At 40.9% G+C, this 110,593-nt stretch overlaps 1 protein-coding gene across 1 annotated transcript; it reads right to left on the reverse strand.

Annotated features, from left to right (window-relative positions):
- Positions 1-20,719: 20,719 nt before the first annotated feature.
- CAB39L (calcium binding protein 39 like) lies at positions 20,720-81,876 on the reverse strand. The gene is made up of 9 exons (XM_068984490.1): positions 81,727-81,876; positions 68,799-68,939; positions 65,000-65,164; positions 59,552-59,670; positions 51,522-51,690; positions 46,266-46,325; positions 42,952-43,017; positions 31,903-32,046; positions 20,720-23,000 (listed from the first exon to the last, which is right to left on the reverse strand). The coding sequence occupies exons 2-9, from the start codon at positions 68,898-68,900 to the stop codon at positions 22,821-22,823; spliced, it is 1,005 nt and encodes a 334-aa protein (XP_068840591.1). The 5' UTR covers positions 68,901-68,939; positions 81,727-81,876; the 3' UTR covers positions 20,720-22,820.
- Positions 81,877-110,593: the final 28,717 nt, after the last annotated feature.

Here is a 110,593-nt window from a genome sequence, read left to right on the forward strand (position 1 = left end):
ATGACTTTCTGTATAAAATGTGTTTTCGTGCATTTCAAATTTGCCTTTTCTGCGCAGGGCTGCGGGGACATTGATTTTGTATATTTTATTGCTAACCTGTAACCAAACCCTTCTCCCAGCTGTGTAATCTTCTCTTGGTATTCAAGCACATTGGGTGTCTAAAAAGCTTTTCTTATTGAAGAAGTGCCTCCCAGAGCCTCTGACCACCTCCATCCTGGGCTGATCAGTCACTGGACTTTCTGCGCTGCTGTCTTCCCGGGTTCTCCCTCTGCGGCACTCCTGGGATCGGGGAGGGCAGGGACAGAGGCATCCTCCACCTTCTTGAGCTGGAACCCCCAGAATCCAGATTTTTCTCAGTTGGGCGGGCATATCTTTCAGAAGGTCCCTGAGAAAAGGTACATGGTGGTAAGATGACTGACTGTTGATGGGGAACAGTTTCAATACTGTGAGTATCTGTGAATGTCTTTATTCTGCCCTCAGTTTAGACACTTTGTTGGGTGTAGAATTGTAGACTGGGAATAACCACCACCCCAGACCCTCCCCTCACCCCGCCTCAGAATTCTGAAGGCCTTGTTTCCTGATCCTGGTTACACTACTGGAATGAGTTTCAAGGTTGGGGCTGTCAGTCAGACTCACGAGATTCAGCGAGGGCTGCTGGGCAATGTCTTTCAGGACAGTATAGAGCAGAGCTCAGCCTCGTGCACCACAGCACGTTCCCAGGCAGAGCGTCCGACTGTCCTCACTGAGTCCTCTGTTCTGTCTGTCCTGAGCTTATGTTTAAAACAGAGAAAGCCAAAAAAAACTTCACTCTCGTTTTATGATTTCAGGGGCATAAACAGAGGTAAATTAATATGTTTGTTCACTTCTCCATTTTTATATTTTCTGCAATGTTTTGGCTTTAAGCATGAAATTCCTTTCCTGCAGTCATTTTAAATAATGTATTTAGTATAAATGGGCTCAGTTGCTTCAGTTGTGTCTGACTCTTTGAGACCCTATGGACTGGGGCCCACCAGGCTCCTCTGTCCATGGGAGTGGGTTCCCATGCCCTCGTCCAGGGGGTCTTCCCAACCCAGGGATCGAACCCACGTCTCCTGCATTGCAAGCAGATTCTTTACTGCTGAACCACTGGGGAAGCCCATTTAGTACAAATAGCCACACTCTAATATTATGTATCTTTCCCCTGGGGATAAGCCCCAAAGATACTGTGTCAGAGGAGTATGTGTTCTTCTGCTGAGGGCTATTTTTTAGACAAGGAAGAAATACCTGAAAAATACAGAGTTTCTAAAACACAATCTTTGGGGATAAAGAATTAAAATCTATTCAACACCACTATAGCATTTGAGTGTCTTTCTATTTGTTAATACTTGACCAGGCTAACCATGTATTTTGGTTCATATTAAACATCTGCTGGAATTGGCCCACTAGGTGGCTTCAGGCTCAAGTTTACCTGCACAGTATATATCTGATAGTTAATACCTCAAATATACAAAGAACCCATAAAAGTCAACATTAATAGAACAAAGCACCCAGTTTAAAAAAATGAGCAGGGGATCTGAAGAGACAAATTTTCCAAAGAAAATATACAGATATCAACAGGCACATGAAAAGATGCTCAGCATCACTCATCAGAGAAATGCAAATCCAAATCACAAGAAGATACCATCTCAGAGCTGTCAGAATATTCTGTTCTCAAGAACACAATAACAGATGACAACAGAGAAAAGGTAACCATTGTTCACTCTTGGTGGGAAGGAAATTGGTATAGTCACTGTGGAAAAAATTGGAAAAAAAGTATGGCTATTTCCAAAAAGAAATTAAAAATAGGTCTACCATATATTTTAGGAATTCCAATTCTGGTTACTTATCAGGAAAAAAAATCAATTATCAGAAAATATATATGCACCACTACAATCACGGCAGCATTATTTACAATAGCCAACCCAAGAGCCCATTAATGGATAAAGATTATACATACATACATACATATGCACAACAGGATATTACTCAGCCATAGAGAAGAATGAAATCTTGCTAGTTGAGACAACGTGAATAGACCTAGAGGGTACTATGCTAAGTGAAAATGAGACTTAGAAAAACAATTATTGTATGACTTCAATTATTGGTATAATCTAAAAAACAAAGCAAATGAACAGATAACAAAACAGATTTGTAAATACAGAGGAAAAAGTAGGTAGTCACCAGGGAACGGAGTGGGAGGAGGGAAGAAACAGGTGAGGGAGATCAAGAGGTACACACTTGCAAACAAATAAACAGTCTTGGGTATGAGATTTGAGAAATGTAGTTAATAGTTATGTGATCCTTACCTATGTATGATGACATACACAGACTTACTGTGTTGATCATTTTGAAATGTCCAGAAATATCTAATTGCTACATTGGGCAACCAGAACTACCAGTGTCATAGGCCAATTATAGTTCAACAAACTAACTCAGAGTAAAAGAGATTTGTGGTTACCAGACCCAGTGTACTCCAGGTTACAGGCAGATTTGGCCTTGGAGTACAGAATGCAGCAGGGAAAAGGCTAACAGAATTTTGCCAAGAGAACGCACTGGTCACAGCAAACACCCTCTTCCAACAACACAAGAGAAGACTCTACACATGGACATCACCAGATGGTCAACACCGAAATCAGATTGATTATGTTTTTGGCAGCCAAAGATGGGGAAGCTCTACACAGTTAGCAAAAACCAGACCAGGAGCTGACTGTGGCTCAGATCATTAACTCCTTACTGCCAAATTCAGGCTTAAATTGAAGAAAGTACGGAAAACCACTAGACCATTCAGGTATGACCTAAATCAAATCTCTTACGATTATACAGAAGTGAGAAATAGATTCAAGGGATTAGATCTGATAGAGTGCCTGATGAACTATGGACGGGGGTTTGTGACATTGTACAGGAGACAGGAATCAAGACCATCCCCAAGAAAAAGAAATGCAAAAAGCCAAAATGGCTGTCTGAGGAGGCCGTACAAATAGCTGTGAAAAGAAGAGAAGTGAAAAGCAAAGGAGATTTGGACTCTGTGGGAGAGGGAGAGGGTGGGATGATTTGGGAGAATGGCATTAAAACGTATAATATATAAGAAACGAAATCGCCAGTCTAGGTTCAATGCAGGGTGCAGGATGCTTGGGGCTGGTGCACTGGGATGACCCGGAGGGATGGTGTGGGGGGAGGTGGGGGTTGGGAGGGGAGTTCGGAATTGAGGAAACGTGTACACTCATGGCGGATTCATGTTGATGTGTGGCAAAACCAATACAATATTGTAAAGTAAAAATAATAATAAAAGCAGGGTGAAAATCAAAAGAAAAAAAAAAGCAAAGCAAAGGAGAAAAGAAAAGATATACCCATTTAAATGCAGATTCCAAAGAATAGCAAGGAGAGATAAGAAAGCCTTCCTCAGCAATAAATGCAAAGAAATAGAAGAAAACAATAGAATGGGAAAGACTAGAGATCTCTTCAAAAAAATTAGAGATACCAAGGGAACATTTCATGCAAAGATGAGCTCAATAAAGGACAGAAATAATATGGACCTAACAGAAGCAGAAGATATTAAGCAGAGATGGTAAGAATACATAGAAGAACTATACAAAAAAGATCTTCATGACACAGATAATCACGATGGTATGATCACTCACCTAGAGCCAGACATCCTGGAATGTGAAGTCAAGTGAGCCTTAGGAAGCATCACTATGAACAAAGTTAGTGGAGGTGATGGAATTCCAGTTGAGCTATTTCAAATCCTGAAAGATGATGCTGTGAAAGTGCTGCACTCAATATGCCAGCAAATTTGGAAAACTCAGCAGTGGCCACAGGACTGGAAAAGGCCAGTTTTCATTCCAATCCCAAAGAATGTTCAAACTACTGGAATCGAGATTGCCAGGAGAAATATCAATAACCTCAGATATGCAGATGACACCACCCTTATGGCAGAAAGTGAAGAACTAAAGAGCCTCTTGATAAAAGAGGACAGTGAAAAAGTTGGCTTAAAATTCAACAGTCAGAAAACTAAGATCATGGCATCTGGTCCCATCACTTCTTGGCAATTACATGGGGAAACAGTGGAAACAGTGACAGACTTTACTTTGGGGGGCTCCAAAATCACTGCAGATGGTGATTGCAGCCATGAAATTAAAAGATGCTTACTCCTTGGAAGAAAAGTTATGACCAACCTAGACAGCATATTTAAAAGAAGAGACATTATTTTGCCAAAAAGATCCATCTAGTCACAGCTATGGTTTTTCCACCATTTATGTATGGATATGAGAGTTGGACTATAAAGAAAGCTGAGTGCCAAAGAATTGCTGTTTTTGAGCTGTGGTGTTGGAGAAGACTCTTGAGAGTCCCTTGGACTGCAAGGAGATCCAACCAGTCCATCCTAAAGGAGATCAGTCCTGAATATTCATTGGAAGGACTGATACTGAAGCTGATACTCCAATACTTTGGCCACCTGATGCAAAGAACTGACTCACTGGAAAAGACCCTGATGCTGGGAAAGACTGAAGGCAGGAGGAGAAGGGGATGACAGAGGATGAGATGGCTGGATGGCATCACCAACTCAATGGACATGAGTTTGAGTAAACTGGGAATTGGTGATGGACAGGGAGGCCTGGCATGCTGCGGTCCATGGGGTCACCAAGTCAGACGTGACTGAGTGACTGAACTGATTGACTGATGCAGTGTATGGGTGGAGACAGAACTGGAGGAATGCAGCCAAAGTTACAAACCTCCAGTTATAAAATTAATAAGTGCTATGGATTTAAGGTACAACATGACTATATAATTAACACCCCTTTATGTTATAGATGCAAGTTATCAAGAGAGTACATCATAAGAGTTATCTCAAAATTTTTTGTTATTTCTTGAATTTTATACCTATATGAGGTGTTGAATGTTCACTAAACTGATTGGGATAATCCTGATATATGTTCCTCAAATCATTATGCTGTACACCTTCAGTTCAGTTCAGTTCAATTGTTCAATCGTGTCTGACTTTGCGATCCCATGAACCGCAACACGCCAGGCCTCCTGTCCATCACCAACTCCCGAAGTCCACCCAAACCTATGTCCATCGAGTCAGTGATGCCATCCAGCCATCTCATCCTCTGTCGTCCCCTTCTCCTCCTGCCCTCAATCTTTCCCAGCATCAGGGTCTTTTCCAATGAGTCAGCTCTTAGCATCGGGTGGCCAAAGTTTTGGAGTTTCAGCTTCAACATAAGTCCTTCTAATGAACACCCAGGACTGATCTCCTTTAGGATGGACTGGTTGGCTCTCCTTGCAGTCCAAGGGACTCTCAAGAGTCTTCTCCAACACCACAGTTCAATTCTTCAGCGCTCAGCTTTCTTTATAGTCCAACTCTTACATCCATACATGACCACTGGAAAAACCATAGCCTTGACTAGATGGACCTTTGTTGACAAAGTAACGTCTCTGCTTTTTAATATGCTATCTAGGTTGGTCATAACTTTCCTTCCAAAGAGTAAGCATCTTTTAATTTCATGGCTGCAGTCACCATCTGCAGTGATTTTGGAGCCCAGAAAAATAAAGTCTGACACTGTTTCCACTGTTTCCCCACCTATTTCCCATGAAGTGATGGGACCCGATGCCATGATCTTAGTTTTCTGAATGTTGAGCTTTAAGCCAACTTTTTCACTCTCCTCTTTCACTTTCATCAAGAGGCTCTTTAGTTCCTCTTCACTTTCTGCCATAAGGGTGGTGTCATCTGCATATCTGAGGTTATTGAAATTTCTCCCGGCAATCTTGATTCCAGCTTGTGCTTCATCCAGCCTAGCGTTTCTCATGATGTACTCTGCATATAAGTTAAATAAGCACGGTGACAATATACAGCCTTGACGTACTCCTTTTCCTATTAGGAACCAGTCTGTTGTTCCATGTCCAGTTCTATCTGTTGCTTTCTGACCTGCATACAGGTTTCTCAAGAGGCAGGTCAGGTGGTCTGGTATGCCCATCTCTTTCAGAATTTTCCAGTTTATTGTGATCCACACATCAAAGGCTTTGGCATAATCAATAAAGCAGAAATAGGTGTTTTTCTGGAACTCTTTTGCTTTTTCAATGATCCAGCGCATGTTGGCAATTTGATCTCTGGTTCCTCTGCCTTTTCTAAAACCAGCTTGAACATCTGGAAGTTCACGGTTCATGTATTGCTGAAGCCTGGCTTGGAGAATTTTGAGCATTACTTTACTAGCATGTGAGATGAGTGCAATTGTGCAGTAGTTTGAGCATTCTTTGGCATTGCCTTTCTTTAGGATTGGAATGAAAACTGACCTTTTCCAGTCCTGTGGCCACTGCTGAGTTTTCCAAATTTGCTGGTATTTGAGTGCAGCACTTTCACAGCATCATCTTTCAGGATTTGAAACAGCTCAACTGGAATTCCATCACCTCCACTAGCTTTGTTCATAGTGATGCTTCCTAAGGCCCACTTGACTTCACATTCCAGGATATCTGGCTCTAGGTGAGTGATCATACCATCGTGATTATCTGGGTCATGGAGATCTTTTTTGTACAATTCTGTGCTGTAGACCTTAAACTTACACAATACTATATGTTGATTATATCTCAATTAGACTTGAAGGAATGAATAATGCCTTAATAAAGCTAACTTTTGGCTTCCCAGGTAGCTCAAATGGTAAAATATCTGCCTGCAATAAGGGAGACCCAGGTTCGATCCCTGGGTTGGGAAGATTCCCCAGAGAAGGGCATGGTAACCCTCTCCAGTACTGTTGCCTGGAGAATCCCATGGACAGAGGAGCCTAGTGGGCTACAGTCCATGGGGGTCACAAAGAGTCGGACACTAGTGAGTGACTTTGACATTCACTTTTAAAGCTAACTTAGGAAAAAACTTTCTACCAAGATTAAGTGAGTCCAACACCAAAGAATCCAATGTTTTGGTTGTTAGGAAATATATTAATATAACTAATTGACTTATAAATTTAGGAAAAGCATGTGATCAACTTGATAGACACAAAGTAGCATGGTAGAATATTACAGGGAACAAAATTATAAAAATAAAAAAGATATTAACACTTATGTACCCAAAGAAATCTCCAATCCCCACAACACTAGTTCACCTATAGAGAAATAATACATTACTATTACTACTACTACTGCTACTGAGTCGCTTCAGTCGTGTCCGACTCTGTGCGACCCCATAGAAGGCAGCCCACCAGGCTCCCCCATCCCTGGGATTCTCCAGGCAAGAACACTGGAGTGGGTTGCCATTTCCTTCTCCATAGAGAAATAATACATTGATTTCCTGTAATTGTCAGAAAGATCAGTAGTAGACATGAACCCCTAACAACACTTTGAGTAGTAAAAAATTACTGCTGGAAAAGAATTAAAGTCGTCTCCATTTGCAGAGCATGTGGATCTACGCCTAATAAGTCCGAATAATCGATGGAAATTCGTTACAGAAAATAAGACAAAATATTTTAAAGACTATAGCATAAGTATGTAGTACACAGTACACACAGACACATTAGTTAAAAGGTATATTAAAAGGGAGGCTGTGATTTTAAAAGTATAAAAGAAAATAAAAATAAATCTAATACCACATGTGGAAAGTGCTCATATGAATAAAATTATCGTGAACGCCTCATATAGATAGTACAGGAAAAAATAACTGAAGAAAAGGAAAAAATGACTTCCTTAAATATAATAAGAAATCTTACATGTAAAGAAAAATATACCAATATCCAAATGTAATGGATATTTGTGTATGTCTGTGTGTGTGTATATATATACAAACACATACAAGTATTTTTCTGAGGATAATTTATGGTTTACATGAAATATTTTATGAAATTAAAGGTTAGTTATTAACTTAAATATATTTTACATACAAGATACCTTACATACATTTCATGGAAACTACAAAGGAAAAATCTACTGTAATTACACAAAAGATAAAGAATTAATTCATACCATATCCAAAAAAAAAAAATAACCCTAAAGGAACTGTTGTAGCCACGCATTCCAGGAAACAAACTCACTCAGGACAATGCAGATAGCAGAGTGCAGTTTATCACACCTGCGGGCCCAGGGCAGAGTCTCCTCTTAGCTAAGGACCCCAACCTGTTTTTGAGAAAACCTTATAGAACCCAAATTCCCTGAAACTAGTCTGAACAAAGGAAAAAGAAAGATACAATCAAAGTTAACCCGTGATTCAAATGCCTTAAGCCTAGGTAGTTAACAGTGGACAATTATCAATAGGCCTGTGGTCATACCCCAATAAGCATAATAGAATGTATGATTCTATTCGGTTACACAGATAATTAGGGTATTCTTTTAGGTGATGGAGAGACCTGGGGTGCTTCCTTCTGGGAGCTTGGTTTTCCAGTTGGTAATGCCGTTTCCATAGATACTGGGCATATAGCTCAAAGTCCACAGTCCGGCCCAAGATGGAGTCCTGCTTTCAAGACAGGGCCTGTTCTGTTTCCTCCTTCAGAACAACAATAACAAACAGAAAACAATGAAAATCCTTATCAACAACTTAAACACTAATGATGAAATTCTCCAATTAAATGACACAAAGTGACAATTAATTTAAGAAAGGAACCTACAGGGAATTCCCTGGAGATCTAGAGGTTAAGTTCCTGTACTTGCACTGCTGCGAACCTGGGTACAGTCCCTGGTTGGGCAACAAGGATCCTGCAGGCCAAGCAGCATGTCCAAAATAAAACAATAATTTTAAAAAGAACGTGCAATATGCTGTTTACAAGAGACTTAATTCAATATAAGGACATATATAGATTAAAGTGAGAAGATATGAAAATATATTCCATGCAAATAGCAGCCCAAAAGACAGCAGGAGTAACTGTAATTAGTACATGTTTTCCATCCAAATCAGTCACAAGAGACAAAGAATGTTACCCTACAGTGATAAAGGGGTCAAATATGAAGAGACTATTACAAGCATACATATATGTGCACCCAGCACTGGAACATGTAGATACTTAAAGCAAATGTGAACAAAACTACATACAAAGGAGCAGTAATGAATAGCAAGGTACTTCAATATCAACACGGATAGATCTCCAGGCAGAAAATTAATGAAAAACACTGACCTGCATAACACTTTCGAAAAGTAAAAAGTGTTAGTCACTCAGTCATGTCCACCTCTTTGTGACCCCTCTGTCCAAGGGATTCTCCAGGCTAGAATACTGGAGTGGGTTAGCCATTTCCTTCTCCCACGGATCTTCCCCAACCAGGGATCGAATCCGGGTCTCCCACCTTGCAGGCAGACTCCTAACCAACTGAACCACCAGGGAAGCCTTAGAAAAGCAACCCTAACAGATACATGGGCTTCCCAGGTGGTGCGGTGGTAAAGAATTTGCCTTGCAAATGCAGGACCCGGGTTCCATCCCAAGTGAAAAATTCAGAGCTTTTCCTGTAAAATCAGGAACAACATAAGGCTATCCACACTAACGACTCTTATTGCAGACAGTACTGAAGTCCTAAGCAGAGGAATCTGACAGAAAAATAAGAACTAGAAAGGCATCCAAAATGGAGAGGAAAAAGTAAAGCTTCTTCTATCTTCAGAAAACGTGACCTTATATATGGCTCCCCTGCCCCAAATGTTATTAATAGTAGTAGTTAAGTACAATAAGATTGTAGGATACAGAATCAACATACAAAAGTCAGCTGCATTACATATTAATACAATCTGTTGTTTTATCATTCCGTCGGTAAGTGGTGTCTGACTCTCTGCGACCCCACGGACTGCAGCGCGCCAGGCTTCCTTGTCCTTCACCATCTCCTGGAGGTTCCAACCCTCTCACCCTCTGTCGCCCCTTTCTCCTCCTGCCCTCAATCTTGCCCAGCATCAGAATACCATAGTGACCAAATATTAGAAAGAAATAAAATAATTCCATTTACAGTTAACTAGCATCCTCGACCGCCCCAAGGCCGTCTATGACCGCGCGGCTCTGACCTGTTTAGTCTGCTGAGCCCAGGGCTTCAGGGGCCCCTCCAGTCGCAGCCGCTGTCCCCTCCCCGCTGGTACTTGATTTAACAGCGGAAAGAGCGCAGAGGCACTTGGCTAAATCAAGAGACTTGCGAATCTATGGATCAATTTTAACTCCTAGAACTCGAGAAGCAATTAAGTATTACCGCAAATTCCACTCTAAGGTGAGGGCAGGTTAGGAGGCTGAATCCTGCCCCCGTGGGTGCAGACCCAGGACCCCCACACCCACCCGCATACAGTTCCGGCCCACAGGAGGAGGGGGCTCTGCGACTCCAGCCCGGACTCTGTCCCGCCCCCTCCCCGATTCCACGCGGGGCCGAGCCAGCCGGGCAGAGGGCAAAGGGACGAAAAGAGAGACCCAAATTCCCCTGGACTAAGGTGCTGGAGGAGAACGGGACGACAGAGGATGAGTTGGTGGGGTGGCATCACCGATTCAATGGACATGAGTTTGAGTAAACTTCGGGAGTTGGTGATGGACAGGGAGGCTTGGCGTGCTGCGGTCCACTGGTCGCAATCGGACACGACTGAGCTGAACTGAACTGAACGGAAGGTGCTGCGGGGCCGCTCTTCCGAAGGAGCAGCCGCAGCTCGGAGCGAACCCCTGCGCCTCAAAAGTCGGCCTCGCGCCGCCCACCCCCACCCCGACCCACGCGGTGCAGGGTCCGGGCCAGCCCACCTGGCGGGCGGCCCCAGGTGCGGTCTGGGCTTCAGCGGGGTCGGATGGCAGAGTCGCGGCGCGAGGAGTTCGGGCTCCGCAGTGACCCCCGGCTCCACTCCGGGCGGCGGGGCGCTCGGCCCCCAGTCGCTTGCAGGGTCTATTGTCAGGCCGCCCCGCCCCGGGCGCTAAACGCCAGGTGTCCGGGATGGAGGGCAGGTGGGCGGCTTTTAGTCGCGTGGCCCAGCCAGCTCCACCGCTCCGTCTGCCCCTTAAGCCTGCAACTGCAGAAGTTGGGAACTCTTCCTTGATCCCAGCACCTCGCATAGCTTTTGACGCCAAGTCTAGGATCAGTGACTGGGCAACAGATGGATACGTGAGACCCTTCTGCTGCGGGAAGAAGGGGTGTGGGGACAGGAGAGAGGCTCAGATGGAAAAGAAAGAAGTTTGCGGTGGCGGGGGGGATCTCTCGAGAGAAAGGGCTCAGGGATGAGCACAGCCCACCCACCAAAATACCGCCGCCTTTACAGGCTGCCGGTTCAGGACCGCCACTCCCCCATCCCCCCTTTTCCAAATGCCAACACCCACGCAGGCAAGCTGCAAGTCCCAGAGTCAAGCCAGGTAGTTCTGGGTCCAGAGTCCTGCCTCTTTAGAAACAGCCCGTCAGCCTGTCTAGCCCCTGAGCCACCCGATCAGAGGGGAAGTGACCCATTGGATGCCGAAGGGGCCTCTGTGAGGCCAACCAGTTTGGGCCGGAGAGTTAGAGGCGCCCGGGAATCAACCTCTGCTCTCGGCTCATCCTTGGGCTTCCACCAGCCGCGTCTCGCAGCCTGGAGGTCTGGCTGGGGAGCCGCAGGTGGGCTCCGCTGGTGCCCGGCGCCCTCTAGAGGCCGTCCTCTCTAAAGCCGCCGCTCGGCCCTTCCTCCTGCCTTCCATCCCCAGCACTTGGGCGTCTGCCAGCCTGATTGCGCTCCTCCGCTCCCTCTAAGCGCCGTGAAGTGCCCTACAGACGTTTAGGAGCTCTTGGAGAAGGAAGCTCTTTTGGTCAATACACCTTAACCCTGCGAAGGTGGTTTCAAGCATGAACCTGAAATATTGTTATTTTTCTCCATGTATTTCCAAGGAGAAAGAGCTCTAGTTTTCTAAGTTATAAGAAATATAAAGTTAGGGACGTCCCTGGTGGTCCAGTGGTTAAGAATCCGCCTTGCAATGCAAGAGATGAAGGTTTGCGCTCTGGTCGGGGATTTAAGATCCTTCCTGCCAGGGGACTACTGAGCCTGGGTGCCGCAACTAGAGAGTTCTGGGCAGCTATGAGAGATTCCCCCATTACCCAGTGACGAGGCCCTGTGCCGCAACCCAATAGAGCCAAATAAACACACAGTTAAAAATACAAAGTTATAATGTATTTTTGATGTTCTGAGCCAGGACTGTAAAATTAACACTTTAGAAAGTTTGTTCTTTTTGAATGGATCTTTCATTGAAGATAGAATAAAAGATTCCCCTGTAGATCCTTTGAAATGTAAATACATGCAATTTCTCTGTGGACTTGGTTGATTCAGCTGTGACATTTGAAAGTGAAAGCTAAAACTGCGCATGAGCAATTTTTCTTCACAAAATTCCTTCGATCAATCAGCCCCCTTAAATCAAAGTGACCCTTTTGATTAAATCAGTCATCTTAAATCCCATGACCCCCATTAGCTCAATCAGCAAGATAACAGTTTTCATTTCACAGGAAAGTACCAGGAATTGTTCCCAAGAGCACAGTTCTATTTAGGCAAGTTCACACACACACGCACACACACACACACACTCTCTCTCTCACACACACACACACACAGTTTTTGAGTTCTGTGCACATATCCTATTTAAGACCTGTACCTTCGCCGTCTGCACAAATATCTTGTGCATCAAAATAATTTCACAGGGATATCTGTGGAATAATATCCAGAAGTTAAAATTTGAATATTATCAAGTACCCTCAAAGAGGTTACCCCAGTTTCTACTTGCATCATCAATGTATAAGATCGCTGGTCTCAGGCTTCCATGTTCACATCTCCCAACTCCAAAAGTCATGGAGCAGTTTGTAAAGCGGGGACCTTGCAGCTGAAACACCAGGCAGGTGCTCTTGTTCCCTGTCGGAATGACCTGGAAACCGAACTGTGTGGAGCAGGCCACACCAGCGCAGTTCAGACATCCCGGGACGCTGGGACCGGCTCTGAGTTGCTGTCACCGAAGAGGGAAAGGGGGGTCCCTCAGGCAGGGCTTGGGGCCGGGGCACTGGACTGCGTTCCCTGGCTTGTTGCACATCAGCTCATGACGTGTGGCACCTGTGCTTGGCTTGGGGCCCGTGGGAAAGGAGGTTCTTTGGGGAGACTGACTCTTCTCTCTGGTTCAGGGCCTCCTCTGTGTCCTGCTTGGAAAGCCAGGCACTGAATGGTCAGGAAATGATTCCAGGTCACACAGCTGATGCAGGCCAGGTGCCCAGCCCTCACTCTCTCCACCTTCCCAGGCGCCATGGTGATCCCACGGGCCATGGTGATCCCACGTGTCAGGGTCCCTCGGAGAGGCCCAGGCCTCGTGGCTGGGAGTTAAAAGCCAGGGCGCTGCCGTGAGAGGGGGGACGGGGCCTTTCCTGGGCCCCTGATGTCCAGAGGCTGCTGTCAGCGAGGAGCCAGCAAGCACACTGCACTCTGGGCTGTTTCTTCTTGCAAACACCGGGAGGAAAACACAGTATTGCAGGCTCATTCTAGAAACCCACCTTCTCAGGGTTAAAGCGTATTGACTAAAAGAGCTTCCTTTTCCAAGAGATCCTAAACCTCCTCAGGACGCTTGTTTGCACTTAGAGGGAGAGGAGGAATAGCATCAGCCTGGCAGGTGCTCAAAGCCCCTAGCGGGCCCCGGGCTGAGAACCGAGGCAGGAGGGAGGGCGGAGAGTTGACCCCACAGCGATGGGTCGCTAGAGGGCGCCAGAGCACCAGCGGTTTCCGACCTCTAGGTTCAGGGATGGGGTTGGTGGAACCTCTCCCCGAAGCGGCGGAGTTGGTTACCAGACACTTCTGGCCTGGAGATTCCATGGACTGTATAAGATCATGGGGTCGCAAAAAGTCGGACACGACTGAGCAACTTTCACTTCACTTCACTCAGTTCACTTTTTCTGACTCTCCCGCCCTAACTGTCTCGCCTTCGTCTTTAGGAAGAGCTGCTGGCAGCCGCTTAGTCTAGGAGAACTTTGGCCCCCACGTCTTATGAGATGGGAGAGGCGAGGCTCTGGGCGGTCCCAAGGCTTGTTGCAGGGGGATTCCACCTCTCAGCCGCCTAACCACCTTCCTCCCTTAGAATACTTTCCAGCAATATTTCATGTAGACCCATGGGCCCCACCTCCAGGGTTTCTGACTGGGTGAGCCTAGTGTTGAGAGTCAAATAATTTGTATCTCTGACAATTTCTCAGGTGCTACTGCTGTTGCTAGTTTAGGAACCACACTTTGAGACCCAATGCTTTATATATTCACTTTATTTAGGTGAACTGAGCATTAACGGAGGACAGCCTTGTGGTGAGGAAAGAGATCTGACATTTACTGAGTATCTGTGACACTTGCTTCGTGCCGGGTACCTTGGGGCTTCCCTGGTGGTTCAGACAGTAAAGAATCTGCCCGCAATGCAGGAGACCTGGGTTCGACCCCTGGCTGGGGAAGATCCCCTGGAGGAGGAAATGGCAACCCACTCCAGTAATCTTGCCTGGAGAATCCCATGGATAGAGGAACCTCGTGGACTATGGTCCATGGGGTCACAGAGTCAGACATGACTTAGCATGCCTGCAGGCAGGTACCTCAGCAGCACTTTGCACATATTGCCCCATGTAATCCTCATATATGTCCCACTGATCAACCAATCAACTCATAATTATTTACTGAGGCCCTGTCCTGTATCATGCAATGTGCTGTGCTAGGGTTATGGAACGAACCTTACAGACATAATCAGGGAAACATGCTTGAGCAGATAATTACAAGGGCAATTAGTTCAACCCATAGAAAGTGGAAGGCCACAGAGGTTAAATTTCTCAGCTAAGGTTGCCTAGCTAGTGGGAGATAAAACAAACTTAAAAATCGTTTTACTCCAAAATGTACCGTTCTTCAGCCAAACCAAAGGTTGTCAAATTTTTGGTCTCAAGACCTCTTTACACTCTCAAAAATTATTAAAGACCCGGGCGTCCCTGGTGACTCAGTGGTAAAGAGTCCTGCCAGTGCAGGAGACATAGGTTTGGTCCCTGATCCAGGAAGATCCCACATGCCATCGAGCATCTAAGTCTGTGTGCCTTGACTCTTGAGCCCGTGCTCTGCAACAATGAAAGCCACCACGATGAGAAGCCTGAGCACAGCAACCAGGGAACAGCCCCCACTCTGTGAAACTAGAGAACAGCCCATGCAGGAACAAAGACCCAGAATGCAGCCAACAGATAAATAAAACCATTCTAAAATTATTAAAGACCCAAATGATTCATTTATTTGGGTTAAATCTATTAATGTTTGCTGCTCAGTTGCTCGGTTGTGCCCAACTCTTTGGGATTCTCCAGGCAGGAATACTGGAGTGGGTTGCCATGCCCTCCTCCAGGGAATCTTCCCAACCCAGGAATCGAACCCAGGTCTCCTGCATTGCAGGCGGTTTCTTTTAGTGTCTGAGCCACCTATCAATGTTTACTATATAAGAAATAAAAATATTTACTGTATTAGAAATGAGAACCACTGCACTAAACCAGGCTGCAAATAGTAATATCTTTCTTAGACTCTGAGCCTGACCTGTCTTAATGACTTCTGTAGTCGTCAAAAACGAAGAAACTTTTTTTTTTTAATATGAGGGTCTCTTTTAAGCCTTGGCCTGCATTTCTAGTGATGATGGCTTTCTAAAGATAAGCCTGACCTGCTCTGGAACCCCCCTTTTTTACATGTGTGTGCATGTGTGTGTGTTTATGATAAGGAAAAGCAACAGGTAAGCAGGATGAACTAAGATGTGGTGGCTTTACTAGTCACCAAAGGGTCTCTATTCCAGCCATTTAAAAGTTACAGTTCATGGGGCTTCCCTGGCGATTCAGTGGTTAACATTTTGCCTTCCAGTGCAGGAGTGTAGATTTGACCCTGGTCACCAAGCTAATATCCCACATGCCTGGGAGCCCAGAAACCAAAACACAAAACAGAAGCAATCTTGTAACAAACTCAATAAATGCCCCACATCAAAAAATCTCTTAAAAGTTTATGACTGCGCCTTGCCTTCAGGGTTCCTGGGGGCAAACACCACCCCCAGGGAAACCCAAGGAAGGGCCGAGGGATCCCTCCTGCTGCCCCATTACAGTAACAGAGTGAAAGAAAGTGAAAGTCACTCAGTTGTGTCCAGCTCTTTGCGACCCCATGCACTTGGATTCTCCAGTCCATAGAATTCTCCAGGCCAGAACACTGGAGTGGGTAGCCTTTCCCTTCTCCAGTGGATCTTCCCGACCCAGGAATCGAACCAGGGTCTCCTGCATTAGGAGGCAGATTCTTTACCAGCTGAGCTATCAGGGAAACAGTAATAGAAGCAAATGGATAATTCGACTCAAGTGCTGGCAGCTTTTCTGTAATGTTATCAGCAGAACCATGTTTAATGGGCTAATGCCTGGCATTCTCCCCTTTCCCATCATTTATATTGTCAAATGGGCCTGAGAAGGCCTGGTAGATGATACATTCCTTTGGTATGAAATGGTCTGCCGTTGTTCAGACAGAGGCACTTGCTGACTCTGAATGCTTTATGGCCTTTGTTAAGTGTTACTGAGTCCAGTCATCAAATCAGAGCTGACGTAACTTGATGTGATTCTCAGCAGATGATCAGTGAGACCAGATCTCCGTTTATTTTTATAGAAACCAGTGAACTGGTGTGTGCGTGGCAGGGGGGTGGGGGTGGGGGTGGCACTGAAGCAAGGTAAGTGCTGTTTAGATACAGCAGGTCCTTGGATGAGAAGCAGATGAGTTAGTTGGATGGCATCATGGACTCAGTGGACATGAACTTGAGCAAGCTTCGGGAGCTGGTGATGGACAAGGAGGCCTGGCGTGCTGCAGTCCATGGGGTCGCAAAGAGTCGGACATGACTGAGCAACTGAACTGAACTGACTGGATGAGAAGCAGAAGAAAGAAGCTGCAAGTCATCTGACCGTGTTGTCTTCTTGACATCGAACACCTGCGTCTCTGGTTCATGGGGAGATTTTTTTTTGTTTATCCAAGTGTACTGTGTCACGTGGGCATGTCCCAAAGCCCAAACAAACCAACCTGAAGGCATATGATGCTAGATGGTCATTTGTCATCTTCCATAAAAGCTGCAATTTTCCAGTTGACCTGGGCATCGTGGGGTCCTTCACATGGCATCTCTATGCACAGGGCACATTGTGCCAGGTGATTGTGACTTTTTAGAGGAGATATTTTTCTGGAAAGAAGCTCCTGGAGGAGGGTTGACGGTCCAAGGAGTTGTACTAGCAAGTTGAACCTCCTCTTCACTGTCACCTCAAACAGCAGTCTCTTACTTGTCCCCTGAGGGGCCATCTCCCAAGAATCCTTTTAGCCAAGTTTCGCGTGCTCTTAATGCCCTGATCTTTGAGAAGGGATTTGGAACTAAGTCCAGTCAATGTCAAGTCCTAAGTTATTTCACAGATTCCAAGGCTCCTGCCTCTGGCCCCTGGGTTTGAATCTTGCCCCACCATGTGCTTACCGGACAATCCCTGGCCAGTGACCCACGCTCTCTGAGCCTCAGTTCCTGCATTTGTAAAGCCAGGATCGTAAGAGCTCTTGCCTCACAGGAGGTTCTAAGGTTTGACTTTAGTGTCTGTGAAGCACCTGGAATTGGGTCAACCCAGAGAAGGCTCAGATCGGCCATAGTTGCTCTTAGAGCCTCCTCCTTGTCTTGCATCCCCTCGCTCAGCACTCCCCAGGCCAGGCCACTGCCCTCCAGACTGACACCGCTCTGACAGGCAGGATGCAGGTCAGTTCCTACTGAAAAGCCAGCTGCCTCCATGATGGCCCTAAACCCTTGAGGTGCCACTGAAGGCTCCCCTCCGAGATCCCTCCCCGTGTCCTCACACTCAGTACTCGGGGCACACACCTGTCATCTCTGCACATGTGTTTCATGCCTGTGGCCCCTTCCACCCGACTCCACACTGGAGTGTGATTCCCTCTCCCACTGGCCGTGAACCCCAAAGGGTAGCTGGGAGTCAACATGGGAGTGACCCTGGGTTGGCACATCACAGATTTTATCTCATTCATTCTCTGTGAAGCAGCTTCTCTTTCCCCGTCATGTTACAGGTTAGGAAAATGAAGGTGAGTGATTCTCAAGATCGAATCCTTGTCGTGGAGCTGGGATGAAGTCCAGGTATGGTTGTCCCCACTGTCTGTGTGGTTCCAGCAACTCCACACAACACTTTGGTGTCATTTAAGAGGGAAAACCAGCCAGAGGTCTTCAAGGGGGTAAGATGCTAAGAGGATGTGAGAACACAGCCCCCGGTACAGCACCTACATGGGGAGTTTTGAACATGTCCATTTAGCTGAGCTGCAACAGGCTTCCAGGGTCTCCTCTCCTGCTTGGTTGGGCTCAAAAGAAAGTTGGCAGCCTTGCAAATGGAAGTGAGGTGGCAGCCACCCTTTCACTGGGCAGGTGGAGGCATGGCAGCTCAGGCCTCCTGGCTGGGCCTGTCGTCGGGGTCCAGCCCCCCCCCCCCCCCCGGCCCCGGGGACCCTCTCCTTCAGCTGCTCCAAATCTGGGCTCAGCCAGGGGAGCTCTACAGTGAACTGCACCATCCTGCAGTCGACCACAGGCTTCCCACGTGGCGCCAGTGGTAAAGAACCCACCTCCCAATGCAGGAGACACAGGAGACATGGGTTTGGTCCCTGGGTTGGAAGATCCCCTGGAGGAGGGCATGGCAACCCATGCCAGTATTCTTGCCTGGAGAATCTCACGGACAGAGGAGCCTGGTGGGCTACAGTCCATGGGGTCGCAAAGAGTCAGACAGGACTGAGCAACCGACACTTTCTTTTTTCAGAGTCAAGAGATTGCTCGAAAGGATCCAGAAGTTCAAGATGGAATCTCTTGTCCCACGTGTAGATCTAATGCCTTCTTCCAATATCAGGCAACCACGTGGAGCAAAGCTACCCCCTGAAATGAAGCTAGCTTTTGAAATCTTCCTGCTGAGTTCTCCTTCAGCAGGATTTCCTCTTTTCCTTGGGGGCCATGATGAAGGATGTGTCTGTCCTGGGGGTGGAGCTGAAGAGCAGGCTTGGAGGGAGGCGGCCCAGGCGTGCAGCCTGGACTCTGGGGTCAGACCTGGCCCTCAATCCTGGCTTTGCTGCCAGCTGTTTGATCGGGTGAAGTTACTCACCCTTTCTGTGAGTCAGTGCTTTCCTCCGTCACCTCTGGGACTGATACAAAGGTGTGTCTGAAGAGGCTTAGCGTCAGCTGGGCTGCTCATTTTGCTGTACTTTGCTTTCATTAGGTAGTCATGTACTAACACTTTCTTTTTAAAATAACTTTTTTAGTATTTCTATTTTTTAGTTTTTTGGCCACCCCAAATGGCATATGGGATCTTAGTTCCCCAACCAGGGGTCAAACCCACGCCCCCTGCACTGGAAGCACAGCCTTAACCACTGGACCGCCGAGGAGGCCCCATACCAGCACTTTCTGTACGTCAGAAATAAAATCACGGGCTTCCCTAGTGGCTCAGGGTGGGAAAGAATCAGCCTGCCAATGCAGTTGATCCCTGGTCTGGGAAAATCCCACGTGCCACAGACCAACTAAGCCCGAGTGCCCCAGCTGTTGAGCCTTTGGTCCACAAGAGCCGCCGCAGTGGGAAGCCCGCACACTGAAACTAGAGTAGCCCCCGCTTGCAGCAACTAGAGAAAGCCTGCTTGCAGCGACGAGGACCCAGCACAGCCAAAAATAATGTAAAAAAAAACACCCAAAATACAAAATCACACCTGTGTTCACAGCCATCTTCTGTCTTTTCAATCTTCTTAGGAAGACTAAGTCTAGCTTTTCCAGGTCTCTTTTTGTTTCGGGCTTTATCCAACTATGGGCCCTCATTAAAATAGCCCAAACCTTCCTGAAAGAACAGGCATGAAAAGATGGTGGTGATTCACCCATACATGCAATATTCTTTTGGATAACACAGGAAAAAACAAGTAAAAGATATAAATCTTAAGTGCCTCTAAGACTAGAAAGACCCGTCGAGTTACTTTAAAACAACTATCATTTCATATTTTAAAAATCCTAGTGATTTTTGAATTTCATTTTCCTTCACACGATTCCAGTCACTTTCAGGTCGTATGTCGTTTCCAGATCGCACCGTGGCTCAGAGCAGCTGCGTGTCACACGGACCAGCAAGTGCGGTTGCTGACAGAGGCATTGGGAAGCTTGCTGCCCACCCCCTCCAGGAGGTACTGCTCCCCAGAGCCTCCCAAAGACAGGCAGCCACAGAGGCTGGCTGGCAGAACGGTTGCTCAAAGACCGCATGCCTCTTGGCCTTTCCTCCCACGATAATAATCCTAACATTTGGGCAAACGCCTGGCTTGAGCCAGAGCCCCGTCCAAAAACAATATGAACTCAATCCACCCTGGCTTCATTCTAGAGCCTTCACCCCTGGGAGCCTACCAGGCGGCAGTGGGGGAGGGCACAGCATGAGTCCAGACCCCCAGGCCCGCCCCTCGTTCACAGCCCTGGGGATGAAAAAAAGCAGAAGAGTAGGAGTTTGGCCTCTGGCCACCGTGGCTTTGTTCCCCAGCTCTGGTCCATGTTGTCTGGGGTAAACTCCTTAGCGCCTTGGTTTCCTCAAATATAAAATAGGAATGACTCTGGCTGTAGTGAAGCACCCGTGAAATGTCTACTGCCTGACAGGCAGCCCTTGGTCAAGGGCAGTGAGCCTCACACGGTGGGGGGGACGTGAGGCCTCCCGGCAGCCCAGTGCTTTCCCTGTTTGGAGCGGTGACAAGAACACAGGGGCGGGACAAGCAGAGAGAAACGAAACCGACCAAGGAGTATGTGGCAGTTTTTTATTTAGTCAGTCTTTATTTAAATGTGTGCTTTTGAAATGGCTTATTAAATATGACCTTTTCGAAACTCAAATCTCACAATATTTACAGTGACTTTTATGCAAACATACTTTAACTGTGAGCTTTTGGCTCCCTCTTTCTCACGTTAACAATTTACAAATTTGTATCACAGTAAAACCCCAGCTACTTCATTTATTACGGGGGTTTGCTAGGAAAGAGCTAATTCAAGCTCAGGGGAAATACAATATGTTTTACTTATCAAAAAAAGAACTCTAACAAGGCTTTGCTTTCCACTTGAAAGTACGTGTCCCGTGACGTGTGGGACAGTATTTAAGCAAAGAAATAAATTTCCAATAGTCATTGCTGCGCCTTCTTTCTTTCTTCCTTTTATTTTTTTAATATTTATACTCATCTCTTTTAAACAAACAAAACCAGAAAAGTCAGATTCGAAGAGACTCTGGACTGTCAGGGAATGTTATAAAAATAATCTGACCTCAGCGATGCAAGATTGAAGGCCATCAGATGGTCCAGCACTGGTCAGTGCTGCCACAAGAATCTCCAGCAGACCCAATAGCATCTGCCTCAGAATTCAACGCTGGGGCTGGGGGCGAGGATAAACGCAGCCAAGAAGGATGAAACCCATGCCAGGTGATGCTTCAGATGCTAAATCTACAAGAGCGTGGATCCTGGAGAGGGATCTTCCCCTCTCTGGCTGGAGAAATATCTGGTTCAAGAACATAGTACCCTACATTGCAAAAAGTGAAGATTCCTATGGAAGGCACTAATTCATGATCTGGAAACAGAATCATTAAAAAAAAATACAGACTAACAATTGTACTTTTAATGTCTTGTAAATATAGCTTTAAAATTCCATTTTGTACACTTGATGTCTGAAAACAAACCGTGACCTTTATTTTAAAAAACACAAATTAATTCCTAAATCATCCTAGTATGCAAGAGAGTACTTGAGACCAACATTTTTACAGAAACCTTTTCAGTGAAGAATCTGATGTGAAATTACCATGACAGATCAGAAATTAGAGTGAAATTTGCTTTAGTCCTTTGAGGACGTTTCATGCGTGTAATCATTTGCCCTTCCAACTGCAGTGTTCCCTTATGTATAAGTGGTCTAAAGCCCTGTGTGACCTCTGGACCTGTGGTTTTACACACACTAGGCATCTCGATGCAATGATTCTTACTCTGAAAAACACTTTCACCACAAAACTTCTTTCCCAAATTAAGAAGTATGAATGAAATATTCCAAATATTCACTAACCCTATAGAAGTCTGTGAAACAGCAATTACTTCTGCTAGAGTTGTGGTTCTTAACCGTCGGTTACAAGTTTTCAAGTGACCAGGTCCTACCCCAGTGGGTCCTCCATGCCTGTGATCCTTGTTAGACCATCCTGTTTATACCTAGTTGGTTCCATACTAATCTGGTCAGAGTAGGGTGTATGTGTGTGTGTGTGTGTGTGTGTGTGTGTGTACCATGAGTCAGGTGTGCAGAGGAGATTCATTGAGATGGAATGTGGGGTCATAAGCAGAAAGGAGGGTAGCAGTTTCCTAGGAAGTTAAGAATGAGTGATTATGGTTAATAGATGTGGGCAGGGAATAGAATATAGAATGGCTGAAAATACTGGATCTTATTTTCTTAGTGCCTTAAGAAATTTGTGGGCAAATGGGCAGATAGGCAAAACAGTTTTGTGCCTCTTGCCCCAACTCCCAATTCTCCTCTGAGAATTTAATCCTCCTTGAGGACTGGGTGACATCCACCCTTTGAGTTCCCAGCACTTGGTAGCTCGTGGTGACTGAGGGCTCATCTGCAAGCCCACAGCCTTGCTGCCTTCCATTAAGAAAGTGTTAAAGTTGCTTTCATCAATTCCCCAATACGATGGCTCTGATTTCATATAAATAATCACAGGTTAAAATGAATATATTATTCTACATTAATTTTTTTCATTCAAATGATTATATCCCACCTACCCTGAATGACAGACTGAGGAAAAACAGGCACCTCTACAGCCTTCCCAAGAATGGCTACTTTCTGAAATGACACTTGTCATACGAACGGAATAAACGAGACGGCAACGGTGGCAGGAAACTCGGTGGGGCTTTAAGGGGCCGCCTTCTTCAAGTCACGGATCTGTTTAATCAGGTAGTTCTTCTCATCGGTGAACTGCTCATCGTCGGTCCTGTCTTTTTGGAAGTTGCTCAGAAACTCGATGAGTTTGGGTTGGTTTTTCAGAAGAATCTCCACAATAGGCTGTGTTTTGTGAGGACTGGCCACAAACACCTGAAACATGGGGAAACAAACACCCAGGTCAAGGGGTGCACACCTGGAAACCACGGGTCCCTCCCGCGTCTCATCTGTTACTTGAGTTATTGAACACAGAAAGCCTGAGATTTTACTCCCTTTCAGAAGAAAATCATGGTGTAGGCGACATGAGAGTCCATGAATCAGATTTTCTCTTTCTTTTTTGGTGGATTGTATGTTCCTTGGATTTTGTCCATTTCATCTAGGTTACCTAATTTATTGACGTACAATTATTTGTAGTATTCTCTTATGATCTTTTATTTCTTTAAGGAAGTTGAATCAGGAACCAAAAACCTCTCAACAAAAGTCCAGACAGAACCAGATGATTTCACAGTAAATTCTATACATTTTAAAAGAAAAATAGACACAAATCTACTTCAAATTGTTCCAGAAAATAAAAGAGAAGGGAATAATTCCTAACTCGTTATATGAGGTTAGCATCACCCTGTTACCAAAGCCAGACAAAACTACCACAAGAAAACTACAGACCAATATCCTTTATGAATGAAGATACAAAAATCCTCAACAAAAGACAAGCAAATGAAGTCCAGAATAATATTAAAAGGATTACACACTATGACCAATTGGGAGTTATCCCAGAAATACAAGCATCCTCAACATAATGAAATCAATCAATGTAATTCATCACATGTACTGGATCAAACTGCATCCTCTCAAAAGATGAATGTTCAAGCCCTAACCCTCGGTACCTGTGAATACGACTTTATTTGGAAGCAGAGATGTAATCAAATTAAGATGAGTTCATACTGGGCTAGGCTGGGCCTGAATCCCACTATTAATACCAGTATCCTTAGAGGAAGAGGAAATTTTGGACACAAACACACAGACATATGCAGAGGAAAATGCCATGTGAAGATGGAGACAGACAGGAATGCTGCCAAATCAGCTTTACTTCAGATACAATGAATAAACTTGAATTAAAAAGAAAAACAAAAAAGATGGAGACAGAGACTGGGGTTATGCATCTATAAGGCAAGGAGTGCCAAGGACTGTTGGCAACCACCAGAAGCTAGGAGAGAGGCACAGATTTTCCCTGAAAGCTCCAAAAGGAAACAAGCTTGCTGACACCTTGATTTTGGACTTTTAGTCGACAGAATGCAGAGACACAACTTTCTGTTGTTTTAGGACACTTAGCCTATGGAACTTCATTAAACCAGCTCTAGGAAGTCAATATGACACATGATTACATTGAAAGAAAACCATATGATCATTTTAACACATGCAGATAAAGTATTTGACAAACTCCAATACCTTTTCATAATAATTAAAAAAAAGCAAACACTCAACATGGGACAGCTGGAAATCCACATGCAAAAAAAAAAAAAAATTAAGTTGGATCCTTATTTCACACCATAAACAAAAATTAACTCAAAACTGATCAAAGACCTAAATATAAGAGCTAATAAAAATATCAGGAAAATATATGGGTACATCTTCATGACCTTTAACTGGTTTCATAGCTACATCAAAAGCATGATCAAGAAAAGAAAAAAATGGGTAAAGCGAACTTCATCAAAATTTAAAACATTTGTGCATCAAAGGATACTATCAAGAGAGTGAAAAGACAACATAAAGAAGGTTAGAAAATATTTACAAATCGTACCTATGACCAGTGTCTATTATCCAGAATATATAAATAATTCTTCTAATGCAACAACAAAAATACACACAATGCTTTTTAAAAGGGGGCAAAGGACTTGAGTGGACATTTCCCCAAAGAAAATATATAAATTATCAATATGCATGTGAAAAAAAAGTTCAACATCATTAGGTCACTAGGAAACACAAATGAAAACCGCAATGAGACTAGTGCTTGCTGTGTGCTCAGATGCTTAGTCATGTCCAACTCCTTGCGACTCTGTGGACTGTAGCCCACCAGGCTCTTCTGTCCATGGGATTCTCCAAGCAAGAATACTGGAGTGGGTTGCCACTTATTCTTCCAGAGTATCTCCCCAACACAGGGATCGAACCCATGTCCCCTGTATTGACAGGCAGATTCTCTACTGCTGAGCTACCTGGGAAGCCCATTTTTTCTGTGCATATGGCTAAATGTAATAATTGAGACAAAACTGGGCTTCCCGGGCAGTGCTAGTGGTAAGGAACCCATCTGCCAGTGCAGGAAAGCAGGGGACAGGGGCTCAATCCCTGGGTCCACAATATCCCCTGGAGGAGGGCAGGCAACTCACACCTGCATTCTTGCCCGGAGAATCCCACGGACAGAGGAGCCTGGGACTACAGTCCATGGGGTCGCGAAGAGTCGGACACAACTGAAGTGACTTCTCACTCATGCACCACATATGCTCAAGTTCCAGCAACTCTGAGAGTGGTGAGCTGAAAGGCACTGACCACCCCCATCCTCTACATGGCTTAGTAGAAAGTGGCAGTCTGCTCCTTTGCTATTAAGGAGGCTAACAGGGAAAGGAAAGAGATACCAGCTCATAGTGGATTCCTAAATTCACATTGGGAGCCTCTCTAGAAGAGTCAGGATCATAGAGACAAAGGTCTCCTGAACCTAGTATCCTGGAATTACACTTAAAAAAAAATACTGCATGTTTATTTATTTTTTTTCTTGGTGTATAACTGCTTTACAATGTTCTGTTATTTCTGCTGTACAGTAGGATGAATCAGCTCTGTGTATAAATACATCCATCCATCCACACCCTCTTGAGCCTCCCTTCCACCTTGTCCAGACTTTTTTCATTTTAATCTAACTGTACCTTTTAAACATTTATTTATTTTTATTTATTTATTTGGCTGTGCCGGGTCTTAGTTGCCGCACGTGGTATCTTTGATTTGTGTTGTGGCACATGGGACCTTTAGCTCTTTAGTTGCGGCATGTCAACTCTTAGTTGGAGCATATGGGATCTAGTTCCCTGACCAGGGATCGAACCCGGGCCCAGGGCACTGGGAGCGTGCAGTCTCTGCCACTGGACCACGAGGCAAGTCCCTAACTTCAACTTTTTTAATTTAACATTTTGCAAGTGAAGATACAGATCCGAATGGATTTGCCCAAAGTCACTGATGGCAACTGAGCCACAACAAACACCCAGGTCTCTTGAGTTCCGGCCCGTCCTTTCCCATCATACAATCTTGTTTGTCAATAGCAGAGAAAACATGAAATGGCATCTCATTCAAGTCTTTGAAAGATTCAAGCAAGCTAATGAAAACTGGCCATTAATAATCTGGTGAAGACATTTTTAGACCACATTTTCTGTATCTTATGGAAGGTACTTGGGGAAAGAGACTATTAATAAAGAACTGAAAAAAAATGTGAAAAATAACTTTATTTTTCTAAATAGCAAAATATTATTTTTGGCAAGTAAACAATTCAGTGTGTGCTTCAGTGGAAGGAAGAAAGTCAGGGTCCGGGGTACATCCAGTTTATACACATGCAAGTACTCTGTCCAATAATGAGACGATCCAAATTCTGATCTCACAGGATGGAAGTAGGTTATTTCTATTTTACCACCCACTGAATACCTCTATAATACTGCATTTTGGAACAAAGTTATATGAAGCATGTTTTCATCTAGGATGGCATAGTAAAACTCTGTGGGAGCTGGAATGACAAAACAATGGCAAGCCTTCTATAATTTCCTCAGTCAAAAAGGAAGGATCTTAAGAGGGTCTATCATTTTATACTGTGCAGACATTTTCCTGTCCTACAAGAGCCTATTTTTATTCCATCCAATTTGTGCTTATTCCTTATGAAATAATACAAACAGAGAAGAGCACAGCAGTAACACTGCAGATTTCAAGTTCCCACTATCACCTCTATCATTTTTGCCATATGTGCCTTCAGAATCTGAATAAAATAAAACATTACAGATAAAATTAAAGGCCATTAGACACTTCTTGATGTCATTCTCTTTTCTGATGTCATTCTCCCTCCTGTGAGGTGACTGCTATCCTCAATTTGGTATTTATCATTTCCATGCAGGTTTTTAGACACCAACTGCTGCTGCTGCTGCTGCTAAGTCGCATCAGTCGTGTCCGACTCTGTGCGACCCCATAGACGGCAGCCCACCAGGCTCCCCCATCCCTGGGATTCTCCAGGCAAGAACACTGGAGTGGGTTGCCATTTCCTTCTCCAATGCATGAAAGTGAAAAGTGAAAGGGAAGTTGTTCAGTCGTGTCCGACTCTTAGTGACCCTATGGACTGTAGCCTACGAGGCTCCTCCATCCATGGGATTTCCCAGGCAAGAGTACTGGAGTGGGGTGCCATTGCCTTCTCCTAGACACTAACTACATACGTATGAATCTATACATAGTATAGTTTTTCATGTTTTAAACTTTAAATAAATTAAATCCTTTTAATATTTGCTTAATTCCACTCAATGTTTCTGAGACTTACCTACATTGATCCCATATAACTATTAATTTTAACCCATTACTATATGCTATTATATAAATATATCACAATTTATTGTCTTAGATTTCTGCAGATACCCTTTTTTTTTCATTTTCATGCTAAATAATGTGCAATAAACATTTTGGTACATAATTCCTTATGCCTGTGAGCAAGACTGTCCAGGAAATGAGATTTTAGGAATGAAGAGTATGGACACTTTCAGTACTTTAGTTTGCTAAACTGCTCTCCCAAGCGCTTGTATTAATACTAATTTACAGTGTACAAACTGACTGCTCCCCCAACCTTACCACAATTTGATCTTGTCAGGCCTAAACATTTTTGGCAATATGAAAAATGTAACGTGACATCTCATTGATATTTTAATGGCCATTTCCGTGATTGCCACTGAGATGAGCATCTTTACTTATTGTTGGCCAATCAGGTTTCCCCCGGAGAAGGAAAGGGCAACCCACTCCAGTATTCTTGCCTGGGAAATCCCACGAACAGAGGAGCCTGGTGGGCTACAGCCCATGGGGTCACAGTGTCAAACACAACTGAGTGACTAAACAAACAACAACAAAAACAGGTTTCCTCATTTGTAAGTTACCAACTTGTATCCTTTGCCCATTTTTCTGTTTAATTGTTTGCCTTTTCCTAAACGATTAGTCAACTCTATGTGCCACATTCTGTCCTGTTCTCTCACTTTGTTTATGATATCTTTTCAAATAGGTGTTAAATTTAAATGTCAAATATTATTTCCTTTTATGCTTTGTGGTTTCAAATTCTTTTTAAAAATTCTTCCTTCCCCAGCATCATAAAAGGTTACTTTCTCTTTTAAAAGTTAAAAGATGTTTTGCTTTTCAAGCGTAGATCTCTACTGATAATTTATTTCTGAATATAGTGGATGGGAGTTTTCTATATTAATAATCCCTTATCCTAGAACCATACACAGAAGAACTATACAAAAAAGATCTTCATGACCCAGATAACCATGATAGTGTGTCAGTCACCTAGAGCGAGACATCCTGGAATGTGAAGTCAAGTGGGCCTTAAAGCATCACTGCGAACAAAGCTAGTGGAGGTGATAGAATTTCAGTTGAGCTGTTTCAACTCCTAAAAGATGATGCTGTGAAAGTGCTGCACTCAATATGCCAGCAAATTTGGAAAACTAGGCAGTGGCCACAGGACTGGAAAAGGTCAGTTTTCATTCCAATCCCAAAGAAAGGCAATGCCAAAGAATGCTCAAACTACCGCACAATTGCACTCATCTCACACGCTAGTAAAGTAATGCTCAAAATTCTCCAAGCCAGGTTTCAAAAGTACATGAACTGTGAACTTCCAGATGTTCAAGTTGGATTTAGAAAAGGCAGAGGAACCAGAGGTCAAATTGCCAATATCCGCTGGATCATCGAAAAAGACAGAGTTCCAGAAAAACATATATTTCTGCTTTATTGACTATGCCAAAGCCTTTGACTGTGTGGATCACAATAAACTGTGGAAAATTCTTCAAGAGATGGGAATACCAGACCACTTACCTGCCTCCTGAGAAATCTGTATGCAGGTCAAGAAGCAACAGTTAGAACTGGACATGGAACAACAGACTGGTTCCAAATTGGGAAAGGAGTAAGTCAAGGCTGCATCTTGTCACCCTGCTTATTTAACTTATATGCAGAGTTCATCACGCAAAATGCTGGGCTGGATGAAGCACAAGTTGGGATCAAGACTGCCAGGAGAAATAGCAATAACCTCAGATATGCAAATGACACCATCCTTATGGCAGAAAGCAAAGAAGAACTAAAGAGCCTCTTGATGAAAGTGAAATAGGAGAGTGAAAAAGTAGGCTTAAAACTCAACATTCAGAAAACTAAGATCATGGCATCAGGTCCCATCAGTTCATGGGAAATAGATGGGGAAACAATGGAAACAGTGACAGACTATTTTTTTGGGCTCCAAAATCACTGCAGATGGTGACTGCAGCCATGAAATTAAAAGATGCTAGTTCCTTGGAAGAAAAGCTATGACCAACCTCGACAGCATTTAAAAAAGCAGAGACATTACTCTGCCAACAAAGGTCCATCTACTCAAAGCTATGGTTTTTCCAGTAGTCATGTATGGATGTAAGAGTTGGACTATAAAGAAAGCTGAGCACCAAAGAATTTATGCTTTTGAACTGGGTGTTGGAGAAGACTCTTGAGAATCCTTTGGACTGAAAAAAGATCAACCCAGTCAATCATAAAGGAAATCAGTCCTGAATATTCATTGGAAGGACTGATGCTGAAGCTGAAACTCCAATACTTTGGCCACCTGATGTGAAGAGCTGACTCGTTTGAAAAAACCCTGATGCTGGGAAAGACTGAAGACAGGAGAAGGGGACGACAGAAGATGAGATGGTTGGATGGCATCACTGACTCCATGGACACATGTTTGAGCAAGCTCTAGGAGTTGGTGATGGACAGGGAAGCCTGGCGTGCTGCAGTCCATGGGGTCGCAAAGAGTCAGACATGACTGAGACAGTAACCCTTTCTTTAATGATTTATAATTTCTCCACTACCAAATATCAAATTTTCATATTTGCACAGGCTCACTTCTGGGCTTTACTCTGTTTTGTTGCTCTATTTATCTGTCTCTATGCCAATACAGTACTATTTCCACTTATGATAAATCCCAGAGGAAGTCTTAATGTATAGTAGAGTGGATTTCTCTACCTTGTTTTCTTTGAAAATTGTCACAGATAATCCCAGGCCATTGCTCTATCATACAAATTTTAGAATCAGCTAGTCAGGTTCCAGAAAAAGACTTGCTAGGATTCTGAATGCAATTAAATAGAATTTATAAATTAATATGGGATTTGAATGGCTCTAGTGGTTTTTTGCACAATAAAGATCTGGTGGCTTGAAAAATCGACTAAAATTTTTTTTACCTTTCAAAGCAACAATTACACACCTTAAAAATTGCTGTGTCTCTGACTTATATATGTAAACTCAATCAGAGAATATACCTTACAAAGATTTAAAAAAGAAAAAGAGGTTGGAACTCTCTCAACCCTTAATTCTATTCTAGATACTGATCCTGAGAAAATAACCCTAAAATTGGAAACAAATTAGCTAGAAATGTAAAATGCTCATTGTAGCTACAAACTGAAAACAGCCTAACTATAAACAACATGGGAATATTTAAGTAAACTAAATATACTCAGTGAAAAACTATGATACCAGTAAAACTATTGACTCTTTTAAAAAGCTATATATAACAATAATGAATTAGTGTTCACATATGGTATAGCATTAAGTGATAAAATTATTGTATCAATATTGTGTACAATGTGAATTCAGCTGAAGAAAAAAACGTTTACATACGTGCACAGGAAAATAAAATTTACTAAAATCTTTACAAGAGTTAAGTCATGGTTAGTGGATTACAGATTAGATTTCTCTCACCTACTCTACTTTTATTTTTTTTAATTTTTTTTTAAAAAGATTTGACTTCCCTGGTGACTCAGATGGTAAAGCATCTGCCTACAATGCAGGAGACCCAGGTTCAATCCCTGGGTTGGGAAGATCCTCTGGAGAAGGAAATGGCAACCCACTCCAGCATTCTCGCCTGGAGAATCCCATGGATGGAGGAGCCTGGTAGGCTACATACAGTCCATGGGGTCACAAAGAGTCGGACATGACTGAGCGATGTCACTTTCTTTTCACTCTTTTAAAAAGATTTCTATTTATTTATTTTGGGGTGTGCTGGGTCTTCACTGCTGCGCACGGGCTTTCGCAAGTTGCCGCGAGCAGGGGCTACTCTCTAGGTGCGGTGCACGCCCTTCTCACTGCAGGGGCTTCTTCTGTGGAGCGCGAGCTCTAGGGCGTCCTGGCTTTGGCAGTTGTGGCACACAGGCTTAGCTGTTCCTTGGCATGCGAGATCTTCCCGACCTGGGATCGAACCCATGTCCCCTGCACTGGCAGGTGGATTCTTAACCACTGGACCACCAGGGAAGCCCCCACTCTACTTTTAAACAAATCTACTGCTTAAAGTTTCTAGGAGATGATTTTATTACTCTTACATCACAGAAAAAATATTCGAAAAAGTAGGTATTATATAGACTAGTTTTCTTTTAAAATGCATTAAAATATTTCTAAGCAAGGAATAAAAGTAGTAAAAGTTTCATTTAAAGTTCAAAGGAACATTTAAGGCAGAAGTGAAACATTCAAATTCTGACACTCAGGGTTTGGGTTTTAGCTCAATCACTGATTATCTTAGTAACTTCTGGGAAACAATATCCACCTATTTTCTTACTGAAAAAGATGCAAACATTTCGAGATATAGATTCATCAGCAAATCTTTTTGAAACAAATGGGCATCCACTCAAATAACTCTAGAATTTCACCTAAGTCACACAAAACCGACAGATTGCTTAGTTCATGTTCTCTCAAGTCAAAAGGAAGCACCAAAATAGGGATTTTGCCATTTGAAACTGGAAAAGGAATGTCCACATTATTTCTGCAGGGTGCTGTTTACCTTAAAGACGTGAAAGGCTTCAAACTGGATGTTGGGGCTTTTATCCCGGAGGAGGTTCATTGTCAGTTTGAGGTTCTCTGGCTTGCTGATGTACTTGGTCATGATGGCAAAGTTGTGCCGGTCCAGGATCAGTTCACCTAGCAGCTACAGAAAAACACAAAGCCAAAGTAGAATCTGAGAGTCCTCTTATTCAAAATATATCCCACTCCTTTCTCACCAGAAAACAAAATGTAAGTTATGAATGTTGACGTGAAAAAAAAAAAAAATCAGAGTCCTTAAGTGCATCTTAAAGCACAGGCAAGGAAGCTGTAGTTATCCTTGTTATTTTTAAACTTTTCATATAGTCTTGCTAAAGTCAGTGCTTAATCCATTTCTGAGTCTTTTTTTTTTTTTATGCCATTCATTGTTGCAGCTTAAAAAAAAGCTCTTTCAGGCTTCCCTAGTGGTCCAGTGGTTAAGGATCCACCTTGCAAAGTAGGGGACACGGGGTCCATCCTTGGTTCAGGAAGATCCCACATGCGCAGTGGCAGCTGCGTCCTCACTTAGAGCCTGTGCTCTGCGACAAGAGAAGCCACCGCGTCGAGAAGGCCGCCTCCCACAACTAGAGAGCAGCTCCCCCTCGCCACAACTAGAGAAACGCAGCAACAAAGGCCCAGTGCAGACAAACAGAAAGCTCTCTCTGCAGCTTTCATCAAGTTAGCCAGAAGTTAGTTTCTAATTTTTATCCTTTGCTTTAATGTGATTCTCACTAACGTATTGCTCCTTAGGCACTGAGATAGGATGAGAATAATAAAACTGACTCAACAATGATCTCTCCCTTATCTGAATAAATATACTTTGGTAGTGCTGGAAAAACAGACAATATTAAGTGACTCTTACCTTCTCCCTAAATTTTACGACAAAACCTGATATAGAGCCAGAAGAGAAAAAATTCATTGACCCTGAGTCCATATGAAATTTAATACGTATAGCAAGTTTTTATCAAAAAGTAAAACAGAACATTTTCTGGGGACAATAATTCCTAAAATGCAGCATTACTCCATGTTATGAACTGCAGGTTTTTGTCCCTGTAAGTCTATATGTTGGAATCATAATCCCCAGAGCAATGGTATTAGGAGGTGGGGCCTTTGGCAGGTCAACAGGACATGAGGGTGGAGCCGCCATGCATGGGTTTGGTGCTAATACACAAGAGACCCCGGGAGCTTTCTTGCTGCTGGCCCCTTGATCTCAGACTGCCTAGCATCCACACTGTGAGAAACAAATGTGTGTTCTTTGAGTCCCCCAGTCTATGGTATTTTTGTTATAGCAGCCCAAACAGACTAAGACACTTCAAAACAAAACAAACATGCCAAAAGCGGGAATAGCTGAAGACCCTCTGGCAGGAAATAGCTGAACTTTTGTTTTCACCATAGTGGCAGTAAAACTAAGGCTCAGTGCAGCGAAATAAACAAATAAAAATATTTTTTAACAACCCCAAACAGAACCCACTGTGACTGGACTCATTGCTACTCCATCCCTCCCTCCACTACCTCACTTATTTCTTCTCATTCTTCTGCTTCTGTGGCATAACTCCCCTCGCTCCAATTTTCCCCCAGCTTTAGCAAGGTGTAATTGACAAAACTGTATACATTTAAAGTGTACATCATGAAGATTTGATACGAGCACATACTGTGAAATATTTACCACAATCAATTGAATTAACACATCCATCACCTCATGTAGTTACCCTTTCCTCTTTTTGCGGTGAGGCTAGTTAAGATCTACTCTCAGCAACTTTCAAGCATACACTACAATATTACTATGAATTTTTTTTTTTTTTGGCTGTTAAGTGTGGCATGTGAGATCACAGTTCCTTGCCAGGGATGGAACCTGGACCCCTTGCGTTGAAAACTTGGGGTCCTAACCACTGGACTACAAGGGAAGTCCTACAATACAGTATTAATAACTATAGCCATCATACTGTATATTAGATCTTCAGAATTCATTCACCTTATACCCAGAAGCTTGCACCCTTTGACCCACATCTCCCATCCCCCTGCTCCTCACCCTATGACCACCATTCTACCTTCTGTTTCTATAGCTCAACCTCAACTTTTCTCCCAGCTGACTCTCCCCTCCTGCCTTTGTGCTCTTTGCTTTTTCCTAGTTGTATTTACTCTGCTTTGCAGAACAGAGTTACTGGTAAACTTATTTAGAATACAAGCTTCACAAGGGCATGAATCAAATCCTGCTCACGTCAGTAGCCTTGACAACTTGGGTGAGGTGTGTGGATACTGTTGGGGAAATAAAGGCCAAACAACACAGAATCCTCTCCACAAAGTGTAAAAAGAAAGAAAGCAGTTTTATTACTGAATACGTGTATCCAGAGCATGACGCTATAGGCACTCTACACAGAAGACATTACAAAGATATACAATCCTGCCTCATTTATACCGGCAAACAGTTATAATCCAGCACATACATATATGCTCAAGATGAAAGATAACTGGTCACTCCCCTTTAAGAGACCTTCCCTGGTGGCTCAGACAGTAAAGAGTCTGCCTGCAATTTAGCAGACCTGAGTTTGATCCCTGGGTTGGGAAGATTCCCCTGGAGAAGGAAATGGCAACCCGCTCCGGTATTCTTGCCTGGAAAATCCCATGGACCGAGGAGCCTGGCGGGCTACATACAGTCCATGGGGTCACAAAGAGTCAGACACGACTGAGCGACCTCACTTTCCTTTCTTTCCCCTATAAGAGGGCTTGACAGCACCCTTTCATAGTCCACTCTGAATTCACCCAGCCATGGAAGTAGCCATTTGTTTTACCTAGCTGCTTTTATCTAACTAATGAAGACGATAATAAATCTTCTTATCGCTCTGACAAGCAAATGGTTACAGCTTGGAGAGCAGGACCAAGGTTAAATTCTCCTGTGATGGAGAGGCAGGAGTGCTATCTTCCTAGATGTTCACATTCCAGGGGGACGGCTCCCGGACTCTTAAAAAAATTATGCTAGGTTGTAAAACTGACAAGAAGCTTCTAAAGATATACATACAGATACGCACACACATATATTCATCTGCACATACACCCACACTTAGGGGTTCCCCTGGTGTCTCAGTGGTGAAGAATCTGCCTGCAGTGCAGGAGATGCAGGTTCTATCCCTGGCTTAGGAAGATACTCTGGAGAGGGAATGGCAACGCACTCCAGTGTTCTTGCTGGAGAATTCCATGGACAGAGGAGCCTGGCGGGCTACGTAGCCTGGCTACAGTCTATGGCGTCGCACAGAGTCAGATACAACTGAAGCCACTGAGCACGTACACACACACACACACACATATATGAATATATAGCTTCTGTGTAACTATAAATTCTATGTAGATACATATTTATTTAGATATAATATGTATAATATATACACATATATCATATACTCCTACACATATATCATATACTCCTACACATATCAAAAGGTCTTTTGACCACAGAGAAATTTCATTTAAAAAATTTAAAATTTGTGCACACACACATTCAATAGAAATTTATTGTAGTGATATTTATGAGTTAAGTTCAGGTAAAGTCACTTCAATTTTTATTACATGGGGATGCCTACATATAAATTCTATCAATCTATCCTCCTTATATAATTTCACTACTTTTCAGAAGCAAGCAATTGTGTTAAACCACTTGGCCAAAAACACTGAGTCTTTTAGTCATTAGATATTAGTCTATTCATTAATACTGAGAGTAAAAGTGTTCCATTTCATAATAATACAAAGCATTATAAAGAAATATTGTACCAAGTAAATGGCAAAAGATTCATATTTCTGTTTCTTTAAATTTCATGTTACAGGCTTAATAGCACACAGTGAAACCATGTAGAAATAATAAGAGCTTTAAAAATAAAAACTTTATATTTTAATAAAATTGATCAGTTCAGTTCAGTTGCTCAGTTGTGTCTGACTCTTTGTGACCCCATGAATTGCAGCACACCAGGCCTCCCTGTCCATCACCAACTCCCAGAGTTCACTCAGACTTGCATCCATCGAGTCAGTGATGCCATCCAGCCATCTCATCCTCTGTTGTCCCCTTCTCCTCCTGCCCCTAATCCCTCCCAGCATCAGTCTTTTCCAATGAGTCAACTCTTCGCATGAGGTGGCCAAAGTATTGGAGTTTCAGCTTTAGCATCATTCCTTCCAAAGAAATCCCAGGGCTGATCTCCTTCAGAATGGACTGGTTGGATCTCCTTGCAGTCCAAGGGACTCTCAAGAGTCTTCTCCAACACCACAGTTCAAAAGCATCAATTCTTCGGCGCTCAGCCTTCTTCACAGTCCAACTCTCACATCCATAAATGACCACAGGAAAAACCATAGCCTTGACTAGACGGACCTTAGTCGGCAAAGTAATGTCTCTGCTTATGAATATACTATCTAGGTTGATCATAGCTTTTATTCCAAGGAGTAAGCGTCTTTTAATTTCCTGGCTGCAATCACCATCTGCAGTGATTTTGGAGCCCCCAAAAATAAAGTCTGACACTGTTTCCACTGTTTCCCCATCTATTTCCCATGAAGTGATGGGACTGGATGCCATGATCTTAGTTTTCTGAATGTTGAGCTTTAAGCCAACTTTTTCACTCTCCACTTTCACTTTCATCAAGAGGCTTTTTAGCTCCTCTTCACTTTCTGCCATAAGGGTGGTGTCATCTGCATATCTGAGGTTATTGATGTTTCTCCCGGCAATCTTGATTCCAGCTTGTGTTTCTTCCAGTCCAGCGTTTCTCATAGAAGTTAAATAAGCAGGGTGACAATATACAGCCTTGACATCCTCCTTTTCCTATTTGGAACCAGTCTGTTGTTCCATGTCCAGTTCTAACGGCTGCTTCCTGATCTGCATACAGATTTCTCAAGAGGCAGGTAAGTGGTCTGGTATTCCCATCTCTTGAAGAATTTTCCACAGTTTATTGTGATCCACACAGTCAAAGGCTTTGGCATAGTCAATAAAGCAGAAATAGATGTTTTTGATCTAGCGGATGTTGGCAATTTGATCTCTGGTTCCTCTGCCTTTTCTAAAACCAGCTTGAACATCAGGAAGTTCACGGTTCACATATTGCTGAAGTCTGGCTTGGAGAATTTTGAGCATTACTTTACTAGCGTGTGAGATGAGTGCAATTGTGCAGTAGTTTGAGCATTCTTTGGCACTGCCTTTCTTTGGGATTGGAATGAAAACTGACCTTTTCCAGTCCTGTGGCCACTGCTAAGTTTTCCAAATTTGTTGGTATATAGAGTGCAGCACTTTCACAGCATCATCTTTCAGGATTTGAAACAGCTCAACTGAAATTCCATCACCTCCACTAGCTTTGTTCATAGCGATGTTTTCCAAGGCCCACTTGACTTCACATTCCAGGATGTCTGGCTCTAGATGAGTGATCACACCATTGTGATTATCTGGGTCGTGAAGATCTTTTTTGTACAGTTCTTCTGTGTATTCTTGCCACCTCTTTTTAATATCTTCTGCTTCTATTAGGTCCAGACCATTTCTGTCCTTTATCGAGCCCATCTTTGCATGAAATGTTCCCTTGGTATCTCTAATTTTCTCGAAGAGATCTCTAGTCTTTCCCATTCTGTTCTTTCCCTCTATTTCTTTGCATTGATCGCTGAAGAAGGCTTTATCTCTTCTTGCTATTCTCTGGAACTCTGCAATCAGACGCTTATATCAGAGCCATCCCCAAATCCAAAATTCCACCAAGCTTCTTCTGAATTATAATCTTTCCTGCTAGTAATTAAATACCAGGCCTCTGAAGAAGATAAGAAATAAATCCTAAGCTGTGTCACCTGAGTGAAAGGAATTTCTGTTAATTTCTTTTTATTCACACCAAGAATCTAAGCACCTCAAGATAGTTCAAAAAATTTAGAATATGATTAACAATAAGCAGCAGGTAGCAAATACTTTGGAATCAGAAGATAGCCTAGTTTTCAGTATATTACATGGTACTGTGAGTAAATACACTTACAATAATCTAACCTCTCTTGTTTTCTAAAATTATGAAATATCACAAAATACTACAGAATCCAGAGATATAAACATTGTTACATCAAAACAGGACACACTGCTACCACAGATCTAATTTCCCAAAGGAAAACCCACCAGCGCATGGGGGAATTCTCCAGAACCATGTTCTTCGGTTGAAGACAAGAGCAAACAATATCTAAGGAGTTCATTCCTTGAATAGAGTGATACAAGACCATCTAAGCAATACCTCTACCTAGAATCTAGTATTCGAAAAGGATATCTTCAATAATGATTTGAACAATTTTTACATTCTTGATATGCTTTATCTGCCTTTTACCAGTGCTTTTCAATGTCTGACCAATGCTCGGTTTTACTACGTTGTAAGTCAAATATTGGTGAGACAGTCAGCTGTAAAGGATTTTAGGCAGAAATGGTGGCTCATGTAGTATGTGTGGGTGGATTAATAATGAACAAGAAAGAGACCTTGTGAGTGGGCTGGGGCATCTGTAAATAAGCAGGTAACAATCAGTTTGAAAGGAAAGAGCTTTTTTTTTTTTTTAATGCCTTTGTTTGCTGTGCCAGGTCTTGTGTGGCATGCAGGATATTTAGTTGCAGCATGTGGGAACTAGCTCTCTGACCCAGGCATCGAACCTGCACCACCGGCATTGAAAGGCAAAGTCTTAACCACTGGACAGCAAGGGAAGTTCCGAAAAAGGGAGAGTTTAAAGGAGACTTTCTATACCAGATACTGTACAAAGTCAGATGCTCTTTGCCAGAGTCACTGGGAACAGTGCTGAGGTCTTCAGCTGCAGAACCATGGAAAAAGAGGAAGAGAAGCTGGATGATAGAGAGCAGGGTGGTGAGAAATGTGTCTTTCTCACCTTTGCTACCCACCAAATGTATATTACGGGTTGTACTAATCATACATCTACTGGGTGAAGAGGCTTGGATTTTTAAATGCAAATGCATCCTGGTAGGAAAAAGTCTAACTCATACACGTGTGTGTGTGTGATCAGTCACTCAGTCGTGTCCAACTCTTTACGGGCCCATGGAGTATAGCCCACCAGGCTCCTCTGTCCATGGGATTTCCCAGGCAAGAACACTGGAGTGGGTTGCCATTTCCTTCTCCAGGGGATCTTCCTGACCCAGGGATCAAACCCAGTGCAGTTCAGTCGCTCAGTCATGTCCAACTTTTTGCATCCCCATGGACTGCAGCACACCAGGCCTCCCTGTCCCTCACCAACTCCCAAAGCTTGCTCAAACTCATGTCCATTGAGTTGATGACACCATCCAACCATCTCATTCTCCATCATCCCCTTCTCCTCCTGCATTCAGTCTTTTCCAGCATCAGGGGCTTTTCCAAGGAAGTCAGTTCTTTGCATCATGTGGCCAAAGTACTGGAGTTTCAGCTTCAGCATCAGTCCTTCCAGTGAATATTCAGGCCTGATTTCCTTTAGCATTGATTGGTTTGATCTCCTTGCAGTCCAAGGGGCTCTCAAGAGTCTTCTCCAACACTATGTTCAAAAGCATCAATTCTTTGGCACTCAGCTTTCTTTATAGTCCAACTCTCACATCCATACATGACAGCTGGAAAAATCATAGCCTTGACTAGATGGACCTTTGTTGGCAAAGTAATGTCTGTGCTTTTTATTATGCTGTCTAGGTTGGTCATAGCTTTTCTTCCAAGGAGGAAGCTTCTTTCAATTTCATCTGCAATGATTTTGGAACCCCCCCAAAATAAAGTCTCTCACTGTTTCCACTGTTTCCCCATCTATTTGCCATGAAGTGATGGGACTGGCTGCCATGATCTTAGTTTTTTGAATGTTGAGTTTCAAGCCAGCTTTTTCACTCTCCTCTTCCACTTTCATCAAGAGGCTTTTTAGTTCTTCTTTGCTTTCCACCATAAGGGTGGGATAATCTGTATATTTGAAGTTATTGATATTTCTCCCGGCAACCTTGGTTCCAACTTGTGCTTCTTCCAGCCCAGCATTTCTCATGATGTACTCTGAATATAAAATAAATAAGCAGGGTTACAATATACAGCCTTAACATACTCCTTTTCCAATTTTGAACCCAGTCTGTTGTTCCATGTCCAGTTCTAACTGTTGCTTCTTGACCTGCATACAGATTTCTCAGGAGGCAGGTAAGTGGTCTGGTATTCCCATCTCTTGAAGAATTTTCCACAGTTTATTGTGATCCACACAGTCAAAGGCTTTGGCATAGTCAATAAAGCAGAAATATATGTTTTTCTGGAACTCTCTTGCTTTTTCGATGACCGATGGATGTTGGCAATTTGGTCTCTGGTTCCTCTGCCTTTTCTAACTCCAGCTTCAATATCTGGAAGTTCACAGTTCACATACTGTTGAAGTCTGGCTTGCAGAATTTTGAGCATTACTTTGCTAGCTTGTGAGATGAGTGCAATTGTGCGGTAGTTTGAACATTCTTTGGCATTGCCCTTCTTTGGAATTGGAATAAAAACTGACCTTTTCCAGTCCTGTGGCCACTGCTGAGTGTTCCAAATTTGCTGGCATATGGAGTGCAGCACTTTCACAGCATCATCTTTTAGGAGTTGAAACAGCTCAACTGGAATTTCATCACCTCCACTAGCTTTGTTCATGCATATCCTGCTGTGGCAGGCAGCGTCTTTACCACTGAGCCACCTGGGAAGCCCTCTAACTCATACCCTAGTCCCAATTATTTATTTAGAATAGATCAGTGCCTTCCAGAGACTGAACTCTGGGGACAATGATGAAGAATATTTATTAATGAAATTTACTTCAATTTTCTTTAGCAAATATATCCAGCCCTTACCATTTGATGGGTTCTGCTCTAACCATTTTACAAATATTAACAAGTGAACAGGACCAGGTGGGGTTGAAAACATCCTGAGAAGAGAATGAGGGCACATGCATTTGACGGGATGACAGGACAGTGGGAAAGAAAAGCAGGAAGAAGTCCAAGAAGGGAGATATCTGGGTAAAAAAAACGTCAGCTTTATAACTTTGCCTAAAGCCCTAGAGACTGTCAATCTCAGAAAAATCTGCCACAAGTTCTCATCACTGTGGGAAATGGCGCGAGGATCAACTCTAAGCCCATGACCCCAGCTTTCTTGATCCAAACTTGTTCAAGCATCTTAGTTCACATCAACCTCTCTACTTTGGTCCAGTATCTGACAGATGCTCATTAAAAAGAGGAAGGACTTGGAAAATTCATGAGAGATTAGCTGTACATTGGCCCTTTAGAGCACTGTCACCTCTGTTTCCTGTTCCAAAGTCCTCCACCTCTGCAACACAGAGTTTCCCTGGCTTGACTCTTTCAGTACATGGCTATCCCAACAGGATGTACTCTCATCTTTGACTGCTTCTTTTTAAAAAAATATTTTAATTGATTTATTTATTTGCTGCATAGGGTCTTAGTTATGTCGTGCAAGATCTTTCACTGTGGCACACTGACCCTAGGTATGGAGTGTGGGCTCAGTACTTGCAGGTGTGCGGGCTTAGTTGCTCCATGGCATGCGGGATCTTAGTTCCCTGACCAGGGATTGAACCCATGTCCCCTGAACGTCGAGGTGGATTCTTAACCACTGGACCTGCCGGGGAAGCCCCTTCAACTGCTTTTAACAAGCTTTCTGGACATGGGAGAACACAGCATTGATGGCCTTTGCCTGAAGTTCCGTCTCATTACTTCACCTCCAGTACAGAGAGCAGCGTACCCATGGTATGTTTTTTTCAATGTGGATCACAATGTATGGGTTTTTCCACAAGGAGAAACTCAATCAAGAGTGCTGAATGACTGGCTGGAAATAGTCCCCTGATCTCCCCCTCAACGGGTAAAGCTGGAGCAGCAAGGGCGCAGGTACAGGGGAGCATGGTCAAGGCCGACACAGCCACGGGGACAGTGAACTGACAAATGTGTGCTACAAGGCAGATTTAATTTATTGCTTTAGCTTAAAACTGCATCTAATATTTAGAAACAAGTGTACTGTTCTATAATGTCAGTATGTAAAAACAATATATTTTAGAAATAATATATAGAATATGAATATGTAATAATATATAGATTTATCTGTTGAGCTTAAAACTGTATCCAACATTTAGAAACAAATGCACTGTTCTATAATATAAAAATAATATATTTTAGAAATAATAATATAAAATAATATTGAGTAAGCTCAAGCATCATATAAACGGCTTGACAAAAGACATCAAATTATTATCTGCCAAAAACCTTCTTTTGAAGCTCTGAGTAGGATCTGAAGGGCAGAGATACAGTTCCAGCCAATGCCCACTCCCTCAGGAGCTGTCCCTCTTCATGTGGGCAAAAGGACTGCCTCCAGGCACCTCTCCAATGAGGAAGGGGAGATCCCTCATAGACGGATGTGGCTCTACTCTGCCGGGTCCCTGTCTGATGAGGGACAGGCATTTCGTCGGACAGAATCTCATAGCACAAATGCTATTTGGTTACATACAAACACAGACTCCTCATCCTGTGCTTACGCTGTACTTAATACTTTTACTGTTACTTCCAAAAAGTATTTGAAGCAGGGCACTTAGCTTGTTTTGCTACAAAGTACTGTCAACATGTGCTTCCCTGGTGGCTCAGATGGTAAAGAATCCACCTGCAATACAGGAGACCCAGGTTCCATCTCTGAGTGAAGATCCCCTGGAGAAAGAAATGGCAACCCACGCCAGTATTCCTGCCTGGAGAATTCCATGGACACAGGAGCCTGGCTACATGGGGTCACAAAGAGTCAGACACGGCTGAGTGACCAATACACACAGTCATAACACAGAAAATACTTCTCAAGTTACAAAAAAAAGAGAATAATTTTTCTGTATTTCCTTGCCCACTATTTTTTGGTTTGTTTTTTGGTGGTGCCAAATGGCTTGAGGGATCTTAGTTCCCTGATCAGAGATCAAACACCTGACCTCTGCAGTGGAAGCTCAGAGTCCTAACCCCTGGACCACCAGAGAATTTCCTACTTGTCCACTATTAAACCAGTCATTTAGGAACAAGAATGTCAACTTCTGGAGACTCTAATCTAAAGAAATTTGACATTACCTTCAAAGATTGTCTCTTAGTCACATAATTCTCAGACTGAAGCAGTTTCTCATAGTCTTCAAAAATCTAATGAAAAGAAAAGAAATATTAAGAATGTAAACCCAGCAGTGATTTCTCTGCATTAAGTCTGTTTGCTTCAGAAGTAAATCCCCAGTCCTTCAGCCCAGCCCAGCGGTTGTGCTGTGTATCTCTGGGCGGATTGCCTTTGTCCACGGGGAGGCTTCCCCGTTTCTCCATCCTCACTTACTCATAGAGATACTGGGGGACGAGGAGGCGGGTGATACCAAAGACATGCTTCCCTCTGTTCTGCAAATTAGAAATTGAGTAGAAAAATGGAGTAATTGAGTCTTCCCAATAAATCACTTTGACGAAAACATCTGTTTTATTTTTGGCTGTGCAGGGTCTTTGCTGCTGTGCGTGGGCTGAGTAGTGTCGGTGCATGGGCTTGATTGTCCCTCAGATGTGGGATCTTCCCAGACCAGGGATGGAACCCATATTGCCTGCATGGGCAGGCAGATTCTTAACTCTAGAACACCAGGGAAGTCCTGAAGAAACCATCGATTAACTCATCTAATACGCTGCAGGATAACTCATTTTATGCCATTTTTAAAGAAATGCATTTATGTAGTCTTGCTGGTAGCTATTAGTCTTTGGATAATTTGAGAAAGTGAAGAAGAACTGAAGAGCTTCTTGATGAAAGTGAAAGAGGAGAGTGAAAAAGTTGGCTTAAAGCTCAACATTCAGAAAACGAAGATCATGGCATCCGGTCCCATTGCTTCATGGGAAATAGATGGGGAAACAATGGAAACAGTGGCTGACTTTATTTTTCTAGGCTCCAAAATCACTGCAGATGGTGAGTGCAGCCATGAAATTAAAAGACACTTACTCCTTGGAAGGAAAGTTATGACCAACCTGGACAGCATATTGAAAAGCAGAGACATTACTTTGTCAACAAAGGTCTGTCTAGTCAAGGCTATGGTTTTTCCAGTGGTCATGTATGGATGTGAGAGTTGGACTATAAAGAAAGCTAAATACCGAAGAATTGATGCTTTTGAACTGTGGTGTTTTAGAAGACTCTTGAGAGCCCCTGGGACTGCAAGGAGATCCAACCAGTCCATCCTAAAGGATATCAGTCCTAGGTGTTCACTGGAAGGACTGATGTTGAAGCTGAAACTCCAATACTCTGGCCACCTGATGCAAAGACCTGACTCATTGGGAAAGACCCTGATGCTGGGAAAGACTGAGGGCAGGAGGAGAAGGGGACGACAGAGGATGAGATGGTTGGATGGCATCACCGACTCAATGGACATAGGTTTGGGTAGACTCTGGCAGTTGGTGATGGACAGGGAGGCCTGGCGTGCTGTGGTTCATGGGGTCGCAAAGAGTCAGACACGACTGAGAGACTGAACTGAACTGAACAGAATGCTGTTTCTATTGCTGATACACTTAGCAAAAGCATAGCAGCTCTTGGTTGGGTCTGCTTAGTCAATGTTCATTTAACACCACCAAATATATGGTACTGAGTTAGGTATTAGGGATGTAAGTAATCATGATAAAAATTAATCCATGGTGCTATCCCCAAAACCTTAAATTTTGTCAAATTCCTCCAACAAGCCTATGAAGTAGCTATTATTAATATCCTCATTTTTTAGTAGGCAAAATAACTTGTTCAGAATCATAATTAGTAAGAGATACAGCAGGATTCTGAAGCAAAGCAACTGGACATAAATCTGTACTGCATTCTGAACCCCTGTGTTTGACAGATAAGGTTTCTGCCTCCCAGGGAGCTTATGAACCAGACAGAAAGATATAAAGACATACCATACTAATATTATAAATGTGGAAAACGTGTGAGAAAGAAGGAGAATGGGAGGGGGAGAGAGAGAGAGTGTGTGTGTGTGTGTTTGTGTGTGTTTGGGGGTGAGGGGGTTAGGGTATATGTTAGGGAAAGCTTCCTAGAAGAGTTACATGATGAAACCAAGCAGGACCCTGAGGGCAATCCCAGGGATGTACCTTCCCGAGTCTCCCACTTCTTGTTTCTAGGAAATGTTTACCCTCCAAGGCCCAGATTCCAAAGAGCAAATTTAATCAGAGAAGTGAGAAAATGCAGAAACAAAGGACAACAGTCAAGCAAGACAAAACAGTAATAGTTTAGCCAAAAACAAAGTCAGGGATCTTCAGTTCCTCCATAAAGTCTATAGATAATATCCTGAGTCATATTCTTGAGTTGTTTAAGAGAGACTGAAATCCCCACAAGGTGGAAGAAGTTAACCGTATACTGACTACAAGTACGAAGACCTCATACTGGTTGAAACGAAAGGGTTGATGATGTTAACCCCTGATATACCACCTTGTCACCTTACTACCAACCAGTCAGAAGACGGTCCACTCACAACCCTCACCCCTTCCTGGAAAACTATTCAGGATTTGAGTCTTTTGAGCATTTATTGCCTTGCAGTAAATGCTGGACTTTCCTTCACCACAACCCGGTGTCAGCAGACTGGCTTTGCTGCATGCTGGGTAAGTTTGGTCAGTAACAATGATAGCTGATTATCAAAAGGATGAGACGGATTCACCCTTAGAGAAGGGAGCTGGAAGACAGATGTATATTTTGGTATTTCTACTAGTCAGTGAAACTAGTTATCAACCATGTAAAAGGATTCATTTTATTAAGGGTAGGGTGCCCTATATGGCTTAGAGAGTAAAGCTTCTGGTGCAATGCAGGAGACCTGGGTTCGATCCCTGGGTCAGGAAGATTCCCCTGGAGAAGTGAATGGCAACCCACTCCAGTATTCTGGGTCTTCCCAGGTGGCACGAGTGGTAAAGAACCCGCCTGCCAATTCAGGAGACGTAAGAGACATGGGTTTGATCCCTGGGTGGGAAGATCCCCTGGAGAAGGGCATGGCAACCCACTCCAGTATTCCTGCCTGGAGAATCCCATGGAGAGAGGAGCCTGGTGGGCTATAATGGGGTTGCACAGAGTCGGACATGACTGAAGGGACTTGGCACATACATATACACTGCCTCTTAAGGGCAACATGGATGCTCTTAAGTCAAGGTCAAAGTGAGCTGGTGCTAGTTGTTTCCTGGAGCTCCAGAGCACAACAGGGAGAGATAAGAAAAACAAGGACGCCCTGATCTCCTGCTATCCTCTATTTTTCATAGTTTCTTAATGATCTGACTTCTGGTAATAAACCAAGGGGGTGGATGGTTGGTTTCAACTTCTCTCATAAATAGAAGTAAGGGCAAGAGATCTAAGAAGGAGAGAGAGAAAGGAAGAAGGAGATAGAGACTTAAAAATGACTTCTACTTACAGTGTCATAATTTTGTTCTAAGAAGTCTGCTACCAACACTTTATGTCTGGTTAGTAAATCCTAGAAAAAGAACAGTCAATGAAACAAAATTATTATAGGTAATAAATTTTACAAATCTATTCTTTTCTTCTAAGATTCTCTAAGTCAATTAATTTGAAGCACAACAATTTTGGAATATTTTCATTTACATCCCAGAATTATTTCCATTTCTTAGTTTAAGGTGTGAAATACAATTTGTTTCATGGTAAAAACAACAAAGAGTGCTTTAAATTCATCATTGTTAGATTATAGAAATAATTTAACTAGTGAAACAAATGTCACCAAAGAGACAAGCTTACATTATATTTCTTCAAGCCCATAACTATACATTGTAAATATGATACAATAAATATTCAAATAAAGCTTATGATGATCTTTTAAAATGTCATTAATAACTATTAAAAGCAAAAAACTCTGAATGGACTAAAACCATATCTCACAAGGTAACAGATTTTCAATGATTGACCTTTAGTTTTCTTCTTAATCACTTTTGAAATGGAGGGGCCCCCTGGAAAATCCCATGGATGGAGGAGCCTGGTAGGCTGCAGTCCATGGGGTCGCTAAGAGTCGGACACGACTGAGCGACTTCACTTTCACTTTTCACTTTCATGCATTGGAGAAGGAAATAGCAACCCACTCCAGTAGTCTTGCCTAGAGAATCCCAGGGATGGGGGAGCCTGGTGGGCTGCAGTCTATAGGGTCGCACAGAGTCGGACACGACTGAAGCGACTTAGCAGCAGCAGCAGCAGCAGCAGCAGGATTCTCGGAAGCACAAGAACGACATTTAAAAAACTATGTTTATTTCACTTATTTATTTGGCTGCACTGGGTCTTAGTTGTGGCACATGGGATCTCTAGTGGCAGCATTCAAACTCTTAGTTATGGCATGTGGGATCTACTTCCCTGACCAGGGATAGAATCTGGGCCCCTGCATTGGGAGTGTGGAGTCCCAGCCACTGGACCGCCAGGGAAGTCCCACAAGAATGACATTTATCTCAGCATTGTCCTAGTCCTGCACTTGGGTTAGTGGGCTGTGAAGTGTTGTGCAGTTACTAAGTAGCACAATGCACCCTTTCAAAGTTGAGGACAAGTAGCCTGATCTAATTATAGACCTAACTCCCTGGAAACTGAACAAAAGCATAAAGGAACGTTTGATTGGAAATTCACACCTAAATTATAACCTTAAGTCACCTTGATGTCAAAAGAAAACAAGCCCCAGCTAATCCTCTTAATATGGTTAAAGGCTAAATGCCTTGCCTAGGTACTATGCAGAATTTAATTAAAAACAACATGAATTTTCAAGTTTTCCAAAATAAACTCTTATGCTTTAATACATATTTAATTAAAACTTTTAATTTAATTAAAAGTATATACAAGATACACAACATAACCTCACAGAGAAAAAGAAGGCAGCTGCAACGGTAAAACTCACTTCTTTTTAAAACAATTTTTTAAATTGGAGGATAATGGCTTTACAATATTGTGCTTTACAACATCAACATGAATCAGTCACAGGTATACATATGTCCCCTCTCTCTTGAACCTCCCTCCCATTTTCCCATCCCATCCCATCCCACCCCTCCAGGTTGCCACTGAGTCCTGGATTATAAAACCCACTTATTTTTATTTCAATAAAAGGTAAAATATTTAAAGTACTTTGCACTACAGTTTTCTTCTTTAAAATTTTTATTGGCATATAATTGATTTACAATGTTGTGTCAGTTTCTGCTGTACAGCAGAGTGAATCAGTTATATATGTACACATATATCCACTCTCTGATTCTTTTCCCACATAGGTCATTACAGAGTATTGAGTAGAGTTCCCTGTGATATACGGTAGGTCCTCATCAGTTTGCACTACAATTTTCAAGCCCCAAAATAATGAAACTGGCTATTAACTTCATTTCCTATTACTTATCGTCACAACTTGTTTGATCACTGGACCTATCAATGGAGACATGTACTTGTTTCCCCAGGAGAACATAACAGTACAGTTCTGGAACTGGGATTTTAAAATGGGAAAACCCTCTAAGGAATTCATCCCAGTCAAAATTCAAACTAGTTGCTACATCAGGGACCCCCTAGTTCCACAGCATCCTTTCGGAGTCCCTAGTCTTTTTCTAAGTGGATATTTGGAATGCTCAGTTTTCACGTCCCCAATCTCCTGAGCGTTACTAGTGGTTTTCTGAGCTGACTCAGGTTAGAAAGGTCTCCGCATGGGCTGCAGCAGGCACTCTGGATGGCTGCACCCATGGAGCTCTGCATCTGTGATGCCAGTCATCAGCCTTGAGGACAGGATCACAATCTGCCGTGGCCTCAGGCCCTACACCTGCAACGACGGTGACACCGGAAAGAGTACCTGGCAGGTAAGTGCTGCCTGCGAAGGTTTTCCATTCGCCCTACATTAGTGTTACACAAAGAAAGAGGAATAAGGAGGGGTTCTGTGGGCAGCGGCTCCTTCAAATTCTAAGGGAAAAAATAACTTTAAAATCCAACGATAGAATATATAATAGGGTAGGGAAAAATTCCTCCAGCACATATGTGTGTGGATAGAGACAATAAGTGAGTGTGTACACATTGTATATACATAGATATATCCTCACATTTATACACATAATAGTGCAAAACTGGAGGGACTGTACCATATCCAGGGCATCTTCCCACCCCAGGGATTGATCCCGGGTCTCCTGCGTAGCAGGCAGATTTTTTACTGTCTGAGCCACCAGGGAAGCCCCACATACACATATGCGCGCTAAGTCGCTTCGGTTGTGTCCAATTCCGTGTGACCCCATGGACTGCAGCCTGCCTGGCTCCTCTGACCATGGGATTCTCCAGGCAAGAATACTGGAGTGGGTTGCCATGCCCTCCTCCTGACCCAGGGATCAAACCTGTGTCTCTAACATCTCCTGCATTGGCAGGTGGGTACCTTACCACTAGCACCACCTGGGAAGCCCCCATATACACATATAGGGTGGGCCAAAACGTTCACTTGGATTTTTCTATAATATCTCATATATATGTGTCTGTGTATATATATAATATATTATATTATTCATATAATAATATATTAATTATTATATAATATACACACATGTATATATACACACATGTATATATACACAATACATAGACAAATACAGCTGTTGCATTATTAAAGATCAAAGAACTGAGTGGGAGAAAAAATAGCTAGGATTCTACCAAAAAAGGAAAAAGCCAGGAAATTGCCAAGAAAACTAAAATTCAAATTTTAAAAAATTTAAAAAATTTTAAAAAGTATTCAAAATAGTGTATTCTTTCATCCCACTTCCTAACAATTCTGTTTTGACAGGACTAGCTTCTGCACGGTCTAAGTCTTATGCTAAAAATTATTGATATTGGTATTTTAGTGAATTCTGCACAGCCTGGAAGAACTCGGGGTGAAATGACAGAGACACACATTCCATGGCAGGGACCCAAGATCACAGCAGCTCACAGCAGCTGCATTTACTATGTGCTGGAGAGTGTGCTTTGCACTTTACATAGGTTATTTCTAATCTGCACAACCCTGCAAAAACGGGGATTATGTTCCTCATCTCACAGATGAAGAAAATGAGGCCCAAGGGTTAACTAACTTGCTCAAGGACATACAGCAAATCAGGTGCAGACAGAGATGGAATTCAAACCACTTTTTAGCATGTCAATTCCTAGGGAGGGTGGGCATGGAAGAGACTGTGGTTGTAAGGAATCTTTCTGGGGAATGGAAAATTTGCAGACAAGGCCACGAGAAAATATAATCCAATAATGGTAAAACATCAATAATTAAACTGAAGAACAGTCATCCTACAGGTCAAAAAAAAAAAAGGCTAAGCCTAGGAAGTTAAAAACAAAAGCCCAAACCAGCCAAGCAATCAAGCTAACAAATCCCTTTGAAAGCAGTTACTTAAAAAAAAAAGTGGGACTTCTCTAGTGGCCTAGTGGGTAAGAATCTGCCTGCTAATGCAGAGGACATGGGTTCGATCCCTGGTCCAGGAAGATCCCACATGCCTCAGAGTAACTAAGCCCATGTGCCACAACTACTGAGCCCCAGCTCTAGAAACTGTGCTCATCAACAAGAGAAGCCACTCCAATGAGAAGCTCTCACACCACGAGGAAGAGAAGCCCCCACTAGCTGCAACTACAGAAAGCCTGCACACACAGCAATGAAGGCTCAGCGCAGCCAAAAATAAATTAATTAATTGATTTTTAAAGAGGGACTTGCGTTCATTACATTATATTGACCACAGCATTTTTGTAAAATGTAGAAAATTGGCATTTTCAATATCAGTAGCATACTAGGAAAGTTTATTTTTTTTAAGGTTATTTAGATTCTCAGAGACATAAGTTCAACAAAACTGTTGTAATTTATCTTTGTGCTTCAATATTGTGGTGAAAGTTAAATTGGGTCGATCATATGATGTCAAGACATTATTATCACATTTGTTTATTCTATTAAATGTTGAAAAATCTTTGGGGAAATTTTCAGAAATAAATGCTGAATTGAATTTGCTTTTCTCCCCTTCATTAAAGCTGCTGTAGGTGTACAGCTATTTGTGAAATCTTATCGATGGCTTTTCAAAAAAGGAACTAACTTGCTTCTGTGATGGCGAAGGGTCATCAGATAGAAAAGGGGGGAAAAAAAGGCACTACAGTACTTACTAACAGAGAACACCTTAATTATTTCAGCACAAATATTTGCTAGAAAGAAATGGAACGGTCCTTTGTGTTAAATGTCCTTTTTATTTGACACACCAAGGTCCCTCTTACCATGTGTTCTAGGATAGACTCCCGGGGGCTTCAACTGTAGCCACTGTACAACTGTTGTTTGGCCAGGTGAGACTTTTTATGTGCCCAGTTGCCTCATGTCATGTGGCATCTTCCCCAAACCGGGGTTGCACCAGAGTCCCCAGCATTGCAAGGTGGGTTGTTAATCACTAGACCACCAGGGAAGCCCCATGACAAGCGTGTTGAGTTGCTCTTTCCACAATGTGACAGACGGGTCTAGTAGACTGTGTTCTGTTTACTGAATTCTCTTCTGATCCATATCATACATGGTTGGCTATGCTCAGGTCTAACAAATACAATTTTCTGCTTTTTAAAATTAAACTGCCTCTTAGAGCCAAGTGACTTAAGTACTGAAACTAAATAACCCTGCTGATTCTGGTGGGTGGGTGGGGGGGGGGGGGTAGGGGCAGGGAATTACCTTAAAAGTAGCAAAGGCATCTGAAGCGATATCAAATGTTGATAGTTCGACATACTTAAAGAAATCTTGGAACTGATTAGAAAAGAGGATGATTTTGGCAAGTGGTTCATGTCGAATACATTCTCTCAGCATAATACCACAACGTAAGGCGATCTGTGGGACTTCATAGCTAAAGCACAAACAGGAGAGAAAGAGAACTATGTATTAAAAGAACCATTTCAATACTGCTGTTAATGGAAGCATAGGTACCATTTGTCACAGTTCATTCAAACACCACTCACTGAATACCTACTTAATATCTACAATGTGCCTGGCACTATTTCAGATGCTGGGGATACCTTAAAAGTAGCAAAGGCATCTGAAGCGATATCAAATGTTTGCAGTTCAACAGACTTAAAGAAATCTTGGAATTGATTAGAAAAGATACAACAGTATCTTTTGTTGGGGATACAAACAGTCAGCAGACAAGGTCACTGCCTTCCTAGCATTCACAATTTAGTGAAAATGCGTCTGGTGGGAGAAGAAACAGACTATAAACAATGACCAGATAATTTCATATACTTCAGGGATATGAAACTGAAGAAAATAAAATAGGTGCGCTAGAGGGTGTGACTCCTTAATTTGTTTTACTTTAGGCCAAGTGGTCCTGGAAGGAGAAAAGCATTCCAGGAAAAGGAACTAAAAGTGCAAAAGGTCCAAGAAAAGAACCAGCAGCTTTGTAAGCCAAGTAAGTGTGGTAGGAAGCCTTCGCAGAGTTTAACATATGCAATTAACACAGCTGATCAGATACTTTAAAAATGCTGATCAGATACTTTAACAATGATCATTCTGGCTCCCTGTGGAGAATTCTGTAAAACAGAAAAGAATGGGCTGTGGAGCTAAAGGGCAACCAGGGAGACTAGCTAGTGCGGAGGAACAGCAGCCCAGCTAGATGACGGGGGCTTGGGCTGGGCGACGGAAGTAGAGCAGAGGACTGCGGGCAGGTCACGGATATTGTTCAGGGGAAGAGTCAGCAGAGCTTGTAGATCTCTAGCTATTCTCATTTCTTAACTAATCAAATGGAAACTATAGAAAAAAAAAGTTTCTACTCGCAACTTTCGTGTATAATTAGTTCCTTTTTTGTTGTTGTTTCATTAGGTGAAGTTTATCAGAACCATCTGTGATGCACAGACTACGTATTCTTGAGAACCAAGAGAGTATTTTTCAAAATGCTACTCTGGGTCAGAACTTCGGTCATTCCATCTTAGTAGTTTGTGCCCAAGAGAGGAACGGTCATTCCTCTGAGCTGACAACTTCTTACAGTTATGAATATATTGGGCTATATAAAGAAATTCCTAATTTTCCTCAGTACCCTTTAAGGAACTTGTAATTCACATGTTTTAAACTGACTATCCTCCAGGATACTGCCTTTTGATAGTTTATTGCTTGCTATAAAAAGAAGTGCTCCATAAGTTAAGTACCTTAAGTTTCAAATCCCAAGAACATTAATATCCTTAGGTTTGGTAAAGAATCAATATTTACCTCATCTATTTTACTCTACTTGTGGATAAGGGTCTCAAGGACAAGGACCATGACAAATCACTATGTTCTCCACAACAACTAACCTAGTGGCAGGTTGCTGATAAAAGTTATTCCAATGAACGTAAATCATTATTTTATAGAACTGAACCATATCTTCCTTCTGATTTGCTGTTTAGATCATATGCACACATGCATGCTCACTCGCTCAGACATATCCGATTCTTTACAACCCCATGGACTGTAGCCCACCAGGCTCCTCTCTCCATGGAATTTTCCAGGCAAGAATACTGGAATGGGTTGCCATTTCCTACTCCAGGGGATCTTTCTGACCCAGGGATTGAACTCGAGTCTCCTGCATCTCCTGCATTGGCAGGCAGGTTCTTTACCACTGAGCTATCTGGGAAACCACATGGGAAGTCTGGACTGTACAGTTAACTGTGTCAGTGTGGAGAAGGCACACTATTTTATATGCATGCTTATTCAAATAATAGCACAGAAGATCTGTTTCAAATTTAATAAAAGCCAAAGTATAAGAGCACTTATCTCATCTGGTGGTGAGCTACAATAAATAGTATATATAAAATGATTTGAAGAAAGATCCTGTGCAAGAATATCTCAGTTTAAGAATGCAGATTATATTATGTAAGGAGAAAAATGACTTTTGTTGCTCCTGATAGAAGAAACAAGGGCAGCCAGCACTAGGAAAAGCATCAAAAACAAAAGTGGCCTTTTCCAGATGGACCCCTGTCCATTTGACATCACTCCCACTAGTTTGTGAACACTTCCTTGCTTTCTGGCCATCCTGTTCATTTCCTAACACAGACCTGGAATTAGCTGTTTCTACAAAGGACTCTTAGTTTTCTGAATGTTGAGCTTCAAGCCAGCTTTTTCATGCTCCTCTTTCATTTTCATCAAGAGGCTTTTTAGTTCCTCTTCACTTTCTGCCATAAGGGTGGTGTCATCTGCATATCTGAGGTTATTGATATTTCTCCCAGGAAATAGATGGGGAAACAGTGGAAACAGTGTCAGACTTTATTTTGGGGGGCTTCAAAATCACTGCAGATGGTGATTGCAGCCAGGAAATTAAAAGACGCTTATTCCTTGGAAGGAAAGTTATGACCAACCTAGATAGCATATTAAAAAGCAGAGATATTACTTTGCCAACAAAGATCTGTCTAGTCAAGGCTATGGTTTTTCCAGTGGTCATATATGGATGTGAGAGTTGGACCGCCGAAGAATTGATGCTTTTGAACTGTGGTGTTGGAGAAGACTTGCGAGTCCCTTGGACTTCAAGGAGATCCAACCAGTCCATCCTAAAGGAGATCAGTCCTAGGTGTTCATTGGAAGGACTGATGTTGAAGCTGAAACTCCAATACTTTGGCCACCTCATGCGAACAGTTGACTCACTGGAAAAGACCCTGATGCTGGGAGGGATTGGGGGCAGGAGGAGAAGGGGATGACAGAGGATGAGATAGTTGGATGGCATCACCGACTAGATGGACATGGGTTTGGGTGAACTCCAGGAGTTGGTGATGGACAGGGAGGCCTGGCATGCTGCAATTCATGGGGTTGCAAAGAGTCGGACATGACTGAGCGACTGAAGTGAACTGAACTGAACAAAGGACTCTGGCTCCTTTTAGTTAGAAATGGTTCTTAGAAACTACAATCTGAATGCTAGGGATACTCATTAACATTGGGTCGTTACTGCTTCTAGGCCTTTTCAGTGGACAGCGTTAGCTTGCTATTTTTAAAGTTAGCAAATGTTTCTAGATTAGAAGCAAAACTTCTTGATTATATTGAGGAGGCCAAGTGTTTGCTGAAAGATATTTTATAAAGCTTTTCCTAGTGTTTTTTTTACACATCTTATATAGATGTACTTAAAAAATTGATGCTTGATTAAAAGTACAATTATATAAGATGTATGAAAACACATTAAGTCCACTAGTTCATAATGATACTACAAAAAAAAAAAAACAGAAAAAATAAGGGAGGGGTGTTGGGAAGATAGAGAAAAAAACACAGCAAAATATCAATGGTTATGAAGGTTGGGACATGGGATTTCTTTCTTCTGTCTTTTGTATATGGTTGAAAAAAGTTTTGCAATAAAATTTTTAAAAATAAGATTATTAGGAGAAATTTACTATTTTAATATTGGACTTGGAACAGTTTCCACTGGCAGTGGCTCTTTATGGATCAGTGAGAGCAGTTTAGCAACCTCACTCTCAAATCCTCTCAGTATCCTGGAATGTCATTTGCATGGGCCAGGAAAAAAGTTTGTCTAAAGTGAGAAAGTCCTTTTAAATAATCTTTTCATAAACTTTGGGCTCCAAATCCTTTTACCAAGTTTTGTATCCCATACCCAAATGATTCTCCTTGATAGACAAGAATCAACTTTCTGTCTTAATTCTTTATGGTTCAACTTAGGTCCAATATAGCATGTTACTACCATATCCCTAAATAACATCATTATTTGATTTATGAGTGCACCAGTAAAGTTATGTTCTAAGTTTTCGCGCAACTTTGCAAGAGATAATTCAGTAAAAATGCTGACCTTTACCAAAAGTCTAGCTAAACTCCAGGCATTTCAAGCTAACCTAGAAAATGGTAATGGGGAAAGCTGATTCAGGTGCAGTAGTTCCATTTAAGGCTTCTTTTTGTCTACTCTGTCCTCAGGGTCTTCTATAATTCCCTCTCCCTTCCTATCTGAAGGGCTTCAAATCTTTTTTAAGGATGTATTAGTGGTTAAGATGGAATTTAGAATCAGATCTGGACTGAAAAATTGGCTGTCACTCAGTTGTACATATAACCTTGAGCAATAATAGCCTTACTCTAAGTTTCAATTTCCTCATCTGTAAAATGGTGAGGATAATACCTAGTCCTCAGAGTATTGCTAGAAGGATTAAATGAAACAGCATAAATAAAGACACTGAATGTAACACCTGGCACATAGCAAACACTCAATAAGTGATGTCTATAAAGCAGGACGTGAAGGAATGAGTTTAAAGTTTGGGTTACAAAATAAAGGAAGAATCATTATAATAGAGATGGTTGCCATCATCTGAATGCTATTCAGTGACAGCAACTACAGAAAGGATAGCCTTCAAACAAATAATTCCCACTCCGAGAATGCAGTTCGTGGAGGTGCGTGTCTCCTTTCACATAATGACCTCACTGCGGAAGATACCGTTTTAAACCATCCACACCACTTCTCTTCCACATCAGCTGACGTGCTCTCCAACATATTTTTAGGAGGACAACATATTTCAGCATTGTCAAGGGATCACTTATTTACAAGCTAACTCCATTTTATTTTTTTGAAGGAGGTGAACTTGAAACGACTTATTTATTTTTGGCTGCACTGGGTCTTCATTGCTGTGCCTGGGCGCTCTCTAGTTGCAGCGAGCACTCAGGCTTCTCACTGTAGTGGCTTCTCTTGCTGCGGAGCACAGGTTCCAGGGCGTGCAGGCTCAGCAGCTGTGCCGCACGGACTTAGCTGCTCCATGGCACATGGAATCTTTCTGGGCCAGGGATTGAACATGGGAGGGATCCCTGCACTAGCAGGCAGATTCCTGCCTGCACTGGCAGTTAATTTAATCCCTGGATTTCATTTAATCCAGAGATTAATTTAACCACTCCACCACCAGGGAAGTCCTGCAAGCCAACTTCAAATGACTATTAATTTGTCTTCACTTGCTGAAACACAAATCTGATATTTTTCTCCCAAAACAATCCAATGGCTTCCTATTTCCTACGGGATGATGTCAAATGCTTTAGCTTAACATTTTAGAATCTCCAGATGGGAGTACCAATTGATCATTTCAGCCTTTTCCACCAATGACCAGGTATGCGGATCATACTCCATTAAATCTTGTAGATATACCTGAACTGGAAATGAACACTTCCTTTACAGTATTATTCTGACACTGATGTATGGTCTAAATTATATTTGTTCAAAATTTTATTCAGTGTGAACTGCAGCTCTTAAGAGGGATAGTAATAATAATTTCTTAGACTAGTAGTTACCAAGTAGAGTACCATGTGCTCAGTAGTAAACTCTGCAGAAACTACCTCACTAAAAGACTCATAATGACCTACTGAAGTAGGTATTATTATTGTCTTCAGATTGCAATGAGGAAATCAAGAATTAAGGAAGTTAGGTAACTTGCCCAAAGTCTTAGCAAATAAATAGCAGAACCCTGACTATACATGAAAATCTGTCTGACAATGCATATAATGTAACATTATTTTGTGCAAAGGTAATATTACAAATTTTACTTTTTACAAATAAGGTAACTGAGACTTGGTGGAAAGCTGCAGAGGCTTGCCCAAGGTCACAGAGATAAGTGCAAGAGACCAGAAAAAGGAATAATCAGAGAACAAAAAAGAGTTCTTATAAATTAAAAATAGGGTAGTTGAAAGTTCAGTTGAATTTATCGTCAATGGAAGATACAATTAAGAACATCTTCTGACTAGTGAGACAAAAAGACAAACAGAAAACAGAAGAGTTAAGAAATCAGTCTCAGAGATTTTGCTTTGCCTAACAGGAGGTCTAGAAAGTAAGGACAGAGAATATGGAAGCGAATACATTTTCAAAGAAACACCAAGGGGCAGAGAATGTTAGCTGTCTGCAGAATCCCTTCTCTTCTTCTTCCTGGGTGCTCACTACATTTCTCAGGTTCCCTTAAAAATTCAGAGGCCAAGTGACTAAGTGCTCTCAAATGGAATGTGAGTGGGAGTAACACAAGCCATTTCCAGGCCTGGCTCATAGATTCTCCCAAGTGTTTTTGCCTTCCTGTGGGCTGAACTGGCGATCAACAAAGTGATCTTAGGAAGCACACTTTGAAGGAACCCCTGCTGACCTAGAACATCTGTTCTCTACTATGTGAGAAATACAGTTATCTTGTAGTGGGGCCACTACATTGTGGGGACTATTTGTTATAAAGCTTAAGGTTTCTTATCATTTTAAACTACCCTAATACATGATACAAGTATATTGCCCTTTCCAGAATTTAAAGACTTAATTCTCCAGTAAAAACAATATTTTGTACGGAAAAACAAAGTAATAGTATGCTACATAGGTATAATAATATAAATGTGACTTTTCAATGAAATAAAAAATTGTGATAAAGGATATTGGGAGGGTGAGGGGAAGGAAAATGGAGTAGTGGTGGTTGTGGTGGAAAAACGAAATTGTCACCTAGTCCATGAGAAATTTAACAGATATTTTTTTAAATGGGCAAATCAAAACTTAGGAAAAGCTCGTAATTCATAATATAGAGGTAAATACCAGATGAACAAATAAAAAAGATCAAAGTGGTTGTCTTTGGTAAATGGAACTGAGGAATGGAGAAGGAAGAAGCAAAGAGCTGCTGTTTGTTGTTGTGTCTGGTTTATTTATTTGGCTGTACCGGGTCTTAGCTGCAGCATGTGGGATCTAGTTCCCTGACCAGGGATTGAATCTGGGCCCCCTGCATTGGGAAGGCGGAGTCTTAGTCACCAGATCACCAAGGAAGTCCCTATATCTGGTTTTTAAAGTATGTGGCACGTATTATTTTGATACAATTAAATATTTTAAAATGCACAAGGACTTGGGAATTGAAAACAGATGAGATGGACTAGGTATGGAATAGCATGTGAAGTTCAAAATGGTAAAGTAGAAAGACAGAGAAGGGGAGACCAAAGACAAAAGGCTACTATCCCCAAGCCCTGCTACATTCATATTCCTGATCCTAGGAGTTAGAGTAGCCTCACAATGCCCAAGAAACCTCTGTAAATGAGCAAACACAAAAGAGTCATAATCGAGGATTTTGTTATCCGACTAGACTTTAGGTTTTCGGCTGCCCTGTGGTCCCGTATATGTACAGTGATATTTATTCTATCCCCACATGAAAGCATGTCACTGGAGTAGAAGCTAACCATTGAGAGGATATTGTAAGTATGCGTCCGTGTCTGTGTATATTTCTGCAATGAGGGGATTCAATTTTATGGAAAGAGGGTAAAGTGTGAATGTGAAAGTGTTAGTTGCTCCGTCGTGTTCGATGCTTTGCAACCCCGTGGACTGTATCCCACCAGGCTTTTCTGTCCATGGAATTCTCCAGACGAGAATACTGGAGTGAGTAGCCATTCCCTTCTCCAGGGGATCTTCCCAACCTGGGGATTGAAGCTGGGTCTCTCATAGGAAGATTCTTTACCATCTGAGCCACTAGTGAAACGAAGAGGGCAAGTGGGCAGCCAGAAAGAGGGTGGACTGGGAAGTGCAAGCTATAATGTAACAGGCAGAGAAGAAAGGAAAGTGGAGGAAAGAGGGGCAGTAGGTGGAAGGAATTTTACTTAGAAGCATTTTGTTGCAGCCTGAACAATCACAGAGACATAGATTTGGAGGGCTGACTTCAAGCATAGCAAATATGAATCCAAAAGGGAACTGATCATATCTCAAATGATGCTGATACCATCTACTTTTAACAACTTTCCCAAACTCAAACCGACTTTAAAGGAAAGCATGCACTTACCCTTTGAGGAGCATAAACAGGATGTGAGGATGAGCACTAATGTACTCCACGGTAGGAATCCGAGTGCCTATCTGTCTTCTCAGGATGTTGTTAAATATCTGGGTCACATCCTTTTTTCCCTGTTAAATAAACAAACATCCGTTAAGTTGTATAGTTTAAATGAGTGAATTGTATGGCATGTACATTATTTCAAAAGCTGTTTATATACAAACACACACATACTCAGTCCATTTAATACGATATTTTCCCACCTGTGCATTCTTTGACTTCATTTGTCTAAAGATAGGTACAAAAATAAACAAACAACCAGAGTCAAGGCCAAATAAAATCAATGCCCTACACACCTAGTAAGCATTTCAAATCATTAAATGCACGAAGTACAGTCAAAGCTTGTGTCTAAAGGCTTTATGATCTCTATTTTTACAGTAATAGAACCAAAGGTTGAGGACCACTTTTTAATTAAGGCTGGGGAACAGAAAAAGATCTTAAGGGGATAGAACATTTCAAAAACAGGACCACAACCTGGCTTATTGAGAAGCTGATTCTAGAGGGCTTTTTTTGCTTTTTTTTTTTTTTAATGGAGCAAGAAATAATCATTAGTGATTAAATTATCACAGAAGGAAGTTTTCTGCATTTTGGAGCCGCCTTCTAATTTAACCTGAACAGTTGACTGTATCCACCCTATTTTTGCAAGGCACACCTGCCTTTAAAATGAACGCATGGACTCTTACATACAATACGTTTTCATCCTTTGATCTCTTATCACACTGTATTTCAAAACATCAAAGAGTCTAAGGCTGTGTCTTGAATACTGGCCAAACCTCAAACACCATAGCTCTGAGTTTGTTCCTGAGCCCATAAAGCAGACAGCTTGCAATCTCAGCCATAACTCTTTTTTTTTTTGGAACTCATAAGAATACGCTGAAGTAATTTTTTTTTTCTGTCAGCATCTTTAAGGCTTAAAAGATTAGAGAAAAATTTATGGTCATAAAGTAATGAGTTTTCTTTTTGAAAAATTGTAACCCAAAGGTCTGTCTTCTAATGAGCCCTTATTCACATCACAGCAGGGTCTTCCAGTTCTTCGCTCACCCCATTGGACTACTCTCCTCCGGGTTTCTGAAGAAGGAAGTGGGCTTGTCACACAGATTGCTGAGTCAGTCTCTGCTACTCAACGGAAACCAACGCCTTGGGCCACCATCACCGCTGTCAGCTCTGGAGTTCAAATCCCTGCTCCTACCTCCTCTCAACCCTTGTTCATTGTCTTGCCTTCTACAACCAGTTATTTCCTCAACCAGCTATTTTATACACAGTTTATCTCAAGTGCAGAAAACTGCCTCTTCTCTTCATGCAACATATTATTAGTACATAGTTCTTTTATCAAGGGTTTAAGGGTAACAAAGGGTAATTACAGCACACTGCAGAAACAACGTCCAATTGAATCCCACGCATCACTATTATTACAGATTCCTCAGCATTTCTGATCATCTTTCCTTAAGCCCCTTCCTCTGTCTTGGTTCTGGAGCCTTCAATCCCCCTTGCTCCATTCCCTTTTCCTATCTCCTATTTCCTTCTACTATCAAAGTTAGCCAATGAGAGGACATTTCTCAAATTTCTGCTATTTTACTCTGCAAAAGGAATCTAAGCTCTTTTCTTTCAGTCTTTTCCTTCCCAACCCTGCCTGGAGACCTCACTTTTCACAGTGAACAAAAAAGCGCATGTAGGTGTCTTCTAAACAAAAGGTCTGTTTTTCTCTGTAAGCAATGTTCCATCTTTCTAGGCTATCTGGCAAAAGCTGCAGCTCATCCCTAAAGAAATAATTTTCCTTTCCTGTTATAAAAATACACCAAAGATTTTACAAGCAAAGAGATGCAGGTTCGATCCCTGGGTGGGAAGATTCCCCGGAGAAGGGCATGGCAACCCACCCCAGTATTCTTGCCTGGAGAATCCCATGGACAGAGGAGCCTGGAAGGCAACAGTCCATGGGGGTCACACAGAGTCAGACATGATTGAAGTGACTTAACATGCAAAACGCACTTTTTAATGTGGATACTTTACGCGTGAGAAGAAAAGTTGCTGCCCGCAGGCTGATCTTTAACACTTCTAGTCCATAGAAATGGATAGTACATTTCTGCAAGTAGTCTAATGATGCTCGTAATGGTGCATTCTTTCTGAAAATACTGTATGTAATCAGTGGAATGCTTAAAACTAAACTGTTTTCAACTTTAACTGCTTTTCATTCATTCATTCAACCAAGAAGCATTTATAAGTATTTATCTTCTGTGGGCTTGACTGAGGAGGACAGCCTCACCTACTGAATATCACGTTCATTTATAACTATGTTCTAGGTGACAACTGAATGAACAAAGTCAAGACCTGTCTGGTTAACTACACCTCAATAAAGCTGGGGGAAAAAAAAACTGCTTGCAATTATCATGACAGCAAGCCTTCGTAATGATAGTATTGAGTCACCAGGGAAAATTATTACATCTAGTACATCATTTTGGAGGACAGGCACGTCTACAATGCATTTTATAAAGAAAATGTAAAGTAAGCCACAAAAGTACTACTTATCTACTTATCTCTCTCCATTTGAAGAGTTAACTTAATCTTCAGCTACATGGAAAATTCAAATATTCAGAAAGATAAGTATTTTTCTCCAAGGATTTTAGGGAGTAAAATTTTACTCTACTTGATAATGTAGAAGTCCATTTTTAGGCAATTTAATGACTTAATTCCCAAATAATTTTAAAGTAAACTTTCTTACTGTTCCTCTTTTGTTACCTAAGTCAATGCAGCACAAAGATGTGAAACATACAAAGTTTTTCTTCGGTCTGCTCCCATCTCCTCAATTCTTGGCGAGCGCTTTGAGCCTATGCTATTCTGTGGTTGCTCAAGGCCTCACAAGGTCACCAGACCCAACAATATTTCACCCTTGACTCAGTCTTCAAAACATAGCCAACCTTGGTCATAGTCCTTCCAGCATCCCACTGCAGATTAGGTTAATCTCATAAACTAACTCAAGCTAAATTAATGATGATAATAGCTTAATACACTGCTGCTTTCAGGGAAACACACAAAACAATAGATTTATAGAAATCTAACACCATATTCTAAGAGCAGGGGAGTTTCCCATTTACGGTCACTCACCAACCAAGTTTAAAACTAAAATAATAAACAAAGAAACAGACATCAAGGGTTATAACAAAAATAAACCAGATTATCTTTAACATAAGTTTGAGAAGGAGAGAAGATGAGAATATACTATTTGGCATCTAGATATTTGCATATGTATTTAGTGTTCTTCCATAACACATATATGTATGTATATTTTACTTAATTTAATATTTAAAAACAATGCTGTAAGTTCATATTATTCCTATTTTATAGATGGTAACGTTTAGTCCCAAAGAGGTTATGTTGCTAACTACAAAATGGCAGAGCAGGGACTCCATAAACAAGTCTAAATCTAAGTCAAGGGTTTTCCTACTACGCACAGCTCCTACAAATGCCCATAATACCTCATTTTAAACTAAATTAAGGAAACATGAAAGTATATAAACACAATGATAAAACTACAGTTTAATTCCATTAAGTCTGGTTTAAAAAAGGAAATGGGGAGGGGCTTCCTAGGCGGTCTAGTGGCTAAAACTCCACACTCCCAGTGCACAGGCCCCTTGTTTGATCCCTGGTCAGGGAACTAGATCCCACATGCTGCAACTAAGACCCAGTGCAGCCAAAATAAATAACTAAATAAAAATATTTTTTAAAGGGAAATAGGGAGTAAGATGGGGAGGGAGAATGACAAGCCAAGCAAGAGGGAAAAGTAAGAAAGGAGATAATTGAGCAGAAAATGTCAAAGTTAGAGAAACAGATAAGGGAGGGAAGGAAGAAAAAGACACATGTTTCTCCCATCCAAGTATTAACCAGGCCCAACGCTGCTTAGCTTCAGAGATCAGACAAGATTGGGCACGCTCAGAGTGGTGGTATGGCCAGCAAGACAGAGGTTTCTAAAAGGAAGGCTGAGTTGAAATCTGGGCCCTGTGGGGCCCTCCGTCAGTCTTGTTTCTAGTCAAGCACACAGAGCAGTCTTGCCCTGCATTCCTCCCCGTCAGCTCTAGTTGGCCAAAATCTTCTTCCACCTAAGCCATCCAGAGAACTGTGAGCTAGTATTTCCACACATCCCCAGAGCCCCGACCTTATCGTGGTCCATCACTGTAATGAGTCTCCTTTCACTTCCTCAGTGACAAAACTAAAGCAATTTACTTCAGAAATCTCCATTCTCTTCTATCTCTGAGAATTAATGGAGATCCAAGTGCTTACCTGACATTATCTGAAGCCTGACAGTAGTAGCAAAACAACAATCAAATCAAAACCAAGATTTCCATCGTGAAATGTGTCTTACAACCACACATTTCATTGAGAAACCACTGTTCTAAGTTAGATATATCATAGATAATAAAATGCTTACACATATTCACCCCTTAAGTTTCTAGATTATTGTTTTACATATTATTTCAGTAATTAGGTATAACTGCTTTCAAAAAATGAGAGAAATATCCTATATTAGTAGCATTTAACAAAATTCTTAAATCATTGGTATAAATGTTTTAATTAAAGAAACAGGCCTGGGAGATACTACATTTGAACCTCAGCTTAGGCTCTTAGTGACCGAGTGACCGTGGGGAAATTAATACCTTTAAACTTTAGGGTCTTCATCTATAAATCAAGGCCAATAGTATAGTACTGATCACATACAGGTTGCTTTAAGAATAAAATGAGGGACTTCCCTGGTGGTCAGTGGCTAAGACTCCATGTTCCCAATGCAGGGGGTCTGGGTTCAATCCCTGGTCAGGGTTAGATCCCACATGCCCCAATTAAACCTGGCAAGCCAAATAAATAAATATTTTTTAAAACTTAAAAAGAAAAGAATTAAACTAGAAGAGTGCTTAAAAACTGTACAACGTTGAGTAAGCACTCAACAAGTTATCTTTTATTATTATTGACCATTAACTTCACAACTTGGCTGCATAAAACTTAACTATGGTATACCTTTTGATTTTTTTTTTAAAGATTAAGGTGATTTTAGAAGTTTTACTGGGGAAAATGGGATTTAAAATAGTATATAAATAGTATTAATTTGGCCATGTGATGCAAACAGCCGACTCATTAGAAAGGACCCTGAAAGACTGAAGGCAAAAGGAAAAGAAGGCAGCAGGATGGGATGGTTGGATAGCATCACCAACGCCGCGGACGTGAACTTGGGCAAACTCCAGCAGGAAGTGAGGGCCAGGGAGGCCTGGCATGCTGTAGTCCATGGGGTCATAAAGAGTCAGACACGACTTAGCGACTGAACAACAACAACAGTAAGAAAAAATGACAGTCAGATACTGGTAGTCATGTGTATAAAAACTGAAAAGTACAAGTGTCAGCCTTTGGCAGATAGTGTACCTCAAAGTCTATCAGCTGCAGGTCAGCTATGAGTGTCGCCAGCAGCCCGGTGTTGTAGAGCTCCTGTGAGAGCTGGGCCACGGCTTCCACTGGGGGCTCCTTGTCACTTGTCCCACACAGAATTTCTTTCATTGCTTGCAGTGATTTTGACACTTCTTCTGAAGCCTAGGGACCAAAATATACGCTAACAGTTAAGAGTGAAAAAAAAAATTTCAGGCTACAAACAAACAAAAACCACTTCTTGAGCCCTGCTTATTTATTTACTTTTAAAATTCTGTATAATTATTATTTTTATTAATTGAATAACTGTTTTACAGTGTTGCGTGAGCTTCTTCTGTACAACACCATGAATCAGCTATATATCCCCTCCCTCCTAAACCTCCCTTCCACCCGCCAACACCCCACCAACCCCATACCCCCACCCCCTCCAGGTCATCACAGAGCACTCAGCTGAGCCCCCATGTGCTATATAGCAGCTTCCCACTAGTTACCTATTTTCTGCTTATTTATGATTAAAGAACTCAATACAGTTACAAACAAACAAAAGCCATGTAGTAGGCACTGTTTTTGTTTTTGCTGTTAATATTACTGAAATTAATTTATAAAAGAGAGATCTTTAGTATTTCTACTTGGTTAATATAATTGAAATGATCTTTCTTTAAATCATATTCATAGTGAACTTTGCTAGTAATTAATTATAAATTTAACTCTTGGAAATTCAATTCAATTTATGTTGAAGACTTATCAGTAGCAAGTAGTCTTATTTAAAGCATTTGTTAATGATTTTCAACAAATCCCTATGATTCTGATTTTTTAAATGAAATAGGTACAAAATCATACATTGTCAAAACCCATAACCTTTGTCAATCCACTGATCCCTCACACATAACCATTATCTTTTTGTTATCTATGAAACTTAAAAAAAAGAGCAAAAAATCTCACTACATTCTAAAGAAAAATAGGAGAGGGACTTCCCTGGTGGTCCAGTGGCTAGCACTCCACCCTCTCAATGCAGGGGGCCCTCGACATGCTGAAACCAAGAGTTCACTTGCCACAACTAAAAACTCCATGTGATGCAACTAAGATTCAGTGCAGGCAAACTAATTAATCAGAAGAATAATAGGAGAACCTATAGAGGAAGAAAGTATACCAGTGAGTAGAGCCTGGGGAGGGGAGAATGAGGTGCTGAAAATTCTGAAATTAGACAGTGGTGATGGGTACACAACCTTCTGAATAAACTAATAACCACTGAATTGCACACTTTAAAATGGTAGATTGTATAGTATCTTAATTATACTAAGAAATTATAGCAAAAATTTTAAAAAATAGGTAAGGAAAACAAACAGGCAAATTAGTTCACACTTTGCTGAATATTTAAAAGTAGGTATAGTTTTAGTACTTTCAAGTATTGTACTCTAATCATTATAAGTAAAGAAGGAAATAGAATACAGCAAAATAATAAAAAACTAACTCATAGTAGTTGTTAATTAAAAAATTAATTTCCAGGTACATTTCATGATATGACTGAAGAAATCCTTAATTTATTAAAGGTAAGAAGTTTTCTTAAATTGTGATATTTACCTATAGAAGATTACTTTAAACATATATAGAGTTTAGAATAATTATAAAGCAAACACTTGTGTGGCCAAAACAGAGGTCAAAAAAGAGAACATTTTTAGCATCCCAGGAGCCACTTTGAATGCCTTCTTTTCAGTCTAGAAGTAAATCCTTTTATATCTTTGATGATAATCACTGATTTGTTTTTCTTTACAGGTTATTTTAAAATCTATGTTTGTTTCCCAAAACAACATAGCTTAGTCCTGCTAACTTGGAATAGCACCTGCACCCTCTTAGGACTTGCTTCTTTCACTCAGCACTGCATTTGTAAGGCTCGCTCTTTCCGCTGTACGTCGCGGCACTCCTTTAAATGAACTGTTCAATAGTGTTCTAGTGATAGCTGGACTGACAGCAACCTCTCAGTTCCACTGTTGACGGACACCGAGGTGTTTCCACTGATGGGTTACTGTGCACAACAATGCTATGAACAATCCTGACAGCGCATCCTGGTGCACGTGTGCAAGAACATCTCTAGAGTTTACACTAGGAGGGAACCGCAGGGTTTTAGAGCATGCATGCAGTGCGGTGCAGGGGTGCAGGTGTGATCAGTCGTGTCCGACTCTTTGCGACCCCATAGATTGCAGCCTGCCAGGCTCCTCTGTCCATGGGGATTTTCCAGGCAAGAATGCTGGAGTCGGTTGCCATTTCCTCCTCCAGACGATCTTCCCCACCCAGAGATCAAACCACATCTCCTGCATCTCCTGCACTGCAGGCGGATTCTTTACCGATGAGACCCCAGGGAAGCCCCAGTCACTTTAAAGGTATTGTACTGAATATGTCGGATTCAATGTCCCTTTGAGGGAATATCTAAGATACTAAAAAGAACGTCCTCTGAGGAAGTGCTGCTGGGTAGGACTTTAAAACAATGTTAAAAGGAGGCTGCACTGGGTATTCCTGGCAGTCCAGTGGTTACCACTCCATGCTTCCAGTACAAGGTTCAATCCCTGGTTGGGGAACTAAGATCCCACATGGTGCTGTGGTGTGGCCAAAAAGAGAAAAAAGGCGGCATTGTAGTAGAAACTGTCAGATGATCTTTAAACACAAACTTTTTACCCTTCATGTAACATTATACACAGTATTAACAGTATAACCCATTAGATGTTTAACTGTAAAACCTCTTAGATGTTTTTTTTTCCACTCTGAATTTTTTCCTTCTAGTTTTATTGAAATATAATTGACATATAGTCCTGTATAAGTTTCAGGTATACAGCATAATGATTTGACTTACATACATCATGAAATGATTATCACAATAAGTTTATCCATCACTGCATACAGATACAAAATTAAAAAAATAGAGGAGAAAAAAATTTTTTTCCTTGTGATGAGAACTCAGGATTCTCTTAACCACTTCCACATATAACATACAGAAGTGATGATCACATTTATCATGCTGCACCTTATATTTCTAGTACTTTCTTTACCTTTCAACCGGAAGATTGCCTACATCCAATTCCTTCTTCCCAACACCCCTGCCTCTGGTAACCACAAATCTGATCTCTTTTTCTGAGTTTGTTTGTTCATATGTTTTTGAAGTATAATTGACCTGTAACACTATGTCAGTTTCTGTTACACAACATAGTGATTCGACATTTCTATACATTTCTAAAATGTATAAGTCTAGTTACGATCTGTGGCCATACAAAGACACTACTTAGTTATTGACTATATTCTCCACACTCTTTCATACCCATGCAACTGGAAGTCTGTACCTCTTAATCTCCCTCACCAATTCCTTCCCCCAACCCAAACCCTACCTCCCCTCTGACAATAACTGTTTCTCCTTAATATTGTTTTGTTTTTTAGATTCCACATGTAAGTGAAATTGCACAGTGTTTGTCTTTCTCTGACTTATTTAACTTAGCATAGTGAACCTCTAGGTCTACCCAAGTTGTTGCAAATGGCAAGATGTCCTTTCCTTTTTATGACTGAGTAATATTTCGTTACTCCTTAAGTCTAGAGGATCCAAGGTTGGTCTGAGGCTTTAGAAAATGAAAAAAGAGTTCAAGACAATAGATTCAATAATTATCAATGGCATTAAGACCTGAAACCAATTTAAATGTATTCACAAAGACCTTGAGAGTGCATCGCAGACCATGTTTAGGATTCTTCATTAAGCTTTTACATTGGCTTTAGGTCTATTCATGTATTTTAATAATAACATTATTGTTTTAGCTCATACCTTATCTGTCTTTTTGTCTTGTTTTTCCAAAATGGCCAAGTTGTCTCTCAGAATTTTCACGATTTCTGCTGGATTTTTGTGTGATTTACTAAACAGAGGCATTTTTTCATTAATAGAAATCTCTTCATGTAATATAGAATGCTGAAAACAAACAAACAAAAATTATTATTTTAATTCTTAACATGATTAAATTGTTATACCAAAATGTCATGTTTTCAACAACCAATTCAGTAATATGGAACATTAAAATCGATCAAACTAAAACAAGTTTTAAGTTTCATGCCAAATTTAAGTTAGTGTAAAATATTTCAAGAAAGATATTTTTAAAGATTTACCTAAAAGTTTTTACTCAGAGTTTAATATCTTTCTTATAAAAGAAATTAAAGATTTATACAAGAATAGGAAAAGGAGTATTCTTAGAGAATAAGCTGATACTTAAAACTAGATATTTTGACTAAACAGAGTGAGGAAGATGGTGATATTAATTATGATAAATAAAATAGAACATGTAAAACAAAAGTCAGACTAGGATCCACAAGCTCTAGTAAAGCAATATTTTAAAACATTCCACTCCATAGCAATAACAAAATTACAATGTAAAATTATTTAGAATCTTTTTTTTTTTTTACTCTTCAAATATTCAGCTGGCCATACTCACTGATGAAATGAGGATTACCATGATGGGTGGGAGTGGGGAGGTGAGGAGGAGGGGAAAAGAAAAATCAGTTCTTCTTTTTGAGAACATCTATTTGCATAGAGCAGAAAAAGCTAAATATAGCTATTATCACCCTATTTATACTAAAAATATGCTAGGGAAAAAGATCTAAATTAAAGGCTCCAGTTAGGAGAAACATATTTATTTGCTTTACATTAATTAGTAAAAATATGTCAAACATTACAGAAATATGATGTAATTAATCAAAAGCTCCCATTAACCAGTGATACAGAGGTAACAGCTGTTATCAGCTTTCATACATATTCCTCCTTAATTTTTGTCTCTATATATAAAAATGTATTTTTAAAACCAAAATATAATAATACTAAAAACAGTATTTTTCAGGCTATAGTATTTTTTTTTAGGCTTTCCCTAATGGAAGAAAGCAAAGAGAAACTAAAAAACCTCTTGGTGAAAGAGTGAATATGTTGGCTTAAAACTCAACATTCAAAAAACTAAGACCATGGCATCTGGGCCTATCATCTCATGGCAAATAGATGGGGAAGCAATGGAAACAGTGACAGACATTATTTTCTTGGGCTCTAAAATCACTGCAGATGGTGACTGCAGCCATGAAATTAAAAGATGCTTGCTCCTTGGAAGAAAAGCTATGACAAATCTAGATGGTATATTAAAAAGCAAGAGATACCACATTGCTGACAAAGGTCTGTCTAGACAAAGCTATGGTTTTCCAGTAGTCATGTATGGATGTGAGGGCTGGACCATAAAGAAGGCTGAACACCGAAGAATTGATGCTTTTGGAGAAGACTCTTGAGAGTCCTTGGACTGCAAGGAAATCAAACCAGTCAATCCTATAGGAAATCAACCTTGAATATTCATTGGAAAGACAGATGCTGAAACTGAAGCTCCAATACTTTGGCCATCTGATGTGAAGAGCCAACCCCCTGGAAAAGACCCTGATGCTGGGCAAGATTGAGGGAAGGAGGAGAAGGGGCCGGCAGAGGATGAGATGGTTGGATGGCATCACCAACTCAAAGGACATGAATTTGAGCAAACTCAGGAGATAGCGAAGGACAGGAAAGCTTGGCGTCTGCAGTCCACGGGTCACAAAGAGTCAGACGCAACTGAGTGACTGAACAACAACAACAACATCCATTATACAGACATATAATTACTAGGAGTATTTGGTAATTTCTTATTAAATTTTATTTTACCAATACCTCTATAGGAAGACTTCTGGGTTAACTCCATTTTTCCTCATATTTTTCTTATTAACAATAACACAATTAATCAGTGAAGAATATTACACACAAATATATAACAGCAACTGATAGCAATACTCTAACCAGTTATGCACCCAGCATAACCTTGGTTACGGTTCTAAACACTACATCCCCTGGATTCCTGCTCCCCAAATCTGCTTCCCTAGGATTTCTGTCCAATCTCTGAGTTACCTGAGATCCTTCCAAAAATTTTCTTCAGTACTTGTTTGTGATCAAGAGTTATAATGCTGGCATTCAACGTATCTGCTAAACAAACATGAGGTATTTAAATCCAGATCTAGTTCTGACTTGGTAACTGATCCACTATGATTCAGAAGTTATCACGCTTGTCTACGTGTCATTTAAGTTTTTAATAAGTGTTTTTTTAAACTAACTGCAAATTCACCTTGTCATAATGTTTAACTCATATTTTTTCTATCTCACTCACGAAGATATCAGGACAAATGTTGCCAAAGGCTCTGAGAAAGCCCACATACATTCTATCTGTTAGTACCAAGCAAGTTACCTTATTTTATTTTTTAATGCATCCCCATGACTTACTTAGTTTATGACTGAAAGTCGGTACCTTTTGACCCCCTCACCCATTTCATCCACACCCCGCCCTCTGCCTCTGGCAACCACCAGTCCATTCTGTGTATCTATAAGCTTGGCTTCTGTTTTCTAGTCTTTTAGATTCCACATATAAGTGAGAGCATATGGTATTTGTCTTTTTCTGATTTACTTCACTTAGCATAATACCCTCAAAGTTCCATCCTTGTTGTCACAAATGGCAAGATTTCATTCTTTTATGGCTGAATAATACTGTTCTATACACACACACACCTCACACACACAGAGCACTTCTTTATCCACTCATCCACAGATGGGCACTGAGCTTGTCTCCATTATCTTGGCTATTGTAAATCACGTTGCAATAAAGATGGGGGTGCATAGTTCTTTATGAATTGGTGTTTTCATTTTCTTCAGGTAAGTACCCATACCATATGGTCAGTCTATTTTTAATTATTTGAGGAACCTTTATATTGTAAGGTTGATTCATAAAGAAAGATGGAGCATCATATTTTCAAATTAGATAGGCCAAATACGGTGAGCTCTCGCTTATTCATCACTGGCCCACACCCATTCTGAGTCTAATTCTTAGTATCTATCAAGGCCAACGATAAAGGGTGTAAGGGGGAGTTCTGAAAATGATGCCTCCTTGGGATAATATAGTACTAGTAATTTTTCCATAAATTCTACCTCAGAGTTTCTAGAACATGCATTATATTTCAGCAACACAAGAAGCAGGAACAAGAGAAGATGCCATGTTAGGTCCAACAGACCGACACTGCCCAGACGAATGCCCCCGGGGCACTGAAAATCAACTTGCCCTCCAGGTTAGTGGTGACAGTGAGCCACACAGCAACACAAATACCAGATGACCGACATGGGCCCTGTTGCACTTTTCCCATTTACGAAGTAAGTAAACAGAATAAACAACAAATAACACAAGTGCTATTTTTTTTTTTTTTACAGTAGTACAAGAAAAGGGGATGAGTGTCCTGCGGACTTCAACAGGAAAGGTAACTTCCAGAATTAATTCTCTTTAGGAGACAGAACAGAGATAACTGAGGGTGGGGAGGCAGGAAACGAAAGGACTTAAGACAGAGAGGAGAACTGGTCAAGATAAAAGATGAACACATAATATACACACACACATACAGAAACACCCCCAGACGCAGCATGGCAATCCAGATCTGCAAAGGGCAGAAGTGACCCCATAGAGCATTGACTGAGGACAACTGAAAGGTACACAATTAGTCCATATTTATTCAGTCAAAAAATATTTACTGAGTTTCTATAAGGTTCGAGGCCTTGCACTACTAAATACAAAAGTTAATAAGCCTCAGAGAGTGCTCGATGTAGTGGGAGACACAGCCACACAAAAGGATTTTGCCAGAACACCAGAAAAGCTCAAACTAAAATGATGGAGATAAGATACTCGTGCGTGCGTGCGTGTGTGTGTGTGTGTGTGTGTGTGTGTGTGTGTAGTATATCCTGCATTGGAAAAACCTGAATGAACGTTTTGGCCAACCCAGTATTATAGAAATATGGAGAAGATACAGTGTTATATCCTATAAAAACACCTATTACGACAATGAAAAGAGGTGGAGGAAGCCAACAAGTGCAAAAGGAACTAAAACATGGAGTAGAAGCAACGAAGATAAAACAGCTTAAGTAGAAAAGAGATCTAAATGCAATCATTGAAAGGATTTTTCTAGCTGAGACTAATAATGAGGCTCCAAACTCACAGCGTGCTGCAGGCCATGGGGTCACAAACAGTCGGACATACTGAGCAACTGAACAACATCAACAAAACTCAGTGCGGCTTCCAGAAGAAACCAACACTTTTCTCTGAAAGCTCATTCCTGCAGAATGACTGTAACAACAAAAAGGATCAAAATTAAGTTGTCTTTGGACTTTCATAAAACTACATGTCATGAAGCCATGGAGAAATCTAGAGTTCTGAAAGGAAAGTCTATAACCTCATAATTAAATCTCTGGCCAACATATTTATGTGCAGATAGACTGTGTACACTTCATAAAATTTTTACCAAAAGTTGAGATGGAGTCAAACCCACAAAAGCTCAACAAAACCAGAAATAGTTCTTGAAAGGGAGCCTTGAGGTGGGAGGGTGAGAATCTACAATTCATTCATGTCAAAAAGGAGATTGCCTCAAAAATCTCAAAGAAAAAGAAGAATGGAAGTAACAATAAAATTAGAAATAACTGAATCAAAAAAGGAAAAGAAAATCTCTGGTACTTTGGGTGCCTGTTTTTTTTCTGGTGATAGACCTTTCTGCTCTCCTTCCCACCCCACCTCATACACACCACCCCACCTACTCTAGCAAGAGGGTGAGGACATGACCCAGGCAGGCCAAGTATCTCTTCCACTGCCCTGGCTCTAGCAATTGGCTCACAAACAGCTTGTGACACCACCAAGCTAATCAAAATACCCTTCAACTTGGCTTTCCCCCCTAGGTGTTTTAATTTAGTTTAAATAAATATTTGGGGCATCTAGAAGAAGAAATAGAGAACAATGTAACAAGTTCCTATGTATTTACCACCCAGCTCAAAAATCAAAACAACCCAAGCTACCACCTTGGCAGCTTCAGTTCTCTGATCCCATGCACCTCTGGCTCATACTGTATCTATTTATCATGTACCCTAGCTATACATACTTTCACACTTTTACTAATATTACAGATAATATGTGATATTGTTGTGTGTGCTTTAAAGCATTACAGAAATGGTACTACAAGTCAGTTTCTTTCCCCCCACCAACATTATGTTTATGAGATTTGTGTATTGATACAAATCTTACATTTATCTTACATGCTATAGAGCACCCCATTAGCTTCCCAGGTGGCGCTAGTGGTAAAAAAAAAAAACAAAACAAAAACCTGTCTCCCAATGTAGGAGATGCAAGAGATGCAGGTTTGATCCCTGAGTCAGGAAGATCCCCTTGAGAAGGGCATGGCAACCCACTCTAGTATTCTTGCCTGGAGAATCCCATGGACAGAGGAGCCTGGCAGTTCATAGGGTCACCAAGAGCTGGACACAACTGAAGCAACTTAGCATGCACTTATACCACAATGTGGGCTTCCCTGGTGGCTCAGTTGGTAAAGAACCTGTCTGCAATGTGGGAGATCTGGGTTCCATCCCTTGGTTGGGAAGATCCCCCGGAGAAGGGAACAGCTACCCACTCCAGTATTCTGGCCTACAGAATTCCCTGGACTATGGGGTTGCAAAGAGTTGGACACAACTGAGCGAATTTCACTCACTCTCTGACTTCTAATTGTTTTCAATTTTTTTTTTAATTTTTATTTATTTACTTGGCTGCTCCATGTCTTAGATGTGGCCTGGGGGATGTTTAGCTGTGGCATGTGAGATCTAGTTGACCGACCAGGGATTGAACCTGGGCCCCTGTCTTGGGAGCAAGGAATTTTGGCCACTGGACCACCAGGAAACTCCTTCACCTTTTAAAATAGTGACATATAGTAAAAAATGCACTTTATATTGTGACCCAGAGCAAAGGAGTGTATAAATGGTTGTATAATTGTCTCATGAAACAATACCTGAACTCTGGATAGATTCCATTCTATCTGTTCTATCCTACATCATTAAAAAAAAAAAGAGTCCTGATCATTATCCATTAAATTAATTCACTACCTGCTAGTTGGGCTTCCCTGGTGGCTCAGATGGTAAAGGATCTGCCTGCAGTGTGGGAGACCTGGGTTCGATCCCTGGGTTGGGAAGATCCCCTGGAGAAGGGAATGGCAACCTATTCCAGTATTCTGGCCTGGAGAATTCCATGAACAGAGGAGCCTGACGGACTACAGTCCACGCAGTGGCAGAGTCGGACACGACTGAGTGACTTTTACTTCACTTTCACTAACTGCTAATTAGCATGCAAGATGTCATTATGGGTGAAACTAGATGAAAGGTACACAGGATCTCTTGGTATTGTTTCTTATCTATAGCTATCTCAAAATAAAAAGTTAAAAGTAAAGAATCTATCACTATGGAAAATTGACAGCAATAATCCAACATAAGGATAGTTACTATTCCTGAGGCAGAAAACTAACGAATGAAAGATGTACTTAAACATGTACAAAGTATGTCTATTTATCTATTCAGTCCTTCAGCAAGCCACCTTTTTAACTGTATACAACCACAGAATCATTCCCGGAATGTGGCGGAATTAATGTTAATTCCTATTATCCGAATGAGATTTGTTATCTTGATGTTTTTCTGTATTACCTATAATGAGCATATTTCTTCTTTCCTGAAACAATAAACAGATTTTTCAGGGGAAAAAATCCATATAACTAAGCAAGGAACTGAACAGAAAAACCCATTTTGTTTTTGAACAGAAAAATCAAATATTAAATATTTAAATATCATTAAAATGTCAATTACTCCTAAAGTCCATAATTTGATACAATTCCAGTCACAAATCCAAGAAAGTTTTTAGTAAATGAATTCAGTCAAGAATATAAAAGAACAGGATAACAAATTTTAAAATGGAAGATTTCTTACGGGGGAATGAAATTAAAAGTGTTATAAAGTGCTATAAGTAAAACAGTAAGACAAGGAAAACAGACCAATGGAACAAAACAGGCCAGATACAGAAGTGACTGTAAGTGACTTTTAAACTTCTGGATATAAAATAATTTCTCTAATTTTACAAGTGATAAAGTAAATCTCAAAAAAAAAAAAAAAAGACTGACAAATCAGTTAATATAAATATGCTACAAATTTAATTAAAACTTTTTTAATTTTTATGGATATAATAACATTACAGGCAAACAACAAATAAGAGAATTCTGCGACATGAATACGAAAGACAGAGGGCTAAAACCATTATAAAAGGAGATCTAAAACAAATAAGAAAACCATGAAGAAATAATGTATACATTTTAGAAAGCCACAAAGGAGGAAATATAGTTAAACACATAGTGAATGTTTATTTTCTATCATGGGAACACGCAAAGTTAAAAATGAAGGACTATTTTGCTCATGATGTAACACAGTGTCTTTGTTGGTCTGAGAAAATTCTAGCTATGGATGGTGAAATGCAACAGGCTCTCTCTTTTCTTATTGGTGGGATTGGGCAACATGGATCTAGAGCCTTTAAATATCAAAACCTTTGATGCAGTAATTCTAGCAGTTTGTCCTAAGAAAATAAACTAATAATGGTTATCTTGACAACTTTTTTTTTTTTTCACATTTCAACATCTCTAAAATGTGCATGTGTCTTAATAATTTATGGAACCTTATACTAACTGGCAGGGTATTTTTGTTCATTTGTTTTCTTTCTTAGTGATACATAAAGTGTATGCCTTAAAACCAATGACTTCTTAGATTTGATGGAATACAGTATATGGCTATGAAAATGTTTACAAGGAATGTGAAATAAAATGTACAGGCTGCTAAAAGAACCATCCCATAATATAGAGTATAACGACAACTACATAAAAGCAAGCAAACCCACAAATACACAAAACTTATGCAGAAAGAAATAATTTTAAAAAGTTAACAATGATAGCCTCTGGGTAGCTGGATTATGAATATTTAATTTTCTTCTTCCTTAACATTTTCTCTTCTTTTCTTCAAACTTTAATAGATCATGCAAATGCATTTACAATGGAAACACCTTCTCATAAATGAAAATTTTAATGACTAAATAACCGTTTTTTAAAGTTCAAACTGTGGAATATTTGATCATCATGTCTTTTCAAAGCATTAGTCAAACAAATGATTTCTGTTACTCTGGCTATGAAATTTCATTAAAGAGTTGTACTTGGCTTAGATCCTGGAGAGAAAGCCAAAAAAAATTATTCAGCTCTGCTCCCAGGCAACTCAGGCCCTGTAGACTTTTAGTAGATTTTGGCAGCATTCCTTTTCCTAAGACACAGTGAAATATTTCATATTCCTAATTTACGTGTGTGTGCCTCTACAGATGACCCAATGTCAGTCACTCCAATGACTCATCTAAACATGTTTATGATGTAAGTGGAGAGGAGTGCATTTGAAGGGGGAAGGAGAAGCTAGGAGAAGAGGTCATTTGGGGCCTTAAATGCCCTATGGTATCCTTTAAAATATTTTAAAGGGGAATAAATGGCTAATGCCTGTCTAGTCAAAGCTATAGTTTTTCCAGTAGTCATGTATGGATGTGACAGTTGGACCATTAAAGAAAGTTGAGTGCCAAACAATTAATGCTTTTGAACTGTGGTGTTGGAGAAGACTCTTCAGAGTCCCTTGGACTGTAAGGAGATCAAACCAGTCAATCCTAAAGGAAATCAGTTCTGAATATTCATTGGAAGGACTGATGATGAAACTGAAGCTCCAATACTTTGGCCACCTGATGTGAGGAACTGACTCATTAGAAAAGACCCTGATGCTGGGAAAGATTGAAGGCAGGAAGAGAAGGGGCCGGCAGAGGATGAGATGGTTGGATGGCATCACAGACTCAATGGACATGAGTTTGAGCAAGCTTTGGGAGTTGGTGATGGACAGGGAAGCCTGGCGTGCCACAGTCCATGGGGTCACAAAGAGTCGGACACGACTGAACTGAACTGAACTGAAATAGCTAATGAGAATTTCTAGGCCTTTATGTCTAATCTCCAACTGTACTGTTCAATAACAGTTCTAACTTCAAAGGTTTTCCACAAAATCTTAAGGGAGTGGGAAATATCTCTCTGAAGACAAGAAAAGTCTCAGGATTTCCATGGGTAAAACTGTATCTTCTGTCCATCAACTGATGAATGAAAAAAGAAGCTGTGGTACCTATATACAATGGAATACTACTCAGAGGTAAAAAGGAATGAAATTGATTCAGTTGTAGTGAGGTGGATGAACCCAGAGTCTGTTATACAGGGTGAAATAAGTCAGAAAAATGAAGATCACATATCAATGCATATATATGGAATTAAAAAAAACGGTACTGATGAACCTATTTGCAGGGCAGGAATAGAGACACAGACGGAGAGAATGGGCTTGTGGACATGGCAGGGGAAGGAGAGGGTGGGGAGAACTGAGAGAGCAGCACTGACGTATACACACCACCTTGTATAAACCAGACAGCTAGTGGGAGGCTGCTGCACAGCGCAGGAGTTCAGCCTGGCGCTCTGTGACGACCCGTGGGGTGTTGGGGGCGGGGCGGGGGGGCTGTGTGGGAGGGACGCGCAAGAGGGAGGGGGTAGATAGATATATAAGTATACAGCTGATTCAATCTGTTGTGCAGCAGAACCCAACATAGCACTGTAAAGCGATTATCCTCCATTAAAAATAATTTTTTTATGAGCTTTTTTTTCCCTTCATATAGGTTTCTTTTATAATCAGCGATAAGAGGGGAACATTTCCAAAAGTCTTCCATAGAGCTTGCTAATTTAAACTTAAGTCACAGTTACCTTCTCTCAACTAAAAAAAAAAGTAAACAGCCACATTAAAGAAAATTTCAGGAAAGTTCAGAAATTCCCATTCTTTTATCTTTTATTCCATATACGACTCACAGATAGAAATAATGCAGTGAAAAAGTACATCTATGGGGGAAACTAATTGGGCCAATAAGTTTCATTTTTAAAAATCAATGGGATGGGGACTTTCCCGGCAGTCCGGTGGTTTAGAACATGCCTTCAAAGGCAGGGGACATGGGTTTGATCCTTGGTCAGGAAACTAAGATGTCACATGTCTCGGGGCAACTAAACCTGAGCAAACTGAAAGATCCTGCTTGCCATAGAGAAGATCCCATGCATAGCAAGTAAGACCCGGATGCAGCCAAAAATAGGTACATAAATTTTTTTTTTTTTTAAATCAGTGGGATGGAGATTACAGGAGCATATATATTTCTCAACATTCAGTGAAACATTCTCTTAAAATGGGTACATTTGAATAAATGTAAATTTTAAAATAAAAAAGTACACATAAAAGTTCTCCTGTATTTGTTATATCCCAAATAGGCCTCTCCCTACTGCAAAATCATAACTTAGAATTGCCTTCCCAGATATAATAATTACAAAGCACATCATTATTGTTATTATGCCATTATTTGTTGAGTTGAAGTAAGAGTGATATGTAATATGTATGTAATAAGTCTGAAGTTGACACCTTACTTCAGAATGTCCCATGTATTCAAGATACCAAGCTTGTAAATTGCCCCCCTCATCACCATCCCTACTCATTCAGGGTTGTCACTAAGTTACACCATGGTCTTTTCTTCTTCTTTTAACAGTTAGGCCTATTCTGTACTACTATTGCTTTGCTTGCTTCTTAAAATTCAATTCTTGACAGGCCATCTCTTTCTCATAATAAAAACTGTGTGCCCCTAAACCCCTTTCCTTTTTGGGGTACATTGGAAAAACTACTCAGTTCCATTTTTGTAAACCAAAGAAAGAGTTCAGTCTCCATGTGGTAAATATTTATTAGCTACCTACTTATGTGCCAGATACTGGGCTAGATCTTAGAAATGGCTGATAAGTATAAAAGAATCAGCTAGAAATATTTCTGTAACAAGGAAAAGAAAAGTCACTGATATTAATGTAAGATTAGGGCTCATAAACAGTGCAGTTAATCTTAGAAGCTCTGAAAAGTACATAGAAATGCTATTTATAAACATTGCTTTTCTTCATGTATTAACATTTAGGAAAAATAAAAATGTCTTATTCAACCCTGAATTGTTTCTAGATTTAGTTTCATCACTTTTTATTGTTGTTTTCAGTTGCTAAGTCATGTCTGAATCTTTGCAATAACTGATTTTCTAATATTTTTCAGGGTGGCAATGGTTTTTCTATAGTGTGAATAAAATATAATCTGAGACTATAATAAAATCAAGCAATCATTTGTTAAATCATTTCCCAGGGAAGATGGTTCCTAAATTCCCAACAACCCACTCACAAATAAATTTCTAAGGTACAAAACACTTGGAATCTGAGGATGAGTTGTTCCCTATTTCTATATATTTACATTCCTATAGGCTTAAGAAATGGTGCCACTACTAAGATAATATCAATGAAATACTAGTTTAAAATAAAAGCTTATTCTGAAGATTGTGAAGCTATATGCAATTCTTCCATCAGTTTAAGTACTGAGTGTGGGGAATTCTGTAAAGAAGTAAAACTTGGTTTGTGATATAAATATAATTGCTTTGGATTTACTTTTGACTTCAAGAACAAGATACTAGTTTGGAAAAGGTTTCCACAGACCAGCTAAGTTTCTTCTTATACACAGGTCAACAGGTTTAAAAAAAAACAAAACACACACAGACACACACACACACCCATGAAACAAAACCTGTTCTACAGGCTTCTGAACACATACAGGAACTATTAGAGAAAGTACAGCCAGTTTATATTAGACCTTTTAATTGTTCACTGACACTCTGCTTAAGTTTTCACTTCTGTTAAGTTGTTCTGCCTTAAAGGACTCACTTGAATCAGTAACTAAGGACATCTTTTTTGAGGCTGGCAGAGTAGATTAGAAACTTTGCTTAGAAAGATGCATCTTTAAGCAATGACTCACTTTAGCAGTTAACAATATATACTTCCTTCTTCCCACAGAAGAATGATTACATGCCTTCCATGGGTGCCTTTAAAAAGACATGTAAAATTAGTATACAATCTCCTCTGTTAAGATTGTAAAATGAAGTTTATTGGAATGTGAATACATATTTCAAGAGTTTACTCTTTTTTTCTCTGCTCTACTGCTTACATACATAAATGCAACTGGTTAAAATAGTTCTTCACCAGAACAATATTATATTATATTATATTATGTACCATCTATGAGAAAAAAATAATTGTTCTTATTCCTTATTCCTTAATTTGAAAGGTGCATTCATTTCGTATCAAATGGTAAGTCTGAGATGTAAATTATCTAATTTTTGTTTTCACTACAGAACTTTGAGTCTAACTGAAGCATTCAACATTCAAATTTCATATCCCTTTAATTAATGGCCTCATTAATATTCCTAATTGAATTATGAGGGAATGCTTCAATTTCTAATAATTGATACTATCCAAACATCACAATGATCATATTAAATTTACTGACAATAAACAGATAGAGGTAACTTTGGAATTTTCATTCAGTTGAAAGAGAAACATGAAAAATGGTATCCTGCCACTGTTTTATTTTTGGAAACACGCTGTAAATAAAAACCCATTTCCAAAATAAGATATTCCATGGACACAGAATAGTTGGTAATGATTCAAGTGCCTTAGGCAACAGAGAAGTATTGTTTTGTAGTTGTTGTTTTTTTAAACCTCTCCTAGTAACAGCAGTTCACCATGCACAAAGAAACGAGGTAACAGCTTGGTTTATAAAACAAATTTATAAGCAGTAACTGTAAAACCTCAACTAAACGAAAAGTTTATCATATTAATTCCATTTCTGTGAACCAGGATAGGTAACCTGGTTGATAACTCACCCAATGTTATAGAAAAGTCCAGGCTTGTCTACGCAGCGAAAAGTAGACCCATGGTGAGGTGCTGAAGACAGCTCTCTCTGGGGCTCAAAGCACTTTAGATGAAGTAGCCTTTATCTTCCATTTAACAGAGGGTGCCTCCTATTACCAAAGCATGGCAGAGAAAAGACTTTCCACGATCTGTCTTGACTTTCTGTCTCTCTCTTTGAAGAGTAACAGTTACCACCGGAAAACGTTAGCAGAAAATGCTCACTGAACACTCACACCGGGCAGCTGTAAATTTCCACTCTCTTTACTTGCTCTCAGATTCCCAGCCTTGCTTGTCTCTTAATCTGTCACAGGCAGTTCTGTTTCTGGTCAAACCAGCTTGCTTGTGCTTTCTCCTCTCCTCTAATGCACGCTTTTAGACACATTCCACACAGTCACAGCTCCATCTTTCTCTCCCTCCCTCCCAATCATGCAATGTCACAAGAATGTGTGTAAAGCAATTAAGTTGAAGCAAATTTAATTCTTGGCCAAAAAAAAAAAAAAAAAAAGTCTAGGGATAAACAAAATCTTTTTCTCATTACATCTTTCCCCCTCTAAGTCCTATACTTGCATGGGGTTTTGTCAACAGATTAAATTGCCCTGACCATCTTGTTTCAAAATGTGAATAACAAAGGCATGTTGATAGTGATAACAGATTTATCTGCCAATATGCTAGTTCCTCTGGGCAGATGCTATTTTCAGTCATAATAAGAAAGTGTAGGAAGTAAACACACCAATATTAGTAATTTAATCTTGAGATTTAAAAAGCAAGGGAGATGGGGGGTCAGTGAGGCAATGGATAATGCATCTGACTATAGGTCAGAAGATTCTTAAAAAAGCAAGGGAGGTGTTAGAATGAGTATTCATAATTTCAATGTAATTTTGTGAAAAAAAATTTTAAAATATGGCATATTTTGAAATTTAGCATCAATATTAGTTATACAAAGGAAATTACATAGAACAGAGAAACAACACCAAACACAAAATGGTTTATACCATTCATGTGCAAACCAAATGCTCCCCATCCCTCCCCACTTCATCACATACAAGCACTATCGGTCAGGATATGTAACACCCCTTCAGTGAGAATTTTAAAAGCTAAATCTTATAAAAAACATTTTTTCATTATTATACATGTATAATTATAGAGCAAAATATCTTTTTTTTTGGCTATGCTGTGTGTCATGTGGGATCCATGGATCAAACCCACGCTCCCTGGAGTGGAAGCATGGAGTCTTAAACACTGGACCACCAGGGAAGTCCTGATTATCAATTCTGAGAGAAGGAGGCTCATAATATTCACTTTCAATGACGGCAAATGAGAGACTGGGTTTTTTTGGTAGGGGAATTCTTTCTCTTCTTTTCACTATCGTATTAAGGTTCACAAATTTTCATATATTCAATATGCTTCAGTCAATTACAGGCACTATTCTTTTTGCTGCTGTCCTTGGAGCCTGTGTTTTTGCCCCCACCAAAAGCAGGGTCTGAAGCAAAAAGCTCGTGTAATGTTATTTTAATAAGAAATCCAATCACAGTGAGCAGGAATGAGGGAATAGGGAAATAAAGCAAAGAAGGAGGACAGCCAATATGACAATGCCTCATCAAGCTGGCCACCTGTTAAATCTATCAGACTGAGCCTCTTAGAAGCCATATAAAGTGCATTTCAGGATCACCCCTAGGGCTTGGGGGTGGGAGGGTGGAAAAGGAAGGGGAAGAATTTACCTATGGCTCCCATCTTTTCTTGATCAAAGGCTTTCCCCAAAGGGCATTAAATCCCCTACCCTTGAGTTTAACTCCTCTGTGCTTCTGGGTTGCACAAGTGTGGTCTGGACCTTGAGGAGACCTCATAGCAGTGGCCACAGGGAAGCCTTGGGGCAGGTAGCAAAGGGCTTGCAGAATGACGAGAGATGAAGCTATGAGATGGTACCTGCATGAGGGTTTGCACAGAGCTGAAATGAGACAAGCAAGTGCCAGAGGATCTGCAATGGTATACGTTGTTGTTGTTTAGTTGCTCAGTTGTGTCAGACTCTTTTGTGACCCCATGGACTGTAGCCTGGCAGGCTCTTCTGTCTGGGGGATTTCCCAGGCAAGAATACTGGAGTGGGTTGACATTTCCTTCTCCAGGGGATCTTCTCAATCCAGGGACCATGTTTCCTACCTTGGTAGGCAGATATTTTTTTTTTTACCACTGAGCCACCTGGGAAGCCCTGTAACAATGTATAACATAAATCTAAGACAATTGTTCAGGGACTTCTGTAGAAGTCCAAGTGATTAAGATTCCTCACTTCCACTGCAGGGGGCACAGTTTCGATCCCTGGTCAGGGAGCTAAAAAACTGTATGTCACTCCGTGTGGCCAAAAATTTAAACACACACACACACACACACACACACACACACAAAACAATTGCTCAGATTTCTCATATGAGTTCATTATCTTTTACTCAAAATCCTGTGACTCAAATTCTACCCAGGTAGAACGCTGTGAAATCACATATTACTCCACTTCAGTGATTATGATCATTTCATTTACCTGCAACTTTGCTTATTTACAATATTATGAGGAGGGTGGCTTAAAATCTGGCAATTGGAAGTGATATCTGGAAGGTCTTAAATAAGACTTTCTCTCTTTTTCGACTTTATATCATTGGGTCAGCCAACAAGTTTTACTGCGAGAAGGCAGAAATTTTACAGCCTCCTTTCACCTTATCTTGCATGCGTTTTTCTAAAAGACCTCTTATTACTTAACTAAATTCCTATTTATTAGTTCTGTACATCACTCCACTTCCCATGGTCCACATCTTTCTGTATTTAACTCTCTAAAGAAAGGGGTCAGCCTCTATTTTCCTCACAGTCTTCCCTCCTGATCAGTAACACTGTAGTTACCTAAACAGATAAGAAAGTTTATTTTGTGTTTGCTTTAATTATACTTCTAAGGTTGGTTATGGTAAAATAAAACAAGAACTCTAGTACTTTAACACAGAGTGTAAATTAACATAACTTTTTCCTGTAGGGATATTAACAATAAGTTGCAAAAGGCTTAAAATATTCATATTCCTTTTCGTTTAGTAATTCAATGTCTACAAATTCATTCTAAGAATAACAAATATGCAAGGAAGCAGATACAGAGATATTTATTACACTGTGGGTGCTCAGTTGCTTCAGTTGTGTCCAACTTTTTGTGACCCCCATGGACACACAGCCCACCAGACTCCTCTGTAAACTGGATTTCTCAGACAAGAATACTGGCCTGGGGTGCCACGCCCTCCTGCAGGGGATCTTCCTGACCCAGGGCTCAAACCCACACCTCTTGCACTGCAGGTGGATTCTTTACCACTGAGCCACTAATACTACGTATAGCAAACACCCCTCCCCAGAAAGTCCAAAACTACGTGATTGACTATATTTAATCATTGGATTCCATGTAGCATGGGGATTGACCAACCGAAGCAAGTGTACAAACAACTAGCATAGTCCCAGGCCATTCAGCATGTCTGCTCAATACTGAGTGGAGTTCATTCATCCATACAGATTATCATAGTCAAACTGCTTAAGAATATTTAATGAAATGGGGATATATTTATTGCATACTATCAAGTTAAAAAATCCAAGATCTTAAGCTTAATAAAGAATATGAGCTCACAATTTTTGTTCTAATTTTTCCACAAACATTTCTTTTTATATGGATATGGAAATAATACCAAGTATTAACATTAGTTGGAACACTGGTAATTTTTTTAAAATATATTTTAAAATTTCTTTAAATATTTCTTTTATTTACTTATTTGTTTATTAACTTGGCTGTGCCAGGTCTTAGTTGCCACATGTGTGACCTTTAGTTGCAGCATGTGTGAATTTTATTTTTTCAGTTGCAGCAAGTGGAATCTAGTTCCCTGACCAGGGATGGAACTTGGGCCCCCTGCGTTTGGAGTGTGGAATCTTAATCACTGGACCACCAGGGAAGTCCTGGAACACTGGTGATTACATTCATATATTCTAGTGTTTTCCAAATATGCTATAATTAACATGTACAATCAGTTTGACTACAAAACAAGGTAAGTGTTCCTAAAAAATCACCACGTTACACAGTAACATGTAGTAAGAACCAAAGAAATTGTGGGGGAAATTGGGTTGGAGCTCAATACTCAATAATGTCATCAGAAACATACTTATTTCTCTGAAAGTAGGAACCTAATAAAAATAACACATTTTTTTACAGCAAGTGGTTTAAGAAATACATAAAGTAAATATGGCATAAACAAATACATAAAATAAATACCACAATAAATATGGCATTTTCCTTGAAAAAGACCTGATATTTGCTTGTGGAGGTAGATGTTAAAAGATTTATAGCTTGTGAATTATGTCAAAAGTGGAAATAGGATTTATCTTGTTGATAGCCATACCACCCTGAATGCACCTGATCTCATCTCATCTTGGAAGCTAAGCAGGGTTGGGCCTGGTTAGTACAGTTAGAACTGGACATGGAACAACAGACTGGTTCCAAATAGGAAAAGGAGTACGTCAAGGCTGTATATTGTCACCCTGCTTATTTAACTTCTATGCAGAGTACATCATGAGAAACGCTGGGCTGGAAGAAACACAAGCTGGAATCAAGATTGCCGGGAGAAACATCAATAACCTCAGATATGCAGATGACACCACCCTTATGGCAGAAAGTGAAGAGGAACTAAAAAGCCTCTTGATGAAAGTAAAGGAGAGTGAAAAGGTTGGCTTAAAGCTCAACATTCAGAAAATGAAGATCATGGCATCCGGTCCCATCACTCCATGGGAAATAGATGGGGAAACAGTGGAAACAGTGTCAGACTTTATTTTTTGGGGCTCCAAAATCACTGCAGATGGTGACTGCAGCCATGAAATTAAAAGACGCTTACTCCTTGGAAGAAAAGTTATGACCAACCTAGATAGCATATTCAAAAGCAGAGATATTACTTTGCCGACTAAGGTCCGTCTAGTCAAGGCTATGGTTTTTCCAGTAGTCATGTATGGATGTGAGAGTTGGACTGTGAAGAAGGCTGAGTGCCCAAGAATTGATGCTTCTGAACTGTGGTGTTGGAGAAGACTCTTGAGAGTCCCTTGGACTGCAAGGAGATCCAACCAGTTCATTCTGAAGGAGATCAACCCTGGGTGTTCTTTGGAAGGAATGATGCTAAAGCTGAAACTCCAGTACTTTGGCCACCTCATGCAAAGAGTTGACTCATTGGAAAAGACTCTGATGCTGGGAGGGACTGGGGGCAGGAGGAGAAGGGGACGACAGAGGATGAGATGGCTGGATGGCATCACTGACTTGATGGACGAGAGACTGAGTGAACTCCGGGAGTTGGTGATGGCAGGGAGGCCTGGCGTGCTGCGATTCATGGGGTCGCAAACAGTCGGACATGACTGAGCAACTGAACTGAACTGAATTGAGTACTTGGATGGGAGGATTGTCTGTTATCAGCTGTAAAATTGTAACACCAAAGGTGGATGATTATGACTCATATAACGTGAGGTATACAGAGATGGCTGGTATGTGTTTGAGATGGGTGCATGTCTATGTTTTGTGTATCTCTCCATGGCTTGGTTCAGCTGGGTGGCTTTCTGCATTCATGAGACTATACAAAAGCAAATGAGAAATCTGCATTATATTCAAATGTTTCCTAATACATCAGTGATATTGGAACAAACCTGTGTTTTCAAAACGTGTTAAAGAAGAAATGACTGTTACTTTCACCACCATAAAATATATGTATATATATATTTGAATAAGTGAAAGTGAAGGTACTTAGTCGTGTCCGACTCTTTGTGACCCCATGGACTGTAGCCTTTCAGGCTCCTCCGTCCATGGGATATTCCAGGCAAGAGTACTGGAGTGGATTGCCATTTCCTTCCAACCCAGGGATCGAACCTGGGTATCCTGCATTGTAGGCAGACGCTTTACTGTCTGAGCTACCAGGAAAGCCCTTATTTGAATATGCTAACAAGTATTGTGAACTTATTGCTATTATTTTGCTAATTTGGGCAACTAAAGATTTTTTTAAGTGGTATTTACCTCTCTCTTTGTTTCCCCCCTTTCACTTCTCATTTATGCTTTTGTTTCTCTATTTTTCTCTCTTCTGAAAGACTACAGTATAAATACAAAATATTAATACCACAGCTACACATTCAGGTAGCCTAGGAATAACATTTGACTTATTCTTCAATGGTCCTAAGCCAAAAAGAAAGCCCCAAAGCAAAGAATCTATTTACTACCTTAGGAATTTGCCATGCTATCCACGTACCACAGATACCTCAAGTTCTTTTCATAATTCCCATTTCAGGCAGAATTGTTACCCTGGAACTTGCTTAAAGATATTCAAATTGTTTTCATAAAAGCAGAATATAGACGAAATGCTAGATGAGAAATGCTTTAGAGGTGTCCAAGCTGCAGTGAAATGGGGGTTAATTGATAGAATGAAAACACATTTCCAATTATCCATTCATTGCTAATCCTTGGCTAAATTTGGAAAGCTTTAAAAGATCTTCAGCAAGATAACAAAACTTCATTAGTCTGTTTTTGTTCTCATGCTAACTCTGCTTCCATCTCTTCCTGCTTTTTTCAGGCAGGAGGAAGCTTGGATTACAGAATTTAGGTGACAATCCTGCCCACTGGCTGTATTTCCCAAACGCTGGAGCAATCTTTAAGTTGAGAACATCAGACCTTTTCTCAATTTGGAGCACTACTCTGGCCCCCTGCTGGTACAGCGCTGCAGTGGCAGCTAAAATACTTAGGTCTCAGCAGTGAGCTCTACCATGCCAGTCTAAGGAAGGACCACCTTGTTTCCCTAATGCCAAGATATATATCTACGTACATCTATTCACTAATAAATGAATATAGCTGTATAGCCTCTGAAGGGGTTTATGTGATAAACTACTGTGAACATTCTTCTCATATCAAGTGGCTAGTTTCATAGGCCACAGAATCTTTGGAATTAGGTTGACCCAGACTTGAATGAAAACAGATTGTATATAAGCAATATTATCTTTAAGTTGGATACAACCATATATACTCCAGCACTAAAGAGGATCAAGTGAAATACACTATACATGCATGCCTGGGATCTAGTTAACTGTTAAATGTTAGACACTGATCCACTCATAAAATTAAAAAAAATACTCTTACATTCTAAAAGTACATCATCCAACTTGAAGTTTCTCTGTGACTACTCTCAGATGAGGCAGATCCTTTGGAGGGGGTCACAGGTAGTTTGTAGTCAACCTCATTCATAAAACACTTAGTAGGATGCAAAGTGCCACAGTAAGAGCCCCCGAGATATACATAACCCACACACCAAGTCATTAACTCTGTTTAAGGACTTTTAAATTTGTCTTGAGACTTCCCTGGTGGTCCAGTGGTTAAGACTCTGTGCTTCCACTGTAGGAAGGGTGGGTGACCCCGAGTTGAGGTTCTAAGATCCTGTATGACACTTTTGTTATTCATTCACTCAGGTGGATCCAACTCTTTGAGACCTGATGAACTGCAGCACCCTAAGGCTTCCCTGTGTTTCACTATTTCCTGCAGTTTTCTCAAACTCATGTCCATTGAGTTTCCCATAGCACAGTCCAAAAAAGAAAAAGTGAAAGTGAAAGTGAAGTTGCTCAGTCGTGTCTGACTCTTTGCGACCCCATGGACTGTAGCCTACCATGTTCTTCTGTCCATGGGATTTTCCAGGCAAGAGTACTGGAGTGGGCTGCTATTTCCTTCTCCAGAGGATCTTCCCGACCCAGGGATTGAACCTGGGTCTCCCGCATTGTAGGCAGATGCTTTACCATCTGAGCCACCAGGGAAGTCCAAAAAGGAAAAAGAAAAAAAAAAAAAGAAGCCTTATACACCAACCAGGCCAAAATAATTCAATTAAAAGAATTCTGAAATAGATCGCCAGTCCCTGTTCGATGCATGAGACAGGGTGCTCAGGGCTGGTGCATTGGGATAACCCTAAGGGATGGGATGGGGAGGGAGGTGGGAGGGGGGTTCCAGATGGGGAACACATGTACACCCGTGGCTGATTCATGTCAATGTATGGCAAAAACAACTACAATATTATACAGTAATTAGCCTCCAATTAAAATTAAAAAAAAAATTCTGGATGCAGTTTTTTGGTTTTTTTTTTTTGCCACACCACATGGCCTGTGGGATCTTAGTTCCCCCGTCAGGAACTGAACCTGCCCTTGGCATTAAAAGCATGGATTACTAATCACTGGACAGCCAAGAAATTCCCTGGATGCAGCATTTTAAAAAAGCAGGACAGGAGCACAGAAACTCTGGAGTCTAGTCTAATTTACTCTAACCAAAAGATAGAGTTGAGGTGGGGGAAAGGGAAATGGGATATTAGCCATTTGATCTAAGTAAAATATTACAAGAAATCTCAAAGGTTCTAGAAATATCACAGGGGTTCCAGAATATTTATGAATTTGATTAATTGCAAATTATCAAGGAGACTGTCTATAACAATGCTTTTACACTTGATTAATCCACATCTTTCATTTCAACAAACAAATCTGGGGTACTTTCTATGTGACATAAAGTAGGGTTTTTTATATTTATTTATTTATTTGGCTGCACCAGGCATTAGTTGCCGCACGTGGGATCTTCATCTTTGTTTCCACATGTGGGATCTAGTTCCTGAACCAGGGATTGAACCTGGGCCCCCAGCATTGGGAGCAGGGAGCCTTAGCCACTGACCCACCAGGGAAGTCCCCAAGGTAATTTCCATAATGAACTTCAGTCAATACTGTCGGTACTTTCAGGGTTGCTACTAGCTTACTTTGGTAAGAGTCAGAAAAAGGGACAGGTGCAGTCAAGCAGGTGCACAGATTAACCAGACTACAGCATCATCATGCAAAGAGCAAGTATTCTTTTCTTCAGGCAGATGCAACCCTGCACCACCCTGGCATGTAGTTTGATTGGAGGGAAGGGGGGATGTGAGCTAGATTTCAGGCCCTACTCACTTTCCTAGCCAAGAGTTTTGATTAGTGGACAAACCATACAATTAACATGCAATGGCCCTGAACACAACGGCAAGGCCCTGTTACAACTTTCTTATCATGTCCATATATAGGATTCATTCATTCAACCATCTGAGGAAAATATGCACTTTGGGGCTGAGGAATCACAGAAGGTTTCAGAGAAAAGGTACACTGAACCCAGTTCTGAATGATGGGTAGCATTTGGTCACATGGAGATAGGAACAGAGGATTTAGGAAGTGCAAGATGTAAATAACAAACAAGAATTTAGTTTATCAGAAGCAAATGCTATGTGAATGACAGTAAAAAGAAAAACAGATTGGGACCAGATTATGAAGAGTTTGTAATACTAGGCTACTGAGTTTACCTGTTAATTTGTGGGCAAAGGAGAGCCATGAGGTAATCAAACTCTTTCATGAGTATGAATTTAGAAGAGTAAAAAAGAATCAAAAAGGTAGAGAAATAGGCGGAGATGAAATGAAAGGCAATTGTACTAGTCTAGGATGACACTGTGGAGAAGGCAATGGCAACGCACTCCAGTACTCTCGCCTTTTCACTTTCATGCACTGGAGAAGGAAATGGCAACCCACTCCAGTGTTCTTGCCTGGAGAATCCCAGGGACGGGGGAGCCTGGTGGGCTGCCGTCTATGGGGTTGGACACGACTGAAGCGACTTAGCAGCAGCAGCAGCAGGATGACAATGTGGAGAAGGCAATGGCACCCACTCCAGTGCTCTTGCCTGGAAAATCCCATGGGCGGAGGAGCTGGTGGGCTGCAGTCCATGGGGTCGCACAGAGTCGGACACGACTGAGCGACTTAGCAGCAGCAGCAGCAGCAGCAGGATGACGATGAAACTAAGTACACAGTGGGAAGGAGAGGACTACCTGACTGTCAGAGAAAATAGATTTGGCAACTAAATAAATGTAGGTGGTAATGGAGAGGACAAACAGGATGATGAGTTTCCATCCCTATGTGAGAGTAGATGGGTAACATCTTCAGAGTAAATAAGGGCCGAAGAAGAAAAAACAAATCTTTACACAATACCAACTTGCTTTTATGTAACAAGTTTGAGATGCCAGCAAGGCTTCTGGATATAGATGTTTACAGAGGCAGTTGAACACACAGAACTAGGAGAAAAAATAGAGCCAGAGACACACATCACGCTGCCTATGCAATGTATGCTCCTCAACTGCTCACGCTTGTCCAATTCTTTGCGACATCATGGACTGCTAGCAGCGAGGGTCCTCTGTCCATGGAATTTTCCAGCAAAGAATACTGGAATGGGTTGCCATTTCCTACTCCAAGGGATCTTTCTGACCCAGGGATCGAACCCTCATTTCCTATGTCTCCTTCACTGGCAGGCGGATTCTTTACCACTGTGCCACCTGGGAAGTCAATGCAATATGAGAGACCAACAAGAAAGACAAGAACAAACCTTTAAAGGACACCTACAGATGGTGGTAGAAAAAAAGAGTGACTAAAGAAATCATAGTCAGAGAAGGAAAGGAGAACCAGAAGAGTATACTACCACTATGACCAAAAGTCAGAGCATCAAGAATATGAAGTGTGCAATAACGGTACTGAACACTGTACAGCAGGGATGAGCACCTGCGCACACCTGTAATTGAACTGCCAGGGGTCGCTTTCAATACTTACAAACCAAAAGTATTAGCAGAAACAGTGATATCCAAAGAAGTAGGACAAGGAAGGGGACCTTTACGTATTCATATTCCCCTAAAATCCTGAAATATAGGCTGATCAGTTCAGTTCAGTCGTGTCCAACTCTTTGCAATCCTATGGACTGCAGCACGCCAGGCCTCCCTGTCCATCACCAATCCCAGAGCTTGCTCAAACTCATGTCCATTGAGTCAGTGATGCCATCCAACCATCTCATCCTCTGTCGTCCCCTTCTCCTCCTGCATGCAATTTTTCCGAGCATCAAGGTCTTTTCAAATGAGTCAGTACTTCCTATCAGGTGGCCAAAGTATTGCAATTTCAGCTTTAGCATCAGTCCTTCCAATGAATATTCAGGACTGATTTCCTTTAGGATGGACTGCTTGGATCTCCTTGTAGTCCTAGGGGCTCTCAAGAGTCTTCTTCAACATCACAGTTCAAAAGCATCAATTCTTCGGCGCTCAGCTTTCTTTATAGTCCAACTCTCACGTCCATACATGACTACTGGAAAAACTACAGCTTTGACTAGACAGACTGTTGTTGACAAAGTAATGTCTTAGTTTTTTAATATGCTGTCTAGGTTGGTCATAGCTTTTCTTCCAAGGAGCAAGTGATTTTTAATTTCATGGCTGCAGCCACCATCTGCAGTGATTTTGGAGCCCAGAAAAATAAAGTCTCTCACTGTTTCCATTGTTTCCCCATTTATTTGCCATGAAGTGATGGGACCAGATGCCATGATCTTCGTTTTCTGAATGTTGAGTTTTAAGCCTACTTTTTCACTCTCCTCTTTCACTTTCATCAAGAGGCTCTTTAGTTCTTCTTTGCTTTCTGCCATAAAGGTGGTGTCATCTGTGTATCTGAGGTTACTGATATTTCTTCCGGCAATCTTGATTCCAGCTTGTGTTTCTTCCAGTCCAGCGTTTCTCATGATGTACTCTGCATATAAGTTAAATAACTAGGGTGACAATATAAAGCCTTGACATACTCCTTTGCCTATTTGGAACTAGTCTGTTCTTCCATGTCCAGTTCTAACTGTTGCTTCCTGACCTGCATACAGATTTCTCAAGAGGCAGGTCAGGTGGTCTGGTATTCCCATCTCTTTAAGAATCTTCCACAGTTTGTTGTGATCCACAGTCAAAGGCTTTGACATAGTCAATAAAGCAGAAATAGATGGTTTTCTGGAACTCCCTTGCTTTTTCAATGATCCAACGGATGTTGGCAATTTGATCTCTGGTTCCTCTGCTTTTTCTAAATCCAGCTTGAACATCTGGAAGTTCACGGTTCACATACTGTTGAAGCCTGGCTTGGAGAATTTTGAGCATTACTTTACTAGTGTTGAGATGAGTGCAATTGTGTGGTAGTTTGAGCATTCTTTGGCATTGCCTTTCTTAGGGATTGGAATGAAAACTGACCTTTTCCAGTCCTGTGGCCACTGCTGAGCTTTCCAAATTTGCTGGTATATTGAGTACAGCACTTTCACAGCAGCATCTTTGAGGATTTGAAATAACTCAACTGGAATTCCATCACCTCCACTAGCTTTGTTCATAGTGATGCTTTCTAAGGCCCACTTGACTTCACATTCCAGGATGTCTGGCTCTAGGTGAGTGATCACACCATTGTGATTATCTGGGTCGTGAAGATCCTTTTTGTACAGTTCTTCTGAGTATTCTTGCCACCTCTCCTTAATATCTTCTGCTAGGTCCATACCATTTGTGACCTTTATTGAGCCCATCTTTGCATGAAATGTTCCCTTGGTATCTCTAATTTTCTTGAAGAGATCTCTAGTCTTCCCCAGTCTATTGTTTTCCTCTATTTCTTTGCAATGATTACTGAGAAAGGCTTTCTTATCTCTCCTAGCTATTCTTTGGAACTCTGCATTCAAATGGGTATACCTTTCCTTTTCTACTTTGCCTTTAGCATCTCTTCTTTTCTCAGCTATTTGTAAGCCCTCCTCAGACAACCATTTTGCCTTTTTGTGTTTCTTTTTCTCGATAGAGAGGTAAAAGCCAGGTTGCGATTACCAGATCATAGGGCACCATGAGTGCTAAGTCGCTTCAGTCGTGTCCAGCTCTTTGCGAGACCGTGGACTGTAGCCCGCTAGGCTCCTCAGTCCATGGGATTCTCTAGGCAAGATACTGGAGTGGGTTGCCATGTCCTCCTCCAGGGGATCCTCCCCACCTAGGGCTTGAACCTGCATCTCCTAGGTCTCCTGCATTGGCAGGCAGGTTCTTTACCACTAGCCTCACCTGGGAAGCCCCATGTGGGCACTATAGCAAAGCATAAAGCAGGAAGAGGACTCCTAGCCAGTCCTTCTGGGAAACTGGTAATAGTGGTTCAGATCTAGGTAGCATGGCTCAGCTGCCTCACCTAGAACACTGAATGGAAAGGTCAGAGTCTTCGCAGTACCTGACACACAACAGAAGTCCAGGGCAAAAGTAGGATTGCAAGAGGTTAAGGATGAGCTGATGAAGGCACTACCGTACAACACTGTTTCCAAGCATTTGATAAGGAACACAAGGAGAGCTTGAAAGGATTTTTGTTGCTTTTTTGTTGTTAACTTTGAACTGTCAGTAAACTGAGTGGGTGGAACAGATAGGAGGAAGATGCAAGATAAGAAGAGGGAAATTAATGAGGCAAGAGTCTTAAGCCCACAACAGAAGATGGAATCAAGACCATAAGTGGAAAGTTCAACCCCCACAAAGAATTATATATGTTTTTCTAAAATGAAAAAGGAAGAGAAAGAGTGCGTAAAGAAACTGTCCGGGTAAAGAGGAATGAAGTTACAAAGCACATGATTGCTTCCATTTTCTCAGAAGAGAAGGACTCAAAATCATCTCAAGAGAGTAAGAGTGAAGTAACAGAATGTGCACTGGGGCAGAGTGAAAAGTGAGGTTACAAAAACACATAAATGTAGTAAGAAGAAAAGCTAAAGGCTATAATTCATGTACATCAAATTCTACGTCCAATGGTTACAATTTCACTTACAATTGCACCACAAAAACTAACTAGGTGAGAAACATGCTATGGTATTCCTCCAACTTCCCAATTTAAGGACTAACAGAGAATGACAAAAGAAAGAAATCATGGAATCCGCAGGTATAATATACAATAGCATCATAACCAACAAAGACGGGCTTAGTGCTATAAAACTAGAGTCAGATGGTGATGAGTCTCATATTTCTCTGCCCTTCTTGGCTGGAGCTATTTTCTACTTTTTCCACCGTCGATACTTCTATGAAAAGTTCTTTCTTGAATCAGTTATGAACACAATATAGCTTTTAAACAACTCTCAGCCCAGGTTTGCTCTTTTTATAAAGTATGTCATCTTCTAATTTTCCAAGTTTTTACAAACTTTCACTTTGCTACAAATTATGGAAATCAAAACTACATGAAAAATTTTATGTTGGAAAATCATATTATTTCTATTATAAATCTTTAAAAGTACAATTTGTAAGCTGGTGCTCTAGAGCCAAGGAGAAAACAGGATTTAAAAAGAACACAGAAAGGACAAAGAAAGATAAGGCTGAATGAAGAGAAAGAAAACCTTGAGTTATAAATTACTCAGTTTAAAATGTCAAGGGAAACTTGTCTCAGAGTATCCCTTTCTATGTTTTGAAGCTTGTTAATAACGGAAAGTCCTTTTAAACAAGATATTTAATTTTCAGATTCTAACAAATCCATTGACAGCAAACAAATACATAGAACTTATAATAAAACATACACACTGAATGGAAAAATCTCTATGGAATTAGTTCAGTAACTACAGTTGGATTCCATTTTCTTTATAAAACACATTTTACCATAACTCTAAAGACTTCTAAAACATGATCTAGAATAAGAGAAATAATTACAATCTATTAATAACTACTGACCACAGGGGAAAAAAAATCTGTAATAAATATAAACACACACAGTCTCTTGTTTTACAAAGGAAATGTGAACTAATTCTTGTGCCAACTACTAAAAGGTGGACAATTTCTTCATTTCAATACAGAATCAAAAATGTAGATGAAAGTTTTCACCTTAGTAAAAGAAGCATAACTGTTATAAGAAACAGAATCTTCCTAAGGAATAGAAGAAAGATGTTTTAAAACATAGACTACCACCATGCGGTAAGACAAAGTCTCATATGCTGCTGTGCAGAATAAAATCACTAAGAATACTTCTAGGAAGCAATTTTTCAGAATGTTTATGCTCTTTAACACACCATTTCTACTAACAGAAAGCTAGTATGAGAAAGTAATCAGAAATATGACCAGATATTCAGTGATGTTATACAATGTTATTTATGATAGGAAAGCCTAGAATAGCTACAAAAAAGAAATGGTTGAATAAATTATGCTATGCTACCATTTTATTACAGAATTTAATAGAATGTCAAAATAACATTTGAAAGGGTCATATATTCATATAAGAAAAATATGCTAAATGAAAATTGAATGATAAAATATATGAGTATTTCAAATTCATTTTTTATTGGACTACAACTGTTTGACAATATGGTATTAGTTTCTGCTGCACAATGAAGTGAATCAGCTATCATATATGTATGGTGGTGGTGGTGGTTTCGTTACTAAGTTGTGTCTGACTCTTGCGACCCCATGGGCTAGAGCCCGCCAGGCTCCTCTGTGTATGGGGTTCTCCAGGCAAGAATACTGGAGTGGGTTGCCATTTCCTTCTCCAGGGGATCTTCCGGACCCAGGAATTGAACCTGGGACTCCTGCACTGCAAGCAGTTTCTTTACCGATTGAGCTACCAGGGAAGCCCATATACATACATCAAATTCACTTTTAATTACATATATACATACAACCTGGAGAAGGAAATGGCAGTTGACTCCAATAGTCTTGCTTGGAGAACTCCACGGACAGAGGAGCCTGGTGGGCTGCAGTCCATGGGGTCGCAAAGAATTGGACACAACTTAGTGACTAAACAATAACAACCACAATACACACAGCCATTTGCATGTCCATATACACATATTATTTTTATCCAGATAAAATTAAAAGGAAATACCATGAAAAATTTAGAGTAATTTTCTTTGTTTTTAGGATTACTTTTTTTCTCTATTCTTTTCTGTAATAATCAGAAGCGAGATGAGGAAGGGAATGTTGTTGTTCAGAAAATGTCACAATGAGACACATGTTGTGTCGCTGTCGTAGCTCTAAGTCCTATCACTGACATAAATTGATCTGTGGCAAATGCGACTACCCTGGCAAGTGCAAGAGAAAATATAACTGGAGTGCCAAGGCTAAAAGAAATGCCACTGGCACTAGCTGAATAAGGCACCTAAAAGGTGCATTCAGCAGATTCAGGCCTGAGTTCCCGAATAACATCACCTAATCCCAAAAGAGCAGCTGTGGCAGCATCCAGTTGATCTTAAGAGTTTTGATAATTAGTTGCTCAATAAATGTTCTAGTTTAAAAAGAAAAACACTGAACTTTCTACCATAGCATTTGTAAGTACAAAGTTTCATTTTTTTAAAAGTAGCAGCTATGTTTCTCTTTAGATAGGCATTTTTAAAAAAAATGTAGGCTCTGATACACATAATGTACACACTCTACACTATTGTATCCTCTGAATATGATAAAGTCTGCAGACTCCTGGATCTCCATTATAATCCCATGCTGGGGAAAGTTATGAATGAAAAGGAAAGGAAAAAGCATGCTGTTGTCTTGATATTTACTTCCTAAATGACTTTAAGGACACTAGAACATAAGTTAATCTGAAGGGAGGGAATTTGTGTGTTTTGTTCACTGCTTTATCCTGCTTTATTCTCAGCAAATATTTGTGAATAAATCTACAACTGATTTTTTAAAATTATGAATCACTTTCCTGTTCTACTACGTTCTTTATCTTGAATCAAAAAGTAAGACAAGGAGGAAGTGCTGACTTTTATGTGATGAGTTGAGGAACTCACTAAATGAAATTAGTTGTTTTTTTTTTTTTCTTTTATCCCCTTACAAAGGGGATGATGCTTTCTCTGTAGAGACGTTCATCTTTTCTACTTTAGTATTAACTTTCTTGCACAAATTGTATCCTGTTATTCTGATTAACTCATCTCACAATTTCTTTTATTTTTTCTGTATCTTTTTTCTTTGTGTATGGCCTTCTATGCACAGTTGAACCCGGAACAAATGGAGGGTTAGGGGTACTAACCACCATGCAGTCAAAAATCTATGTTTGACTTTAAAATTACCTTTCTGTAATTGCAGTAACCACAACTGTGGGTTCAGCCAACCGTAGATCATGTAGTACTGTAGTAGGTACTTTTTGAAAAAAATTCACAAGGTCAACCACAGTTTCTTTCTCTTTTTAACTGTGCCTCATATGCTGGGTTTAACATCTTTACTTCTTAGTTTTATTATGGGGTTTATAATTTCTGATATCCTAATTTGTTCTTATTTTAGTGTGCCTGGCCATTTTTATAGTCTGTTACTTTTTATATTTAAAAATCCCTCTTTTATTAAATATATTTATCTTATATCTTGGATATTTCTAATAGCTGAAATATCTGTAGATAAGTTTTAGTTCTGGTTTCTGCTGACTCTAGCTCAATGTATTTTTTTTTTTCTCCCTTGTTATGTTTTGTGATTTAAAAAAATGTGTATGAGCTTATTTTTTAGAATGTTAACTATGATTATTTGATAACTAGGTTGATAATCCTCTCTATGGAGGATTTGTGATGGTTTCTGAAAACTGTCACAGACCCACATCTATTATAAATTAAAACTCTCTACTTGTAGAGTTTAGAGACCATGAAAATAGTATAAAATAAGGCCTCAAATCCAAGTAAATGTGACCTGGTAACCAGGAATTGTTCAGGGAGATTTTAACTCCACCTAGAATTGTATGCCTCTCCAGGATGGTTTCTAACAGGCCCCCTACACTTTGCAGAATGCAAAGGATTTTCTCCAAGTCTCCATTTTTCTCCGTGTACAAGTTTCTATGCCAATAGAAATTGATGGATGCCACCAAAGTATTCAGTGATTTCAGCACTTGTTTACCTCACAGAATAGACTTGCTTGGTTTCTAGCCCCAGAAAGTTTCCTTTGTTTTCTTATAGGTTCATCCATTTATTTTAAAGGATTTTTTAATATGGAATCTACTATTTTACATATTTTATGGATGTCTTCTCTATCATGATCTTCCCTGGTGGCTCAGACAGTAAAGAGTCTGCCTGCAATTCAGGAGACCTGGGTTCGATCCCTGGGTCAGGAAGATTCCCCTGGAGAAGGAAATGGCAAACCACTCCAGTATTCTTGCCTGGAAAATCCCATGGGCAGAGGAGCCTGGCAGGCTGCATACAGTCCATGGGGTCACAAAGAGTCTGACATGACTAAGCAACTTCACTTTCTTTTCTCTATCATATTCTCAGAAATGGAAATCTATTTAATATTTCTGCAATTGCTTTGCACAATTTAAATTGGGATATTATAATTATTCCTGATAAATCTTGTTTTGGTGTGTTAGGGTAGTCTACAAGTCTGTCAAGGGCACCTATAATCTTGACTGAGTTATTGGGTTGGCCAAAGAGTTCATTCAGGCTTTTCTGTTAGATGATATGGAGAAACCCAAATGAACTTTTTGGCCAATCCAGTATGTTAGCTTACCTTAGAAGTTTGTATCACCTGCAGATTTGCTTCAACTTTCTCAGCCTTCACCACAGTCACTGATCAACACAGCTTCTGACAAAAAGAAAAGCTAAAAACTTAATTTAAAAAATCTTTATAGAAATTTTAACAGTTTTTTCTTATTTTTATCAGGTACATAGAATTACAAATTGAATTCTCATCATCACAATAGATCAATACAAATAAATCAAATTAAAATAGACTACTCCGATAACTTTAACTGGTAGACGTTTAAAAAAGTAGTATTGAACCAAATAAAAATATTGCAACATTGGGGGAAATAAGTAGAAATGTGAAAGGGTGGTATGGATGAGTGGAACTCTAACACGGCTGAAATCCCTATCAGCCTTCACCTTACACAGGAGGAAACCTCTTTATCTAAACTACTATTTTCTAAACTACACAACTTCAATATGTACAAAAAGTTGTGCAAAGCTTAGAAGAGTTCTAAAATATCACAAAGGGAAGCTTTGAAAGGTTTTTTGCTGATAAAAGCACCATGAAAACCCATGACTACTAAATTCTTTTCTCTTTTCTGCTTTGCCATAGCTTTAGTTCATATCTTTCACTAATTTCAGTCATCAATGGCAACTTTTATAAAATTTTTCTCTCTCAACATCCATATGATGGTGTACACATGTACATGTGTGTATGTTTACATTTTCCCATTAGAAATAAGAGAAAACTTACACTCTCTCCTTCAGTATAATGCTCTTGCATGAAGAACGTATAAACCACTGACTCTGGGTCTGCATCTTTATTTTCTGAGCAGCAACTACCGGTTTAAATAGAACATTTAGCTCTTGATATTCTTTCTTCTCAATACTTGATGTATATATCCTACAATAATGTAGTAGAAAAAACACAGGCTTTGGAATCACATAGATCTGGGTTTAAATCTCAACATCTCTGACCCTCTTATGAAAATAGTATCACAAATCTCAAAGGACACCTGTTAAGAGTCAAATTATATATATACATATATATATAGTGCCTAGCACAAAGCCTGCCATGTTACCTGCACTCTGTTATGTTAGCTGTCTTTCTGTGTAATTTTGTACTTCATTTCCACTTTGCTCAATCTAGCAAAGGACTTTCCAAGCTAAATTTTCCAAGTTATAACCCTGATAAACTACTGTGGCTCTGTTCAAGAATTAATATTCTGTAACACTTATTTTACCCAACAATAGACATAAACTACTTCAAAAATAGCAATGCAACAACAATTATACTACTGAGTATATCCCTTTAGGTACAGTCATCTCTTGTTATCCACAGGGGACTGGTTCCAGCACAATTCCCTCATGGACAACAAAATCCATGGATAATTAGATCCCTTACATAAACATTACAGATATACTTTAAATCATCTCTACATTATTTAACAATGTACATGCTCTATAAATTGGGGAAAATTCAAGCTTTGCTTTTTGGAACTTTCTCGAACTTTTTTTTCCCGGAACATGCTCGATCTGTGGTTGGTTGACACTGCAGATGCAGAGGGCCAAGGTACAGTCCAGAATTTATGTTTTAAAGTCACTAAAATCAGGGCTTCCCTGGTGGTCCAGTGGTTAAGCATATGCCTGCTAATGCAGGGGATATTGGTTTGATCCCTGGTCTGGGAAGATCCCACATGCTGTGGGACAACTAAGCTCATGAGCTGCAACTACTCAGCTTGCACACCCTAGAGCTCATCTCTGCAACAAGAGAAGCCACTGCAATGAGAAGCTTAAGCACTGCAACTAGAGAAAGCCTTTCAGCAGCAATGAAGACCCAACACAGCCATAAATAAATTTGAAAGATAAAATAAAGTTACTAAAATTGTTCCTTTTCTTGAGTGGCTATGTCATCAAAATTCTTTATAGTTATGTAAATTTATTTCCTTTTTAGATTTCTCTTTCTACCTGTTTGTTTTATTTTTGAATATGTAAACATACATGATTCTAAGATCAAAACTATATAAACAAGTTATAGAGAAATCTCTCCATCATTGGCACCATCCCTTCTACTTATAGATTAATCTATAGACTCTTCTGGGCTTTTGCTTTTTCCATTTCAAAATATACTCTGCAGATCACCCTATATTGGTGCATGGAGACTTTCTACAGTCTCTTTATGCCTTCTGAGGAAAAGGGTGGCTTGGAAGGGATACCATCAACCTGGAGATTATTTCATTGTTGCCAATCTTTTGCTAATACAAGTAATTGTTTGACTAAATTTATACAAATGCCAGTTTATATTTTATGCCAATGTGTCCTTAGAACAGATTCCTAAAAGTAAGATGTCTGGGTCAAAACATACATACATACGTAATTCTATAAGATATTGTCAAAGTTCCTCCTGGTATTTGCACTTTTGCATTCTTACCAGAAAGGCATCAAAGTGCTGGTCTCACACAGTCCATAGACTATATTATATAACTTTGGATTTGGGTAAGAAAGGCTTTTATAAGATAATTAATCAGTTGTCGTTGTTTTTAAAATTTTATTTTTAACTGAACAGAAATTGCTTTACAATATTGTGTTGGTGCTGCCATATGTCAACATGAATCATTTTTGGCTGTTTTTGCAATATGCATATATGCTCAGGTGTGTCCAACTCCTTGCAACTCAATGGACTATATAGCCCACCAGGCTCCTCTGGCCACCGAATTTTCCAGGCAAGAATACTGGAATGGGTTACCATCTCCTTTTCTAGGGGATCTTCCCGACCCAGGGGTTGAGCCCATGTCTCTTGCATCTCTTGCACTGGCAGGTGGGTTCTTTGTCACTAGTGCCACCTGGGAAGCCCAGGTGAATTCTTTACCCACTGAGACACCAAGGGTTTTCCTCGTTAGGGTAGGCTTTTCTCTTCTACTTGCATTCTACTGACCCCAGGTCCTGCTTCCCTTTCCTCTGTTCTGAAGTCTCAACTTCACTTTTGTCATTCTGAGCACAGGTTCTAGAGTTGACGCTGTTTTGTCTCAGTGTTAACTTGCCTACATAACCATAATTTGAGATTATGTTAGTCAGGCAAGGGTGGTGGTAGTTTACTTTGCTCTCCTTATAGATCTATGTGGTTTTCAAAAAGGATATATGGAGAGATTTGGATTTAGAAAGTTACCATCATCCTACAGAAACCCTGAGCCAAGTTTTATTTTTTTAATTTTTGAATTATTTTCTTCACTTACTATGTGTGATCAAAATTTTGACTTTTGTATTCTGGAACCAAGATATTCTTTGTGGTCTAATATAGATTTTTATAACTGTCCTATGTGCACTTGCGGAGAAGGCAATGGCACCCCACTCCAGTACTCATCTGGAAAACCCCATGGATGGAAGAGCCTGGTAGGCTACAGTCCATGGGATCACAAAGAGTCGGACACGACTGAGCAACTTCACTTTCACTTTTCACTTTCATGCACTGGAGAAGGAAATGGCAACCCACTCCAGTGTTCTTGCCTGGAGAATCCCAGGGACAGCGGAGCCTGGTGGGCTGCCATCTGTGGGACTGCACAGAGTTGGACACGGCTGAAGTGACTCAGCAGCAGCAGCAGCATGTGCACTTGAGAAGATATATCCTCTATTAATGGATTCAGACTTTGATACAAATCTGTAAGAGCTACTTTATTGATTTTTTTGGTCTACTTAACCTGACTTACGTCGAGATACGTGTTAAAGTTTTCTATTATTAGCAGTTCTGTTCCTTCTTACATCTCTAGCAGTTTCTACTTCATATCTATTGATGTGTCATTTGGTAAACATATTTTTTAAAATCTTTATTGTAAATATAGCCCTTAGCTTTATAAGGGATATTTTATAATATCCTTCATCTTAATGCTTTTTCAATTAAATTCTGCCTTGTCTAATACTAAGATAATGAACTCAGCTTTCTAAAAAATTTGCATTTATTTGGTAAGTCTTACACTCTTACTATTTTTAAATTATTCATTTACTAACTTCCTTTATTTATGATTTTTACAACTGTATCTTTCATATACAACAATCATTAAGTTGAGCCATCAGTTCAGTTCAATTCAGTTCAGTTGCTCAGTCGTGTCTGACTCTTTGTGACCCCATGAATCACAGCACCAAGCCTCCCTGTCCATCACCAACTCCCGGAGTTCACTTAGACTCGCGTTCATCGAGTCAGTGATGCCATCCAGCCATCTCATCCTCTGTTGTCCCCTTCTCCTCCTGCCCCCAATCCTTCCCAGCATCAAAGTCTTTTCCAATGAGTCAACTCTTCACATGAGGTGGCCAAAGTACTGGAGTTTCAGCTTTAGCATCATTCCCTCCAAAGAAATCCCAGGGTTGATCTCTTTCAGAATGGACTGGCTGGATCTCCTTGCAGTCCAAGGGACTCTCAAGAGTCTTCTCCAACACCACAGTTCAAAAGCATAAATTCTTCGGCGCTCAGCCTTCTTCACAGTCCAACTCTCACATCCGTACATGACTATTGGAAAAACCATAGCCTTGACTAGATGGACCTTAGTCGGCAAAGTAATGTCTCTGCTTTTGAATATGCTGTCTAGGTTGGTCATAAGTTTCCTTCCAAGGAGTAAGCGTCTTTTAATTTCATGGCTGCAATCACCATCTGCAGTGATTTTGGAGCCCCCCAAAATAAAGTCTGACACTGTTTCCACTGTTTCCCCATCTATTTCCCATGGAGTGATGGGACCGGATGCCATGATCTTCGTTTGAGGCTTTTTAGTTCCTCTTCACTTTCTGCCATAAGGGTGGTGTCATCTGTGTATCTGAGGTTATTGATATTTCTTCCGGCAATCTTGATTCCAGCTTGTGCTTCTTCCAGCCCAGCGTTTCTCATGATGTACTCTGCATGTAAGTTAAATAAGCAGGGTGACAATATACAGCCTTGACGTACTCCTTTTCCTATTCGGAACCAGTCTGTTGTTCCATGCCCAGTTCTAACTGTTGCTTCCTGGCCTGCATACAGATTTCTCAAGAGGCAGGTTAGGTGATCTGGGATTCCCATCTCTTTCAGAATTTTCCACAGTTTATTGTGATCCACACAGTCAAAGGCTTTGGCATAGTCAATAAAGCAGAAATAGATGGTTTTCTGGAACTCTCTTGCTTTTCCATGATCCAGCGGATGTTGGCAATTTGATCTCTGGTTCTTCTGACTTTTCTAAAACCAGCTTGAACATCTGGAAGTTCATGGTTCACGTATTGCTGAAGCCTGGCTTGGAGAATTTTGAGCATTACTTTACTAGCATGTGAGATGAGTGCAATTGTGCGGTAGTTTGAGCATTCTTTGGCATGGCCTTTCTTTGGGATTGGAATGAAAACGGACCTTTTCCAGTCCTGTGGCCACTGCTGAGTTTTCCAAACTTGCTGGCATATTGAGGGCAGCACTTTCACAGCATCATCTTTCAGGATTTGAAGTAGCTCTACTGGAATTCCATCACCTCCACTAGCTTTGTTCGTAGTGATGCTTTCTAAGGCCCACTTGACTTCACATTCCAAGATGTCTGGCTCTAGATGAGTGATCACACCATTGTGATTATCTGGGTCGTGAAGATCTTTTTTGTACAGTTCTTCTGTGTAGTCTTGCCATCTCTTCTTAATATCTTCTGCTTCTGTTAGGTCCATACCATTTGTGACCTTTATTGAGCCCATCTTTGCATGAAATGTTCCCTTGGTATCTCTAATTTTCTTGAAGAGATCTCTAGTCTTTCCCATTCTGTTGTTTTCCTCTATTTCTTTGCATTGATCGCTGAAGAAGGCTTTCTTATCTCTTCTTGTTATTCTTTGGAACTCTGCATTCAGATGCTTATATCTTTCCTTTTCTCCTTGGCTTTTTGCTTCTCTTCTTTTCACAGCTATTTGTAAGGCTTCCCCAGACAGCCATTTTGCTTTTTTGCATTTCTTTTCGATGGGGATGGTCTTGGTCCCTGTCTCCTGTACAATGTCACGAACCTTATTCCATAGCTCATCAGGCACTCTATCTATCAGATCTAGGCCCTTAAATCTATTTCTCACTTCCACTGTATAATCATAAGGGATTTGATTTAGGTCATACCTGAATGGTCTAGCGGTTTTCCCTGCTTTCTTCAATTTAAGTCTGAATTTGGTAATAAGGAGTTCATGGTCTGAGCCACAGTCAGCTCCTGGTCTTGTTTTTGTTGACTGTATACAGCTTCTCCATCTTTTGCTGCAGAGAATATAATCAATCTGATTTTGGTGTTGACCATCTGGTGATGTCCATGTGTAGAGTCTTCTCTTGTGTTGTTGGTATTTGCTATGACCAGTGCATTATCTTGGCAAAACTCTATTAGTCTTTGCCCTGCTTCATTCTGCATTCCAAGGCCAAATTTGCCTGTTACTCCAGGTGTTTCTTGACTTCCTACTTTTGCATTCCAGTCCCCTATAATGAAAAGGACATCTTTTTTGGGTGTTAGTTCTAAAAGGTCTTGTAGGTCTTCATAGAACCGTTCAACCTCAGCTTCTTCAGTGTTACTGGTTGGGGCATAGACTTGGATTACTGTGATATTCTAACCTACATTCAGTCACAAAACATATTTAAAAGGTGCTGTCAAATTTTTTTTTTAGAAACTATGTATCACTTGATAATGGGAAAAAAATCTAAATTTGTATATATGCTGCTGCTGGTAAGTCGCTTCAGGCGTGTCCGACTCTGTGCAACCCCATAGATGCAGCCCACCAGGCTCCCCCATCCCTGAGATTCTCCAGGCAAGAACACTGGAGTGGGTTGCCATTTCCTTCTCCAATGCATGAAAGTGAAGTCGCTCAGTCGTGTCCGACTCTTAGCGACCCCATGGACTGCAGCCCACCAGGGCTTTAACTTTTAATACAAGTTAAATCAAAGTTAAATCACTTTTACTTAACATCACTTGACATTGTTCATGCAAAAGTGTTATTTTAAAACATTTCTATGGATCTTCAGATTATTATGAAATCTAGAGAATTGTGTTCTTCAAACAAAAGTCTGCAGATACTCACCTAATTTTTTATTTTAAAATTACTTATATACAGAACATATTTATGCAATATAGTAAATGTAAACACAGTATTTTGACTTTAAGTTGTCTCAAAAAGAAAATAGTAGAGTAACAAATTTTCTTCAGCAGAAGAGACTGAAAGCAATAAGTTTGGCATCATTTACCCTGACTGGATACTTTCAAGAAAAAAATGGCAAATAGAGCATTATTACTTAAGGGTTCATTTTCATTATCTCTACTGTAGGATCTCATAAACAGACCTCAGAAAAAAAGGATTATGAACTTGTCCTTAGTATTATTCTAATGTATAAATTGGAAGAGAAAAACAAACTGAATGTCAAGTTTTTGAAAAGCAGATTAAAAAGTTATTTTTTAGTTAGGCTCAAGAAAAAAAAAAAGGACAGGAGTTTGAGTGAACTCTGGGAGTTGGTGATGGACAGGGAGGTCTGGCGTGCTGCAGTCCATGGGGTCGCAGAGTCAGACACGACTGAGTGACTGAACTGAACTTAAAAAATATATACATATCCATATTGCTATATTTTTTAATTCATTCATTCAACAATTATATTTTTGAATATATGCCAAGAACTATTACCGTGTTATCGTTACCCAAAGGCTTTCACAAACATTTACTGAGCAGGTACTTTGTTATTGGTGTTTGTTAGCCACCAATCCCTTTGATAGCCTATATAGTTCTCCAGAGCCAAGGACTGGTTCCAAAACTCCCCATAGATACCAAAATTCCTTAGGCACCTAGTACCTAAGCCATCAACTCCATAATATATTAATGATATTTGAACTCTTATAACTTAAGTTTTTAAGATTCATGGATAAAAAGTAAAATTTTTAAAGAAAATTAATTTTCAATTGTTTATTTTACATTTTACTGCTGTTCTCCTTGATACTCCTGCCACAAAATACAAGGCACTGTTGACTTGAATGGGTTACCAGTTAACCTTGATAGTGAAGTGAAGTCACTCAGTCGTGTCCGACTCTTTGTGACCCCGTGGACTGTAGCCTGCTCAGGCTCCTCTGTCCATGGGATTCTCCAGGCAAGAATACTGGAGTGGGTTGCCATTTGATTTCTAAACTCAAGGCAGTATCTTCGCTTCTCCTCATGAGTATCAAAACTGGTAACATTAATCATAAAATACTAGCCTTTTAGCTATATTTTCGGATCTGAGATAATTTCCCCCACAAATGAATAACCAAGCAAGCTTTCTACTTTGATTTTTAAAAATAATAAAGAGGAGAAAGAGGTAATTCCTGCCTCCATCCTCCCATCTCAAAGAGTTTGGGAGTTAAAAATGCTTTTGTTACAACCTCGCCAGAGCCATGACAGGCTCAGAGAGGTGCACTAGGCCAAAAATAATCCCTGAGTCATGCTTCCGGGGCTTCTGGGGATGATAACTCTGGCCAATCAGAGGGATGATAACTGGCCAATCAGTAAATACCAGGAAACCCCTGCAGCCAATCAACCCTTGCCAGCTCCCTGTCTTTGTTCTAAACTTATAAATACTGCTGTAAATCTGGGCTCCGGGCTCTTGCTCCACTCCACTGCGTTGGATGTGGTGGGGGGGCCCTGGCTCAAGCTAGAAATAAAACCCCTTCATGCTTTTGCATTGCTGTGGACGTCTTGTTCTCTCAGTTTTGGGGACTCGGACTCTGGGCAAAACACTTTCTTTTACACAAACTTCTGCCTACCCAGGACGAAGCCACCAAGCATGCCAAAGCAAACCCTGAGATTCCCAAATCTTCAGCAGATCATAATCAGGAAAACCAAGATTTGACAAAATTCTTCCTTCGCTTCCACTGTTTCTGCAAAGGCCATCCACGTTCTAGCTTAAAAAGAAAAAAAAAGCCACTGCAGGAGTGTCGGCTGTACACTAATGAATAAAACTGCCCTAACGCAGAAGCTGGGGCACGGCTTCAAAGGATGGCCTTAGAGGTTAAGCAAAACACATGAGTAGTCACTCCCTCGCAAACGACAGAAAACGAAGACGTCTCTTCCGACTAGTAAAGATAGTCGTATCTCCCTCTCTCCTCTTCCATCACCAGTCTTGTTCCTTTCTCAATCAGGCAGTCCATCAGACAACCTTCCTTGTGAGTATAGAGGGTTGATGGTCAGACTCTTTCGCAGACAACAATTACTAGAATAGTTCCCTGGAAACCAAGGGATCACTGCTAAAGCATCAGAGTCCACGCCAAGCCATGACAATAACCAACCAAAGCCTGTGATCCTAATCACCTCCATCATTTATCTCTTTCCAGCCAGGGCTGAGACTCAGACCAGGAAAACCTTTCCCTTTCAGGGAGGTAAGAAGCTTTCAGGTCTGTTTCCTCAGGCCCCTTCTTTCCTCCACTGCTTCTTCAGGACATCTCGACAGCTTGAGCCGCTAAGGTAGGTTTCAAAGGCCCAGCAGCCCAGTCCCAGCCACACACAAGATGGCAGCCAAACACCTACCAGAGGAAACAGACGAACCACCACTCCAGCGATGCCGGCCTCTAGACTGTGGATATCCGCATTGGTCCAGTCGGAGAGCGCGAGACAACCCGAGAACTCTGACAGCCAATCGGAAAACGGCGCGCTGAAGCGCCGTCGCGTTGCAGGCTGTACGCGCTCGGAACCTCTAAGGCGTGAACCCGATAGGGGTGTGCAGCCAATGAGCTAGGGCCAGGGAAGTGGGAGCTGTCGGTGTTCTACTCCTCCCATTTCGGGCTCATGGACCTTAGAAATATGGGCGGTCTTCCCTACCCGGCTGAGGCGAGGCGGAACTGTTGGCTGAGGTGAGGGCTGGTAAACGGTGAAGTACTTCCCGGCCAGGGGGCACCTGAGGCCGCGGGTTCTCGGCGGCGTGGAGTGGGAGAGGAGTCCGACCCGCGGGGAACTCAGCCTCGCCAGTGGGGCGGGCGGAGCGCAGCTCTCGGCTGTCGCGGGCTACGTGGAAACCGTTAGCTGAGCTAGTGTAGCTGCCGTGGGTGGCCCTCCCGAAGGCTCTTTCGGCCCAGGACCAGGGAACGCGGCGGAGCTCTCTGCCGCCTGGATCCCACCCCTTGGGACCTCCCATCTCCCTTTCGCCCGCATACAGTCCCGGGCTGAAGAGGGGGACCGCGGGCGTCCTGAGTTCCCACCCGCCACATTTCAGTCTCTTGACATCCGGTTGCACACCGTGAGAGGTGATTCCTAAAGCAGCTGGGAACCTGAAGCTGTAAAGGGGGCTGCGGAGAATGAACTGCGGTTCAAAATCCAGAAGCAGAGCTTGACGGTTTATCCACTGACTCATTTCACAGGTAAGACTACGCTGAATAAGTAAAATCATTTCCCCAAGATCACGGAGTTGAGAGCAGATGCTCAGAGCTCGTTTCATTAACCACAACCCAATAAGTAGTTATTCCCAATAGGTAGGAAATAAGAAACAATACGTAATTGTGCTCATCAGCAAGTGGAATCCTGCAGTGAGTTGTGTGTGTTAAGAATGAGGCGGTAGATTAGAAGGATCAAAAACGGGCTCAGAAACCAGGCTGCTTGGTTCCTCAGTTTGTCTTTGCTATTTACAGTGTAACATGCTTTAG

Source organism: Capricornis sumatraensis, chromosome 12 (assembly GCF_032405125.1).
Source record: "Capricornis sumatraensis isolate serow.1 chromosome 12, serow.2, whole genome shotgun sequence".
Taxonomy (NCBI): domain Eukaryota; kingdom Metazoa; phylum Chordata; class Mammalia; order Artiodactyla; family Bovidae; genus Capricornis; species Capricornis sumatraensis.

Excerpts from the sequence above, each read along its gene's own strand:
- CAB39L (XM_068984490.1), bottom strand. The coding sequence starts at position 68,900 with ATGCCTCTGTTTAGTAAATCACACAAAAATCCAGCAGAAATCGTGAAA. Across the intron at positions 59,671-64,999 it reads TGCAGCTGATAGACTTTGAG|GGAAAAAAGGATGTGACCCA; the intron begins GTACACTATCTG and ends TTTATTTAACAG. Across the intron at positions 23,001-31,902 it reads AAGCCTTTCACGTCTTTAAG|GTGTTTGTGGCCAGTCCTCA; the intron begins GTAAACAGCACC and ends CCCATGTTTCAG.